At 34.1% G+C, this 144,179-nt stretch overlaps 1 protein-coding gene across 1 annotated transcript; it reads left to right on the top strand.

Moving 5' to 3' along the window:
• Window positions 1-64,147: 64,147 nt before the first annotated feature.
• LOC133338146 (uncharacterized) lies at window positions 64,148-124,142 on the top strand (the record flags this gene model as incomplete). The annotated part of the gene is made up of 3 exons (XM_061546330.1): window positions 64,148-64,379; window positions 118,062-118,228; window positions 124,026-124,142. Coding segments are annotated over exons 1-3 (422 nt in total), but the record flags the coding sequence as incomplete, so codon positions are not given.
• Window positions 124,143-144,179: the final 20,037 nt, after the last annotated feature.

The following is a 144,179-nucleotide window of genomic DNA, read 5'->3' as shown; positions in this document are numbered from 1 at the left end:
TGACTATTTTCATAAAAAAAACATTGGTTAAATATGATTTTTCTGTAGTGTAGTATAGAAGTGCAATATTTTTTTATGAAAAATTTGCTGAATTCTAAACTGAAAAGATTAATTTGACTTATTTGTTTTAAATTTAGTTAGGATGTTTTTATTTTTAAATAATTATTTAGATGAAGAATTCTAACCAAATGTTTTTGATGGACGAAGATAAGTTGTCCGCTCGCTCACCCATGCTCCAAGGGAAATCTTTGCCATTTCAATTAAATATTTTTAAATCCTTCCCGAGAGGCATACAACAAAAATTGAAACAAACTCTATCGTACAACTATCCTACAAATGGAATATAACCCAGATTGCAAAAAAACCCAACAACAACAAGTAGAGCAGAGTAGCAGCCAGCAGGTTACCGGACTGGGCTGTCTTGGCTGGTCATTTGGTTGGCAATTCAGACCAAAAGTATGGCTGTTGTTGTCCATGAAAATGAAAATTGCTTAAAGCCAAAAACCGAAACAGCATTCGTGTTGGTCTTTGCTTATATATTTGTTGTATGTATGGGTGTGTGTGAGTTGCTTTATAAGGAAACAACTCTCCATGAAATTTCATCAGCAGCAGCAGCCACAGCAACAACCTGCCTGGCTGAATGCTGGATAATTCTGCTGCTGCTACAAGATTTTGCTTTGCTTGCACAAAAGAAGAAAATTTCATAAATATTTAAAAGATAATGCCAAGAATTACAACACGCCAACACCCCGACCAAGCCGAACCAGCCAGCAGCCAAGGTGGGCTGGCTTCGCTGGAGTGTAAGTGCAAGGTAATGTCTGTTCAGCGGCCATTTTGATGGAAAAGCCTTGATTGTTTGCTGGTTGGCAGGCTGGCTGGTTTCCCGTCCCACCACCTGCCTGCCACCTTTTTGTAATTTCATTGAGGGCCTGAAACAATTTCACAATTTTCGTGAAAGTTAATCGATGGTAATGAATAATTGATTTAATGTCAGTAATGCCAAAGGCAAATGCCAAACGTTATTCTCGTGGAGGTGGTGATGGTGGTGGCTGATGGTGGAAAAGGTGCAGGGTGGAAGTTCTTTGCTAACTGTAATAAAACCATAACGGAAGTTATTTATATTACTTCAAAGAAAAAATGCCGTGTAATAAACTTCAAATATGTTTATACATAATGCAAATATTATGAGAGGTACACTGGGAGAAAAAATTGAGGGCGAAGAAGAATTTAAGAAAAAATAATTCTATTTTTTTTTTAACGTAAAATGACATTCCGTAAAAAATTAAAAAATCCCAAATAAAAAATTAAAAATTTTCACAGTGTAACTCTTGTCCTCTCATAATTTGTATAGTTTATTTTTCTCTCCGTGTACCAATATTTCTTCTCCTTAGCATACAAATTGAACATGACTGTGTATAAAAATATAAAAAAAAAAAATGGAAATGTGTACATTGAAAATAAAAATGAAGCATACTTTTTGGGTGCCACAGCAAACATTGTTGCTGACTGACTGGATGGTTCGCTGTCTGTCTGATTGGCTGACTGCCTGCTTTCCTGGCTAACTGTTTGGCATCTCACGTAACGAAAATTAATGAATGTTTAGATGTTTTCAATCCGATAGCATTTTGACATTTGGACCTGAGTACTAGGAAATGATTTCGATTAGTGTTAATGAATTCAAATTCAATTTTTTCTTTTTGTTGACCAAAAGCGAAAACGGACGATTTTTGGTTATTTAATTGAATTTAAATGGAGGATGGAAGATACAAATGTAAATCAAAAAGATAATATTTTTTAGAGGAATGATTAATAAATTATATTAATTTAATGGTGCATAATTTTAGGCGTTCTTAAAAAAAAATAATTATATTTAATGGTGCCTAATTTTAGGCGTTTTTGAAATTTTAAAAATATTTTTATAATACAGAAAATGGATCTCGGCAATGGATATTTCCAAAGAGTCGTTCTTTTATACACACCAGATAATTTTCTTTTAAAAATATTTTTTAGATATCTCTGCAATGGTTTTGATTTTCTCTACGAGATTTTTTATAGGAAAGAGTGGGACCAATTTAATCACCGTTTTACCAATAGGTTTCACACACCAGGACAATGGTGCATCATTTTAGACGGTCTTGAAATTTGTAAAATATGTTTACATGCAAATAATACCAATAGGGCCTAGAATGGGAAGAGGTTGTTTTGAGTTCTAGACAATTTTGAATTCAATACTTTAGTAGTTTTGTATTTTTCATGAAATTTTTTGGATTTATAATATTTTTCAGATCTCTAAAAATGAAGCTCATTCTTAATGCGATGACCAAAAGTTCCACACTAATGAGTTGAAAAAAATTTCAGAAGTTAGTTTTTTTTTCTTTCTCTACACAAAAGGTTCGCTAAATTGACTTTTTTATTAGAAAAAGTTGGCTGAATTGCTTATTCATATAGAAAAAGTTTGCTACATTCACCTTTCTTACACAAAAATTGAGATTTTCTATTGAAATATTTAGCTGAATTGAGTATTTTGTAGACATCGTCTGCTGAATTTAATTTTTCTATAGAAAAAGGCAGCTGAATTGGACTTTTTTAAAAGAAAACGTTTGCTAAATTGGTTATTTCTACACAAATAGTTTGCTGAATTGGGGTTTTCTATAAAAATGTCGGGAAAGTTTGGTAAATTGACATTCATCAGTGAAAAAGTTTGCTGAATTGAGTTTTTCTACACAAAAGGTTAGTTAAATTGACTTTTTCCTTTGAAAATGTTTGCTGAATTGACTTTTTAAAAATAAAAAAAGTACAAACGTTTCCTTCTCGATAGGTTAAAGTTGAGTGAAATTGAAAAAAGTTAGCTGAATTGAGTTGTTATAAAGAAATAATAGATGAACATATAAAGAATTATAATATAAAGAAATAATAGATGAATAAACATTTAGCTGAATTGACTTTTTTCTGTAAATATTTAGCTGAATTTCCATTTTTGACAGAACGAATTGCAAATATTCCATAGAAAACATTTGCTGAATTTAATTTTTGCTTACAAACATCAACTAAATTTGATTTTCCTATGGTAAAGGTTTGTTTAATTGAATTCAATTAGATAAAAAGTTAGCTGAATTAAGATTTTTTTTAAACAAAAGGTTACCTCAATTGACATTTGTATAAAAAAAATCAGCTGACTTCGATTTTCCTACAGAAAAACTTGCAAAATTGAAATTTTCTTAACTTTTTCTACAGAAAAGATTAGCTGAATATAAAAAATGTTCGGTGAATTTAGTTCTTCTATAAAAAAAACAGTTGAACTTAGTTTTTCCATAGAAAAGAGTTTGCTGTGGGTTTTAATCAAAATGTCCATATGATCGAAGTGAATTGGATGGAAGGAACCTATCACTCGGACTAGATTTCCGTGTTGAAAAGTGGACTTCACAACCTTTCCAATGATATCTTGCTGATAAAAACACATCAAACTATATAACCATCATTTAAATTTCATTAAATAATCTAAGAATCTGTAAAAGCAAAAAATAATTTATTAAGGCTCCTAAAAATATGCACCACACGAATTTTTTTCCTAGCTTATAAAAAATACGTAAATTTTATTTCGCTATCGTATAAAGACAAAGCAATAAATCTAATACATGTTAATCAATTTCAATATTCCACGCTCCTCATGATGTCCGTCAACCTTACGCATGACCGATTTTTTTCTTCACCCGCCAAAGTTTCATAAAAAAATCTCCTCCCTCAACTTCACTTCGCATGCAAAATAGATTTTCTTTTGGGTCCAGTTTAGGGCATGTAATAATTCTTACTTAAAATTGAGTTGAGCCAAAACAAAAAAGAACCCCTAAAACAGCCATTGAATAATATCCTTAAAGATCCTTTTTGAAGTCTGCTGTTAGACTCGCGTAAAATATGGCCAAAATTCATAGTGCCTTTTTCTTGTTGTTGCTGTTTCCAGCTTTTTGTTGACGTTGCGTTTTTTGTCGTTCGTTCATTCCTTCGTTCGCTTGTTTCTATTTCAAGCACTTGTTTATCCTGTAACGATTTTTATTTTAGAGGACAGCAATATTCCCTATGCAAGTCACACACACACTCACGTAGAACACATAGGACGAAGGAAACAATCCTCCCCTCTGGTGTCCTAAATGCAAGCATTTAAACACCTCCATTGATCGCCATAATAGCCAACCATACGGACCACGTATGCATGCCTGATTGCTGGTTGATGATTGTGAATGGTCTGGGGGAGAAGGTGGCTATGTAAAGACCATTTATATGGTGGCATAATGCATAGCCATTCCACGTCATGGCAACCACGAACACAAAAATGATGGCCATCCATTCAGTTTTGCTCCATTAATTCGTTGAGTAAAATTTTTGTTCGGTTCGCGGCGAATCATGGCGAATGACACTGATTTGTTAGAACGAAAAAAATAACAACAACAAAAACTCTTTTGCTATTTAAAGGATGTCACAGGAATGTAGAGGGGGAGGGTGAGGTAAGTTCTTTCTGTTTTCAAGTAGTGGATTAAATTATTATCCTCCGTCCCATATCTGACCAGTAAACCATGCAGTAAATAAAAGTAATTATTAAAATTTCATAGCATACTTTTAGGTAAAGGGTTTCTGAGGTTTTTTTTCTATTGCATACTTTTAGCTGCTTGTTGTTTATTTATCTTGTTTTTGATTATGCGTTTTATGTGGCTTTCGTCCCAGCTTCGTTAAGTAATAAATTAAAAGATTTTCGAGCGGATCTTCGAGCTACGTTGCAAGGGTTGAGAACAGTGAAAAAATAATAGTAATAAAAGTAATACATTTTTTCTATAGAAAAAAGTAGTCCTGTGGTCCACAGGATTTTTTTCTATAGAAAAAAGTAGTCCTGTGGGCCACAGGATTTTTTTTCTATAGAAAAAAGTAGTCCTGTCGGCCACAGGAAATTTTTTCTATAGAAAAAAGTAGTCCTGTGGTCCACAGGAATTTTTTCTATAGAAAAAAGTAATCCTGTGGTCCACAGGAATTTTTTTCTATAAAAAAAAGTATTGATAAAAATTCCTGTTGTGGGCCACAGGAATTTTTTCTATAGAAAAAAGTAATCCTGTGGGCCACAGGATTTTTTTCTATAGAAAAAAGTAATCCTGTGGGCCACAGGAATTTTTTTCTATAGAAAAAAGTAGTCCTGTGGGCCACAGGAATTTTTTTCTATAGAAAAAAGTAGTCCTGTGGGCCACAGGAATTTTTTTCTATAGAAAAAAGTATTCCTGTGGGCCACAGGAATTTTTTCTATAGAAAAAAGTAATCCTGTGGGCCACAGGATTTTTTTTCTATAGAAAAAGTAGTCTTGTGATATATAAGAATTTTTTTTATTCATTGTTTTATGGAAACACTGTTCCTGCTCCTTGTGGTCTGTGGAAATTTCGCCCATTTATTTTTCTATTCATTATCAAACAATGTGCATACAAGTGAAAAACAAGAACAAAAACAACAACAATATTTGTGGCAACATCAGCAACAACTTGCAGCCAGAAGACAGTAATAACAGGAGCCGCATCAGCAACAGTTCCCAAAACCATTAACAATCCCAAAAACATATTCCCCGTGAACACAAGGAGAGTGAGTAGTTCATGAATAACCCGACACGTACAGACGACAATAAAAAACACACACACATACAGAAAATCTACACGCAGAAAGGAAAATCTCAGTCCCCAAAAGAAATGGAACGCCAAGACGTGGCTACAACAACAGGCTGAGCTAAAAAGTTGAAGACAATGATGGCAGAGGTTCTGGTGGGGATTTTTTTCCCAACTACTGATTTGTTGTATCATGGTCTTAACTAGTTTAACTAATAACCTGCACATTTAGTGCAAGCTATTGAAATGTTTCCACACACACCTACACACAAAAAAGAAGCAATAAATGCTGGCATTAACTGGAGCAAAAGCCACACTCCTTGCAAAAGTAGCTGCAATGGCGGTGGCTCACAATGAGGACAATGTCGTCCTAGGCATGCCAAGAAAAAACTTTACATACAAAGTGGGTAGAGAATCGTTTTTCTGTGTTACATAAGTAGCTGAATGCACACGCACACAGACACACACACCCTCACACACATTGTCAAGAGCCAAAGTGGTTGTAATCATCAACGCCATTTAGATTTGCACTCATTGTCGGGCAAGTTGCTTAAAGAAAAACATTTTGTTGGCATCATCATTAAAGCTTTTGTCTCCGATTTGCTCCCAAGTAATGTTGCATTCTTTTGGAAAGGGAACACAGATATGTTCTTTCACACATACATATGCATAACTATGTTGTAGCCGAAGGTACAGAAGTAGCTTGGAAAATGACATTAAATTATGTATGAAGGTGTAGTAGGACAAAAGGGTGTAATGCAGGACAAAAGGGTAAATGCATAAAAAAAATTCCTGTGACCCGCAGGATTACTTTTTTCTATAGAAAAAAATTCCTGTGGCCCACAGGTGTACTTTTTTCTATAGAAAAAAATTCCTGTGGCCCACAGGTGTACTTTTTTCTATAGAAAAAAAAATCCTGTGGCCCACAGGTGTACTTTTTTCTACAGAAAAAAAATCCTTTGTCCCACAGGTGTACTTTTTTCTATAGAAAAAAAATTCCCGTGGACCACAGGTGTACTTTTTTCTATAGAAAAAAATTCCTGTGGCCCACAGGATTACTTTTTTCTGTAGAAAAAAAATCCTTTGTCCCACAGGTGTACTTTTTTCTATAGAAAAAAAATTCCTGTGGCCCACAGGTGTACTTTTTTCTATAGAAAAAAATTCCTGTGGCCCACAGGTGTACTTTTTTCTATAGAAAAAAATTCCTGTGGCCCACAGGTGTACTTTTTTCTATAGAAAAAAATTCCTGTGGCCCACAGGTGTACTTTTTTCTATAGAAAAAAATTCCTGTGGCCCACAGGGCTACTATTATTATAGAAAAAAATCCTGTGGATCACAGGTCTACTGTACACTACTTTAGAAAAAAATTAGCAAAAAATAATGCTGTGGTCCACAGAATATTTTTCTGAGAAGTATACATGGTTGTGTATAAGTAATATTATTTAGGGTCCTGGGGTTGTATGAGTAACACAAGGAGAATATTAGTTATTCGTAGCATGGTCCCTATGATTTTTTCCCATTATCTGAAATATTTTTTCTTTATTTAAAATAAAATTAAAAACCTCAAATTATTTTGTTTCTCACCTTCCGAATTTCAATTTCCCTACACCCTATTATTTAATGTTACTTGTAATAGTAACATTGCCTGGTATTTTACACCACTTTTTACGTCAGGATTCCTTTACTATTCAAAGTGAATGCAAGAAAGAAAACACAGGAAACCGGAAAAGGCAAAACCCTCCAAAACCTACAAAAATCACACACACACACAATGCCAAATACATATAAGATCCTTGGGCAAAAAATATATGTGTGCCACCATTTTCTGTGAGCGTGTGTGTGATACATCTATTCCGACGCTCGCCAACGGCAAAGGGGGGAACAGGTAGACAATAAATTTACTTGATTTAATGTCATTTTATGTATGCAATGTCTGGCTGTTTGTCGTATTAACGCGAGGATGGGGGGAAATGAAATTTAATATTTTATTTAAAAATTTCTTCAAAATGTAACACACACTTCTTTTAGCCTGCTTACCTATATTTTTGCCACGTTCCATTTGAAATACTTTTTTTATAATTTATGTTTGTCATTTGAAATTACTTGTGTGTCTTCTTAAGTGGAGTTATTGCTAATAGGGGAGTTTAAACAAAGTGTATCAACATATTTTAAAGTCATTAAAGGAGAAGAAATACAATTTTGAAAAATGTTTTGCAAATTTATTTTTATTGCCCAAAATAAAGACACGCGTTCCTCATTTTTAGTGATACACTTTTTTAATTTAAAAAAAGTGTATGAGTCGTATTTTTCTAAAAATTTCAATAAACAATGTCCGCTTTAAATGGTTGCCCCTTAAAATATGCAATCAATCACATTGTCATATGATTGATATTACTTATACCACCCATGGGCCAATAATTAATATTACTAATACGCAGTAATGGATGGATGATTTCAAATATTCACATTCATCGCTGTATTTGTGAGAGAAGAATGATTTAATTTTTCTTTTTAGAAACACAAATATTATCCCTAAATGTATACACCACATATTCTGCATTAAATGAAGGCAATTAAGGTTTTAGGTTTTTAGCTGAGCCATCAATCAAAAATAGCTACAAAATTTTAGTTTCATCAATTTTAAGGTCAAAGGGCTGGTGAACTTATTTCCGCCAAAGGCAAATTTATAATGAATCCCAAACGAAAAATTGTCATTTCCATTGTTCATTCATTCATCATTGTTCGGTAATCGAAAATGTCATTCGACCGAATGCAATGTTTGGCAAATATTTGCCAATCATTTGAAATAATGGTGCCCTTTAGAATGACCGTTTTTTGAGAATGAAAGAGAGAGCATATAGGAAAAATTTCCCTTAAAAGGACAACAATACATTGAATTAAAATCAAAAGTTCGTGGCAAGCATTCAGCAAACAATGGATACATTTCGTGTAATAATCATCATCGGAACTCTACTAAAAACCTACACCTACACCATAAATTCTAAAATTCCCATAAGATACAAAAACAATCAGCAGAGTATTGATTTCCTAACCAACTATACAGAATTTCTATACCGGAGACATCAGTTCGATTCATTTTTAATATTTTGTGAAAATTGCCACCAATCCTCGGAGTCAGCAATTGGAGAACGCAATTTACCCCAATATTTAATGGACGAACTGCAAACACCTCTCATCATATGGGGTATGGATAATCGGGCCAGATTTAAACATCAATTGGGTTTAAATAATTTGGTATTCATTTATATCGAGAAGTTTAGAGACCCCTTGCTAAAGGTGGTGGAAGAAACTCTCAGAAGTCTACACTTTACCGCCATGATGGTGATATTGAAAAGTGTGGAAAAGCCAGAAGCTCGACAGCTACAAGATTTCTTTGAAAATTGTTGGGCCAACAATGTTGTCAATATTATTTTGATGATATTCTTTGAAACGGATTGGGGAATGGAGGTGACAATTTATCGCTATACACCATTTCCTCGTTTAACCATTTGGAAGATTGAGGACCTACAATTTGATAGCGGAATGGATTTTTTTATGGAATACATCAACGATACACGGGGTTATGTATTCGATACGCCAATTTTTATGAATCCGCCAAGTGTGTTTTTGGTAAGTGAGGTCTTTATTTGCATATGGTGTGCAGTGGTGCGTATAAGCAATATTAATTAAGTACCTTGGGTAGTATGAGTAACACCAACTGAATATTAATTATACGCTCATGGATACAACGTACAAAAATTGCTGTTGTATGCCCGGTTCTTTGCCAATTTGCTTACAGAAAACGGGATCTTCCATAATTTTGCAGCATAAAATATACGATTTCTATAGAAAACTAGGCCCAAACCCGGTTCTCAACCAAACTTTCTATAGAAAATCCGGGTCTCCTTACAATATTTTCTATAGAAAAACCAAGTCTACACCAAATTTTCAAAAGAATATCCAAGTTTCCACTAAATTTTCTATAGAAAATCGAAGTCTCCACTAAATTTTCTATAGAAAACCAAATCTCTGTCAAGTTTTCTATAGAAACCCCAAGTCTCCACAAAGTTTTCTATAGAAAATCCAAATCTCCATTAAATTTTCCATAGGAAACCTAAGTCTCCATTAAATTTTCTATAGAAAACCCAAATTTCCACCAAGTTTTCTACAGAAAACCCAAGCCTCCTCAAATTTCTACAGAAACCGAAGTCTCCACCAAGTTTTCTATAGAAAACCCGGGTTTCCACCAAGTTTTCTGTAGAAAACCCGGGTCTCCACCAAGTTTTCTATAGAAAACCCAGGTCTCCACCAAGTTTTCTATAGAAAACCCAGGTCTCCACCAAGTTTTCTATAGAAAACCCGGGTCTCCACCAAGTTTTCTTTAGAAAACCCGGATCTCCACCAAGTTTTCTAAAGAAAACCCGGATCTCCATCAAGTTTTCTAAAGAAAACCCGAGTCTCCACTAAATTTTTTATAGAAAATCCGAGTCTCCACTAAATTTTCTATAGAAAATCGGAGTCTCCACCAAGTTTTCTACAGAAAATTCAAGTCGCCACCAACTTTTCTTTAGAAAACCCGAGCCTATTCCAAGTTTTCATTAGAAAACCCGAGTCTACACCAAGTTTTCTATAGAGAACCCAAGTCCCCACCATGTTTTCTATAAAAGCCCAAGTTTCCACCATGTTCTCTATAACAACCCAAGTCTCCTCAAAGTTTTTTATTGAAAATCCAAGTCTCCACCAAATTTTTTTATAGAAAATCCGAGTCTCTACCAAATTTTCTATAGCAAATCCGAGTCTCCACCAAATTTTCTACAAAAAATCCGATTCTCCACAAAATTTTCTATAGAAAATCGGAGTCTCCAATAAAATGTTTATAGAAAATCATATGGGGTATGGATAATCGGGCCAGATTTAAACATCAATTGGGTTTAAATAATTTGGTATTTATTTATATCGAGAAGTTCAGAGACCCCTTGCTAAAGGTGGTGGAAGAAACTCTCAGAAGTCTACACTTTACCGCCATGATGGTGATATTGAAAAGTGTGGAAAAGCCAGAAGCTCGACAGCTACAAGATTTCTTTGAAAATTGTTGGGCCAACAATGTTGTCAATATTATTTTGATGATATTCTTTGAAACGGATTGGGGAATGGAGGTGACAATTTATCGCTATACACCATTTCCTCGTTTAACCATTTGGAAGATTGAGGACCTACAATTTGATAGCGGAATGGATTTTTTTATGGAATACATCAACGATACACGGGGTTATGTATTCGATACGCCAATTTTTATGAATCCGCCAAGTGTGTTTTTGGTAAGTGAGGTCTTTATTTGCATATGGTGTGCAGTGGTGCGTATAAGCAATATTAATTAAGTACCTTGGGTAGTATGAGTAACACCAACTGAATATTAATTATACGCTCATGGATACAACGTACAAAAATTGCTGTTGTATGCCCGGGTCTTTGCCAATTTGCTTACAGAAAACGGGATCTTCCATAATTTTGCAGCATAAAATATACGATTTCTATAGAAAACTAGGCCCAAACCCGGTTCTCAACCAAACTTTCTATAGAAAATCCGGGTCTCCTTACAATATTTTCTATAGAAAAACCAAGTCTACACCAAATTTTCAAAAGAATATCCAAGTTTCCACTAAATTTTCTATAGAAAATCGAAGTCTCCACTAAATTTTCTATAGAAAACCAAATCTCTGTCAAGTTTTCTATAGAAACCCCAAGTCTCCACAAAGTTTTCTATAGAAAATCCAAATCTCCATTAAATTTTCCATAGGAAACCTAAGTCTCCATTAAATTTTCTATAGAAAACCCAAATTTCCACCAAGTTTTCTACAGAAAACCCAAGCCTCCTCAAATTTCTACAGAAACCGAAGTCTCCACCAAGTTTTCTATAGAAAACCCGGGTTTCCACCAAGTTTTCTGTAGAAAACCCGGGTCTCCACCAAGTTTTCTATAGAAAACCCAGGTCTCCACCAAGTTTTCTATAGAAAACCCAGGTCTCCACCAAGTTTTCTATAGAAAACCCGGGTCTCCACCAAGTTTTCTTTAGAAAACCCGGATCTCCACCAAGTTTTCTAAAGAAAACCCGGATCTCCATCAAGTTTTCTAAAGAAAACCCGAGTCTCCACTAAATTTTTTATAGAAAATCCGAGTCTCCACTAAATTTTCTATAGAAAATCGGAGTCTCCACCAAGTTTTCTACAGAAAATTCAAGTCGCCACCAACTTTTCTTTAGAAAACCCGAGCCTACTCCAAGTTTTCATTAGAAAACCCGAGTCTACACAAAGTTTTCTATAGAGAACCCAAGTCCCCACCATGTTTTCTATAAAAGCCCAAGTTTCCACCATGTTCTCTATAACAACCCAAGTCTCCCCAAAGTTTTTTATTGAAAATCCAAGTCTCCACCAAATTTTTTTATAGAAAATCCGAGTCTCCACCAAATTTTTTTATAGAAAATCCGAGTCTCCACCAAATTTTCTACAAAAAATCCGATTCTCCACAAAATTTTCTATAGAAAATCGGAGTCTCCAATAAAATGTTTATAGAAAATTTGAGTCTCCACAAAATTTTGTGTAGAAAACCCGAGTCTCCCCCTAATTTTCTACAGAATACCCGTTTCCCTCTAAATTGTCTATAGAAAATCCGGGTCTAGGGTCTCTCCCCTTTCTATTATCTATGGAGAAAATCTTCAATTTCCTTTTTTCTCTTCTAGGCACCCTATGAAAGACACCACAACAACGACACATACCCCTATATAACCGGGACAGCAGGACGAATATTTCACGAATTCACACACTATGTCAAGGGGACCATTAACATTGTCCTGAATCATAATGTGAGCTTTTATTCGTATCACAAGGAGACATTGCTACTGGCTGCTCAAAAAGTCATCGATATGGGGGTGCATCCATATTCCGGACTACTACCCTATGCCAAGGAAACTTCTGGCAGCTATCCCATAGGTTATACAAATGCCTGTATAATAGTTCCGGTTATACCCGAGATCCATCCCAGCGATTATGTCTATCGTTCGCTGCAACCGACAATTTTGGGAATTTTAGTTTTGGAACTGCTAAGCCTCTTTGTAGTGGAGTTACTGCGTCGAAGGACCTTTAATTTTGGTGATGGTATCATCTATGCCTTTGGAACGCTGCTCCTTCAGGCCATGGAGCCCCAACGGTTTCTGGAGCGGAATGTTATTTTGAGACTTCTCCATTTGTTGGTGGTCACGGTGAATGTTTTGGTCGAGAGCACCTTCTGTGCCTCTCTCACCTCACTGCTGAGTACCACGGTTTATGGCAATCAAATTGATACCACGGAGGATCTGCTGCGTTCAGGGTTGCAAATAATGGTTAATAATTATGAAAAGGAAATCTATTTTGATAGTGAATTACTTCCGAAGGTTCTACAATCCCGCCTCTACGTGGTGAATGACACATTTTTGACGAGAAATAAACATAAACTCAACACGGAGTATGCCTATGTGGCCACCTCTATGGAATGGAGAAAATTAAAATTACAACAACAGCTGCTGTGGAAACCCAAGTTCCGCTTGGCCTCAGAAAGTCAAATGTGTACCGCCAGCTACTTCTTGAGATTTCCCCTGCAATGGGATTCACCCTTTCACAGTGCCCTCATTAAATTCTTTTTCATCACCCAGGAAAGTGGCCTCCTGAAGGTGTGGGAGGATCGCAGCATATATCATGCCATTGCCCTGAATCTGTTGTCCTACATGGACGATGATAAGTTGCCGGGCCAGTATTTCGATTGGACCTATTTACAAAAGCCCCTCATCATGTATGTCCTGATGATGTTGACGGCCATAGTCTGTTTCCTGGCCGAGTTATGGTTTCATCAAAGAGAAAATTAAAGAAAGAGAGAGAAAAACACGAATCCAGGAGGAGGACGTGCGGCCCGGAAGGATGTCTTGCCTGTTGAGATTTATATCCTTTGGAAGTGAAGTGAAATGTAATTTTCGGCTGCATCCTTTTGTGCAGCAGCAATAAATGAAATTTAATTTATCATTTTCCGAATGTTTATTTAATACTTGAAAACATTTTTGGGAATTGCCAAGTTGTTTGGAGAGTGTGTGGGTGTGTGTGTGATTCAGTTTGTGTGCACGTGTGTGCTGAGTGTTAAGATTTTCTTCTTGATTGTTCATTTTGGTGTCTTGGACAAGAGGCAGGAATAAAAGCAAAGCAAATGAAAGAAGCTAAGACATTCAAAAGGATATTATTACCGAAATGTGAAGAAGGGAAGGGAGGGAATTATGGGAAATTTTTCCTATAAAGAAAATACGGGTCGCTACAATATTTGTCTATATAGAAAATCTGGGTCGTCACAAAATGTTTTAAAGAATAAATTGAGGTTTCCACAAATTTTTTTTATAAAAAATGTGGTCTTCACATAATTTTCTATAGAAAATTTTGTGTGGAGACCCAGGATTTTCTATAGAAAATTTTCGGTGATTTTCTATAGAAAGATTTCGTTGGAGACTCTGTGTTTTCTATAAAAAAATTTCGGTGGAGACTCTGGATTTTCTATAGAAAATTTTCGGTGGAGACCCAAGATTTTTTATAGAAAATTTTGTGGAGACTATGATTTTCTATAGAAAATTTTGTGTGGAGACCCAGAATTTTCTATAGAAAAACTTCTGAAAATCTGTTTTCCATAGAACATCTTCTGTAAACTTAGGATTTTTGTAGAAAATTTTGTGTAGACTTAGGTTTTCTTTAGACAATCATGTGTAGACTTAGGATTTTTGTAGAAAATCTTGTGTAGAGTTGGTTTTCTATAGAAAATATTGTGTATACTTAGGTTTTCTATAAAAAATATTGTGTAGATTTAAATTTTCTATAGAAATTTTTGTGGAGACTTAGACAATATTTTCTATATATTGTGGAGACTTAGGTTTTCCATAGAAAATCTTGTGTAGACTTAGAATTTTAATAGTAAATGTTGTGTAGACTTAGGTTTTCTATTAACAATCTTATGTAGACTTTGATTTTCTATATAAAATCTTATGTAGACTTAGGTTGTCTATAGAAAATCTTGTGGAGACTTAGGTTTTCTATAGAAAATCTTGTGTAGACTTAAATTTTTTTTAGAAAATTTAGTGTAGACTTATTCTTGCTATAGACAATCTTGTGTAGACTTTGATTTTCTATATAAAATCTTGTGTAGACTTAATTTTATATAGAAAATCTTGTGTAGAATTAAGTTTTCTATAGAAAATCCTGTGGAGACTTAGGTTCCATTTGGAAAACATTGTGTAGACTTAGGTTTTCTATAGAAAATCTTTTGTAGACTTTAGATTTCATTAGAAAATATTGTGTAGACTTAGGTTTTCTTAAGAAAATATTGTGTAGACTTAGGTTTTCTATAGAAAATCCTGTGTAGACTTAGGTTTTTTATTGACAATCTTGTGTAGAGTTGGTTTGCTATATAAAATCTTGTGTACTTATATTTTTGTATAAAATAATATTGTGTAGAGTTGGTTTGCTATATAAAATCTTGTGTAGACTTATATTGTATATAAATAATATTGTGGAGACTTAGGTTTTCTATAGAAAATATTTTGGAGACTTAGTTTTTTTTATAGAAAATCTTGTGGAGACTTTGATTTTCCATATAAAAACATGTGTGGACTTCGGTTTTCTATAGAAAATCTTGTGTAGACTTTGGTTTTCTTCAGAAAATCTTGTGTAGTCTTATATTTTATATAGAAAATCTTGTGGAGACTTGTGTACTCTTAAGTTTTCTTTAGAAAATCTTGTGTAGACTTATATTTTCAATGTGTATACTTGGATTTCGATACAGAATATTGTGGATAATTAGGTTTTCTATGGGAAAATTGTGGATACCAAGGTTGTCTATTGAAAATCATGTGGACACTTAGGTTTTCTTTCAAAAATTTTGTGGAGATTTGGTTTTTCTATAGAAACTCTTGTAGAGACTATATATTTCAAAAGAAAATCTTATGGATACTCTTATGGATACTATTACTATGTTCCTTCATTCTACCTTCCTATATACAATGACTTGATTCCTTGTTCAAATATTTCTCTACATCTTCTCAGCTTTACATTTCCCCCTTACTGCCCCCCTCAAAAAAAATATTGGATTGTTAAGCCAACATCTCAGTTGTCACATTAAGAATTCATAAAAGATCTGCTTGCCACGAAACAGCAAAGAAAACTGCAAATGGATGCAATCCAATTCGGTCCAAGCATCCATAGAAATATATAGCAGGTAAAGGCATCCTACTTACCAGCCAGGCCAGCCAACACATATGTCTTTATATTACCAGAAAGCCATACATACATACACATCTACATACAATGAGTCATAGGTAAAACTTTCCAAGTTGAGTACATTTTTGGTGTCCTTCATTTTCACATTTGAATCGACAATGAAGTAGCAAATGATGCTGCTACTTTTGGGTTGTCCAGAGCATTCCAAGGGTGTGGAGGCAGGCATTTTGAATTAAGAACCCAAAATTCGTAGTTATGTCTCTTGCTCCGTCGTCGTCGTCATGTAGGCCAAGTGATGAAGTTACTGTTGCAGCCACATGCCATTCCATTCCACATTTATGCAACTGTGGTAGTGGTAATGGCAGTCATGTGGAAAATGGCAACATTTGGTAACAAATTGTAGCCATTTTCCAAACGAATGCCTAAACACAATTCGGGAGATGGCCGCAATTATTGGGTACTTCAATGGAGTGATGGTGGTAGGCTGAGTAGAAGGAGGTAGGTGTGACTGGAAAGTATACTTAATGTGGGTGGTGCTTTGATTGCTCATACGCCACCTTGGCTGGGAAATAAAATTTCATGTTTCCATAGCAAAGGATTTTGAAAATTATTTATATATTTACATAGTCCTGTGATGTCAAGGATACTTTCTATAATTTTTAAATCTTAACCTTGTAACTCTTCAAGCACCTTTTCCGGACATAATTCAAATCACAAGTAAACACTTTCGTTAAGAGTATAATTTTGTGGTTAGAAAATCTAAATTCTGAAAATGTCCTTCAGCCATAATTTTCCTAACCTCACTAACAATTATTGAACAAATTTTCAAAGGATTCCCCTTCCCCCTTTAAAGATTTAAATATCAACGATATTTTCAGGCAATTGCATTACTGGCCTCTGCCAACCAACAACAACAAACAAAAATGCTGTTGAACTGCAGCAGCTGCAGTATGCAATGGGGCTCCATCTTGTTGCACTAAATGCACTTGTGGCAAATTACCATTTAAAACTACAGCAACAACAACTACAACAATTAATTAAATTACTAACATCCCATTAAGTACTTAAGGGACACATAAACATGCAACAAATTGCTGCTGCTGCTGCAGCAGCCATGAGTAGTGTTGCAGTTGCAGCAACAACAACAGCTGCTGCTGCAGTTGGTGCACTGCTAACACAGACATTCCAGATTTCCAGCCATTCCACTCCACTATCAGACAGTGGTGAACAGCCATTCAACATAATAGGGACAACAACAACAACACCAGCTGCAGCAGTAGAACACTAGTAATTGTTACAAGTGGTTGTAGACAACAACAAAACCAACAACAACTATAGCATTACAAAAATACATTACAGTAACATAATTAATGAAAAATTATGCGGTACACGAGGATTAAAGAAAGAGGGAAATTTAATAGTCATAGCGATATTAGGGTGGATCTTAAAAAATGTAAATTTTCTGTCAAAAATTTTGTGGAGACCACAGATTTTCTGTCAAAAAATTTGTGGAGACCACAGATTTTCTATAGAAAATTTTGTGGAGACCACAGATTTTCTATAGAAAATTTTGTGGAGACCACAGATTTTCTATAGAAAATTTTGTGGAGACCACAGATTTTCTATAGAAAATTTTGTGGAGACCACAGATTTTCTATAGAAAATTTTGTGGATTTTCTATAGAAAATTTTGTGGATTTTCTATAGAAAATTTTGTGGATTTTCTATAGAAAATTTTGTGGATTTTCTATAGAAAATTTTGTGGAGACCAGCCAGGATTTTCTATAGAAAATTTTGTGGAGACCACAGATTTTCTATAGAAAATTTTGTGGAGACCACAGATTTTCTATAGAAAATTTTGTGGAGACCACAGATTTTCTATAGAAAATTTTGTGGAGACCACAGATTTTCTATAGAAAATTTTGTGGAGACCACAGATCTTCTATAGAAAACTTTGTGGAGACCACAGATTTTCTATAGAAAATTTTGTGGAGGCCACAGATTTTCTATAGAAAATTTTGTGGAGACCACAGATCTTCTATAGAAAACTTTGTGGAGACCACAGATTTTCTACAGAAAATTTTGTGGAAGGCCACAGATTTTCTATAGAAAATTTTGTGGAGGCCACAGATTTTCTATAGAAAATTTTGTGGAGGCCACAGATTTTCTATAGAAAATTTTGTGGAGGCCACAGATTTTCTATAGAAAATTTTGTGGAGGCCACAGATTTTCTATAGAAAATTTTGTGGAGGCCACAGATTTTCTATAGAAAATTTTGTGGAGACCACAGATTTTCTATAGAAAATTTTGTGGAGACCACAGATTTTCTATAGAAAATTTTGTGGAGACCACAGATTTTCTATAGAAAATTTTGTGGAGACCACAGATTTTCTATAGAAAATTTTGTGGAGACCACAGATTTTCTATAGAAAATTTTGTGGAGACTATAGAAAATTTTGTGGAGACCACAGATTTTCTATAGAAAATTTTGTGGAGACCACAGATTTTCTATAGAAAATTTTGTGGAGACCACAGATTTTCTATAGAAAATTTTGTGGAGACCAAATCTGTGGTCTCCACAAAATTTTCTATAGAAAATCTAGTGGAGACTTGGCGTTTCTTTAGAAAAACTTGGAAAGTCCTAAGATTTGTGTAGAAAATTAGAAGAAAGCTAATGTTTCATACATAAAATTTAGTGAAGACTTCGGTTTTCTGTAGAAGACTTATTTTTACTATAGAAAATCTAGTGGAGTCTCACGTTTACAATCAGAAATGCGATGGAGACTTATTTTTTTCTATAGAATATCAAATGAAGACCAAGGTTTTATATAGAAATATAGCGGAGACTTAGTCTTTTTGTAGATAATCCTGCGTTTTCTATAGTAAGGTGTAGGTTTTCTATATAAATTTTGGTTAAGATTTACGTCTTCTATACCAAATCCTGTGGAGACTTGGATTTTTTATATAAAAAGCTACTGGAGGCTTGGGGTTACTTTAGAAAATTTTTTGAAAACCTAAAATTTCGAATAAAATCGGGATATAAATTATTTGTTGAAAAAAATCTTTGGAGACTTTTATTTTTATATAGAAAATGTGACGGAGACTTACGTTTTGTATAGAAAAACTTGTAAAGACCTACATTATCTGCAGAAAATCAAGTGGAGACTTAGATTTTCCACATAAAATTTAGTGGAGACATAGGTTTTATATAGAAAATTTTGTGAAGACTTAGTTCTTCTATAGAAAATCCTGGGAAGAATCAAAATTTTTATAGAATGTTTAGTGGAGACTTGGGTTTTCATTGGAAAATCGATGGGGAGACCAAAATATAGAAAATAGAATGGAGACTAAGTTATTCTATAGAGAAACCTAGACAGACTCCCATATATTTAAGGAAAATCTAGTGGAGACTTGCGTTTTCATTGGAAAATCGAGTGAATACGTAGGTTTTCTACAGAATATCCAGTGGAGGCCAACGTTTAATATTGAAAACACAGTGGAGACTTAGATCTTCTATATAAAATCGTGTGTAGGCTTATGTTTTCTAAAAAAATCTTGTGGAGACTTATTTTTTCATAGATAATCCAGCGGAGACTTAGGTTTGCTATAGAAAATCTACTGGAGACATAGGTTTTCTACAGAAAATCTTGTGGAGACTTAGGTTTTCTACAGATAATCCAGTGGAGATTTACGATATTCATAGAAATCTAGTGGAGACTTAATTTTCTTTAGAAAAATTAAAGCGTACTTAATTTCCCTATGGAAAATCATAATGCAATCTAGGTTTTGTGTTGTGGAGAATTTGATTTTCCCTTAGAAAACATAGTGGAGACCACGCTTTTCTGTTGAAAATGTTGGTTTTATATTTGAAAATTTACATCCAATACTTAATAATACACTTAAAAGGAAGATTTAAATACTAAAACCTAACCTCAACCATGATCAAATATATTTTCATTTCCTGAGACAAAAAAAATACATCGGCGAAGATCCTTTTTCCAAGAAGACGAAACCATTAACAGGGACAATAGTTGCAATTAAGTTGTAAATTAATTGCTTTACCAAATGAACAATTTTAATGAAAAGACACACAAACACACATGCACACACTTGGACACACACACAGAGACACCCACCCAGCCAACGACAAAAGCATTAAAGTACTACTCATAGAAAGTGAGAGAGAGAGAGAGAAGAGTGCGAAGAAACTGCTGTTGATACAGCCAGAGGCCGAACGGGGGAATGGGGTCGGAGACGGAAAGCTTTGGCATTTAGTTGAACATTTTGAACGTGTATAAGGATGTAAATTATGAAATGAAAAGGATGTGGTTGTCAACAAGTGTGGCTGTTTGCCACAGCAACGACAACAATAACAGCAGCAAGAACTGCAACTAGAATCACTGGTGCTGCAAGTACAACAACAAAAAGAGCAAACAGAGTAAAAACAATGAATTAAAATTTTTAGTTTAAATATGTGAATAAATTAAATGGCGGGTTAAGTTAAAATACTGATCCTGTAATCAGGTAGGACCGAAATTTCCCAGATAATAGTTTTGAATTATTAAGGGTTACCTCTTAGTTCTATGGGCCAATTGTTAACCAAACAACCCATTAGGCCTTATTGGCATTAAATATTTCTTCTTCAATGGAGAGCTTTTAGTTCAAGAAATGTTTTTCTCATTTTTGCGTCATAAATTTTCCATGAGAGTTAAAAAGTTATTTCATCAATTTTGACCATAAAAAATTATTTTCAATTTTGCCAATATTTATTTTTCCGGTGCTCTTTGTGTGAATAGTTTGTGGTATGCCATGAAAGGACTTAAGTGATTTTTGAAGAGGGTGGAGATGGGGAAAGTCCTTTGAAGGCATTTTTTCCCAAACATCAACTTTGATGTTTGGCCATTATTTATTTCTTACACATGATCTGTTGTTGAAATTTGGTATCGAACGGCTTCGTTTTGCTGCCACACATCAATAAAATATTCAGTCGAAATATTTGAAATTGAAACTCAGTGCGTTGATGTGCCTGGCCTGCCAGCCAGCCAGCCAGCCAGTCGTTCGTTCGTGTGTGCAAGGATATAGAGATAGATATTATAAGTAGCCAAAGGGACAGTGAGTTTCAGAGGAAATACATTTTTTATTGAAAAATTTTGTGTGGAGACCCAGGATTTTCTATAGAAAATTTTGTGCGGAGACCCAGGATTTTCTACAGAAACTTTTTTTGTGGAAACCCAGGATTTTCTATAGAAAATTTTGTGTGTGGAGACCCAGGCTTTTCTATAGAAAATTTTGTGTGTGGAGACCCAGGATTTTCTGTAGAAAATTTTGTGTGTGGAGACACAGGATTTTCTATAGAAAATTTTGTGTGTGGAGACCCAGGATTTTCTATAGAAAATTTTGTGTGTGGAGACCCAGGATTTTCTATAGAAAATTTTGTGTGTGGAGACCCAGGATTTTCTATAGAAAATTTTGTGTGTGGAGACCCAGGATTTTCTATAGAAAATTTTGTGTGTGGAGACCCAGGATTTTCTATAGAAAATTTTGTGTGTGGAGACCCAGGATTTTCTATAGAAAATTTTGTGTGTGGAGACCCAGGATTTTCTATAGAAAATTTTGTGTGTGGAGACCCAGGATTTTCTATAGAAAATTTTGTGTGTGGAGACCCAGGATTTTCTATAGAAAATTTTGTGTGTGGAGACCCAGGATTTTCTATAGAAAATTTTGTGTGTGGAGACCCAGGATTTTCTATAGAAAATTTTGTGTGTGGAGACCCAGGATTTTCTATAGAAAATTTTGTGTGGAGACCCAGGATTTTCTATAGAAAATTTTGTGTGGAGACTCAGGATTTTCTATAGAAAATTTTGTGTGGAGACTCAGGATTTTCTATAGAAAATTTTGTGTGGAGACCCAGGATTTTCTATAGAAAATTTTGTGTGGAGACCCAGGATTTTCTATAGAAAACTTTGTGTGGAGACCCAGGATTTTCTATAGAAAATTTTGTGTGGAGACCTAGAATTTTCTATAAAAAACTTGGTGGAGACCCGGGTTTTCTATAGAAAACTTGGTGGAGACCCGGGTTTTCTATAGAAAACTTGGTGGAGACCCGGGTTTTCTATAGAAAATTTGGTGGAGACCCGGGTTTTCTATAGAAAATTTGGTGGAGACCCGGGTTTTCTATAGAACATTTGGTGGAGACCCGGGTTTTCTATAGAAAACTTGGTGGAGACCCGGATTTTCTATAGAAAACTTTGTGGAGACCCGGATTTTCTATAGAAAGATTTGTGGAAACCCGAAATTTCTATAGTGGATTTAGTTTAGTGGAAACCCGCATTTTCTATAGAAAATTTGGTGGAGACCCGGGTTTTCTATAGAAAACTTGGCGGAGACCCAGGTATTCTTTAGAAAACTTGGTGGAGGCCCGGGTTTCTATGGAAAATTTGATGGAGATTTACGTTTTCTCCAGAAAATATTGGGGTTAGTATAGAAACTCTTGTCTGGGCTTTAATATATTCCTTTGGTTTCCACTGTCGCCTCCTTCATATAGCCGACATGTAACCCAATATTCTCAAGAATCTTTGCAGAGAGTTGATGGATGAACATTTGCTTAGAAGAAGAAAAAAATATTCCCAACAATAGAAAACCAATTTTGTTTGAAAAGATTTTTCTGGGTTTTTTTTTACCGCACTTTGAAGAAACATTGTTTGTTTTTCCTCCTTTTTGGCGTTGGTGTTGTGGCTGGTCCAGCTGATAGCATGACTGGTGGTATAACTATGCCAGCCTGCTGCTGATGATGATGCTGACAATATTGCATTCATCTAAGTCGAAGTTCATGGCCTGAACCATCCCTCCACCCTGCCAGATGATATGTGATATGATAGCTATTAAACTTTTAGCTGACTCTGTCTATGATTTTCTTATTAATAACATTTGTATAAGTCAAAGAAAAGAAGAAAAGGAGGAGGTGGAAGGGAATTCTTTCTAAAAGGAACCCAGGATATTCTCATTAAACGTCTTTTTTTCAAGAGCGATGTTATGGAAATTTCAAACATTTGTTTAATATTATATTTAATGTTTACACGAAAGAAAAGCAAACAGCTTTCACTTTCGCCCCACCGCCACCTCCATCCCTCTCAGCCTTGTCATAACTTTTGCAAAAGTGAAATGTGAGTTGGAAAAAAAAAATAAAGAGAATAAAATGCGGAAAATTGCGATAAAAATGTTTCCCCTTAGACATAATTTTTTTTTTTCTTCTACACACATGTGTGTGGGTGGTGTGAATGTGTGTTAGTATGACTATATGTGGGAAAATCCCACCCCTTATGAAGAAAAAAGAACCAACACAAGATTAACATACACACTTACATCTCGTGTGGCATTTGAAACCGGAAACAACTACAGCTGCCGCTGGTGTAGCTGGTTGTAGTGTGGCTGTGTGAAGGTGGTGTTACTAGATCTCCTCCTGCTGCTACTGCCTTCGTCCATAGAAAAACAAAACACCAGCGGAAACTTACAAATGTTTAATACAGATGTTTGGGGAGTTGAACTTAAAGGCCAAGTAATACTTCCCGTGTTGCTTTTGCCATTCATATGAATGCATATACATACATACGTATGTATGTAGTAGGTAAGGGGTGTATGGGAGGAGGTGTATGACAAGCGTAACAGAAAATAATAAAACAAGTGATAAAATAATAAATTTTATTTATGTTGTTTGATAAAGAATTTTACCATTCACATTCACTTCGTTGTTGCCACACCATGCGTGAAGAAACAATGCGCAATGCAAAGGCAAGGAATAGAAAAGGTGCGATAGAACTGAGAAAAAAGACTTTAATAGCCCCTGGCTATTACGAGTATATATGGAGACACATGAAACAATATTTCATGAAACCTTATAAATTTCCTAGTAGATTTTAAGAAATTTATTAAGCTTCCATAACATAATGGACCTTGAAATATAAACTGAGAATTTTAAAGAAAATTAGGTCGAATGTCTATAAAAAAATTATTTAAAAATCCACGCCTTAGATAGCCTTTGGAAAAAATAATTTAAAAAATCTTCACCTTTAGATGGCCTTTGGAAAAAAATTATTTATATAAACCACGCCCTTGAGTGGCTTTGGAAAAAATCATATAAAAAATCCACGCCTTAGATAGCCTTTTGAAAAAAATTATTTAAAAACTCCTCACCTTTGGATGGCTTTTGGAAAAAAAATATTTAAAAACTTCTCACCTTTGGATGGACTTTGAAAAAAAATTTGGATGGCCTTTGGAAAAAAATTATTTAAAAACTCGTCACCTTGGGATGACCATTGGAACTATTATATAAAAAATCCACGCCTTATATGGCCTTTGGAAAAAATAATTAAAAACTCCTCACCTTTAATTAGACCACGCCTTAGAAAGCCTTTGGAAAAAATTATTTTAAAAATCCACGCCTTATATAGGTCTCGAAATAAATTATTTTAAAAATCCACGCCTCGAAATAAATTATTTTAAAAATCCACGCCTTATATAGGTCTCGAAATAAATTATTTTAAAAATCCACGCTTTATATATATCATGAAAAAAATTATTTAAAAAATCCACGCCTTAGATAGGGTTTTGGTTTTGACAAAATATTTAAAAAATTCCAATTAAACTCTTATGTATAACAAATTGCAAATCCCCTCTTAATCACCTGGGAATTTCCTTTGGAAAATTCCATTATGCTTAACAATTTGTTGTCGGGTATTTAGTTTTCATGTTTTCCATTCATTCATTCATCAATTTTCCTTAAGCATTTCCATCAAAAGGCCTTGATGATAAATTGATGTTATGCTCCTTTTGTAGGCTTTAGGTTTATAATAGGCTAAGGTGTTTCACCCCAAGGTGGGAATATACCGAACAAACAATAGGGAATTCTATAGAATAACAGTAAATACTAAAGGCTGATAATTGTATAAAAAAATTACCCCCACCCTCCAACCATCGCAGTGATGAGCCGGGGAAATAGAGGATTTACAAGAATGATTTGAACAAAAAAACGAACTGAAAGGCTATGTCGGATTAGTTTAAGTGTATGCATTGAAGCTATCATGACCAAGTTTGTTTTTTGTTGTTGTAATTTTATTTCTGTGGCAAGAAATTCTTGGAAATTTGTAACACATGATTGCTTCTTGTTTGGAAAATGTTTAGCTTAGAAAATTTTCAAAAGAACGCAACCTTTTGAACCAAAAAAATGTGCAATGTAATTGAAAAGGTATCTGGGCATAGGAGGAGGGTGGGAGGAGGTTGCATGATATCAGATAAATGAGAAATCGACAAACGTTTTTCTTTCTTTTTGCATTTCGTGGACAAAAAAAGGCGAATCATCAGCAGTATCCGTATTTCGAAAAAATTGAAAAGAGCATAGGTTGCAATGGATATACGACTACAGCCAGTACACATCATTGTTCGGCTCTATTTTTAATCCATTTGACTAATGCTCTAAATATTAGTCATCACAAAATAAATAAAAAAAATCGAAATAAATTTCTATATATCAAATACAAAATAGAACTGCTATAGATAGCTACATTACAAATACGAAATAAATATATTTGCTTCGCTTCTTCTTCTACTTGCATATCAAAAGCAAATGATATAGTCAGACAGTCTGTCCGTCAGCCAGTTTGTTAGCCTGCCAGGCAAAATACAATAGAGCAAAGAAATGCAGGTTGGTTGGCTGGCAAAAAATGGATGACAAAAAATAGACTATCAGTGGAAGAAGAAAAAATCGCTTTAGAGGAATGCCGTATTGTCAATTTATTTGTTCATGGTTGAAATATTCGGAATGTTTAAATTCATTGTATTTGCTTAACAACAACAACAACAAAAAATCGAAAATAAAAAACCTGATGGTAATCTAATGATAATAGGGGTATTCATGGGCGATATGGGGAATAAAAAAATTAAAAATCACACAAAGTAATTATGTAAAAAATCAACGCCTTTGAAAAAAAAATATTTTAAATAAACCACGCCTTGGATAGGCTTTGGAAAAAACTATTTTAAACATCCACGCCTTAAATAGACTTTGAAAATACTGTTTTTAAAAATTCTCATCTTATATAGGCTTTGGAAAAAAGGATTTTAAAAATCCTCATCGTAGATAGGCCTTGGAAAAAAAGGATTTTAAAAATCCTCACCTTAGACAGTCTTTGGAAAAAAAATATTTAAATAAACCACGCCTATCTAAGGGCTTTGGAAAAAAATATTTAAATAAACCACGCCTAAGTTAGATTTTGGAAAACATTATTTCAAATATCCACGCCTTAGATAGCCTCCGCAATAAATTATTTTAAAACTGTAGACCTTAGATAGCCTTTGGAAAAAAGTACTTAAAAACCAGTAAAGAAAGTTCAAAAGTCGGTCGGGGCCGACTATATGATAACCATCACCACTTTGGGTACCAATCTGAAATTTATGAAAAATTGAATCAATCATCAACCAAAATATGTAAAATATCTACATACAAATGGACACAGTGCGCTATCCAAAATTTATCTCGACACAAAATCCAATACAAAACTTGACATGCATCAATCTAGACCTAATTCAGTATTCTGTGTTAAATTTTGTTTCAATTGGACAAACATTTATAATATGGTGCACCATTTATATAAAATCGGAGGAAAGTATATATGGGAGCTATATCTAAATCTGAACCAATTTCTACAAAACTTCGCATACATAAATTTGGACATACTTCAGTACGCTGTGCAAAATTTTGTGCCAATCGGCCTAAATTTGACTCTTTAGTGCTATATTTTCATAAAATCGGATGAAACTATATATGGGAGCTATATCTAAATCTGAACCGATTTCAACAAAACTTGGCATGTATCAATATACCCTTATTCAATACTCTGTGCAAAATTTTGTCGCAATCGGACAAATATTGGCAGTATGATGCTCTATTTACATAAAATCGGATGAAATTATATATGGGAGCTATATCTAAATCTGAACCGATTTTAACAAAACTAGGCACAAAACTAGGTTAATCTGGGCCTAATTCAGTACTCTGTGCAAAATTTTGTCACAATCGAATTAATTTTGGGAGTTTTGGTGCACCATTTACCTAAAATCGGACGAAATTATATATGGGAGCTATATCTAAATCTAAACCGATTCCAATAAAACTTGACATACATCAATCTGGGCCTAATTCAATACTCTGTACAAAATGTTGTCTCAATCGGATTAATATTGGGAGTTTGGTGCACCATTTACCTAAAATCGGACGAAACTATATATGGGAGCTATACCTAAATCTGAACCGATTTCAACAAAACTTGGCATGTATCAATCTAGACCTAATTCAATACTCTGTGCAAAATTTTATCGCAATCGGACAAATATTGGGAGCTTGGTGCTCCATTTACAAAAAATCGGACGAAACTATATATGGGAGCTATATCTAAATTTGGACCGATTTCAACAAAACTTGAAATACATCAATCTGGGCCTAATTCAATACTCTGTGCATAATTTTGTCGCAATCGTATTAATATTGGGAGTTTGGTGCACCATTTACCTAAAATCGGACGAAACTATCTATGGGAGCTATATCTAAATCTGAACCGATTTCAAGGAAACTTTACACACAGTAGGTTATACCAACTTCAGTTCATTGTGCAAAATTTGTGCGAATCGGCCATATTTTGGGGATTTGGTTCGCCCGTGGGCCAAATAAATGAACTGTGCCAAATTTCATCCAATTCGGATTATAAATGTGACCTATACTTTGTTTAAAATTTAACATGGACAGACGGACGGACATGCATAGATCGACTCAGAAAGTGATTCTATGCATATTCTCAAAAGGAACCATGGGTCTATCTCGTTTCCTTTTGCCTGTTACAAACATATGCACAAAGACATAATACCCTGTGCCAGAGTGTGATGAAGGGTATAAAAATCCACGTAGACGTAGATAGGCCTTGAAAAAAATTATTAAAAAACTCACGCCTTTTACAGTCCTTGAAAAAAAAAATATTTTTAAAAATCCACGCCACATATACCCTTTGTAAAAAAGTATTTAAATAAATATGATAATGCTGTGCTCCATGTTGTATAAGTAATATTAATTATGGACCATGGGTAGTATACATAACATCTTCATACGTTTATCATACGCTCCAAAGAACTCGCTTGATTTCGTTTGACCGGATTACCCCTTATATTGCCCTTGTTTGTTGGCATTGTTGTTGTTATTGTCGTTGTCATTGCTATTGTCGTAACCAGAAATTGTTTTAATCGAATAATTTACAACACATACATATATTTGTTTCTTTTCCCAATGCACATTTCAACATAACATATATATGTGATACATATGTACATATATATATATATGTACTATATGTAATGGTATTTAAATTGTACACAAACACTATTAAGTGTCGGTTGGTTTTGTCAAGTGTTGAATGCGAATGTGAAAATGCATTTGAAGAGTTATTTTTGGCAAACGTCAGGAGAAGAAAAACAAAAAACAGAAACAACACAATAAAAGTGCATTTAAAAAATACAAAAAAACACGAAGGCTTCTCATACTACAATACTTGATACAAATTTACATGAAAAAATATATATTCAGAAGAAAAAGACCTGAAACTAAAAAATCGAAATGAAATTAAGAAAAAAAACATCATTAAATTCTTGGCAGTTGCAAAACTTTCGAAACAAAATTAAGAGATACTAAATTAAAAGTGACCAGCAGTAGCAACAATAAAAATAACAACAAAACAACATGGCCAAAAATGCGTATCTAATAGTAAGAAAGCAAATAAAAAAAATGGGAAATCTACAAAAATTCCTGTGAAGCAAAAAGGGAAAAAATAGAAAAATTGTTGCGGTTTCGTAGAACAATACTTGGCTGATTAATGCTGTAGTGGCAATTTTTTTCTTATCTTTTTAAGAAGAAAAATAAAATAATTGAAAAAAGTATCTAAATTTTTTATTGTCTTTGTGCTTAGCGGAGTGCATCAATTGCTCTAGATGCCTATTGATGAATCGTTGTTGAAATGGTTTGATTTTTTTTTTGTTCTTGTCCGAAGTTCAAAGGTTTTCGATGACCACTCAATGGACGCATCTTTGTCATGACTCATTAAATCGAATGTCTTTAGGTGTTTGCCAAATTGTATTGGTCATTGGATATTCGTCATCAGTTGTGGGAAGAGTTTTTTTCTTTGGTGGAAAAGAGGTCGTCAAAATTTAAATAATGCAGTCAAAATTTTCAAAATTCCTAATGTGAGGCAGTACTATAAAATTTTCTTATAGAGGGATGGATTATAAAATCTATCTAAAACGGCATATACATTAGAACTTTTTATCGGGTTAACCTACTTTATGAGGATTTATTTGACATATATGCAAAGGAATTGACAATTGACACTCACTGGGTTAACGAAATCCGGTAAAATGTAAACGTACTATAAGGCGTTGATTTTTTAAATATTTTTTTTAAGGCCTCTCAATAGGCCCGGCCTGGCAATTTAAGGCGTGGGTTTTTTAAAATAATTTTTTCGAGGCGAGGATTTTTTAAAATAATTTTTTCGAAGCGTGGATTTTTTTAAAATAATTTTTTTGAGGCGTGGATTTTTTTAAAATAATGTTTTCGAGGCGTGGTTTTTTTAAAATAATTTTTTTGAGGCGTGGATTTTTTTTTAAATAATTTTTTCGTGGATTTTTTTAAATAATTTTTTCGAGGCGTGGATTTTTTTAAATAATTTTTTTTGAGGCGTGGATTTTTTTTTTTAAATAATTTTTTCGAGGCGTGGATTTTTTAAATCATTTTTTTCAGGCCTATATAAGGCGTGGATTTTTTAAATCATTTTTTCGAGGCCTATATAAGGCGTGGATTTTTAAATCATTTTTTCGAGGCCTATATAAGGCGTGGATTTTTAAATTATTTTTTCGAGGCCTATATAAGGCGTGGATTTTTTAAATCATTTTTTCGAGGCCTATATAAGGCGTGGATTTTTTAAATCATTTTTTCGAGGCCTATCTAATGCATACTTTTTCCCAAGGCTCTCCATAGGCCTACATTTTTAAAATATTTTTTCGCAAGCCTATCTAGGGCTTGTATTTTTAAACTAATTTTTTCCAAAACCTATGTAATGCGAAGATTTTTAAAATAATTATTTTCTAAAGGCTAACTAAGGCGCGAATTTTTTTCTGTTTTATTTATTGTCTCTTATATATTAATCTCTTCCATTGCCTTAGGGTCTGTGTCACCACCAAAGAAAGGCAACAACAAATTTTTCCCGACATGTAATTGTATATTTTAATTGAATTGTAAGCGATAAATAGACGATTTATTTTTAAAGCCAAAAATACAACCCGAACAACAACAACAACAAAAAAAGCGATACATTTAGCCAGCAACTTTTGTCACTCATTAACGCGACAAATACATGTCAAGCAAGTGCAACCGGGCATTGAAGCATGAACAGAGATACCGACACATGGGCAACAAAACCAACAAACAATACGAAAACCTCAACGGGTGATTATGAAGTTCTGCTGAAAACTTCGTCTACGAAAAAATGTAGCATGCCAGAATAAAATTTCTAGCATGCTAGAAAAATGTCGAAGCCACTTTGTTGTTGTCACTAAGGTGACAATTGCAAACGCAGGGCAATTTGTTGCATGGCCAACAGAGAGTTTTGTAAGCCATTTATCCTTCGATGCCATGTTGCAATGCAGCAGCCATTGTTAGATGAGGAATTTTATTGCACATTATTTTTATTATTACTACGGCTGCATTATTTTTTTCATTGTTGTAGTTGTTGTTGCTGTTGCCATTTCTGTTGTTGTTGTTTTATTTCATATATAAATTAATTGCATTGCATTTCATTGTGCGTATTTTATCATTTCGTTTCGAATGTGGCAACAATTCGTTCGCGTTCCTACGGCTGTCGCCTATTTGTTTGTCTGTCGGTTTGTTATATTTTTGATTGTTGTCGTACGTTTTGGCTTTTGTTGTTGTTGTTGCTGGTCTGCATGCGTACTCGTTGCCGAACACAAAAGATTCAACTTAAATTAAATGAATTTTTATTAATAAACCATAAAGCATCGGAGCAGCAGCAACGACCGTGCATGCGTTACCATGATTGATGTGAATGATGATATTGGACATTTTCATCTGTGATCTGTGCGAGATGGGATTTTCGGCTGGCATAATGTGTGTGTCTCTCTGTATTTTATAGCACAAAAAACAACAACAATGATACCGACAACATAAAACATTTTTTTTACAGAATTTCCCACTTGCAAATTGTTTAAATGCTATAGCCAGACGTTGAGACCTAAAATCGATATCTAGACACTCGAAGAAAAAAGGCTGTGAGTGTAAATTTTTTAATGGAAGTCAAAGGGGATTTTTTAAATATGTTTTTCAAGGACTACCTAAGGCGTGGATTATTAAAATAATTATTTTTTCAAGGACTATATAAGGCTTGGATTTCTTAAATAATTTTTTTCAAGGATTTCCATAGGCGTGGTTTTTATACCCTTCATCACACTGTGGTACAGGGTATTATGTCTTTGTGCATATGTTTGTAACATGCAAAAGGAAACGAGATAGACACATGGTTCCTTTTGAGAATATATAGAATCACTTTCTGAGTCGATTTATGCATGTCCGTCCGTCTGTCTGTCTGTCCATGTTAAATTGTAAAGAAAGTACAGGTCGCATTTATGATTCGAACTGGATGAAATTTGGGATAGGTCACTTATTTTGCCCAAGGACGAACCCTATTGAAATTGGGAAAAATCGGTTCAGATTTAGATATAGCTCCCATATATATTTTTGTCCGATTTGAGGTAAATGGTGCACCAAAGTTCCTATATATCTTTCAATTTGCACGAAATTTGGCACAGCGTACTGAATTACGCGTAGAATGATGTGTGCTAAATTTCGTAAAAATCGGTTCAGATTTAGATATAGCTCCCATATATATTATCGTCCGATTTAATGTAAATGGTGCACCAAAGTCACTATATATTCTTCGATTTGCACGAAATTTTGCACAGCATACTGAATTAAGCCTAGAATGATGTGTGTCAAGTTTCGTGAAAATCGGTTCAGATTTAGATATAGCTCCCAAATATAGTTTCGTCCGATTTAATATAAATGGTGCACCAAAGTCACTATATATTTTTCGATTTGAACGAAATTTTGCATAGCTTACTGAATTAAGAGTAGAATGATATGAGTTAAGTTTCGTCAAAATCGGTTAAGATTTAGATATAGCTTTCATATATAGTTTCGTCCGATTTAAGGTAATTGGTGCCCCATAGACCCTATATATTGTTCGATTTGCACGAAATTTTGCACAGAATACTGAATTGAGTCTAGAATGATGTGTGCTAAGTTTCGTAAAAATCGGTTCAGATTTAGATATAGGTCCCATATATATTTGCGTCCGATTTAATGTAAATGGTACACCAAAGTCCCTATATATTATTCGATTTGCACGAAATTTTGCACAGCATACTGAATTGAGTCTAGAATGATGTGTGCTAAGTTTCGTAAAATTTGGTTCAGATTTAGATATAGCTCCCATATATATTTTCGTCCGATTTAATGTAAATGGTACACCAAAGTCCCTATATATTATTCGATTTGCACGAAATTTTGTATAGGGTATTGAATAAAATCTAGCATATTGTTCCTAAGCTTCATGAAAAGATCCATAGCTAGACCGATTGACACAACGTACTGAAGTAATATAAATTAGTCTCTGGCAAGTTCCCCTGAAATCGGTTCAGATATAGATATATAACAAAAACGCGACGTCTGTTAGGATACAGGAATATACCCAAAGTGGTAAAGGGTATCATATAGTCGGCCCAGTCCGACTTTACTCCCAAATTTTTAACCTCCCAAATTTTTTTTGGGAGGTTAATACTGCCGCGGATTTTCTCTAAATATCTTTTCAGTGGCTAATATTCGTGAGGATCTTTAAAAAATATTTTTTCATGTACACCAAAAATATTTCTGTTTCCTTGAGTGTATGTCTGTATGTATTACAATACAAAAAAAATACCTTCTTCCTTTAAAACACACACACATACATATATATGTACAAATGTGTGGTTATTTATTTAAATGTGATAAAATCTCCTGCTTCTTCTTCTTGTACTTTTGCACAATGTGTATATAATTTGTGGTTTTTTCTTCGCCTGCCTACTTCGTCGTCTTCTTTTTCTTCTTCTAGCGTTCAGCGCTTTTGTTGACATCTTTCGGCCCGGCACAACAATTGTAAAATTGCATCGGATTGCATTGCAAATGTGCTTACATTGCAATTTATTGCATTTAAAAAGAGATCAAGAAGTCACTCAGTCGGACAGGAAAGTCGGATGAAAGGCAATGACACATTTCGTGGATTTATTTAAAATGAAATGAACAAAAAAAAAATGGTGGAGAAAAGGGAGAGAAAGAGAGAAATCAATCTTCAGGCGTAACGATATCGGGAAATCTTTAAATTTAATGAAATGGTATGCTGCAGGACCCAATCAATTTTTTTATGAAAAATCATCTTTTTTAATTTTCAAATTTAGTTCTAATTTTATTAACAAATCAAATTGAATCTCTCACAGAACTTTGGTAGACATTTTCTTTTCTTCATATATTTGTTTGTTTTAGAGGAGGCGTCATCTTTCCCCGAATGCATTAATCATTTATTTTCCCACATTCGTTTGCTGTGATTTGTCAGTCTCCCCAAAAAAACCCAAAAAAATCTGAAAAAAATATTTAATTTTTTTCTGCATTCAAGCAGAACATAAACACCCATTCAAATGAATTCCGACCACAACAATTCGCACACACACACACACCGAAAATGTTGTAAAACAAATATAATAATTTTACGCCTTCATAGACATGGCCATTTCTCTTTTCAATGGCCAGCAATAGTTGTCAAGCATTCGAAATACGCCAACAACAAAAAATGATGTGGTTTTAATAGACCTGTACACTTTTTTGCAAAAGCTAGAAGAAAAAGAAGAAGAACAGTAAAAAATATTACATTTAGCACCGCCCAATTGGCGATGGTGAAAACAACAAATTTGCAAATTCACAAGAACAAAACCAACAACAAATGACATTTCATTTTTTGTGGCTAAAACGACGAATGACGACGGCAAATAAGCATTCCCATGAGAGGAGTGTATAAAAAAATCCCGCCAGAATTTAACCTGACATAAGATTTTGAAACTTAGACACATGTGTTCATTAGCAGGTCTAAATATTTAGATATCAAATGTAATGAACCGGAAATGTTCATGTTTAGGGGAACCAAAACGGAGAAATGAGAAGGGAAGATAGAAAATAACCCAATAAAATTTTGCAAAACAAATATAGGTGTGGATTTTGTAAAAATATTTTGTTCATGACTTCCATGGGCGTGGATTTTTTTTCATGAATTCCATAGGCTTGGATTGTTTTCATGACTTCCACAGGCGTGGATTTTTTTCATGACTTCCATAGACGTGGATTTTTTCATGACTTCCATAGGCGTGGATTTTTTTTCATGACTTCCATAGGCGTGGATTTTTTTCATGACTTCCATAGGCGTGGATTTTTTTCATGACTTCCATAGGCGTGGATTTTTTTCATGACTTCCATAGGCGTGGATTTTTTTCATGACTTCCAAAGGCGTGGATTTTTTTTCATGATTTCCATAGGCATGGATTTTTTTCATGACTTCCAGTAGAGTGGATTTTTTTCATGACTTCCATAGGCGTGGATTTTTTCATGACTTCAATAGGCGTGGATTTTTTTATCATGACTTCCATAGGCGTGGATTTTTTTTCATGACTTCCAAAGGCGTGGATTTTTTTCATAACTTCCAAAGACGTGGATTTTTTAATAGGCGTGGATTTTTTTCATGATTTCCATGGGCGTGGATTTTTTTCATGACTTCCATAGGCGTGGATTTTTTTCATGACTTCCATAGGCGTGGATTTTTTTAAGACTTCCATAGGCGTGGATTTTTTTCATGACTTCCATAGGCGTGGATTTTTTTCATGGCTCCCATAGGGGTGGATTGTTTTCATGATTTCCATAGACGTGGATTTTTTTCATGGTTTCCATAGGCGAGGATTTTTTCATGACTTCCAATAGAGTGGATTTTTTCATGACTTCCATAGGCGTGGATTTTTTTCATGACTTCCATAGGCGTGGATTTTTTTCATGACTTCCATGGGCGTGGATTTTTTTCATGACTTCCATAGGCGTGGATTTTTTTCATGACTTCCAAAGGGGTGGATTTCTTTCATGACTTCCATAGGCGTGGATTTTTTTCATGACTTCCGTAGGCGTGGATTTTCTTCATGACTTCCATAGGCGATGATTTTTTCAAGACTTTTAAAATATTTTTTTCCTAGAAGTGGATTTTTTAAAAATATTTTAAAAATATTTTTTAGAGGGCAAATATAGGCATGGAATTTTTAAAAATATTTTCTAAAGCAGCAATGTAGGCAAGGATTTGTTTTCCAATTTTCCCTCATTTATTCTAGGTCTATCCCATAATATATTCCAAAATGCAAAAAGAAGGCCTCTTTCATTTTCCTCTCTGATCTTAGTCATGGCCCTTTTCCATATATTCAAATACTCAAAAAAGAATTTAAAATTCAATTTCAATAATTGTCATGATTTCTAATAAAACGCACTAAAGACCATTTATCTCAATGCCGTTCTCATGGAAATGCCTGTCTGTCTGTTTGTTGCGACAAATCGACTTTAAGCGTAACGTAAATACAGCTGTCGTCACTTAGAGACACAGAAAGAGAGCGAGCGAGTCATTCATATAAAAGTTCAAAGTTCAAATTGTCATGGAATTGAATTAGAGATAAATTTGCATAACAAGCGATTGTGGAGGACCAACATGCAGAAGGCAGAGTAGAGGGATATATCGACCACAACGGGGGAGTGAGAAACCTCACCTGACTGACTGTATGTCTGGTCAGATAGCATAAAAGTGGAGGAATGGGGGTTTTGATATGAGATGTTAACAGTTGTTCAAATGTTAGTAAACCATAAGTCCCCACTAGAGCCACACACACTCACGAACACACATGCATATCTACATTTGCAAGTAAACAGTTTCTATGGGAAAAATCAACCACTGTCTCAGTGGTACATTAAGCTCAACCAGCCAGCCAGTCATCCCTCTCCTATCCCCACCCACCCGTCAGCTTCTTTGCATTCAACCACAATGCATTTCTCATACCAATTGCCGGACACAATCAGACCAACACACACACACACAACCACACAGACTCATATGTCCACCACTTATATCTCGTTTTAATTAAATGCATATTTTATGCAATAATAACAACAACAACAATGGATTGAACAGCCAGAATAACAACAACAAATGGGTTTACATATAAGTAGATAATTATATATAAAATACAGTAAATGGCGGATTATAACCACAAAAAATGGGGTTAAGAAGAGGTTCGGAAGGGAGAAAACATTTGTAAAGAAAATCATTAGGTAATTAAAATAAAGAGGATTTTTTTCTTTATAGCAAAATTCGGTTATAATGAAATGTTACCTATAACCGACCCCCACTGTATTTAAATAAACCGCCTCATTACGAGTTTCCTTGTAAAAATATTCCTCAAAACTCCATGGGGATGTTTTTACATGGCCATTGACCAATCAACCTCCTGCCACTACATTCTACAGCCCCACCACCCCAACCCCCACCAAAGTCCATTTTATTCCAGTGGCCATAAATACCAACCATAACTAAGTAGCTGCATTAACATTATAATAATTTTTATCAAAATTTATGTTTATTTGAAATCGCTCTCTTCATTCGTTCTTACGTGCCATTGCAATTTTACAACTTCTTCGCCTTGGACAAAATCTCCATTCCTTTCATTGGTGCTGCTGACCTTTGACCATTTTCTAAGAATCCCAGGAATTTTTCACATTTGTGCAGAGAAGACACATAGAATGGCCTCTCCAGCTCCTGTTCAAGGTGATTCTGTGTCAAGTGTTTAAGGTGAAAAAAAAACAGACTGTTCTAGAAAAGGGAGATGAAGAAGAAGCAAGTGGAGGAGTAGTAGTAATGGTATCATAAATGTTGGAGGAAATAAAAATTGCTTTGATCCTTTTTAGCCTTTGAGTTCACCGAATAGATAACTTCTTTTTAAATTGTAGGAAACAAGGAGAATGGAGAATTTTCAAAAGGTAAAATGGAAGATTTATGGGAAATATGAGGGTTTCAAAGTAATTCAGCGGAAAATAGGAAACTGAAAAGAATCTTAGAGGAAGATGTTTTAAAAATATTTTTTCAGGGAGCTAATATAGGCGTGGATTTTTAATTTTTTTTTTTTTGGCCTAATATAGGTTTGTTTTTATACCTTTCACCACACGGTGGTATAGGGTATTATGCATTTGTGCATATGTTTGTAACAGGCAAAAGGAAACGAGATAGACACATGGTTCCTTTTGAGAATATGCATAGAATCACTTTTTGAGCCTATTTATGCATGTCCGTCAGTCCGTCCGTCCGCCTGTAGATGTTAAATTGTAAACAAAATACAGGTCGCTTTTATGATCCGAATTGGCACAAGTCACTTATTTGGCCCAAGGACAAACCCTATTGAAATTGAAAAAAAAATCGATTCAAATTTAGATATATAGTTTCGTCCAATTTAAGGTAAATGATGCACCAAAGTCCCTATATATATTTCGATCTTCACGAAATTTAGCATTGAGTACTGAATTAGTTCCAGAATTATGTGTGCCAAGTTTCGAGAAAATCGGTTCAGATTTAAATATAGCTGCCATTAGTAGTTTCGTCCGATATAAGGTAAATGGTGCACCAAAGTCCCTATATATCTTTGCGTTTGCACCAAATTTGACATATGTTCCACAATGACGTGTGTTAAGTGTCTTTATTTAGATATAGCTCGATACATAGTGGATTTTAGAAATGGTGTACCACATGCCATATATATATATCGATTTGCAATTCGGCACATCCTACTGAATTAATCCTAGAATGATGTGTGCTAAGTTTCTTGAAAATCGGTTCAGATTTAGATATAGCTCCCATATATATGTTCGCCCGATTTTATTTAAATTGTGTACAAATGTCTCTAAATATCTTTCGAATTGCACGAAATTTGACATATGGTACTGAATTAGTTCCAGAATGACGTGTGTTAAGTTTCCTTAAAATCGGATAAGATTTAGATATTGTTCCCCTATATAGTTTGTAAGATTTTAGGTAAATGGTGTACCAAACTCCCTATATATATTTAGATTTGCACGAAATTTGGTATACCCTACTGAATTAGGTCTAAAATGATATGTTCTAAGTTTCCCGAAAATCGGTTCTGACTTAGATATAGCTCCCACATATAGCTTTGTCCGATTTGATGTAAATGGTGCACCAAAGTCCCTATATATCCTTCGATTTGCACGAACTTTGGCATAGTGTACTAACTTGGATCTAGAATGATGTGTGTTTTTAAATATTTTTTGAAAATCGGCGTAGATTTTTTAAAAATATTTTTTCAATGGCTAACATATACATATATTTTTTCAAGGGCTAACATAGATTTTTTTTACATAAATGTAGAAATATAGGCGTGGAGTTTTTAAACACATTTTTTCGTGTAGTGGATTTTTTAAGATATTTTTTTTTACATTTTTTTTCAAAATTGCCTTAATCCCAATATTTCAATTTCCCTCAGTCATGTTAAATCGTTAAATCTATTTCGAATGCCGATAAAATATATATTTCCTTTCAATATCACCACATTAACATATGAATGTCTAGATGTAACTACCATCTGTAATATATCTATACAACACTATGCACATTTATATAAAAAATAACTCGTATCGTTAGCTTCCGTCGAAGTCGAAGAATTTCCCGGGGTTTTCACAGCATAGCAACTTTGTTTACCAAAGGGCATAAAACAACATTTTTTAATGCAGCCACACATTTCGATATACTTGGGCTTCCGAAGCCAAACCCTCCTAGCCATCTTCCCAATGTGTGTGTGTGTGTGGATAGAAAGGAAGAAGCAGATAAAAAAACGCATCAATGTGCAAAAAGCTACGCATTAAAATCGAGAGAAAAATAACTTCTTGTACACATTGGCGTATACATTATGCCAGCTTTTTTTACTGTTTGCTATCAGAATATCCGTTTCCGGTAAAATATCATCACACAACCACTCACACAGACATACACATAGACGCACACAGAGGGAAAAGTCATGCATCTGCTGGCCCACTAACACTTGCACGCAAATAAAGCTAACAGATAAGTAGCAGAGTATTAATGGAAGATACCCAACAGTTGTATGTCTGTATGTGTAGTTGTAGGAATTACTATTGCCATGTATGTATGTAAATATGTAGAGAAGAACATCCGAATAAAATGCTGGAATATGAAATGAGGTACTTCACCCACACACACACATGCAATAGCAGAAAAAGAAAAATCTTCCCAAAAGAAATGTTCCTCCTATGCAGTGTTGCATATTTTGGAAGATGAGTTCGTTCTCTTTTCCTCTATGTGCGTATGTGTGTGCCTTCCTTTTCTCTGTCTCTTTCAGTATGGCAAATCGCCTTACTTGTTCGGGAAGTATTTGAGAAAAATATAGACATATGTTGTCACTGATTACAATTTTAATATTACAGACAAATGTCACAGCGACGATGAAGTGGAATTTGCGTGTGTGTGTGTGTGAGTGTATTAGGGTGCTCACAATAGTTCCAATGTATACACAATGGGCTTCTAGAAGATCACCTTATATAGAAACCCCCGTTTTAAGGAAGAAGATCTCCTTCTTTAGAATAAAAATTTTTATTGAGAAGAAGACCTCATTCTCTGAAAGCTGATCTGCTTTAGAGGAAGATTTCCTCCTATCGAAGAAAATATCCTTCTACGGAAGAGAATCTTCTATAAAAGAAGACCTCTATATACATCGTGCATTTATTAGTACTTGAAAAAATTATTAAAAAAAAAATCACACCTTTGGTAGATACTTGAAAAAAATATCTTTAAAAATCCACGTCTTTGGATTTAAAAACCCGTAAGGAATGTAGTAAAGTCGGACGGGGCCGACTATATGATACCCTTCGCCACTTTGGGTATATTTATTTTATTTTTATTTATTTACCCTTCCTTAACACTTTGGGCCAATAAATATATATATCTTATATTCAAAAGATGAATCCTAACAGACGTCGCATTTCCAAAGGACCACTAAAATGAAATTTCATCCATAAACATGTCATTTTGCAACCGATACTAAATATTTCATTTGGTTAGATATAGAAGCTATATCTAAATCTGAACCGATTTCAGGAAACTTAACACACATCATTCTAGACCTAATTCATTACGCTGTTCCGAATTTCGTGCAAATCGAAAGATATATACGGACTTTGGTGCACCATTTACCTTTAATCGGACGAAACTATATATGCTAGCTATATCAAAATCTGAACCGATTTTCTCGAAACTTGGCACACATCATTCTGGACCTAACTCAGTACTCTATGCCAAATTTCGTGCAAATCGAAAGATATATAGGGACTTTGGTGCACCATTTACCTTAAATCGGACGAATATATATGGAACTATATCTAAATCTGAACCGATTTTCAAGAAACTTAACACATAGGGAGTTTGGTACACCATTTACCTAAAATCGGACGAAACTATACATTGGAGCTATATCTAAATCTGAACCGATTTTCACAAAACTTAACATACATGATTCTAGACCTAATTCATTACGCTGTGCCAAATTTCCTGCAAATAGAGAGGTATATAGGGACTTTGCTCCACCATTTACCTTAAATCGGTCGAAAATATATATGGAAGCTATATCAAATTCTGAACCGATTTTCAAGAAACACCTAATTCATTACCCTATGCTAATTTCGTGCTAATCGAAAGATATATAGAGACTTTGGAGACACGTTTACCTTAGATCGGACGGAAATATATAGGAGCTTTATATAAATCTGACCCGATTTTTTCAAAACTTGGCACACGTCATTCAAGACTCAATTCAGTACGTTATGCCAATTTTCGTGAAAATCCAAGGATATATAGGGACTTTGGTGCATCATTTACCTTATATCGGACGAAACTATTTATGGGAGCTATATCTCAATCTGAACCGATTTTCACGAAACTTGGCACACATCATTCTGGACCTAATTCAGTACTCTATGCCAAATTTCGTGCAAATCGAATGATATATGGGGACTTTGGTACCACATTTACCTTAAATCGGTCGAAAATATATATGGAAGCTATATCTAAATCTGAACCGATTTTCTCGAAACTTGGCACACATCATACTGGACCTAATTCAGTACTATATGCCAAATTCCGTGCAAATCGAAATATATATAGGGACTTTGGTGCACCATTTACCTTAAATCGGACAAAACTATATATGGGAGCTATGTGTAAATCTGAATCGATTTTTCCCAATTTTTCAATTGGGTTCGTTCTTGGGCCAAATAAATGAGCTGTGTCACATTTCATCCAAATCGGATCATAAATGCGACCTATACTCTGTTTACAATTTAACATCTACAGATAGACGGACGGACAGACGGACATGCATAAATCTACTCAGAAAGTGATTCTATGCATATTCTCAAAAGGAACCATGTGCCTATCTCGTTTCCTTTTGTCTATTACAAACATATGCACAAAGACATAATACCCTGTACCACAGTGTGGTGAAGGGTATAAAAATCTACGCCTATGGAAGTACTTGAAAAAAATATTTTTTTAATAGCCATGCCTACTGGAGATCCCAATATCACTCCATCTCAACATGAATACAATTACAAGTGTTATTTGATTTTAATGCAAATTTACGTATGTATACCCACTCACACACACACAAGCATTCACATATGTAGATGAGACGATGTTCATATATATGTTAACAAACACATACACACATACATCTATTTATATACTAAGCTATGAAAATTAAGGATATTCCTGAAAACTCAATATTTTCCACAGAGGCATTCATTAAAATGAATTAGCTGTGGTTTATTTGTGTGTGTGTGTGTGTGTTTTGGGTGTAGGAGGACAAGAAAAAGGAGAAGCGAGAGGAGGTACAGGAGGTGACATAATGACAAGGATGATGAGAATATTTTAACAGCATTATCAGGCATTTTAATGCCTTAAATCCTGTGTGTTGGCATTTAAGGTTATCAACAAACATCCTTATAAGGATACGCACAATGAGGAAATAAAATCCCCATTTGGAAACCTCAAAAGATGTCAAATTGAAAGCTCCCCCTGCTAAGTATTTAATAACACAATGATAGGATAATGATGCGGATGATGACGACGAGCCTATCATGATGGGTGATTAAGTTAAATCAATCAGTCCTTAAAATGTCTAAATGTGAAAAGGATATCATATCCTTATCACATACATTCACACATATGAAATGTTTTCCTTTTTTCTTCGGCGTGCTGAATTCATTTGTCGGCCAATTTATAATGGAGGATTTGTTTTTTCTTTGGTTGCAGGTCCAGTTTTTCACATCCTTGTTGGGTGTTCATTTAAACGCTTGACGGCGGGAGTTTGCCTGCTTGAATCCACTGCAAGGCGAGAGCGATGAATGCCGGTAAATAGAATTGTTTATCCAAGGATTGACAAATGTTCGGCCCGGCCGGACAGTCAGTCAGCCTTGTAGCCTAGGCATATCAGCAGGAAATAGACTTTGTGATATATGTTTAGACAGTTTGACATAACTTTTTTTCGGGATTTTTGGACAGCATGGAATTGGTCACTAGCAAGGCCCGCCATTTATATCCACTAACAAGTGCAAAAAACACACACAAAAATGGGCATAAATTGCAAATTGTTTAAACTACAAATATGAATTGCTTAATCGGAGTGTGTGTGTATGTTTTTAAAAGTCTATCCAGGGTTTTGTGGTTCCGTCCGCATGCATAGTTATGGGCTCATTATTGTTGTTGCTCTTATGGTTGTTGCAACCTGCCTCGAATCAACTAACAGTGAAATTACGTTTATCACACGGATGTGGCGGATGAAACTCCATATTGAAATGTCGTTTAGTTCTTAGGCGTTACACCATAACACGGAATGCCAGCAACAACAACAAGGACAACAACAGGGGTTCTAGTTCCGCAAGGATACGTTGGAAACAGTGATTTAAATAGGGTCAAAATTAGATTCTTATGTTGGAAGAAGAATATAAAGAAGGCATGTGGGGGAAGGCCTACAAGAAAAGATCTCCTACTCTAGAAGAAGCCTTTCTTCAATAGAATAAGACCTCCTTCAGAGGAGGACCCTCTGAATTTCTTTGGAAGAAGGTCCTTTGATCTTTTCTATCTCTGATTTTGTTTTTGTTTTTTTTTATAGAAGAAGACATTCTGGTATTTTAAAGAGACTTCCACAGAAGAATAAGTCCTTGGATCTTCTTCTATTGTCTTCTGTAGGAAAATATTTTCTGGACTTCTAAAGAAGAAAGCCTTCTGGTCTTCTAAAAAAATACTTCCTGGCTTTCTAATGAAGAGGACCTTTTGGTATTCTAAAGAAGACCTTCTGGCATTCATAAGAAGAAGAATACTTTCTGACCATCTAATGAAGACCTTTTAACGAAGAAGGTCCTCTGGTCTTCTATAGAATAGGATCTTCTTTCTCAAGAAGAGGACCTTCTGGTCCTGTAATGAAGAAGACCTTCTGACTTTCTAAAGAAGAACTTTTGGTATTCCAAAGAGAGGACGTTCTGATCTTTAAAAGAGGAAGACTTTCTGGTCTTCTGAAGAAGAAGAAGGCCTTCTATTAAGAATACGTTCTGGTCTTCTGAAAAATAATACCTTATTGTCTTCTATAGAAAAATACCTTCCGGTCTTCTATAGGAGATCTTCTGTACAGAAGATCTTCAGTTGCCTTCTGGAGAAAAATAACTTTTGGTCTTCTGAAGGAAAATGCCTTCTGGTCACCTTTTATAGGAGACGACCTTCTTCTGTAGAAGTAGATCTTCTTTACTTCTGTAGAAGGAGACCTTATAGCTTCTTGTATATGATGACCTTCTGACCTTCTGACGAAAAAGTCCTTCTGTTCTTCTGTAGGATAAGACCTTCTGGTCTTCTTTAGAGGAAAACTTTCTTGTCTTCGGTAGAAGAAGACCTCCTTGTCTTTTAAGGAAGGTTGCCAAAAGATGAAGATCTTCTGGCCTTCTCAAGAAGATCTTCTGAAGAAGACGATGTACTAGCCTTCTCAGGAAGAAGACCTTCCGTTCCTCTGTGGAAGAAGACCTTTTCTTTTCTACAAAGGAAGAAGTCCTTCACTTAAAAAATCCGAACTTCTGACTATTCATTCTAAGAAGATGACCCTGAAGCTTTTCTCTGAAAGAAGTCAAACTTCTAGTTTTTTTTGTAGAAGAAACCGAGCTTCTGTCACTTCTCTAGAGTAAGTCGATCTTCTGAAGACGAGAATCTACAGGCTCCTCTATAAGAAAAATCAGAGCTTCTTTTATAGAAGATGTGAACCTTCCGGTTTCACTTTAAAAAATCGGAACTTCTGGCTATTCTACAGTAGAAGCCGAATTTCTAGGTCACCTAAAAAAGAAGTCAATCTTTTGGTCTTCTATAGGTGGAAATTTAGGCTCTTCTATAAATGAAGTTGGCCTCCTGGTTCTTCTATAGAAGAAGCAAATCTACTGACACGTTTATAAAAGAAGTCGGACTTCTGCCTCTTCTTTTGGATTCTCCATAAAAAAGTTCGAGCTCCTGGCTCTTGTATGTAAGAAGTTAAAATGGTTCCTATTCTGAACATTCTTTAGAAGAGTCCGACTTTATTGCTTTTCCATACAATAATGTCACCTTCTTTCTTCTGCCTCTTCTTCAGACAAACGGATTCTCCGTTTCTTCTACAGAGAATCCGTATTCTTCTACAATTCTTCTACAGAAGAATTCGAACTTCGGTCTCTTCTATAGCATAAATAAGAAATTCATAATGAGTAGACTTTCAAGGCTGTCTTTTGAAGCCTCAGATCTTCTGGTTCGTCTGCAGAATAATTAGGTTGCGTATGGCTCTACTATATAAGAAGCGGAACTACTAGGTTCCGAATAAATAAATCAGATCTCTTACAACTATTCTCTCTGTACGTAGAAATGAGGAGCTTTCTATGGAAAAATCAGACCTCCTTCTACTCTTTTCTCTCGTCCGTAGACATTCAGACGGAACTTCGGGCTTTTCTATAGATCAAAAGAGAACATATGTTTTTCTACATAAGTATCACACTTTCTAGGACACTTCTGTAGATGTATTAGACTTCCTATACTTCCCTCTACCTTGTTATTTTTCTAAAGAAAAAAATCTCCTTTAAAGGGAGCAGACATTAATCTGGTTCTTCTATAGAAACTGGATTTCTTCGACTTGTTTTTAGCTCTTCTAAAAAAGATCCAGAACTTTGAAGTTAACTATGGAAGAATCAGGCCTTCTGATCTATACATTTGATCATCTCTCCGTTCTATACATTCCGCACTATTATGGAAAATCAGCAGATCCCTATAAAAGAAATTCTCTTCTCTTCTAAAGGAGAATCAGCAGATCTTCTTTATAAAGAAACTCGTCCATCTCTTTTATTTTTGCCAATTTAAATGTTGCCATTTCCCACTGAAACCACTGTTTCCCTTCCTTACTCTACCTCCAACAACAACACCAACAATTGGAAATGCGAATTGAAACACAAAACTGCATTTGTATTTCATGGTACAGTGGTTTCACACATTTCGCTGGTGGCGTATGGATCCCACCACCAAGAACAACAACAACAGCAACTCCAACACTATCAGCAACTCCGACAACAAAAACCTGCTACCGGCAAAAATATGCCACGACACACACACACACAACGGGGAAATTGCCGCGAAGCCTAAAATGGAAATCGGGAAAGCAGAACAGAACATGATAATGTGCAGCACAGTGGTGAAGCCAAACTTCATGACATTCATGCGAGGGGGGGGATAAAAAAAACTTCACTTCAATTGTGGTGGTTGTTGCTGCTGCTTTACAACATGTGCAGTGACATGTTGGAAATGCACTCGGTTCTGTCTGCCCTTTTGTCCGAGGTAGGTTGATGGACATGTTTTTTGGGAAGAGTCATTTCAAATCAACGAGTCAGTGGCAGGCGAATAGAAATGGGTTAACTGTTAGTAAAACCAGCTACCAAAAATAGGTAGTTGAAGCAATTCAATGACTGACTGACTAACTGACAAACAAACGATTTTCCTTCATTCGTTCATTTGGCGGCATTTTCTTCTTCGCCATTAGTTTTTTACGCTCTTTGGCATGGCGTTTTTGTTCCTTTCTTCATTCATTCCGACTTGACTTTGAAATGTAGTTGACAACATGGCGTTAAATTGCAACCGAAGAAATCAACAGCAACAACAAAAGAAAAACTGCCAGTAACGATGCGCTTACCTGGCCACATATAAGTTAATGGTGGCATGGAAGCTTTTCAAAGCTCAATGAATTTCCACTTTAAGTTTTCCACAAACAATGACAATCAGCGTAATGCTATGCTAATGCTTGCTGAGGAAAATTAATTCATAAACAGGTCGAACGAGAGGCCTACAGCCGAACCAATCAACCACCACACACACACACACACACAACGTGGCGTCTTACCAGGTTTCCATCAAACATTTGTTTTAATTTTCCTCAAATTTCTTCCACCCAGCCGCCTTTGTGACTTGGGCATTTTGTTTTGGGGGGTTGCTGTGTGTTTTGGCGTGAGCAAAATTTTAATTTTATTTGAAATTTTCATTAACAATGCCAAGCCAGCAGCAACGCTGCAGGCGTCAGCAGAGGCAGTGTTTGGTTCTCTTTGTGTTGTATACTCATCTCTTTGACAGTTTGAAATGGCGAGCTGCTCTCTTTAACAGTGAGTACGCATGTCGTGTTACTCTCTTGTTTTGTAACCTTTTTTTATTGCAGCTCTGTTGTAACTCCTAATTGAATGGATGGCTTGTGCTGGATAGTTGGTTTTCATGGGGGAGACTTTGAATGAAAGAGGGTACCTATAATTATAAGGCTTTGAGGTGAATTAGTTTTATTAATAATACAAACAAATAAATTGATATTAATTCCATAATAAGTCATTTATATATTTTTTTTCTAATGATTTTAAGATACATAGTAAATTCTACTTTTAATTTTGTGGGTCTATTTGTTTGGATTTTTTTCTTTTTTTGAGATCTATCAAAAGCCTAGAGTCTTTAAAAATTAAAAATATATCTTGGAATACATCAGAAGATTGTTTTTTTTTTTTAATATTTTTGAGGCGTAGATTTTTGGAAAATATTTTTAAGGTCTACTAGAGGAGTCGGTTTTTTAAACATATTTTTTTATATTATATTTTTTAAGATCCATTAGAATTTTTTCAGCTGAGCACGGCTAGGACTCGAACCTAGGTCCTCGAAGCAACACAAATGTTGCCAGACCACTTAACGTTCTGAGCCATCAACACACTTCCAAAACGGTTGCGCAAAAACATGTGTTTACCATGGAAGCAATTGTAGGTGTGTGGATTAATTATCCATCGCTACAACAAAAATCTGCTTTGAAAAGGACTGTTCCTAGAATGAAGACAAATGTCGAACTTTGACAAGTTTGAATTTAATTCGCATCAGGGCGGAATAAATACAAGTTATCAACGTATGACCATTGTAAAGCCACATATCCCAATATGCCTCATGAGCCGCTTAACCAACGGCGAAATGTGTGGTACGTAGGTTCTTCTCCTGGCTTCCCTTTTCATTGCAAAACTTAGATCATCAAGCTCGACTCGAAAGAGTAAAAATAATCACTCACTTGATCCATTAGAAGTTTAGATTTTTATTAAACAATATATTTTGTTAAGGTTCATTAGAATCTTAGGTTTAAACATATTTTTGTTTTAAAATGTAATTTTCCAGGTCTACCAGCAGCGCATATATATTTTTTTTTATATTTTTTAAGTCTAATAGCCTCGTAGATTTTTTTTAAATATAGTTTTGTGAGGTCCAGAAGCGTTGAGGGGAGAGATTCGAAAATATGTTTTTTCGAGGTCCAGTACATGCTTAGATTTTAAAAAATATATATTTTTTTTCTAAAATATTGTTTGAGGTCTATCGATCTGCTCTAGAAAAAGACCAATTGATCTTTTACGCAAAAATAGAAGAAGACTGGCGGATATCTTCTTCAATTACCTTTTATATTGCCTATTAAACAAGTTACCTTTCTATTACAAGGGTCGGGTTTTAAAAAAAATATTTTTAAGGCGAATATTAATATATATATATATATATAAATTTTGATGTCTGCCCGAAGAGTGGATGTTTAAAAATATTTTTTGTGGTCTTTTTTTAAATATTTTTAAGGTCTAACAGTGAATTCGATTTTTTTTTAAACATATTTTCTGATGCCTATGTATTTTCATACCAGGTCAATTCGAAGTGCGGATTTTTTGAAATTACTTTTTCGAAGTCTATCCTTAGATAAATATTTTTTTCATAATTTTTTTTAATTGTTTTTTCTGAGGTCTATTAGAAACGTGGATATCTATTTTTATTAAAAGCATATATATTTCAAAAATTGTAAATCTAAAAATCCTATGAAAAATATTATTACTGACAAGTTTCTATAAAATTGAATTTTTGCATTTTTTTAATTTATTAATACACTTTTAATATATTTTTTATTTCTTCATTGATATTTTCTATAAATTCACCTCTAAATAATTTGTGAAGGTAATCCAACACCTCTTTTCAATATAATTCTCCCCATATTGTTGCATTTCCCATGCAATATTCCACCATTGCATTTTTATTCTCAAGCAGCAGAGTAAATGCAGCCATTTGCCAGCACTACAAACAACAGAGAGAGAACGCAGCGTCATATTCACAATGTGCTGCAAACAACAGCAGCAGCTACGTCAACAGCTCTGCCATGTTACAAACGACAGAAAACACACCGAAGTTTACTTCGGTTATAAGCAAAGGAAAAACTCACGAAAGCAGCGACATTAACAGAGCAGCCATTACCAAACGATTGCTTCGGCTGCGTTTCTCATTTTCTCTGTGCATGCAGCACCACCACAGTCGACTCTTTCTCTGTCACTCTCTAGGCCTGCCAACGCATGACAATGAATTCGCATTTCGTTTGTTGTTATTTGTTTTTTTTTTGTTTCTGTTTCTTCTCGGTTTTTGTTGCCCAGTCAGCAGTTATTGAGTTTGGTAAATTTACCGTTTTATTTGCATTAGTGTTAGTGCGCACGCGAGCTTATTTAATGATTATGATAATAATGAGGTTTCATTCTCTTGAAAAGTGAATCGCGAAGTTTGTGTTGTGCTCTGTGTGTGTGTGTATGCATGGCATTTGTGTGGGGAATATTGGTGTGGGTTTTGTGTTGGCCATTAGGGTTTTTTTGGTGTTTTGCATTTTGTCAATGCACATAGCGGATTTGTTGGTATGTATGCATATATGTTCGTGTGCGTGTGTGTGCATGCACAAATCTGTAATGTGAGCTGCTTGAATGCAATTGAATATTTGTTGCAGATGAAATAAAAAAAAAGGGAGAATTAAAAAACAAAACGCGACGCGTCAGATAGGAAACAGTGGTTTTGAGCAGAACATATGTGAAGAAAATTAATTATTAAACCAATGAGGACCAGGACCAGATTTTTTGGGTCTTCTACCAGTGAAAAAATATTTTTTCTTGTGGTATTACGAGCATATTTTATGAACTATTTTAAAATGTGTTTTTGAGTTTTTTTAATGTGGATGCTTCTAAAAATATTGTTTTTCAAGGTCTATAAGAATTGTGGATGTTTTTTTAACTCTACGAAAGGCGCGGACAATTTTTTGGAGGTCTGTAGAAGAGACGCAAATTTTATAAACGATTTTTAGGTCTATCAGAAATTTAAAACTGTTTAAAATTTTTCAAAAGTTAGAAAATTTAAATTTTTTTCAAAACTATTTTTTCCGAAAGCAGAGAATTTTAAATTTTATAAAAATATATTTTGTCGGGATTTATCGGTTAAACGACATTTACATTAGAACTTTTTACCAGATTAACTTACTCTATGAGGATTTATTTCACATGTATAGAATGGAATTGACAATTGAAACCCACTGGGTTAACGAAATCCGGTACAATGTAAACGTACTATTACGTAGTTTAACAATCTATTTCAAATGAAGTATTTAATAAATAGTTTTTCAGGGTAAGGTGTGAGCATGGAATTTTAAAAAATATTTTTTTACTAGATCTCATAATCATAGATCATTGATTATTTTTTATTGTTTGGATATTTTAAAAATATATTTAAATCTTTATATTTTTGGCATTGCTAATTTTTTTTTTAATTCTTGGTTTTTGTAATTTTTTAGGGTTCAGAAATGTTTTTTAAAATTTTTCATATTTCAAAAAAAAAATCTATTTTTCTTGCTCCTTATAGTTTATGTATTATTTTTTTAATTTATTAATTACCCCCTTATAAGTTCGATTAACCCTTTAAGTGGCTTATATTCTTCCCTCCAATTTACCCTTATTTTCTCCGGTGTAACTTCACCATTCATGAAAAATCGAGTTATTTTGCAATGCCATCTACATGTGGCGATGTTAATCTCCGGTTTACAACTCACCTTTCTCTTTGTAATACGCACACAACCCGTTCTCTTGTGGTGGGCCACACACACGCACACACTCTGTACGCCGTCGTTGGCGCATCTCTGCTCATTGAGCCACCGCAACAATGACGTCGACGTCGTCCCAACACAACAATGCTGTTGCTGTCGCTGTTGTTGGCATGCTGTTATTCAAATTGGATAAACACGAACGGGCTAACGACAACGTCCACTGTGTTGTGTCTCGGCTTTGCTGCTCGGCCGCTGCCCCACTACGTCGGCTGAGCAAAAGAAAATTTTCTCTTTATCGCATTGGAACAACTTGAAATGTTTTCAGTACGTATTGTACTTTGAAGTGAAACGGAGGTTACTAGCGGATACAATTGAAGAATTGAATTGTGAAGCAAAAATCCAATAACAAAATTAAAAAAGCAGCAACAACAACAAAATTTAATTCTGTGAAATTCAGTTTTGTGTATTGAAGCAACAACAACAACCAAAAGAAGAAGAAAAGCAAAAAATATTGTAGTGAATGTGTTATGTTGTATGTATGTGTGTGTAATAGCAGCAAACAGCAACAGAAACAAGAAGTAAAGTAAAGGGAAACAACAAAATTAAAACAAAACAACAGCAAATCAACCACCACCAACAACAACTACAACTACGGTAAATTTTTACAAGAGAATAGAAGTAAAACTACAACAGAAAATTGAAATAAAAAGGCAAAGAAGAAGAAACAAAAAATTGTAATTACAAATAAACAAAGCTCGGGAAAAAATACGAGAAAAAAAGGTAGTAGTGAAAAAGTTGATGAATGTCGTCGTGTCTACAACAATAGCCACAAAAAGAAAAACAACAACAACTGAAAGCGTTAGAGCTACAACTTGTAATGGGAAAAATTTCTCTAATCGGAAAAATTAATTAAAGAAAATAGAAAAAGAAACAGACAATTTTTTGTGAAAAAGAAAAAGCACCAGCATCAGCAAATTTTGATTGTAAAACAGAATATCCGTTTTCCTGCCAACAAAACAAAACCGAGAACAAAAAAATCCAACAAGAAAAACCCAAAAAACCCCCCTCAACAACAACAACAGCACCACCACCACCACGAAGAAGAGGAAGACAAAATAAAGGTAAATTCTTGCAAAAAAAAGAAGTGTAGAGAAAAAAGTGAATGTAAAAAAAAAGTTGTAGTGGCAAAAGAGAGCTGTAGAAAACATGAAACAAGTTAACAGCAAAAACAACAACCACGACTGAGAAAAAAGTGTATAAAATTGTTAATTAGTTTTGTAAATTGCAATTGTTTTTTTGCCTGATTCGGCTCGAATTGTATTTTTCTGCAAGACATGGTTTTTTCTGTTTGGCTTGGCCCATTGTTCGCCGTTCATGATTGTTCAAGTGAAAGTGTTAAAAATTTTTAACTCTGGCAAACAGAAGGAGCAAAGGAGGATGAGGAAGAGGGCGGGAGGATGTGTGCAAATATTGGGAAAAATGAAAATGAGTGAAGTGAAATAAATATTGGGGTTGGAGTGGAAAATTTAGTAACGAAAAATTTATTTTTCTGCATTTAAGGCCTCCCAAAGCCTTCATATTTAATTGAAAAAAAAAACCTCGGGAAAATATGTGTGTGGGTTTTCCATTCCTATATAACTGGCTTTCCACAACGTTGTTTTTTATTGTTGTTATTTGTTTTGTCGATTTGTCGTCGCCTCTGTGTGGTATTGCCAACATAGAAGAAGGCCAAATATGGCGTTTTGTGCTAGAAAACTTGTTTGCATGGCTCCAATGTCGCGCTGTGGAGGCTTTGTCGTCAGGATTTCTTTGTTTAGGCCATAAAAAAAAGACAAATTAAATTATTTTTTTTTAATTAAATTGTCTATAATTATCTTTTAAAAGAACATAATTTGTTTAAGCTTTTACAGAAATCCACCACCTTATTCTTGTTTTTTGTGTTGTTGTTTTTGTCTGGTAAAAATGCAACGCCAACCTTTGTAAATACACACATGCACACAAACAAGTATACTTCAACCACGCTCAGCAAACCAACCATTTTAACCTTAACTCTCTTAATAGGGTGACAAAGTACAAAAGAGACAGAGAGGAATTCCTCTTCTCCGTTATTGACGGAGAAAAAGGCTCTTTCCTATTGCAACGGTACAACCGTAGGAGTTAAAAATAACAGTGTTGACAATATAACGATTTTTGTTAATTGCATTTACAAAGTAATGCTAACAAATTCCTATGAATGTAGCAAATGAGATAAGGATAATTTCGAACAATAGATTAATTTTAAGATTTCTGATATCATACGAAGTGAGAACTCAAACTGCTGACTAGACAAAAAAGGATCTGTACATATTTTCCGTTGTCCATATAGAGTTCTGATTTGGAATTATTTAGCTTTAACAACCTGTAATGTTTTTGCCCTAAATTTTCAATATTGTTTCTATTATTTATAACACATTAAAATAAATATTATAATAATTTTATTTAAAGATCTAATAAAAATAAACGTATCTAAGACCCATCTTGAATACCTAACTAAACATTTTTTCCAAAGACTCTGATATCATTTTTTCTAGGTTCTAAATTTTTTTCTCAGCAGAAAATTGTGGTATCAAAGTAGGGATTCTCCTCCTCCTTTCTATCGCTAGTTTCGGCTCCCTGATCAAAAAACTTTTTTTTGGAAATTTTCCCAAAAAAAAAAATCCACATTGTAAATGCAAATTTTGTTTTGGTATAATGTGAGAAATTATATGGTGAGAAATTATTTCTGATTTATCAGTAAATGTGTTCAACATGATAAACTAACGTTTGAAAACGCAACGCATGTATTTTTCAATTAAGCGGATTTGTTTTGAAAAGAACAGGACCATCTGGAAGTAATTTCGTTTTCAATTAACCATTTTCTCATCTAAAAGGAGTTTTAATTGAATGATGTAATAAAGCGTATTCGACTGTGTTTAAAGTTTTTTTCAGAATTTCGTATCAAACTAAATGGAGTTATTTCCAATTTCTACCCATTTTCGAATGATTTTGTACACAAGTTGTGCAAAAAATGAAAATTCATTTAAAATGTCTCCTTTTTTCAACAAAGTTGTTTTGTTATTTCGAATGTAAATTTCAATTTGTAAATTTCGAATTTTCCTTTCGATATTTTTTCGACAAAACTTTCCTTGTTTTCGAGGTGGGTTTTTAAAAATTTTTTCGGGTTCATTTTTTTGCATCGACGTCTACCACAGCCGTGCTCAGGACAATTTTGTTTCTTTTCTATTACAAAAAATTCTTTAAATTTTTTAAAGATTTTTTTAATCTACTGCACTGGTGGAATTTTTTAAAAATATTTTTTCGAAAGCTTTATGGGAATTAGATTAGTCTGTCGCGTAGCCGGTATTTGTATGTGTCCATAGGAGAAAGTTTTAAATCCCCTGCCGAAGGCCCGTCACCCCTAAAACTATTATTTAACAGGAAATTCTGTCGCGTAACCGTACCCGAATTTCCGAGTCAAATATCTGGGTATCCGGGTATGTTCCCTAAGAAAAAATATCCCATAATTGGGGTAAAAATACCTACATACATCTGGAAAAAATTTCAGAAAAATCTGATCGCTTTTACTAAATTAGAGTTAAGCCATATTTTGGGCTATATAATACATTTTTTAATTTAAATTATTAGAATTTATATTTTCTAGGCCACAAATTACTGCTTTGCAATATAATTTGTTAGGAGAAAATCTGATTATTATTTCCAAGCATTTCGATTTCCTACAAAAATGTTACAAACCTTTTTAATTAAAAAAAAATATATTTAAAAACTCGGAGAAATAAAATTAAAATCTATCCAAAATTAATTAAAATAACAGAAAATTTTAAATCCAAATTTTACTGGTCCAGATTTTATATACAAATATACTTAGAAATATCTCCAGCATTAATTAAGATTTTTGTATCCTTGACATACATGTGATTTTACTATATTTGCTAAAATTCGAATTAGCTCACTTGGCGATAATGTTCCTTTTAAAAGAACACCAAAAATGGCTATGCCACTTCAGGAAAACACCAGCTCGGCAAACAATGCCATACATTCCCCACTAATAAATAGTTGTTTTTTATAAAAACAACAAACTGAGATTCAGCCTGACTATTTTGCAAAAACAAAATACAAATGGTATCCCAAATAAACCGCCAACACTATTTTCTATAAATTATTTAATTGTTATATCTTGTTTTATACTCTCCTTGCTTCATGCTGAAACTAAATTTTTTAATAAAATCATTTATTAATAAAAAAAATAAATAAAATGTCTGGCGTTTTCTGTGTGAATTAATAGATAATAAAATAATAGATAAATAAATCCAATTTGCATTTCTATGCGTGGAAAGTAGTTAATAAGTATACAACAAGAGATGAGTTGAAGCAACTCTTAATTATTTCAAATTAAATCCTTCTATTAAAAAGCAGTGATACAATTATTAATTTTGACCATTTTAATGTTATAGTCGTCAATAGATTTAAATTACGTATTATTTTTTATAAAAGAAAAATTCATAATGTGATAAATTATGTTTGTACTGCATAATATTATAACCTACGAATTCCTCGATATGTTTTTTTCCAAAAATGCATTTCCATTTTTTCGTTTAAATTTTTTTAAATATACATTATTCGTCATGGAAATAAACATTTGACGCTTTCCTCATATAAAAAGTATACAACACTGTCCACAACACAATATCCTCCTAACTGCTGTTGTACAATAACTTCCCCTCATTAGTGGTAGTTGTTACACACACGGATAAGAGTTGAGTTATCACAATCAGGAAAAAAACAAACCCAACACAATCAGAGCACAACACTGAGGGGAGATTCTATGAGAGAGAGAGACATTGTATTGAAGAGAACGAAAAGTATACACGATTTTTCCATTACTTTGGCTTGGCAATGATGGTTAGTTGGCAGCAAAGAAGAATATTTTTGTTAGCGTGGTTTTATATTTGTCGGGATCGGGATCAGTGTTGAGAGTTTCTCTCTCTTGAGAGAGTAATTAGAGTTGCGCTATTTTTAATTTTGTAACAAGCGTACTTTTTGTTCACAAAAGGTACGAATTGACATAAACGTACCAAAACAAAAATTAGATTTTTTTTTATTCTTGAATACATTTACGCTTAAATTATAACATCTATTATTTATGCAAATAACTGGTATAAATATTGGCCAATATTTATCGATAATTATGATTTATTATCATTTGAAGTAGAATTTCAGGTACCTTTTCGTACTTTTTTGTTCCTACCTGTGGTAATGTTTTCCAACACAATTCACAATTTACCACTGAGAGAGAGAGAAACTCTCAACGCCGATACCGATCCCGACAAATATAAAACCACGCTTATGATTTTTCTAACCAAAAATCCAGTTCCCTCTCTCTCTCTGTATCCCTCTTCCATGAAGAGTCTTCTTGAATAAAACAACCACCCAAAACCGTTGGCGCGTTAGTTAACAAATTCTAATAAAACAAAAACTGATTAATTTCTTCCACTCCCACCACTCAAAAGGTAAAAATGTTAACCGAAAACAAAAAAGAAATTAAACCGTTAAGTTACCGAGACGACGAAACATTTTTTGTTGTTGCCTGCAATTGTGTGTTATGTATGTACGACGCCGTTATTATTGTTATTTGGTATTCTTGTCATATGAAAAACTATTATTATTTGTTGTTATTATCTCCGCTCTCTCTCACTGACAATTGTGAGAAGAGAGTGGTGGTGGTGTTGTTGATGGGTTGAAATTGTGGGTGGTTGGTTGTTTGGTAGGTTGACTGGGAAGGTGTTTTGGCTTTTTGGTGGTGGTGCTACTGCTGTCGTGTGTTGTGTTGTGTGTGTGTGTATCATCAATAGAGGAGTGCAGTCAGTCAGTGTTGAATTTGTTCGATTTGTTGTTTTTTTCCTTCGGTTGTGAGACTTTTTTGAGCTGCGCCGTCGCCATCTCCTTACTCTCTTTCGTTGCTGTGTGTTGTGTGTATTTTTTTGTGAGTTGGGTACTACTCCAAGCCAGCCAAGCCATTTGTTAGCAGAACGTTAAGCGGAACTTACGCACATTTTGTGTTTTGGCGCTGACTGACACCAACGTTGTTTTTTTGTTGGCCAAAAAGAAACAAAAAAGAAAACAATTCATTCACCCACAACTCATACACGCGATCAAAACAACAAACGGTAAAATACAATAAAAACAGAAATCAAATTGACAAACTCAAACACGAATTTCTTCAAAAACAACACACTCATAGAAAATTAATAAAATAGAAAAAAAAAACAAAATTTAAGAAAAGTAAAATAAAAAAAATTAAAAATGCTTTTCACGCCGCCGCCGCTTAAAATCGTTGGCTGGTTGGGCCGTCTGTCTCTTTGCCATGGCGGCTGGATAGATGGATGGATATGAAAAATGATGGAAAATACACACAACAACACACACACACAAGTACAACACTTGTTCGGTGGAAAATACAACAGTCAGCAAACGTAGAAATAAATACACACATCACTTGAAATAATTTTTCCAAACCAAAAAAAAATTAAATTTAGTCAACCTAGAGAAATTTGTCAACGACAAAATTCGAAACAAGAAAAATTTTCGAAGAAAAGAAATATTGAAATACAGATTTTAAAAGAAAAAAAAAATATTCAATAGTGAAAAGTGAGCTAAAACAAATTTAAGGAAGAAACTAAAGAGCATAAAATCTCCCCCAAAAAATATTAACAATAAAGCATAGTGAACAACAAAAACAGTGAAAATTATAAACAAATAGAAAAATTTCAACAAATTTGGAATCAAGAAAAAATTGTAGCACAAAATTGAAAATATTTATTGTGTGAAAAAAAGTGAATTTCCCTTGTGTTGTGTGATAATTGCAATTTGCTTTCCAACATACTTTTTTCTCTTACCATGCGTTTTCATCAATTTTTCCACTTCATGGCTTTTTTTTATATAAATTCTCCTTTGGACCGGGCAAGAAAGGGAAAATATATTTTCCCTCATTTTGTTTTCATCCTCATTCATTCATCTCGTATTGCATTGAATTTTTCTTCTTCTTCATCTCCTCCTTTCATTCATCCCTGTTTCATCTAATCTTTTACAAGCTTCCGTTTTTGGTTTTCCCATCATCCACTCACTCGCATAGGCCATTAACGTGTTTAAGGGTTGTCCGTCTGTCCTACCCTTTGTTGTTCATTAGACAATATTCAGTTTAGACAAAACTTTCATTTTCTCTAGTAGATGGTGAAAACTCATTTTCTTATTAGAGATTTTTTTCCAATTGCAACATCCCTTGCATTTTTCCATGTTTTCCCTTTGTCTGAATTGTATTTTCTGCTTTGCCAAAAGGTGTACATTTTCCAATTTCCATTCAGAAATCCTGTTTTTCACAGTCAAGTATCCTGTTGTGCCGAAAATGAAAACCAACAACAACCATCGGAACAACTCTAGTTTAGTAAAAACGATCAAATTTTTCTGAAATTTTTTCCAGAGGTAGGTATTTTTACCCTAATTATGGGGATATCTTTTTTTCTTGGGGGACGTACCCGGTTACCCGGTTATTTGACCAGGAAGTTCGGGTACGAGTACCCGGTTATATCCGGTTCTACGGATCCGGTTAATATAATATGGGTATCATTTTAAAGGTTATAAAAATACCTTTCCATTGAGTGGTAATATGATGGGGTTATCTCAAACCATTTTGGGGATATAGTCAAAAAACTGGGTTTTGGTCCCCGATTTTTTTGAAAAACTCCCTAAAAGTCGAACTTGGGTCCATTATAGTCCCTCTCCAAACAGTACCCAAATGATAGACCACAATTTGCCCTTTCCAAAATGGTGCGATATGTGGCTGTATCTTTTGTGGATCAAAAGATATGGGCCTTAGAACCCTATAAAACAAGGAAAATCTTTCTACATGACAGAATCTCCTTTTAAATAGCATGGTGTTTTTTGGGTGACCGGCCTTCGGCCGGGGATTTAAGACTTTCTCCTATGGACAGATGCCAACACCGGCTAACGCGGCAGAAACTCCTTCTAAATAGAATATTTTTTTGTGTAGTCGGCCTTCGGCCGGGTATTTAAGACTTTCTCCTATGGACAGATACCAACACCGGCTACGCGACAGAATCTCTTGTTAAATGGAATACTTTTTTGGGTGACCGGCCTTCGGCCGAGGATTTAAGACTTTCTCCTATGGACAGATGCCAACACCGGCTAACGCGGCAGAAAATCCTTCTAAATAGAATATTTTTTTGTGTAGACGGCCTTCGGCCGGGGATTTAAGACTTTCTCCTATGGACAGCTACCAACACCGGCTACGCGACAGAATCTCTTGTTAAATGGAATATTTTTTTGGGTGACCGGCCTTCGGCCGGAGATTTAAGACTTTCTCCTATGGTCAGATGCCAACACCGGCTAACGCGGCAGAAAATCCTTCTAAATAGAATATTTTTTGTGTAGCCGGCCTTCGGCCGGGGATTTAAGACTTTCTCCTATGGACAGATACCAACACCGGCTACGCGACAGAATTTTCTTGTTTTTGTAGGGTTCTAAGGCCCATATCTTTTGATCCACAATAGATACAGCCACATATCGCACCATTTTGGAAAGGGCAAATTGTGGTCTATCATTTGAGTTTGGGTTAGAGAGGTACTATAATGGGCCCAAGTTCGACTTTTAGGGAGTTTTTCAAAAAAATCGGGGACCAAAACCCAGTTTTTTGACTATATCTCCAAAATGGTTTGAGATAACCTCATCATATTACCACTCAATGGAAAGGTATTTTTATAACCTTTAAAATGATACCCATATTATATTAACCGGATCCGTAGAACCGGATATAACCGGGTACCCGTACCCGAACTTCCGGGTCAAATAACCGGGTAACCGGGTACGTCCCCCAAGGAAAAAAGATATCCCCATAATTAGGGTAAAAATACCTACCTCTGGAAAAATTTTCAGAAAAATCTGATCGTTTTTACTAAACTAGAGTTAAGCCCAACCATCTTTTTTGGGGGTGTTTTCTGCTGCTTCTACTTGCCATTGACTTTGCCAGCCATTGAGTACAGCAGCAGTGGTTGTGGCAGCATGCTTTTCTCATTTTCATGCGAACAAGTTTCCTTCCTCCATTTGCTACAATCACAGGGATGCCAAAGATTTTAATTTTTTTGTCCTTAATTTTTGTTATTGACTGCGAAAAGGCCATGTGGTGTTTGAAGTGTTGAACGAATGCATATTTTCGATAATATTGAATTAATAAGCAAGGATAATTTTTTAAAGATAGTTATAAATTTTTCATCGAAGCTAAGCTGAGGCAGTCAAGGTTACGAGTAAAGTAGCTGTTAAAAAAATTTCATGGTTTTATATGTAATACATGTGAAATTCGAAATAATCAAATGGCTGGCAATACACTAAAAAGAATAATTTTCAGCATGAAAAAATGAGGATCTCAACATAACCACAAATTAGAGGGTACAATTTGGAGGAAAAACTACAAAAAAAATTAATTTTGAATATCAAGGAAGTAGATTTTTGGCAGAAGTATTTCAAAGATTTTGATAACATTGCCGAGACTTCTTCATTGCAAAATTGTCAAAATTGTATCAGAAAAAGGCTTCACTCTGGGTTAATAAAAACGATCAGGTATTTTTACTTTATTTTGCAGATGTAAGGTTCCAAGGCCCATATTTTTTGATCCATAACATAAACTTTGGCCTAATTTTAGGGGCAGAAATATTTCTTGAATTTAAAGAAATGTCTCACTTGAGCATGAATGGGCAAATGTGGTCAATATTTCCCAATTTTTATGCAGCACTTTTGTTGAACATATCCAATCTGATGATTTTTGGAGATTTTTAGCCACCTCTGACGATTTTCCTTAATTCTCAAACATTTTCAGGTCCTCTGTTTATTCCATTGATTTATTTTACGATACATGTTTGTAAAAGAAAACACTCTTCTCAGAATCGGAGAAGTTTTCTAATAAAAATATATACACTGTAAGGACCTGTTTTTCTTTGGGGATTTCTCCTGATTCACAATTTTTTCTCTTAAAATAAAAATAAATCTGTATAAAAATAATTTATTCTATAGGTGGTTCTTTGAGTCTGACATGGCCTTATCGAATCTATCCTTGTGACATGACAATTTGTTTACAATAAAAAATTGAACTTAGGTCCTGAGAACTGAAAAATCAAATCCTCGATTTTGAAAGCCGTTCTACTTTATTATATTACAATAAAAGAAGCCAACATAAGATGTCATGCCTGACGTCCTCTTATTGCTTTCTATAGTCCCTCAATTTTACAGAAGAATTTTCTACAAGAAAAAATTGGTCTTTAGAATCTGCGAATAGTTTCTTAAATTACAGATGATCCAGCGAATTTTACCTTTTGTGAAAAATTAATTTCCATGTTCTGAAAAAATTTTATTCCAATTTTTTTTATCCTCCATAACTAAAAAAATGTATTTTTATATCCTTCACCAGACTGTGGTACAGGGTATTATGTCTTTGTGCATATGTTTGTAACAGGCAAAAGGAAACGAGATAGACACATGATTCCTTTTGAGAATATGCATAAAATCACTTTCTAAGTCGATTTATGCATGTCCGTCTGTCTATCTGTAGATGTTAAATTGTATGATACGAATTGGATGAAAGTTGGCATAGGTCACTTATTTGGCCCAAGGACGAACCCTATGGAAATTGGGAAAAATCTGTTCAGATTTCGATATAGCTCCCATATATATTTTCGTCCGATTTAAGGAAAATTGTGCACCAATGTCCCTAAATAACTTTCGATTTGCACGAAGTTAGGCACAGCGTACTGAATTAAGCCTAGACATTTTCGATGTGTGTTAAATTTTTCGATATGCACGAAATTTGGCACAGCGTACTGAATTAAGCTTAGATTGTGTTAGATATAGCTCCCATATATATTTACTTCCGATTTTATGTAAATGGTACACCAATGTCCCTATATATCATTCGATTTGCACGAAATTTGGCACAGAGTACTGAATTAAATCTAGAACAATGTGTGTTAAACACCTCCCATATATATTTCAGTCCCTATATATCCTTCGATTTGCACGAAATTTGGCACAGCATAATATCGAAAAATCTAGCCCCACGCCATAAGGCCTTTTCAATTGTCAAAAAAATATGTCCCCATTTTTGTTTTTACGCAAATAAATTGATCTGCACTATCAGAGTGCATTTTTTAAAATGAGCCTATTTCCAAAAAATGTTTTATATTACATAAAAAATCAAATCCCTGCCACTATATCTTTAAGGTTTTTAATTTTTAATAGAACTTTTCGATATTTTCTGAAGATTTTTTGTTGTAGAAGATAAATTTTTACCTTTATTGTAATAAGAACAAGGTTATAGGTCATGAAGCGCGTTTTCCACCACATCCTGTCATCTATGATATTTTCAACATCCAAAAAATCCAATATAAAGTAATGAAATGGGGCCCAAAATGTTTTTTCTTTTAGAAAAATCAATATTTTTGGTCATGCATATATTCAACTTTTCATAATTATTTTCTATTGAGAAAATAGACTTTTCAGAACATGCAGAATATACGGGCTCTTGAAATATTTTTTGACCAGCTTCTGTGAAACATTTTAGATTTTATTACTTGAAATTTGCCTGTAAGGGCAGCGATAATTTGAATGAAATTTTAAGTGAGCTATTTATACTCTTTCGAGTCGAGTTTTAAGCTCGAGTGTTTTTAGATTTTATCTTAGAAAAGTTTCCGTATGTTCCATCATTTGTTTTTATTAAAAGTTCTATTTTTTTTTTTTTTTTTGAAAAATTCTATACCAATTTTTGTCACTTACTGTAACATTTTCACTATAACAACAATTACTTCCCCTTTGCCTAAGATTGTGTCTGTGATAATGGCAATCCTAGTTCTTCACATTTCATTTTCCATGCTTCTACACAACATAACATAACAAATGGAAAATTAGGAAGAAGAGAAAACTAAAAATTATACAATCTCTTCATCGATGGCATAAAACTATCGTCGGGTCGCGTGTTCCCAAAATGTTGTTTGTGGCTGGCCGGGTGGAGGCCCAGCAGGGTGGCATATTTAGGCCAAGAATAAGAGGAGAAAAACAAAGTAGAAAATAAACAAAAAAGAAAAAAAAAACGAAACGAAATGAAATGAAAAATGAACAAATTTTCGATTTCAGTTGATTAGTGTTTGGGTTTGCCGGGCCTAAATGGATTTTCAATATAATCACCCTCCTTCCCCACAAAAAAAGAAAATTCTACTATTTGTTTACGATGCGAGAAAATGACAACAGAAAAGAACGAAATGGAAAAATAATTAAAAAAAAACAACAACAATTATTTATCTACGTCAGCTAAATAGTAGCTTGGAAAGTTTTGTTTAAAAAAAGGTGAACGAGGTGGAGGAGAAAGGTTTGCAGGGGGTTGGAAATCGGAGAGGAAGGGGGAGGTTTGATTGGCGTGGTAAAAGGCCAAACAAATAAACAAAGATCATCAGCTGATGACGATGACAGTAATTATAATTTGTTTATAATAGCAACAACAACAAAAACAACAAAATGTTATTGCACTTTCCATGTCTCGAATATATGTTTGTGTGTGTATATATGTATTATGTATGTGGTTGTAATTAAAATAATATTTCAAAGGTGGTGCTTTCTTAGGGAAGGGGTGTTTTGTCGATGGCCTATGGAAATCCATGCCAAATGATTGATGGACCCTGGGAAATTTGGGTAAAATAAACAATTGTTTGTGAATTTTTTTCTATATCCAGAAAAATGTATTTCTCTAAGGACCAATACAATAAAACCACAGGAAACAACAACAATAACAACTAATTACAATATTAACTTTATTTGCCAAGAAACATAAACAAATAAAATCAAACATATTTTCTACAAATATTGACTTACGTTATTTTAACTTTATAACCAAAATTAATTTCTTTTTTCCTTTCTTTCTGTTTTCTTTCCGGCCTCGTATTTTTGGGTTCTATGGCTATTTGTTTGAAACAACAACAACAACCACAACTACAACAATAACATCATCAACAACAAACCAACAACAAACCAACAACACCACAAATGAGCAGCGCCCAAAACAGCTGATACAGTTCCAAAGAAAACCCAGCAAAAACAACAACAAGAAGCATTCAACATTCAACACAACAACAAACAGGAATTAACACATACTCTGTTGTGAGGCATTTCCCTACAAAAAAAGAGAGGAAAAACAAATACAAATCTACTCACCGCTCAAATCAAATTGGTATTAATCACGGTTACCACATTTCCGGCTCGATTCGCGTTTTACTAAGCTTCTCGCGTGTCGTGCATTTTGTTTTTTGAAAACGTCATCGTCCTTTGTCGTCGTCGTCGTCGCCGCCGTTTCGTCCACCCACCCATTACATACAAACCGACACTAACCTTGTCCGTTTGTGTGTAAATCGAGCGAGCCAAAGCGCCAAAAAATTACCCAGCAGCCGTCTTTCATTTCCGACAAACTGTTCAACACAGCCGTCAAAATAATTCACCAACCCAGTGACCCGAACATACCCAAGGCTATAATGCCCTATAACGGTTCAACCAATGGCAGTGCCGGTGGCGGCGGGGGTGTTCTTGTGGTCAGTGATGGGCCGCAAAATAAAAAGATCCGCACCGGTGTCCAGCAGTCGGGAGATGGTGATGTACACATGATTGCCAGGGTAAGTTTTGGAGATTTTTTTCATTAATTTTTTTTTTTAAATTGACGAGGAGGTATAAATGATCTTATAATGGGGGAGGGTATACATGGAAAATTTATTGAAGGGAAAACAATTATTTTAAACTAAGGAAAAAAGTGAATAAAAAGTGAATTCTCAAAAAATAATTTTTATAGGATATCAGAATTTGGGTTCTGATGTTTTTTTTTTTTTTTATAGAAAATAATTTCGAATATCGAAGAGTTTTTTTTAAAAATCGATGCAGGATTTTTGCTTTAAGCACAAACCTATTCGTTATTTTTGGAGCTGAGATTTTTTAGAAAAAAAAACAAAGATATCAAAGATTTTTTCTAAAAAAATTGACGCCGAATTTTTTTAAAGTTATAGTATCAGCGGATCTAAAGTTATAGTATATCGGAACTAAAACAACAAAAAAAATCAATTTCGGATATCGAAGAGTTTTTTTTTTTAATCGATGCAGAATTTTTGCTTTAAGAACAAATCTATTCGTTATTTTTGGAGCTGAGATTTTTTAGAAAAAACAAAGATATCAAAGATTTTTTCTAAAAAAAATTGACGCCGATTTTTTTCAAGAAACAATCGATCCTCTCTGCCTGAGAATTTTTTCAGCTGAGAACTGTATATGTTAACCTTAAAGACCTTAACTTTTGTAATTCAGATAAGGTCTCAGGTCCTAAAAAATTTTTCTATGCAAATCCGAACAGGAAGGCGGAAGAATTTTTTTTTGATTAAAAAATCAGATTTCCGATCATTATCAAATCAATGTTCAATCAATTTTTTCTACAATATTTAGTTTTTTTTCGAATGAAAATGTGATTAAAAAATTCTCAAAATCTCGACCCAAGAAATTTTTCTTCACTGTACGGAACTGTAAATTATTTTAGGTAATCTCTCAATCCCGAGGTGCTGTAGTTGTTTTTTTTTATAAAATAAATTGGTACTCAGTACCTGAACACCCCGATATTTTTATTTAAACACCATCATAAAGACCTAGATTTGGAAGGGGGTTTTGTAAGAAAAATATGATTTCCAGGACCTGAGGTCATTAGGATTTGTTTTATTGAAGAACTAAAAATACCTGGACCTGATATTTTTATGGGAAAAATGGGTCATACAAAATGGAAATCTCAGGACGTAGGATTTTTTTACTATAAAAGAAAAAAATTGTCCCTCAGGACATGATGACTTTTTCAATAGAAAAAAATAATCTTCACAAGATAAGGTTTTTATATGCCGAGAAATCTATCCTCAAGGCATGAGAATTTTTCGTATTTTGAACAAGGACATATCTAGGAGTCAATCCATTTTTTTATATTCTCGGGAGTTCGATGATGAGCGATATCATCATGCTGACCCTACTCTAAAAGTATTTTCATGATACAAATTTTCCGATGTGGTTCAAAATTATTAATCATTTTTTAGGTCCTCAGAATTATTAATCATTTTTTATGATGTTTGTATAAATACCACCCCATATTTCCATTTGATTACATTCCCCGCCGCATTCAAACAATTTTTCCACCCATATTCTTAAAACACATCCCGACTTATCCCCTATTTTTCGAACAGCATAGCCACCTTCCGTCTGGTCATTAAGTCGAAAATCAAATGTTATTTTGTCACAGCTATTCCATGGGTCATCAGTAGCGCGACAGTACTACCACCAATCACCATCAACATCAAACATGACTTTCAGTCGTCGCTGATGACGATGATGACGACGTTGGTATCCATCAAACCTTTTACATAAAAAAAGTGGTGGTGATTTTTTCCAATATCCATTAACTGGCCGCGAGGCAAAAAATCGACAACAACAACAAAATATAAACTGGCTGGTTGTGTTTCCTCCCCTAATTTTACCTCTCCTTGCCACCAGCTGTAGTCTCTCTCCATTATTTTCTGTTCTATTTTTTTCGTCATTCATTCCACCATGTACGCTTGTATATTTTAGTAAATCGGTTAAGCGATTTTTTCCGCTGATAGACGACAGAAAATGTTTTGACCCAATCGCCGTCGTTACGTTGCTGTTGTTGTTGTTGTATAAAGTAATCTAAGGACGGACGAATGGACAGACAGGCATTGGCTTGTTAATGCCTTTCACTGGCAATCTCCCTTAATGCCTGCCTGCCTCCCTCCTGTCTGTCAGTCTCTTAACTCTCCTCTCCCAGTCAATCCAAAAGTCTTTGCTCGTTAGCTCGCGCTTGTTGTCTGCGAAAGAGGGCCAAGTGCATTAGCTTGTGTTGTTGTTATTGTTTTTATTCTAAATGCGTTCTTGTTTTAGGCGGGTTGGGAAAATCGATTTTCATTCAAAGATGATGATGATGAGTAGTAGAGTAGCTCAGCCGCCTGCCCGTCAGTAACAATGGCAACAAAGTTTGTTTTCTGTTTTATTTTTCCATTACTGCTCGACCACCCCAACCCACGCACCTTTTGTTCTTCTCTTTCATGTTCGGTCGCTCGTCCTGTTTTGTTTTTATTATAATCAAGTTTTTTTGTGGGACGTGTCCAGCTACGTTGGTTATTCTATCATTTTTCTATTTTTATTGGGTTATTCTTAGTTTGCTCGGTTTTCTTTTTTTCATATGGAAATTTGATGAGAAAGCCAGGCAATTGAGGGAGGATAAAAACTGAGGAAAACAGGTCGGGTTTGGATTTTTTTTTGAAAAACAAATACCTAAGGAGCCATGGTCGGATTTTTCTCTATAAAAAATACCTTAGGAACTCAAGTTGGATTTTATTTCTATATAAAAAATCCTCAGGTATTGAGGGCGTAATTTTTTCTTTGGAAGAAATAAACTTCAAAAACTGAAGACGGTTTTTTTCTATAGAAAAAAATACCTCAGAAACTGAGGTCGGATTTTTTTCTATAGAAAAAATAACTCAGGAACTGAGGTCGGATTTTTTTCTATAAAAAAAAATAAACCTCAGGAACTGATGTCGGATTTTTTCTATAGAAAAAAATACCTCAGGATCTGAGGTCGGATTTTTTTCTATAGAAAAAAAATACCTCAGGATCTGAGGTCGGATTTTTTTCTATAGAAAAAAATACTTCAGGAACTGAGGTCGGATTTTTTTCTATAAAAACAAAATACCTCAGGATCTGAGGTCGGATTTTTTTCTATAAAAAAAATACTTCAGGAACTGAGGTCGGATTTTTTTCTATAAAAAAAAAATACCTCAGGAACTGAGGTCGGATTTTTTTCTATAGAAAAAAATACCTCAGGAACTGAGGTCGGATTTTTTTCTATAGAAAAAAAAATACCTCAGGAACTGAGGTCGGATTTTTTTCTATCGAAAAAAAATAAACCTCAGGAACTGATGTCGGATTTTTTCTATATTTTTTTCTATAAAAAAATACCTCAGGATCTTTTTTTTTCTATAGAGGTTTTTTTCGGATTTTTTTTTTCTATAACTGATGTCGGATTGTTTCTAAAAAAAATACCTCAGGAACTGAGGTCGGATTTTTTTCTATAGAAAAAAAATACCTCAGGAACTGAGGTCGGATTTTTTTCTATAGAAAAAAAATACCTCTGGAACTGAGGTCGGATTTTTTTCTATAGAACAAAATACTTCAGGAACAGAGTTCGTATTTTTTTCTATCGAAAAAATACCTCAGGAACTGAGGTCGGGTTTTTTTTTTCTATAGAAAAAAATACCTCAGGAACTGAGGTCGGATTTTTTTCCTAAAGGAAAAAATAAACCTCAGGAACTGAGGTCGGATTTTTTCTGTGGTCGAATATTGTTCAAAAATATTTTTACTTGTCTTTTTTTCCTACAACGCATTTAATTGACCTTGTAAAGCTTACCACATTACTTTTTATTACCCCTCCAAATAACTTGACCATTTCCATCTACTGAATATCGAACCGAAAAAATCAATATAAATTTCATAGTAAATAAAAATGTGAACCACTTCTCCAAATGTCTGTGTTACACGTTTAATGGTAATAAAACGCCCATTAATGAAAATGAATGAGAAATAGAGGAGGGGGTGAGAGTGAGGGCGGGGGAGGGGGAGGGGAAAAGGAGTTGGTGGTAGATGGTTGGAAAACATGTAACCAAATAGCATTTCTCCCCCACTTTTTCGTTTTGCTACGTATATCCTCCATTAAATGCTAGCAACCCCTAAAAGTATGCAATAATTTATGCTATATCATGTAAAAAAGCCTAAAGGTAGACTATAAAAATTCATTGTAATACACACACACAATTTGTTTGATTTTAACGAGTCAAATATATTGAACCGAATCGAACGGAACAGCCAAGGCAGGCAGGAATCCATAACCATAATATTATTGGACATTCGTAGGGAGTTTTATGGCTATCTATGTGAGTGTGTGTATGTGTAACAAAAATGTATAGGTATTGCTGTTATGGGTAGAGTAAACAACAATAAATGATTGCTCCGAAGAGCAATTACTTGAAGTAGAAAATGGTATTTCGTAGAGTTCGCCATAAACATTTTTGTCTTGAATAGGTTTTTTGGGAAAGTTAGGATCTGGACAAAAGGCCTCCTAGGGTATTGTTTTGTTTGGTTAGCTAACACATTTCTTTATCCATTCCATCCATCCATCCATCTTGTTGCTTGTTAGCTGGTATTTCCCATTTTCTAGGTTTTTTTGTTTTTCGATTTTCCTTTTGCCATTGTTAAAGTGCTTATTTAGCACGTTTTCTGCTATTGCCTTAAAGGAGGAAGCAGAGGAGAAGAAGGGGAGGGAGGTCTCTGGGCCTCCCAAACATCCACACCACATCCATTCAACAAGCTGTTGACTTGGTAGACACACAGACGCCAATATCTCAATATACTTACACACTAGATTTTTTTTGTACATGTGAGCTTTCTTAGAACGCCTGTAAATATGCAACAGTATTTACAAGAACCTCCAAACCCCCAAAATATACTAGGGGATGGACTCTCAGCTCATTCATAAGTGGCTGATGTGCGCCACAACATAAATCCTTCTTAGAGGAGAAGAACACAGACAGCAACAACAACAACAGCAGGAACAACATGAACGTAGAAGCTCCCCCACTGAATTGTTTTTTTTTTCTGTTGTTGTTCGGGGTTCGCTGGTTCGTTAGAAAGTCGTTACATGACGTTAAGTCACTCACTTTAGATTTCATTTTTAAGAGCTGTGTGTGTGTTTTTTTTCTTCCATCATCCATTATTTGTAATTGCACGAAAGAAGAAGAAGAAGAAAGTGAGTGAGTGAGTGCCTCTGAGCGAAAGTGTGTGAGTGTACATCCATCTATACCTTGCTGCTGGATGCCATTGTCTGTCAGTACTGCGTCAGAGCTGCTGATGCTTATTGTTCCGACACTATGAGTTGTTCTGCTGCTGCTGTAGTTGTTGTCTAATTTGACATTTAAGTCAAAGAGCACGTCTCTCTCATTAAAATAAAAATGAAAAAAGTGAAAAACTATTAAAACAAGTTAAGCTAATTTCTGCTGTTAATAGTACAGAGCGGTGTGCGGACCTCCTTTAACAACGTCATCACTTTTTTTATTAACAGGTTGTTGACGATAGTTGTAATTTTTTTTTCTTTCCGAAAAAAATTATAGTTCAAATTAAAAGGAAAATTAATAAAAAATTGTTTATTACAACTGGTTTCCTATACAACCTAATAACCTCTCTGCCAGTGTTGCTGGCTTTTTATGTGTTTACACAGATTTTGACATTAACCCCAAGAAAACCCTCTAAAAGTATGGCATGTTGCTGAACAACAAAATTAATTTATGGTATCAACTGTGGCCTTCCTCCTCTCCTCTCTTCTATGCCTCCTTCCCGTTAAATTGTAAGCAATTTATGCACGACATCATCATCGTCATAACAAGGCTTTAGGGGGCAAACCCGGGTCATAAAATAAACAAAACGCTTTATTGTAGAGGCAGCGATGGAGGGAGGAATTAAACATTTTTATTTTCCTAAGCGTAGTATTTTCTTTGTAGAGTAGGAGGTTTGGGGCTAGGAGAGACAAATCATTTTCGAGTTTTATATTTTTATACCCTACACAACTATGTTGTCGGGGTATTATAGGTTTGTGCAGCTCATAATATCGACTAGCTGAGTCGATCTAGACATGTGTTTCCGTCCGTCCATCTGTCCATTAAAATTTGTAAACACGGCCTATATCGCGTTTTCAAATTTTAATGGACAGACTGTTATGGACCAATTTTCACGAAATTTTTTTTTGGTAAAGATCGGATAATATTTAGGTGATGAAATGGACCAAATACTAAATTTTTGTTGTTGTTGTAGCAGCCCTATCGCGTTTACACAATGGGCTGAGGTGATAGACGTTGGCCGAGTATGACTCGGGTCGTAGACCCCTCTGTCGTGGAAACGTAAATTTTTGTCGGTTCTTTTGGTGGCTCCAGAGGCCGCAATTATGGCGGGTTTGGGCCGAAGAATAAGCATGCCTGTTTTGATAAAGATGGGTCAGGGGAGAAGGGGATTGGGCCGGAGAATAAGCATGCCTGTTTTGATAAAGATGGGCCAATATTTAGCGGGTTTAATGGACCCTGACTTCTGTGTGAAAAATAACAAAATTTGTATTCTATAGCGTATATTTTTACTTCTGAGGGACAGACCCGAGAAGTTGACATATCCAAGAGGAGTGGTTGAACTTTAAATTGATACCAATTATATTTTCGTATGTATTCGGGTGTGGGAGTTACACTTAAGAGGATCCCCCCCATTCTCGGTGTCAAAATATTTTTTGATTTAATTCGATTCTACACTAATTCAAGAATGTCCCTACAAAATTTCAAGAGAAAATCTCAAGAACTCTTGAAAATATAGCCGATTTATTGTGTCAGCATCAAGTGACGGCTAAAGGGCTTCTCAAACTTTAAACGCGTTTTCTCTTTTGCGAATGGCGGGCACGATAACTCAAAAACTAATAACCCAATCGATTCCACATTTTTACACGTTTCTCTGTGAGTGTATAGCTATCGTATGAACTAGGATAAAGCCAATCGGTGAAGATCTTCCTTATTTTTTAACTTGGTTTTTGGTCAAAAATCGGCTATTTTCCAAAAATATTTTTTCAAAGGTCCGCCATTTTGTTAATTTTAAAGCGAAGTCAATAATCCTAGTTCATACGAGAGCCAGACATGTACTCTTTCTAACACCGTTGGAATTTTCGGATCCTGATGTTCCAGTGAGGATCATGCCCGTCATCAAAAATAAGGACTTTTCTTTAATTACAAAAAAAAACAACAACAATACAATAACAAAAATTTTTTTGTAAATTATTTTTATTCTCTTTTAAATCTTCAAATATATATGTGCAAAGTTAGAAACCTTAACAAGCATTGGTATTGATTTATCAGCCCATTGAAAATCTTGAAAAATTAAAATCGAGAATGGGTGGGGTTCCTTTAATTATTTACAGGTGCTTACGTAATCACATATTATTTAGTAACCCATTATTTAGTAACCCATTACCACAATAGAGCGCTGATCGATTTGAAATTTTCACATGAGGATCTAGGTATGGTCGAAAACAACGCCTATAACTTTCGGTGCTGATCTGATAAAAACTTTGGGATGAAGTGGCCGAAAACTTAATTTTCTGTGTTTTTCGAGTCGATCTATAGGCCACAATTGAAAGCCGCACATCACAACAAAACCCTCGGTGAAGGGAATCTAGAAAAGTAATTAGAAGGCTGTATATTTGTTGACCTCCAGCTGGTCAAGAGGGTGCAAATATCGTGAAATATTGCCCAAGCTCAAAATATAGATCCACAGAAAGTTAGATTTTCGTAAAAGTTGTATAGGGTATCATATGGTCGGCCCCGTTCGACTAAACTGCTCCGCTCACTGGTTTTCTATAGAAAAATTAGATATTTTTCAAAGACTACTAGGATTTTTTTAACCTCCTCAGTAGATTAAAATTTGTTTTTCTATAGCTGAGGATCCTTCCAATCCAATAAAAACCAGTCCTCATTTTCTATAGAAAAAAAGTCTGTCAAAAATTTCAATCAAAACTGCAACATATTTCATAGACAAACAACAATTTCCAAATAATAAAAAAATCAAATAAATAAAAATCAGCTTGAAGCCCCTTCATAGTTAAAAAAAAAATAGAAAACCCCCTGAAAAAAGCAATAATCTTTGTCAAACTGTCACACAGCAATAGTAACATTTCCCCGAAATAGTTTTCTCCGAGAAAAGCTGTTCCATATTATTCCAATATGTTTGGAATTGCTATGACAACAAGACAGGCAGGCAAGCCAGCAATACCCCGAACAAAATAAATGGAGAAATGAAAATACAAATAAAAAATGAATTGCTACAGAAATCTGTTTTTCCAAATAGCTTGACAGTTGAAGTCTCAACTTGGTCGCAACACTTCACTCCACCCCTCCCCTCTCCCCTTAAGTCGTTCCACATGATGATATTGAAGCGGAAAAACGATAGGTGTTTGAGTTCTTCAAAATCCCTCCCAAAATGAAAAAAAAACAACATTTGCATATTGAGTTGTTGTGTTTATCTTTACTTTGGTTGTTGTTGTTTTTGTTGCTGCTGTTAACTTTGTTTATGTTTATTTTGTGTATTATTTTCTTTATGTCTTTTCCTCTCCCTATCTCATTTTGGTTATTTTGTGTTTCTGTTTTTGTTGGTAGGAGAAAAGTGTCATTGCGGTTGTGACACTTTGGTGTCAGTGTCATTCACTTGACAGTTGAAAGAGTGCAGGCAGCCCAGAGTAATAATCAAACAACAGCAACAACAACAACAAAAAACACACAAATGAACAACAAACGTTTGGCGGTTTTGGTATTCTGATGGCATTTGTCACTCTTATGGTTTTCCATTTCATTTTCTTTTTTCATTTGTTGTTTATTATTCTTATTTTTGGTTTGGTTTTTGGGGAATAGGGAACACACACACACACACAAGTTTGCTTTTTATTGCATAACAATATTACTACAATAACAATACAACAAAGATTTGTCACATTGTTAGCTAGTGGGGTCAATATTTGCTCGAAATGAATATTTTAACTTAGAGCCACCGGCAGTTGGGGACTGACGGATTTCACATTGCTGCTGGATTTGATTGCATATGAAATGAAGTGACTTTCTAAGAAGTGTGTTAGGGAGAGATGGTCACTTGAATGAAGATGAGATTTTCATTAGGGAAATATGCCATTGAAAGTTATGTCTTTATTTACTTTTTTTTTTTGAAACCAAATGTAAAAATGTAGTATTCAATTATATTTATTCAGTGGTCGATTTTTTCGAAGAATGGTTTTTTTCATGGGAAATTTTAAATAAAAAAATATCAAAAAATCTTGAGGCAAAACAGTAGTGGCAGCCCAGTGGTCAAACAAAACCTTGAGGACGGTGGTCAAACAAAACCTTCTACTGATTGCCTGCAGATTGATTATTTCCACAGATGAAAATCCGAGGTAAAATTTTGTATACAGAAGACAATTTTTCTAGAGAATACTTGGCCACTTCACTGAATAAAATTAAAAAAAAAAATATGAAAAACCGGTGAGCGGGGCAGTATAGTCGGACGGGGCCGACCATATTATACCCTACACAACTTCCTCAAAAATCTGACTTTGCGTTATTTGCACCCTCTTGACACCCGACTAAAAGTCAACAAATATTAGCAATATTCAGTAGGTAAGGCTGTACTTGTCCAGATTCTCCTTACCGTGGGATATGTTGGACGTTCAATTGTGGCCTGAATGGCATTGTTTGCCGAGGGGTAAGGCAGGGCAGACTATAGTTTCGGATCACGCCACTGATCCTCATCAGTTCCCTTAGTTTTTTTGTTGGGATATTCTCCCCAGAAGCTATTGCTTCTATACAAAAAACCTTTCATACCCAAATGTCTCTTGTAACAAAGCGAAGTACTTAAAAGTTACATTTTCGGTCGACTTCATCCCAAAATTTTTATGTAAACGTCACCGAAAATTATAGGCGTTGTCCTTGACCATAACTGGAATCTCATGGAAATTTTCAAAGCGATCAGCGCTATATTTCCGCCCTCTAGTGTGGTATTGGGTTACTAGATAATGTCTGAATACGTAAGCACCAGTAAATATTTAAGTGTAACTCCCACATTTGAGTACATACGACAATATAATTGGTATCAATTTAAAGGTCAGCCACTCCTTCAGGGGCAAATATGACGCCATAGAATACATTTTTTTTTTTAATTTTTACACAAAAGTCAGGGTTCATTAGACCCGCTAAATATTGACCGATCTTTATCAAAACATGCATGCTTATTCTTTGGCTCAATCCCCTTCTCCATGCATTTGGGCCATAATTTCGGCCTCAGGAGCGACCAGGAAAAGCGACAAAAATAAAGTTTTTGGTCCATTTCATCCCCTAAATATTAACCGATCTTTTCCAAAAACAATAGGGGGCTTCATTGGCCACAACCCATTCCACATGCAAAATTTCGTGAAGATTGGTCCATAACTGTGGCCTGTATCGTGTTTACAAATTATAATGGACAGACGGACGGACACACATGTCTAGATCGACTCAGCTAGTCGAGATATGACGATCGGTATACTTAAGGTGGGTCTAAATAAAATATATAAAAAATAAAAATATATAAAAAATAAAAATATATACAAAATAAAAATATATACAAAATAAAAATATATATACAAATAAAAATATAAAAATCTTTATTTCATAAAATTTGAAAATGCTGACTTTGTCGCAAAAGTATTAACTCCCTGATAATTTTAATACATTTATTCATTGTCTCGACCTCATTGCCAGTTATGACCTTCTCAATCCTGGGAAGGGGTGTGAGGGATGCCTTAACAACCCCTCTGCATTCAATGATATATTCTTAATTCTAAAATGTCAATATCAATAATAAATTCATCTCAACTAAAAGGGATGTTACCAATCTTCTTTCACTTAAATTGAGGTACAGGAGGGTGGTGGTGGTGTAGAGAACTCGTGGTCTATTGGTGGTTGCTGTTGTTTTACTGGGTAACAGCTTTAGCTGATTGTTTCTTTTTTTACATTCAAAAAAGTGCACTAAAGTTACCAAATGCTGCTGTCAACCTTAATGGAATTATTGTGTTTGTCAAAAATTCGAATTTGCATAGCTGCTGCAAGGACAAAATGCCACCACCAAATGCACTCTGGGATTTAGAGGGAGGCGAGTTAAGAAGGGAACAGAAAATAACATTTTTACACAGACACCCTAGTTTGGAAAACTCCTTTGTGTGTGTGTTGTGAAACATTTATTTTTTTGAAAAACTTTTATTTCCAAATCATGTGTTCTACATCGAGAAACATATTTTAACCCTTTCCATGTTTGTAACCTCAAACCACCAAGCACACAATTGGTTTTTATTTTTTTTATAAAAACAGTGCACCACATGTAGCTACATGTGTTGCAGGACTATCTATCTCTTTGGGTTATGCATTGGTTGGTTGTTGCAGTTTTAGCTGCACATCTACATGCGTTATGCTGCTGCTACTTCATTGCCAAGTGACCTGCGTCACCACCCAACCATGGCCAAGCCAGCCATTCCCTTTTGTGATTTTTTAATTAAAACCATCGTCGGCGTCATCAGCACCACCATATCTTCATCGTCCCAATGTAAAAAAGTTACCATAAATTGTTGGCATTATTTGTAACCATTCAAATGAATTCTTGTTTTCTCTTAAATGAATGAACATTGGGTGAAGGGCAAGGGATAGGCGGGGCGGAATGTTAAGGTTAAGTGAAAAATCGGAATTAAAAAAGAATTGCATATATAAACTTCATTGTAGAAGTAGAAAGGTTATTATAAGTGGTTACTTGGTAATCTAATTTATGGAAATTTCGGAGGAAATGCATTTAAGGGCCACAACGTATTATAGTTCCTTATAATTTAAAGCTCGCCTGTGGGAGACTCATCTATTTCCCACCGAAGTGGTTGTAATGTAAAGATGAGACCTTTAAGAGTCCTATTCTGGATTAGATTTTTAATTCGTAAAGACTTCTCTATTCTGGAGTAGATACCCCAAGAGTCCTCAATTCTCACGAAGATGAGCTCAAGAGTCCTCAATTCTAGAGTAGATGACCTCAATAGTCCTCTATTCTAGAGTAGATGATCCCAAGAGTCCTCTATTCTGACGTAGATGCCCTCAAGAGTCCTCTATTCCGTTGGGAGAGAGGGGAGAGTTTTTTTGACCCTTTGCGATGCACTTGTTCTGCTAATTTATTCATATTGCGGGGTCATGGTATAAATGACTGATACAAGGTGAGGAGGGTAACAAGTAAAGAAAGTTCGGTCAATGGACCAATGAAGTCAATGGACTCCGCTTTGTGGACCTTTATATGAGAAATTATCTGCCACAGATACTCAGTTTAAAACTGCCTTCAAGAGTCCTCTATACTGGATTAGACTTCTAATTCGTAAAGATTTCTCTATGCTGGAGTAGATACCCCAAGAGTCCTCCATTCTGACGAAGATGAGCTCAAGAGTCCTCTATTCTAGAGTAGATGATCCCAAGAGTCCTCAATTCTGGATTAGATGACCCCAAGACGTCCCTATTCTGGAGTAGATAACCTCAAATATGTTCAAGTTTAGTGCTTCAAAATCGAAGCTCCAACTTTTTTTATTTTCAAAAAAAATCATAATTTTTCTTTGGAAAAATTTCGAAATTTTCTCGATCTCTCACATTCCATAAAAGTTCTTATTTGTGGCCTTAATTGAGTTTCCTTCTTCTTTTGGTTACACAAGAAAACTTTTTGTTTTTGGTAATTAAATTCCCAGCCAAGCTACCAACAACTCATCATCAGCGCGTTCTCGGTTCTGCTCCAATTCTAAGAAATTCTGTTATTTCAAACGCACACACAAATCGTATTAACCTTTCGCTGTAAAGAAAAAAAAACTCAAGATTCCGAATTAAGCCACGAAAACAAAGATAAAGACATTTGAAGTCGGTGTTGTTGTTGTTATTGTAAGTAACGCTAGAATTTTGGTTTGTTACCAAATAATTGAAGACCGAACGAGGGCGACCGTCCAAAGTGACACATTTTTTCTCTTTGTTTGTTGTTGGGTATTTGAAATAAGAAATGTGTAATTGAAACTACCCTCCCCGACCCCAAAGTTTCAAGGCAAAGTGATAACAATAGGGCCAAGAACTCACGTAGCCGAACCCCTCTGAAGTAGAAAGTAACGAAGTAAAATAAAAAAATACTAAGAAAAAAATGTTAGTTGGAGAATATGGAAGCAAGTAGTAATAAAACCAAATCAAGTTAAGAAATTCCTCTGCATTCTCCCCCTCCCTACATTCTCTCCCCTTCTTCCTTAAGTGCAAACAAATAAAACTTAAAGACATTCCCTCGAAATCGTAGTTCTTTCTAAGCAATTGGTATTACTAACACCACCAATTGAATGTGTTTTGGTTGGAGGGGGAACTTCTGACCAACCAGCCACATAGTTTGCCGATGATGCATTGATTGATTGAATGGACGAGGGAGTGTGTGTGCGTGCGGTGTTAGTTTTGAACAAAAAGTAGGGGCGTGCTTGGAATTTTTTAACAAGCTAGTTATTTTGCTTATTTTCCTGTGAGGGAGAGAGGGGAAGAGTTTTTTGACCCCTTGCGAGGCACTTGTTCTGCTAATTTATTCATATTGCGGGTCATGGTACGAATGACCTCAGGGTGGTGGTAAAAGCTGAGGGGTAATAAGTAAAAATGTTTGGATTGGTGGAACTTTTATTAATGTCCTATATGTGGTCAATGGTTGAGGAACTTCATGCGAGCTATTTTTTGAAAAACTATCGGAAAAAATCCTCTTCGGTCATATAAAGGTCACGTCCGATTTTCGGCTTTTTGAAGTTTCTAGACGAATTTTGCAACTGAGTATCGTAAAATGCGTCTCGAAAATTCAAAAAAAAAAAAAAAACGAAAATAAGACAAGACCTTTATATGGCCGAGGAAGTTTTTTTATTTTCCAGGAACTCGGAGTGCCAAATTACAGCCTCTTCGTTGGGGAAAAAGCTGCAAAACCTTCACCCTACAAGAACACAGAATACCAAATTAGAGCCCCTTTGATGGTAAAATGTGGCTAAATCTATATAAATGCCAAAAATATTTCTTCCATTTGCAGCAGTATTTTTTAATGGGTCTGGCTCTTTTGTATGCGTTGTGTCATTCCTTACGAAAAATCTGCTAAAACCTTTAAAATACCGAAAGTAGGATGGGACCTTTATATGGTGTAGAGGCGTGTTTCACCCAACAATAACATGGGATGTCATGGAATACAGAATTTTTGGAGTGAAAATGGCGGAACACTTTTATAAGGAGCCTATATCATCAAAAACTCCAAGAACCCGATACGTCGAAGTTCAGCCCCTTCGCTGGGAATATGCGAATAAACATTTATATGGTCGGCCTCGATGTTCTCGAGGGTCATCTAACGTATAGAAGAGACCCTCAAGAGACATCTACTATAGAGTAGATGTGTTTGAGATCCTTCTACTCTGGATTATGATTACTTCAAGAGTCACCTACGGTGGTGTAGATTACCTCAAGAAAGCTCTATTCTGGAGTGGATGACCTCAAAAATAATCTACTCTGAAGTGGATGACCTCAAGAGTCATCTACTTTGGGGTTGATTACCTTAAGAGTCACATACTATGTAGTAGATCGGATCACTAGTAAACTATTATGGAGTAGATGACGTCAGGAGTACTCTACTTTGGAGTAGATGATGTCAAGAGTCTTCTACACGGGAGTAGATGGCCTCAAGAGTCCTCTGCTCTGGAGTAGATGACCTCAAGAGTCTTCTACACGGGAGGAGATGACCTCAAGAGCCCTCTACACGAGAGTAGAAGACCTCAAGAAACCTCTACACGAGAGTTGATGACCTCAAGAGTTCCCTAAACTGGAGTATATCACCTCAAGTGGTCTATACTCTGGAGTAGATTACCTCAACAGTCTTCTACGCTGGAGTAGATAACTTCAAGAGTCCTCTACACGAAAGGAGATGACCTCAAGATTCTTCTATACGGAATAAATGACTTCAAGAGGCCTCTACACGTGAGTAGATTATCTCAATAGCTCCCTAAACGGGAGTAATTGACCTCAAGAGTCTTTTATTCTGGAATAGATGGCCTCAAGAGACATCTACTATACAGTAAATTACCTCAGAGTCATCTGCTGTGGAGAAGAAGTCTCAATTATCCTCTACTCTGGAGTAGATGATCTCAAGATTCGTCTCTCTGAAGTAGATGGCCTCAAGAGCCATGTGATATAGAGTAGATGACCTCAGGAGTCATTTGGTGTAGTGTAGAAGTTCTCAGGAATAATCTCCGAGGAGTAGATGATCTCAGAAGTCATCTACTCTGGAATAGATAACCTCAAGTGTCAGTTTCTGTGGAGTAGCTGACCCTTGCCATGGAGTTGATGACCTCAGAAGTAACCTACTATATGGACTAGATGACCTAAAGAGTCATCTATTATAGATTAGAAGACCTCAGTAGTCGTTTATATAAATTTACACCTTCCAGAAGTCTTTTGAGTGTAGAAGTCAACTAAGAGATTCTCCCCCATAAGGGCTCTAAATGTTTCTGCAATTGAAAAAAAAAACTGAACACCAATATCTCCCCTCTATAATTATTTAGTTACTAAGTTTCGATACCAAAACAAACTAAAAAATAACGGTTTGTTTCAATCCAACAATACCGACAATACCAGGTGATTGGAAATACATTGAACGGCCTCTCTCCTCAGTACACAGCGGCCGGCCTTCCGCCACACATTATTTGGCACACAAAAAAGCTAACAGCAACAACAAAGTAGAAGAAGAAGCAGAAACTGATTACGTCTGTAATCAGATGTGTTTGGAATTACATGTTTTTTTTTATAAAGGGTCTGGAGGTCTTTGGTCTTTTGGATATTCATTGCCCGGGTTTTGTTTTGTTTTGGATTTTTTAGTTTTTTCTGTATTTTTTTCCTCCTCCTCCCTCTGTTATTGTTCTTTCAACATGATGTTTCATGTGTGTTATTGTTTGAAATAAACTAAGTACTACATGGGCAGCATACACACACTCGCACACACACCCTCTAACAGAAAGAATGGCACACTGTGGGCCATAGAAGTTCCAGCAGATGATGATGGCAATTGTTGGTTTTTGTTGCTTGTTTACAGAGGAGGTTGATGTTTTTCCCATTCAGTTTTATTCGAGTTGTTGCTTTTGCTGTACATTTTTGTACTCAGATGGACAGCTTAATAGTTGGCTGCTGTTATTGTTGTTGCAAACAATGTTTTTGTTTGACTGGCTGGTTGGCTGGGCTGACTGTTATGTAAGAATTAACAGGCAACAACAACAACTCCGACACATAACAATAACAACAGCAGCAGCAACAATTCCACGATACACCATTCGCAACTAACAGCCATCACTGAGGGCCAAGCTTGCCGGCCAAACCATTAGCAGCAGCAATGAATGGCTGGATGGCTGGCTTTAGGTCGCTCGCCCGCCCTGTCGTCCGTCCGACCATTTGGTTAGTTAAAGAAGCAGCAGAAGATACGTTTGAAAATCCCATCCAAGCGCGCAGCTATCAGCAGAGATGATGTCTCAGCTGCCGCTGTTGTTCTGCTGCTGTTCACTCGGCCAGAAGTAAAAAATTTTGCCGGTGTTTTGTTTTGCTCTGCTTCTTTGTTTGGTTCTTGCGATGATGATGACGATGATGGGCTTATGGATGATGGTAATGATCATTACCAAGACCATAGTTTGGGTTTTTTGTTTTGAAATTGTTGCTGTTTTTGGTCACAGGTTATTGAACCTTTTTCTCTGTACAAAACTCAAAACTCATATAGGCGGATTTGTTGTTATCGGTGTGAGTGTGTGTTCGTATCTGTGTAAGTTCAATCAAGCTCGTTTTCCCCTGTTTGTTTCGTTTGAAATATAACACAACATCAACAACAACAACGAGGACGAGAAAACTTTCTCGTACCGTTATAAAGTTGTTACAAAGGCAACAACATGGACATGGACAATCGGCAGAATGCCGGAGGTTAGCAAAAGGAGGCAAAGCAGGATTGTAACTCAGCAGGCATGTACAGGATTTGTTGGATTTTTTCCTCTTTTTTTTTGAAAACTTGATATCTCGCTTAAAGGCCTGTACAGATACTGATATGATATGACACAAAGGCTTTCCTGGTCGGCCTGCCTGCCTGTTGATGTCCTTTTTCACACTTGATTAGTGTATTTACACATCCATCGGATCCTTCGCCGTTGTGCCTTTGAGTTATTAACAAAAAATTTTTTTTTTCTGGAGAAAAATGTTAATTTAATTAATTTGAAAAAGGAAATTTTTGATCAAAGGGTACTGCTTTCTAATGGAGGAAACAGGATTTCTACGTTTCTTTAAGCAAAAATATGTTCATTATTTTTTCCTAGTCGATGTGTGTATGATTTACCGTCCCAGGAGCGTTTTATATGTTCGTCAAATTCACTATAATACCTCTGAAAGGTCTTCTCTATCAAGAAAGCCAAATATCTTTAAGTGGCCTCGTTTCTTTATTCTAAGATCTTTAAAATATCCACTCTTCTCTCTGCAGAAATTCTTCTATTATCTCTCATTCGCATTAATATTTTATCTTCATTTTTTTCAACGTAATTTTCCTCATTAAACTTTCATTTCGTTTATATTAGCTTTCCATATAGCAACAATTTATATTTGCATTTATCCCTCTCCTTTCCCCCTTTCCATCCACTCATTTGACATGCTTCTTCATATTGTTGGATTTTATGCACTTTCCTTTTCTGCTGCATAGAGCAAAAAAAAAAATTGTTAAGGCCTTTGGAGAATTCAGGTGGCATTGATGGTGAAATTGTTTTGGTTTTGCATTCTTAACAATGCGAAAACAACAATAGTGTGTGCATGCCAAGCTCTGCTCTACTCTCACGTGTTTTTATTATTGGCATTAATTAGGTGATAATTATTACTCTCCTCACATATAAAAGCAAGCCAAGTAGGTTTCATTTGTTTTATTTTTGCATAGAGAGAAGAGGAGAAGAAGACCTTTACTCTCTCTTCCTCCCTTTATATCATGGCTGTTGTGTTACAGTAATGCAGTTTTGTTTCGTTTTGTTTGCATAAACAACAACAATGAACCTACAGTCTAGGGAGGGAGGAATGCGACTAAATGCAATCGTGTTTTGTGCAACGATCATCTATTCGTTGAGAAGGAGACGAGAGAGAAGTGTTGTTTGATTTGGTGGGGGAGTATAACAGCAACAACAGTACTTGTTTTTATGTTAATCGTCATTTGGGGCAGCCGAAGGTATTCATTTATTTGCCGACTGACACTCACTGTCTCTTTGGTCTGTTTGTTGTTGTTGTTTCTGGGTGAATATCTACGTGATTAAGTAAATATTTGTGAGTGAGTGTGTGTGTGCTGTTGTGTTCATGCCTTGGCAGACATGCTTTGTGCTAAATAATGCATTGGCTGGTCGGTTGGTTGGGTGACTGAAGTAAAGTTAGTAGGTCAGCGAAATTCATTTTAGTTAATTCCATTGTTGTTGCTGTTGTTTTCCTTTTGTATCTCTGTGTGTGTGTAAGTGTGGCTTTTTGCATTCACATTTTTTGCAGTGTTCTACTACAGATATACCAAGCCAACAGGGGGCGAGTGTCTTATATCGCGCGTCTTTGCTATTGTTGTTCTGTTCAAAATCCAAATTGTTTGTGTTGTTGTTGCTTCTGCTGTTATATTTCACTTGAAATGTGTCCGTCGTCATCATCAGCTTTACTTGAAGTTTCTTATGCAGTTTGAATTTCACAGTGGTGTGGAGTTTGCACGATTTTTGCGGTTTTTTTAATGGAATTAATTTAAGGAGAGAGGGGAAAGAGAGTAATATAGAGAACAACTTAAAGCAGGATTTCTCAAAGTATGTGTGCGGAGAAGTAAGTGTAGGAGGCCCAGCAATGCAATTGGGAGAGGAGTTGACTGAGGACTTGAAAACAGAAACTGGAAATGCAACACAGACTTTTAACAGTCAGCCAACCAACCAACATGGTTTTGTATAAGTTTTTAAGTTTTTTTTGTTTTAAGCAGTGGATGGTGTTTTTTTTGTAGTTAATTTTCTTACTAAGTGGAAAAATTGAATATGTAATACATTAGGGTGTAATGATAATTTGTGAAAAATAAATAAAAAAAAATAATAAAAAAATAAAATAAAAAATAATAAAAAAATAAAATAAAAAATAATAAAAAAATAAAATAAAAAATAAAATAAAAAATAAAATAAAAAATAATAAAAAAAAATAAAAAATAATAAAAAAAAATAAAATAAAAAATAATAAAAAAATAAAATAAAAAATAATAAAAAAAATAAAATAAAAAATAATAAAAAAAATAAAATAAAAAATAATAAAAAAATAAAAAATTAAAAAAAACATAAAAAAATATATAAAAATAAAATAAAAAATATAAAAAAATAAAATAAGAAATATAAAAAATAAAATTAAAAATATAAAAAATAAAAAATTTCAAAAATATAAATAAATAACAATTATAAAAAATAATATTAAAAATATTTTTAAAATATTTTTTTAACTTATTACAATTAACACATTAAGAAAAAATTATTATTTATTCATTTTATATGATTATTGCCTTAAACACCGGACGTTCCAACTTGTTAATAAAAAAATTGGTGGTCCCACTAACAGTGACTGGCTGGCTGTCGTCAGTAACAACATGTGGTTTATATTTTTTTTTTTGCTCTGATACACAGGCTATGACTGACTAGCTGGTTGGGTTGGTGGTTGAAGGTAAACCAGAACATAAATGATTTCCATAATGAACAAAAAAAAGCAAAAAACATATTTTTTTTACAACTGCACTTTTGAAGTCGTCGTTGTCGATGCCTTTTTCAGCGTTTTTGGAGGATTTGTGTGTGTGTTTTGCATTTTCTGCAATGCTCTGAAATTCTACTGGAGCGCATATTATTTTTTAGGTGGCTGACTGACATGCCGTTGATTTTGGTTTTTGTTCGCATTTTATTTAGCATACCTAACAACCAGCCAGCCATCCGTCCATCCATGCTGCTAAATCCATGAATAGAGATGAGTTTTTAATCTTCGAAAATTGTTGTGTGTGTGTGTTTGTGCGCGCGGTGTTGTAAAGTATTTCACCCGCTTGCTTTGTGTGACTCAGATTTGTTGTGGAAACGTGTTTTCGTTGTTGTTCTGGTTTAGTTTTGTTTTGTTAATCTGCTAGCCTACTACCTACCTTTAGAAAAAGGGGCCCTACGTGATTTTTGCAAACTCTTTTTTTTAATATTCATACTACACACACAAAGAATTTACACAATATTTCATAACAGCCCAGAAAAACTAGGGAATTATTACAAAAATCCGTATCGACATTTTTTGTTGTTGTTGTGACATAACTAAAGCTAACCTTCGGAATGGCACAAAAAAATATAAGCCAAACAGCCTTTTGTTCGGCTACCTGTATTTGAAGTCTAAAAATGTTTATTAAATGGTGGGAAAAAATTCCAATGACTTACGGAATTGTGACAGTTTGAAGGGAAGGGGGTATGGATTAACTGGAAGAAAAAGCGAAAGTTTAAAAAGATTACAAAAGGATGGGGAAAAATAAGAACATAAAAAATACAATTTTTTAAAAATAAAAAAAATAAAAAAAAAAAAAGTAAAAAAAAAAAAAAAAAAAAGTAAAAAAAAAAAAAAAAAAAAAAAAAAAAAATAAAAAAAAAAAAAATAAAAAAAATAAAAAAAAAAATAAAAAATAAAAAAAATAAATAAAAAATGTAAAAAATAAAAATATAAAAAATTGTTGAAAAAAATATAAAATGTAAAAAATATAATAAAAAAATATATTAAAAAATTTTAAAAATTATTAAGTACAATATAAAGGGATAAATATAAAAAAATAAAAAGAAATAATCTCCCTTGATTTTTTACATTTTTATGTTTATTAAAATTAAATTTTGATTGTAATAAAAATTACAAAAAATATTTTTATTTTGAGTTTTTTCTCCATAAAAAAATCAATATAATTGTTTATTTAACATTTAAAAATAAATTTTGTAATTGAATTGTAATGGTTTATTGATAAACAATAGAGAGACAGTCAGCCCTGCATGCACGTGTGTGTTCTTAGCAATTACATACATTTTTATTTTCGACATCCCGCCGTCCAACACCCATCAAGTGTGGAAAATCCCAATTTGTATTTATGTTTTCCCTCGATAGTGTTTTCCCTTTTTATTTTTTCTATTAAAATGATTTAATTTCTTTGTAAGTTTTAAAAATAGCCAATGTAACTAAAAAATTTATCATTATCGACACACTTTTTCCATTTTATTGTTGTTGATATTCGGTCGGCCCGGTTTGGTTTTTTCATTACCACGGCCTGCCAAAACATTAATGGGTTTCCTCTTTACCACAATCAGAACATGCCACCATTCATTTACTTACTCCCTGCCGTACTTGCTTGCTGCTGCTGATGTTCTCATTAAATCGTTTTTATTTTCACACAATGACTTTGAACTATTTTTTTCGTTCGCTTTGTTTTTATTTTTTCTCTTTTTTACGGATTTTCCGTTTTGGTTGTGCTTTATTTTTCATCTTCGTCTTGCTGCTACAGCTGATAATTCTTATTTTCACCGACAATTATTTATTTGTGTTCGAAAAAGACATGATGAAAGTCCATACATGATCGGCGGGCCCCCTTTTGCCATTGGCATGGTTTCATTTTCTCTCTTTCTTACTTTTTTACCGTTTGTTTAAATGTTTTTTCCTGCTGTTTCCCAGGGTCCAATTTTACAAGTTTCCAAAACAAATATGGGTTAAGGTGTTGATAGATAAATCTCTCTGAGGGCAATTTCCCCACATGGTTTCCCTTAGGCATGTTTTCGAACATAAATTCTATTTTTTCCAAAGAATTTTTTTCCATCCATTTTATTCTCAGATAAGCCATCTCTCTCCATTCTTGCCATACCCGAAATTCCAAATTTTAGTTCAGTTAAATGGTTAAAAACCACGTTTTACATTAATCCCCGCACCACCTTATCTACATGACTACTATGGGTAATTACACACCACTTACACATGATGAGAAGTAGTAAAATTGTCGGTCGACATTACAACACACGAACAAAATAACCCACCCAACTCATAGTTCCAACCACAATCAACTCTCACTTACATTGCAGAAGATTCAATACACGCGAGAGATCATTATAATAACAATACATCTCACCTTTGATCTCTACTCAAATTGCTCATGTCAGACCATGCCATCATATCACATCCCATCCATGCATGCATTTATTCACTGTTACAGTTAATCTCTCTTTTGAGAGACATATTTAAATTACCTTTCCCCACATCATATAATTTTTTTTGTTGTTGTTATTTTTGTTTCAATTTTATGCGTAATTTAATTTCTGATTTGTTGTCATTTGAAACGTTAAGAGATGAAAGATAATAACAACAACAAATAATAATAGGAGAACAACAACAAACTAACCACAGCAATAATAGAAACAACAACAACGACTTCGTCTAACCGACAATAATTTACCGAGATTGAAAAACGATAGTGTTAGACGAATGTAGTAATGTAGGCATGAATGTGTAATGTGTGTGGGAGAGAGAGTGGTGGGAGCTGCTGAGACTTAACTACAAATTGTAACAGACCCGTTACCGTTTAGGTATCCCACCTCATCTTAAATTCACTCTCTGTTTGTGATATTATTTGTCTGTATTGCCGACATTGTGCTACTGAGATTTGTTGCCATGTTTTTTTTGTTATTGTTGTTGTTTTTACTTTTATATTTAAATAACAAAATTTAATTACTGTAAAATGAGCCATATCAATATCATCTGATATATGATGACTGCTGTTTAAAACATTTACAATAGTTGTAGGCAACTTTTGTTGTTGGTATACAAAGAGAGATTAAAATAATAAAAATAATAAAAATAAAATATAAAAAATAAAAAATATAAAAAATAAAAAAATATAAAAAATAAAAAAATATAAAAAATAAAAAAATATAAAAATAAAAAAATATAAAAAATAAAAAAATAAAAAATATATAAAATAAAAAAATTAAATAAAAAATAATATTAAAAGAATATAAAAAAATGTAAAAAATAAAAAAATGTAAAAAATAAAAAAAATGTAAAAAATATAGAAAATAAAAAATAAAAATACATAGTAAATAAAAAATATAAATAAATATAAGATATGAAAAAATATATATTTTTTAGTTTTAGTTGTTTTAATTTAAAAAAAAAACAACATTTTTTTAAATAAAAATGAAGGATATAAACAACACATATTTTAAAAAATATTAAAAACAAAATCTTAACAAAAACAAACATAAACGCCAAAAATTCAACTTTCCAAAATAAAACTCTATTTCTTTATAAAGCCATTAACTTCTTCCGAACATATCTGAGTACCACGAAAACAACAGCAAAACCTCATAAATTCATTTCATCCATTTGACTTCCTAGACACAGGTGTTAAAGTTTAACAACCCATTAAAGAAACAACAAATGGAATGGCAATAAACCCAACAACAGCTAGAAAAACAATAACAACAAATACAAAGCAAACAAATTAAAAAAGTGTCAACAATTTAAAAAAAAATCTACACGACATAAGTCATCAAAGCAATAAAAATTATTTAACTTCCACAAAAGATAAAAAAAAATATCTGTACCGCACTCTACTCTTCATGGACAGCTTCTTTTATTTTCCCTCTACGACATCAAATAACTACTTTCCCACCATAAATTTTGTGTTTGATATCAAAACAACAACAACAGCAATAACGACAAAAATGTGTGTTAATATAAGGTGAGACTACGGAAGATGATCAGTCGTCTTCTAACTTAAGGGAGGGAGAGCGAGGTGGATGCTTGGAGAAACATATTTAAAATTCCACACCTTCATCTTCATTATCGTCGTCATAATATTTAAAATATCACGTGCCGGTTCGCATGTCGTGTGTATGATGACGTTGTAGACCAAAGTTGTAGGTGGCACATCACCAACAACAACAAACAACTGCATTTCTTCACACAGATAAAAAACCAACAACAAAAACAACCAATACGGTAGCTGCTACGAACAACAACCACCCAGCAAACAACAACATCTTCCTTCTCTTTTTTTTAGATAAAATAAATTATGACGTTTGTTTAAAAAATTTAAAACAAAAGGCTACGACATTAAATACCGGGGGAATATAAACAAAAAAAAAAAAATGTGAAATAAAAACAACACCAACAAAAGAAATGAATGAATGTACATAATTAAGTGTGAATAAACTGTCAAGATAAATAAAGAGCAAAACGATTCTTAAAATATATATCAGAACGTCTAAGGAAAGTAATGAGGGGGAAAGGGTGTGATAGAAGATGCAGAAAAACTGTAAACAATAATAATTTGGGACGAGTTATCTGTGTTAAGCAATTATGAGCAGTTCCACATGTGACATACTAGAGGAATGTCTATAATTATTATGTATCTAATTTTCAGTCTTGGATAAAAATTTGAATTTTTTATGTTATTTTTAGAAATATTTTTGTTCCACTTTTATAAGAACTCCTCAAAAACAAGGTTCCGAACTTGTCCCCTGTAATCCTTATACTATATGCATTACATTAATTTACACACCACATTTATTTGTTGTTATTTTTTCAATAATATTGCAAACACTTGCTGCTGCTGCCTGCACTCATTGCCACACACTTGATCTTGGCCATATAATAACACAACTACAACAATAGCCTCACACCACCACAACAATCCATACAAAAATATTATTTTGTTTTTTGTAGTTGTTATTATTTTGTTCGCACTTTTATTTGTTTGTTCAGCGTTTACGAGTTCATTTATTTCCAATGCAATTCCGCTGCAATTTTCCTTCGAGGTGTTTATTTTTGTAATTTGAAATTGCAATGGAAATAGAATAAAGGAAATAGAACACAAGCACAATACACTTCAGATTTTTTTAAGAAGTTTATTTTTTGAAATTATTAATCAATACAAAGCTCAGCGATCTTCAGGCGAACTCGCTTAAATTTCAGTGAACATTAATAAAAACCGTTGAAAGCAGCTGAGTTTATTACATTTAAATAATAACAAAATTTATAAAAACTTTAAAAATCCATACATTTTCCTGTGGGAGTAATATTTTCTTTCGAAAAATTCAAAATGCAAATGCAAAATTAATTTTAAAATTGAAATTTATAGTAGTGTTGGCGGTTTATTTGGGATACCATTTGTATTTTGTTCTTGCAAAATAGTCAGGCTGAATCCCAGTTTGTTGTTTTTATAAAAAAAAACAACTATTTATTATTTTTTTTTTATAAAAACAACAAACTGGGATTCAGCCTGACTATTTTGCAAAAACAAAATTGAAATTTATACCTAATTTGTATGGCTTATTTTTTCATTTGAACTAACATTTTTCTTTGAGTGTCTTCTATTTATTCCCTATCCACAAAGTCCAAGTAGTTTCAAGTGACAATAATTTAATATGAAGTAGGTTTTTTTCTTCTTCTTCTCCACGTGTTAGTGAGTGAGTAATATGAAATGATCAAGTTCATATCATGCGATTGTTTATACGAGAGAGCGAGACAGAGAGAACGTCATTGAGGGCTCAGGAATGCACTGTGAGCCACTGCGAAGAGAGGGGTATTGCAAATTGTATGTGCAGTGCAAATCAACAATGCACAGTTATTTCAATTAATAAACTCTCTGTGAGGGTGGAGGGGAATGAAGTGAGAGCCTAAGAAAAAATGTTTTATGTACCCAATACAAAAGAGGGGCGTCATTCATTTCTGCGTTAATTACACGATGTGTATATTATCTCTGTGAAAAAATGATATTTATGCGGAAATGTAATTTGTTTTTGTTGGCGGTGGTGTATTTATTCAATTTTATTTCGTATTTTATGGATTAACAATTCTTATGCAAATTGCAAAAATAAGATAAAACAAATAATACAAAATAAAATAAATATAAAAATAAAAAATATGTATAAAAATAGAAATAAAAAATATGTATAAACATAAAAATTTATATATATAAAAATAAAAATTTATATATATAAATAAAAATTTATATATATAAAAATAAAAATTTATATATATAAAAATAAAAATTTATATATATAAAAATAAAAATTTATATATATAAAAATAAAAATTTATATATATAAAAATAAAAATTTATATATATAAAAATAAAAATTTATATATATAAAAATAAAAATTTATATATAAAAATAAAAAAAAATGTATAACAAACATATTTTATAGTATCTGATTTTTTTGTGAAGATTTTCCAAAAAATGTTTACAATTTCTTATTACAAATTCATGCATTCACTTTCCGTTCTGTACCCTGCACACGACATACGCCGCCTCCCCTTAGAAATTTCATTTTTGTTGTTGCTGTTATTTTGTATTTTTTATTTATCAATTTCGTAAAGTTTATTGACACTTGAAAAGACCGAAAAAATTGTGTTGACATCTGCAGTTATTCAAATACGAAAATTTTTTGTTATTTGTGTGTGGATATTTTTTGGGCGTGTAAAAAAAGAGAAACAAAACACAACAAGTACAGCCAATAATTACAAGAACATTTTTTCGTTTTTTTGGTTTTCTTTGCGGGCCCACCAAGCAATCAAAAAGACTTTAGAATTGCCATCCAGAATAAATAAACATCAACAGAACATAAATCAAAGCCGAAATTATTGTAATGGTGGTGGTTATTGGGGAAACCAGTTTAAAGGCATTTTTTCTTAGTTTTTACCAAATCAAAAAAATTGAGGCATTTGATTGCGGTCCCTTTTAAATTCAACAATTATTTTTTCTTCATTTTACACATTTATTTGAATAAACAAAGAAAGGGGTCATTACAAGAGAACTTGTAGCACCAACACCACCACCTATCTGAAATATATTTTTTTTGTCCTCTTTTGCATTATACACCCATTGCATTATAATGCAACCATCCATCCTCTTCATCAATACTCATTTAGTTAATGATCTCCCTCCTATCACTAATGCGTGTGTGTATGTGTGTTCCCCCACACTTCTCCCCTTTGCCATATTAATTTCTCATTAGCCTGGAGACATGTTTTCTTTTTTTTGCAAAACAGAAACTCAGTTTCTTTTCTGTTACCCTCCAAAAATGTCTTCCTTGATTTTTTTTAACAAAATTCTTCTTGTGTTATTCTTTCGTTTTGTGTTCTCTTCTCGTTCTTTGTTTTTGTTTCTTGTTTTCTTTTTTTGCTTGCGAAATTAGGTCAAATTATTATTGCAACCAAAAAACAAACGTTTTTAACGGGCAATAACACAAAGAAACAACAACAGCAGCAGCAACAACAACGACAATAGCAATGAACGCATAACAATAACATCAACACTCGGAGCAAGGCCCCCTCGCACACACAACACTCACACTTACTCTCTTTTTCCAGTATTAGTAATAACGGCTGTATGTGAGAGGGTCTCCCTTTTTAAGTTAGTCATACGTACATGTGTTTATTTTATCCCAAGGAGGAAATCAAAAACGAAACAAAGCAACAACAACAAAAAGAGGAAGAAGAAGTCGTCTTCGTTAAGCCATTGTCATCGTCGTCATTGAATGCCTTGTGGCCTCTTTGGCTCGTTTGGCTGTCGGCCGGCCGGCCACTCGTCGTCGTCATTATTTATGTGCATTTTTCGTTGCTTTGTAACAACAGCAGCACCAGTGGCAGGCAGCAACAACAACAAATCTTAGCTTTGAGAAACCCCTAATTTTGAACTTAGCTTTTGTTTTTTGTTTTGTTGGTTCTCACACACATGTTGATTGTGTGTTGTGCAAAGGGGGTTCTCTTTAACATCACTGATAGTGAGAGAGGTAGGGGGGTTAGGAGGTGAGAACTTAATTGTGTAGAGTTGTGTTAGGCCTCCTTTTACAGTTGTCCATTGTTGTTGCTGCTGCTGTACTTTTTGTGTGAAATGTTACTCTGATGCTGTCTTGTTGTTGTTTTTCTGTTGTTGTTGTTGATGATGATATGGGGGAATGATTTTGGCAAACGTAACAAAATAAATTGAAAAACAAAAAAACGACGTAAAACACCCGTTTGGCAATGTGTTCTGTTTTTGAGATTTTTTTCGGCAAGTCTTATCTTGTATTGCATAAGTAAAAGTCCCGTTATTTTTGGAAAGATACAATGAAACATTCTGAAATGAAATATTCTTTGCTGGGAGTGTGTGTGTATTTTTGGTTTCTTTTTTTGGGGGGAAAGGAAGATAAAACGAAGTTATAAGATGAAATTTTCAAAAATACAAACAAAAAATGAAAGCAGAACTTGTTGCAATATTTACAGTTATATTTTGGAAAGGGGATAATATAAATGCACTACAGGGTGAAATGAAATTGAAGCACCTAATTTTAATTTTAATCATTTTTCGATATTTAATAATTTTAATTTTTTCTACTAAAATTTTTATAACATATTTATTAATTTGCTATTTTCTTTCTCTTTATTTACAGGTAAGCTACAACTCCGATATGGAAGGTTCACATTTGATTCAGGTAATTTCCTAACAAAAATAATTAAAAACCTCGATAATATAAGATTTTACAGAACATGTTGTCGATAACGAAATTGTCGAAATAAAATATAGTCCATTCTAGAATAGAAAATATTGTGTTCAAATTCTATAGATAAATAAATTAAAATGTAAATAAATTTGAATTTGATTGATAACAATTTTATCGATAAGATCTGAATCGAAAATTATTTATATAATACCCTGTGTTATCGATATGATATTTTCAAAGTTTATTCTATTTTCAATAGAACATCTTGCTATCGATCATATTCTTGAAAATCCAACTTATCGATAGTGTTAGCAACTGTTATGTTTCTTATCGATATTTTTTTTTGAATGCACGTGTTTTGTTATCGACATTTTTTACATATTTGTATTATCGATATTTTTATATTTATCGACCACGCTAATTACAAAGAATCGTGTTTTCTAATAAAACTACTTTAATCGACATAAGAATCTCTAATCTAGTTATCGAAGAGTTTCTTTGTAGTAAATAAGTCTATCGTTTCTAGAAAATCCTGCTATACATTCTCTTTTAAAAAGAAAATACTTTATCGATGCGAATTTGTACTCAATTTTTTTATCGACCCACTTTTCTTTAACAATTTTTGTTATCGATACATTTTGTGTAAACAAATCTGGTTATCGATATTATTTTGATTAGAAAATGGATATCGCTAACTATATCGATACCAGATTGAGTAGAAAATCTTGTTATCGATACTCATTTGACTAGAAAATATTGTTATCGATACTATTCTAAGTGGAAAATATTATTATCGACACTAATTTGTGAAAAAATTGTTGTTATCGATTCTATAATCTGTAAAAATCATTGTTATCGAAACATTTTTTGCCATAAATCTTGTTATCGATATTATTTTCATAAGAAAATATAGTTATCGTTTGCAGAAAATCGTTTTATCGAAACTAATTTGAGTAGAAAATATTGTTATCGATACTGTTTTAGTGGAAAATATTTTTATCGATACTAATTGGTGCAAAATTTGTTGTTATCTATTCTATGTTCTGTAAAAATTATTGTTATCGAAACATTTTCTTACTTATGTATGAGCTTTTCTTTTTTTTAAGAGAAATGCGCTTATCGATGACAATAACCAAGAAAATTTTAGTCATCGGCAAGATTTTTATATAAAAATCATTGTTATCGTTGTGATTCTTTACAAAAAATTCATGTTATCGAAATGATCGATGTGATTTTAAAGAATAAATTGTACTATCGATGACAAAACCAACAAATGTTTGTTATCGAGGTTTTTTTTTATATGCTTGTAATCGACGCATTTCTTAATAAAAATTATATGATTTGTAATATTAAATATTGTTATCGATATGTAAACATGAGTTTTATTGTAAAAATGTTATCGGTATAAAAATACTTATTATCGATATGATTTCCAATATTCAATATTGTTATCAGTACAAAACAAAATCCTCTGGATCTGGTTTATCGAATTATTCTGTTATCGGTATAATTTTCATCAAAATAGTCTTGTTATCGATAAAAAAATTTGTTATCGTTAAAAAGTTCATTATTAAATCTAATTATCGTTATGATATATAATGGCGAAGTGTGTTGTCGTTATCGAAAATCGATATGATTTTATGTGCATGTTTGGTATGAGCAGATTCTGTTCCCATCCCGTTTACATTTCAATTCCCATTTCGAATCTTTTTTTTGTTGTTTCACATTTAATGATTATGTCGTCCATCGTCTGGCGGGCAATTCGCGTTGGCTTCTTCTTGTTCTTCTTCGGCTATTTAACCGGATGAAACAACATAATTGAGTAATTTCTTTTCACTTCGATACTTGGAAGAATTCTTAAATAGTTTTGTTTCGTTTTCGTTTTCGATTTTATTTTTTCATTTTGGTGGTTTACGAGCGTCGGCATATTTTATTATTAATCACCAGCTGACGTAGTTGGGTTGGCTCTGGCTGAAATGATGTTGTTTTTGTTATTTTGTACGCTTGTTAGTTATTCTTCTTTCATTCTTTTAGCAGCATTTCTAACATTTATGAATGTTTTTTCACTTCGACGATATGGATGGTCATAGAGCATAGATAATTTTCTTTCGTCATAGAATGGTGGAATGAAAAGAACAGAAATGTTTCTCCCGAGTCGGTGCTGGTGATGGTGGGGGAACGGAGGCTGTCGGACAGGCATCTGCCAAAATATGATTTGTAAAACATTTGTATTGTAAAAGGAAATGGGTCTCAATTAAAGATCTAACAAAAATGTTGTTACAAATCACATAAAATTGGGAGGGTGGGGGTCTAACAGCTTGCTGAAAAAATATAATGGACGGCCACCCACCAAAATGAAATATGGAAGTTTGTCCTCGGAACATGGTCTGGGTAAATTGTGATAAATGTAATAACATATTTTTTGCCTACCAGGGGGGAAAGGAAATTTGATATTTTCCTCCTAGTTTTTTCCTCAATGATGATGGGTAGCTGTCAAATTGATATGATGATGAAGTAAAGCCTCTTGAAAATTTCTTCAGATTTTCTTTGGCTAAAATATTTTTTTAAATAATTTTAAAATGTTGTTGTTTTTTGTAGACAAGAAAAACATTTGTTTTTCGTCAAAAATTATTATATTTTTTTTTTCTGAAAATTCACTTGAAATTTTTTTTAAACTAACGATTGTTTGGTTGGCAAACTGCAGACAGCTGAAGTGCCGCCAAATGTGGCGGGCTACTGTTTAGTTGTGGTTGTTGTTGTTTTAGGTAAATCCAAATTCTCAAGTGAGTATGGGATTTAGCGCCAAGGAAAACAAATTTCAAAATATTGAAATTGAGAAGGGGTTAAGAATTTGAATACACTCATCGAATATCTATCGGTTCCCCCACTTAGCTTTGTCGGTTATCATTGCCATGAAATCCGTCGTATTAGAATGCGGAAAAGGGTGTTGATTAAATTACAAGAAAATGTGTGTTGTGGCTGTTGGAAATATTTGATGTTGTGTCTGGTTCTTCGAACAGCCTGCCAACACAACCAACCATCCATTTATCCCGCACAAAGAAAAAAATCTGAAAAAAAAGAATCGAAAACCAGGACAAAACATTTCATTGGTAATGCAAATACATTACGAAACTCGAGCTACTAAAGTATCAGCCGTTGTTGTCGTCATGATGTTTTCGATTTTGGCTGCCGGCTAATGGACAGCCAAACATTTGTGCCTCCTTCCTTCCACCACCACCTACCTTCCTCCCTCCTTCCCCAATGCGTTTTTTATTTGTATTTATTCTCGTTGTGAAACTACTTAAAAATGCCTTCATATCAGTCATCTTGAACTGCAGTGAAAAGAAGATGAATTGCTTTTCTTTTTTAAGGCCCCAACTATTTTGGTTGCGGGGTATTTTTGGGAGACCCAACAAAAACAACATCGATGCGAAGAAAATGTTTTATTCTTTTCTAAATGCTCGGTGTTTGGGTTTTTTTCTTCAAATTGTTTGCATTGAGTTTTATTTAATTTATTGCGTTATTGCGAAATTCTATGCCAACATCGCATCGCATCCATGACATTCTGGGCCAAGTAGTGTAGCAGACGGCATTAAAAACAGATTGAGTTATCGATAACAAAATTCACATGAATTTGAAGCAATTCTTAAGAAGATTTTCTATATAAATTTGTGTATTTCGAAAGGGCTTTCGAAAAGAAAATTTTGTTATCGATAAAATTTTTTACAATAAATTTGATTTATCGATATTATTTTCGATATTATAGATAATATTAGGAATTTAAATTAAAATTCTTTTATCGATATTATTTTCGATATTATCGATAATATTCCCAAATCAAAACATTGTTATCGATAATATTTAATACCGATAATGCATTCATCGTTAGGAATTTCTAATTAAAATTCTTTTATCGATATTATTTTCCATGTTATCGATAATATTTCCTACAGCAAAACCTTGTTATCGATAATGTTTGATATCGATAATGCATTTATCGTTAGGAATTTTTATACAAAATTATATTGTACAAATTATTTTCGATAGCTAACGTTATTTTTAGTTAAATTTTGTTATCGATAAATATCTGTGTATAATAATGTTTCCGGTACGGTTTTCTATAGAAAATGTGATTATCGATACGAATTTCTGTGGGAAATTTTCATATCAAAACAATTTGCAACAGAATATGTGGTTATCGATTTTAATTTCCACAGAAATTAGTTTCTATAGAGAAATTGTTTTCTATAGAGAAACATCTTTATCGAATTGATTTTCCATTGTATCTATAGTTATCGAAAGTATTTTTCAGTAGTAAAATAAGTTGTCGGTACAATTTTTTAAAGAAACTATTTTTATCGATTAGAGTGTTCATAGGAAATGTGCTTATCGAAAATGTTTTCTGTTAGAAATTTATATGTGGAAATTATTTTAGCAAGACGGTGTTGTTATCGATAAGGTTTTCAATAGGAAATCTTGTTATCGATATGATTTTATATAGAAACTCTTGTTATAGATACGATTAGCTCACAAAAATACTGTTATCGAAAGAATTCACTTTGGAAAATATATATATCGATAAAATTTTGTATATGAAATGCTGTTATCGATACGATTAGGCCACATAAGTGCTGTTATCGAATGCATTCTCTTTGGAAAATATAGTTATCGATAAATTTTTGTATAGAAAATTTTGCTATCGATATAATTGTTAATAGAAAATCTGGCTATCGATACGATTATCAATAGAAACTTTTGTTATCGATGCGATTTTTTATAGGAAATTTTGTTATCAATATGATTTTCTATAGAGCATTTTGTTATCGATATGTTTTTTTATAGAAACCCATGTTATCGATACGATTTGCTCACAAAAATACTGTTATCGAAAAAATGTTCTTTGGAAAATGTAGTTATCCATATAAGTTTGTATAAGAAATTTAGTTATTGATGCGATTAATGCTACGCTACGACTAGCTCACAAATATACTGTTATCGAAAACATTTGTTTAAAAAATACAGTTATCGATAAAATGTTGTATAGGAAATGTTGTTATCGTATCGATATTCTTGAGAAAACATTGTCATGTCTTTCTATAGATACCATTATCCATTTTTTTGCTATCGATACCATTATCCATTTTTTTTTGCTATCGATACCATTTTCGATAGATAGATTTCTCTGTTATCGACATTATTTTCCCTAAAATATATCTATTATCGACAGGTTTTTCTATATGAAGTTACGTATCGACATGATTATTGATAAGAAAATCTATGTTATCGATTTTTATATCCTAAAATAATTTATTTTTTCCATTGCTATAATTTTATCCCTCACTGTTGCCACCAAACTATTTAAATATCTTCAAAGTTGTTGTATTCGATTTATTTTTTGTTGTAGTTTATATTTGCCTATCATCTCGACAACATTCGACGGCCATTAAATAAATGTTTGTATCCCTTGCAAAAACAACAAAAATGAATTTGATTTCGTGTTGCACTTCTGCTGTTGCTGCAGGTTGTTGGTCGATCCGTCCGACAGCCGGTCTTCTCTTTGCAATTTCTTAATTTTGTATGCCATTCTAAAGTCGCTTTGGTGTGTAAAACGCTAAACATCAGCATAGAAAATCGCCCAGAACCAGACAGCAACAAAAAAACGGGGAAATGAAGAATGTAAAATAGATGAGAACAACGAAAATACAGCAACAACAAAAACAAAAAACGCAGAACCTAAAGACCAGCAGCCAAGAAATGCCAAGAGATTCATTCCGTTGATGTTTTCAAGTCAAATTAAAATAGTCAAAGCAACAAATCGTCTTCGTCGTAGTTCGTCCGCGTTGTGTTGTCGCTGTCGTCGTTTATTAGAAACGGCAGCAATAGGACACAGACAAACGGTATGGACGGACGGAAGGACAGGCTAAAGCGGCGCATTATGCGCCACTGAATCTGAACATTTTTTTTCTGCGTCCAAACATGGATGGTGGCACGGCATGGCATGGTTCGGGTGGCTGTTGCTCTTTGCCTGGTTGGTGTGTGCCACCAGACACATTGCCAAGAAAAATGTACGCACAAATATTTCTTTATGTTCGTTGTTTGCGGCAGACATGCATTAATTTCCTCTGCTCCCTACCCTTCGCTATAACACTTCGAATGGCTATTTTTTACAGTTTTCCCTGATTTCACATTTGTTGCTGCCCTTTAACGAAATTTTCAACAAACAGCAGCATGTTGCTGTTGGTGTTTGTTCCCGACTGGTTCCCGATGATGAAGATACTGTCGTATCTCATCTTTATCATTATGATGACTGATAGAAATAGCATGGCAAGGCAGCACAGGGCCAGGTCGGCCAGCCAGCCTTTTGCTGTCCCATGCCTGGCCTACCCAGAATTTCATAATTCTGGGCGATTTGTCATGCAAAATTTTCAGTTGTTGTAAAACGTGTTGTTGCTCTCGATGTTCCAATTAGTAGAAATGTTGTGTCTCCTCTTCTGTGCTCTCGGAACAGATTGCCATTTGATGGGCTTTTCAGACATGCTTCGGAGTTTTCTTTTTTCATTTAATTTTTTTTTTGTGTGCAAAATTTTATTTGTGCTGACTTCTGGTCGGTCGTCCAGTGTCTCAGATGTCATAATGATGAAGTTTGGAGAGGAGAACATCTTGAAGTTGTATGTTGTAGTGCAGACAGTATTTAAAGAGTTCATATCTGGTTCGTAACAATCTAATTAATGGGAAATTAGCATCGTCTTCGTAGGCTGTTGTTCGGAGATTCTGCAAAACTCATTAGGGAAGAAGTTGTGGAAATCGGCTGATTGTCGGAATTTTTATAACAGCACATAGATTTTTTTGCTTGGGGTAAATAGAACTCCTAATTTTTTTAATTAGAACAAATGGAAATTTTTTCAATAGGAAATTTATTCTCTATAGAAAAAATGCATTCCACAAGGTTGGGTATCAAAAATAAGGGGCTCCACAATTTTTCCGGGTGAAAACAATGCATTCCACACGATTTTCCACAAAATTTTTTTATGGGCTGTGATACATTCCACAGCCTATTCTATCGAAATGAATAAATTCCACAAGCTTTTCGATAAAAAATAAAGTGATCCACAAAATTTTATATCGAAAATAATACATTCCACAAAATCTTCCGATGAATATAATACGTTCCACATGAATTTCTGATGTAAATAAGGTGTTCTTCAACATTTTCTAATGAAAAGAAAGCGCTCCACAATATTTTTTATCGAAAAGAATACGTTCCACAAGGTTTTCAATAGAGAAAAAAATGCATTCCACAACATTTCCTATTGAAAATAAAAGATTCCACAAAATTTTCGACTGAAACTAATGGGTTCCACATTCTACTTTCTAGGAAATAATGAGTTCCACAAAATTTTCTATATAAAATATTACGTTCCACAAGATTTTCAATAGCCAAGAATGTGTTCCACACAATAATTCTATTGAAAATAATAGGTTCCACAAGATTTCCTATGTAGATTTATGTTCCACAGAAATTCTCTGTGGATTGGTGGATTCCACATATTTCTGTATAGAAAATAATGCTTTCCACAAATTTTTCGATTGAAAATAATGGGTTCCACAAAATTTTCTATACAAATGATACGTTCCACAAGATTTTCAACAGAAAACAATGCATTCCACAAGATAAACTAATGAAAATGATACGTTCCACAATCTTTTCGAATGAAAATAATACATTCCACAAGGTTATCAGTAGGTTCCACAAGGTTCGCTATCAAAATAAATATGTTCCACACAAATTCTCGGTTGCTAATAATAGCTACCACGTATTTTCACATAAAAAACAATGCGTTCCACGAAATTTTTAATTGAAAAATTATGGATTTCATAAAATTTTTAATACAAAAAATACGTTCCACAAGATCTTTAACAGAAAATAATGCATTCCACAAGATTTACTGATGTAAATAATACGTTCCACAACATTTTGTATCGAAAATAATGCGTTCCACAAAATTTTCAATAGCAACAAATACATTCCACACGATTTTCTATTGAAAATGATAGGTTCCACAAGCTTTTATATGAAAATTAATATGTTCCACACACATTTTTGGGTGCTAAAAATAGGTTCCACATTTTTCCACATAGAAAATAAAGCGTTCCATAAAGTTTTCTACAAAAATAATACGTCCCACAAGATTTTTAACAAAAACTAATGTATTCCACAATAATTACTATCGCAAATAATCCGTTCCACAAGGTTTCCAATACAGAAAAAAATATTCAACACGGTTTTCTAGTGAAAAAAATACGTTCCAAAAACTTTTCTTTTGAAAATATATGTTCCACACCAATACTCGGGTGATAATATTAGGTTCCACAGATTTCACTATAGAAATATTATGGGTTCCACATGGGTTTCAATGGCAAAAAATGCAATCTACACGATTTTCTTTTGAACATGTTAGGTTCCACTAGATTTTCTATCAAAATCAATATGTTCCACAAGTTTTTCAGTATAGAAAAAATGCATTCCACAACATTTCCTATTAAAAATAAAGGTGATAGATTTTACAAGTTTTTCTTCCAAAATTAATATGTCCCACATAAATTCTCGTTTCTTGATAATAGGTTCCACGTAGAAAATAATGCGTTCCACAAAATTTTCAATTAAAAATGATGGTCTCCACAAAAATTTCTGTGAAAAATAATGTGTTCCACAAGGTTTTCAATAAAATATATATACGTACCACAAGTTCTTCTATGGAAATTATTGTATCCTACATAATTTTTGGAAAGTATAATACGTTCCACACCACTATTTAAGAAAATATATTGAGTTCCAAAATTTTTTTAATAACATACGTAGTCTTCCATAAGAAACAAATAAGTTCCACATGATTTTCTAAAAAAAAATTTACAGTCCAAAAGATTTCCTTTTGAAAATATTGTGTTCCAACCGAAAGAAATACGTTCCATATTATTTTCTACAAACAAATATTACGTTCCACAAGATTTCCTATAGAAAATATTACATTCCACAAATTTCTCATAGGAAGGAAAATCGTTCTAATAAATTCATTTTTATTTTTATATATTTTTTTTTAATTTTTTGTTTTATTTATTATTTTTTTATTTATTTATTATTTTTTTTTTTATTATATATACATTATTATTTTTTATTTATTTTTTATTTTTTATTTTTTATTATTTTTTATTTATTTTTATTTTTTTTAATTTTTATTTTTTTTTTTATTTTTTTTTTTTTATATTTTAATTTTCTTCTGTTTCAAATTTGTTTTATTTTTATTTATTATATGAATTTATTTATTTTTATTTTGTTTTCTTAATTAATTTCCAAAATTACTCAACCACCAGTCTTTCCAATTCAATTCAATCCACTCTGACCACAACTCAATATCCCCATTTTGGAGCGCCCGACCATATTTGTCTTCGATTTCAATGTTTTTTTTTTTCAGCCATAGATGGCGTTATGGTCTTTATTTGTTAGCACTTTGATGATTGTGGCAGATTGTTGTTGCATGCAACACATTACAAATTTATGTTGCATTAACTTGTATTGCCAAAATGACTGGTGTTGTGTTTTTTGGATAAAAGCTTTTTTCGGTATTCGGTTGCAATGACTGTTCCCCTGTGATGGTGTTGGTGGTGGTTGTTGTTGTTGGTTTTTGGTCATTTCAATGCATTTATGGATTTTTGTAGTTGCTGTTGTTTTTGTTATTGCCTCGTCAAAAAATATAGGACGTCATTGTCGTTTATGGTGTGCTCTGCTCCGGTCTGCTGATGGTTTGGTTTGTGATGTTGCAATACCATTGTAAAACATTACGTCGTTTTCATTCCTCCATTGTTTGTTGACATAATGTGCAATATAACAAATGTCTGGTTATTGTTGGTGGTGGTGTTGTTGTTCCAAATATATATTTGTTTAAAGTAGAATTTGTTGTGTTTTCCAAACAAGACACATATCAGTCCGACACGACCAAAAATCAAATAAATTTGCAAAACAACCGACAATGACGACAAGATGCCAACATGAATGCTGGAGCTAATGCGAATCACTTCTATAGACCTCAAAGCATTCCGAACAGAACTCTAGCAGAATTGAAATTTAGCTGAAAAACCAAAAAATCTTTCAGTGATGTTGGATACTGGTTTCTATGTTCGGCATCAGGTTTTGACTATTTGAGTAATTGTACATAAAAAAATCTGCATCGACAAAAGAAGTCACTGAAGGCTAAAAAAATTACAGCAGGTCATTGAACAAACATTTACGGGGAAAGACAAATTTGAAACCCAAGCTATAAATAAAATTATGAGGGAAAAGAAAAAATCTAATTAAAATAATCCTAACAAAATAAAGCTCAAGGTTGCAACAACCCCTGTCGCATGCATTTTCAAGAATAATAAGGGACCAAAATAAGGGTCAATATAAAAAGTGATATTTATTCTATATTAAATATTCCGAACACCTTGAAAATTGTCCAAAACTTCACTACAAAGTATCGATTTTATCTCCTTGATCACATATTACCCTCCCTTCTATTCCCATGACCAACCATATAAAATTAATTTATTTTAAAACGTTTTCCATTTTTCCAATATTTTTTTTTTCAATATTTATTGTTGTTTGAAAAAAATAAACAAATTATACTTTGTTTTCTAATTAAAACATTAAATTTGCCCATACACATATTTCATATACAAATTGATAATAATATTAATAATTATGATGGTGATCATGGCTGCCCAAAACCAAGCGATCCGATCCTCCCATCGTTTTTTTTGTTACACTTTCCTCCATTAAAAACTTTTTATTTCAATGCCTTTTTATTGTTATGACGTTGTTAATGTTGTTGTTGCTCATCACTTTTCCATTTTTCCTCATCATCATCATCATCATCATGGTTTGTTTTATTCATAAATTCATAATCTATACAAACTAGCCGACCCAACGATCATCATCATTAGTTCCATTCCCTCCTCCCACACTTTGTGTGTCTGTGTGTTTTTTCAGCTTGTCATGGTTTTTCACATTGTCGTTGTTGCCTTTTCACGTTGTTGTTGTTGTTGTTTTTATTGTTGTATGTATTGATGAGTCTCATCATATGTTTTTTTTACCGCCTCGCCGCCTGTCTTTAAAATACTCAAACGCCCTCCCCTTGCCCAATTGAACCATCAAGCCAACCAACAGGAATTTCAAGCGTAACCACAATTGAACAGCAGCATAAACAGCAACAGCAACTACATCATCAACATTTTAATCATGGGAAAGGTATTTTGTTGTTGTTTTTGGTGGGGAAAGAGGAAAACATTACAAACGAGGGGTGTTAGGGAAGTCTTCATTATGGAGGAGAAAAATAATTTTCTGAAATATAAAAGAAAATAATACGATCCACAATATTTTTTTATAAAGAATATTGAGTTCCACAAATTCAATAAAAATATTGGATTCCACATAATTTCTTATAGAAAAAAGTTATGTTCCACAACATTTTCCTCTGCCAATAATGTCCTTCATACGGGTTTGTATACAAAATTATGTGTTGCAGAAGATTTTCGATTAAAAATGTTACGTTTCACAAAACTTTTTGGTAGAATCATGCGTTCCACACGATTTTTCTATTATATATCGGCAATTAATATCCATAGTACTTCTTATAGAAAGTAATGAGCTCCACAGTAATTTCAATAAAAAAAAAAATGGGTTCCATCTGGTTTCTTATAACAAAGATAGGTTCTACAACATGTTCTGTAGCAAATAATGCCCCTACAGGGTTTTGGATAGAAAATGATGTATACAGAAAAATATTCATGTAATATATTACGATCCACAAAATTTTCCCTTAGCAACTAATGCTTCCCACAAGATTTTTCTATAGAAAACCTTATGTTCCACAAAATTTTATATGACAAATGTTTTGCCCAGGATTTACGATAAAAATGATGCATTCCACAAAATTTTCAATGATTTTTCGGATTTACATAGCAAAAAATGCGTTTCACAAGATTTTTCTATAGAAAACTTTATGTTCCACATGATTCTATATGACAAATTTTATGTACAGAAAATAAAACGATCTACATTAGTTCTTATACAAAAAATTTAGGTCCGCAGAATTTTCAATAAAAAAATAATGGGTTCCACAAGATTTCTTATGAAAAAAACATAGGTTCCACAAGATTTTCGTTAGCAAATATTACATACCACAGGATTTCCGGTAGAAAATTATGGATTCCAGAATTTTTTTTAATGAAAAAGTATGTTCCACGCGATTTTTTTAATAGCAAAAAATGCATTCCACAACATTTTTCTATTGAAAATATTATGTTCCACAAGATTTTTCATAGAAAACAATACGTTCCACAAAATTTTCTAAAGTCAATAAGGCGTTCCACAAGAAATTCTTTAGAAAATGTTATGTTCCACATAGTTTTCTATAGAAAACAATATATTCCACAAAATTTTCTACAGAAAACAATACGTTCCACAAAATTTTCTATAGAAATGAAATGCGGTCCACAAAGATTTCTTTAGAAAATTTTATGTTCCACAAGATTTGAAATCGAAAATAAAACCTTCCACAAGATGTCCTTTAGAAAATATTACCTTCCACAAAGATTTTCCACATTTTTCTATAGAAATTCTTCGGAAAACGAATGTTCCACAATATTTCCCCATAGGAAATAATACGTTTCACAGGGTTTTCTATTCTAAATAATGCGTTCCACAAGTATTTTTTTTTTAGAAAATTTTATGTTCCACAAGATTTTTTCCATAGAAAAAGACCTTCCACAACATATGTTTTAAAAATGAATGCCTTCCACAAGAAATTTAAAAAAGTTTTTTATAAGAAATGTATGTTCGACATTTTTTTAATACCTCCCACAGGATTTTCTATAAAAATATTGAATTCCATACAGTTCTAAAGAAAATATTATGTTCCACAAGAGTTTTCTTAAAAAAATATTACATTCCACATTGTTTATTGAAACAAGTTCCACAAGATTATGAAATAGAAAATAATATCTTCCACAAGATCTACTTAAAAAATTGCTTCCACAAGACCTCCTTTAAGAATATAACTTTCCACAAAGATTTTCTATAGGAAATTTAAGTTCCACATTTTTGTTTATAATAAAAAATGCCTTCCACATGATTTTCTATAAAAAATATTGGATTACGCAATGATTTTTCTATACAAAATATTACGTTCCACAATGTTTTTCTATAAAAAAATATTACCTTCCACAGTTTTTCATACAGAAAATAAAACCTTCTACCGGATTTTTCATTGAAATTCCACAAAATTACCAATACAAAAATGCATTTTAAAGGATTTTTTTTAGAAAACATACGTTCCACATTTTTCTTTTTAGGTTTTTTCTATAGATTTTCTTTAAAACAAGTTACGTTCCACAATATACGTATAATAACTGAAACATACTATTTGTTGTTCTAAAGAGACGTTTACATTCTGACAATACGTTCCACAAAAAATTGATTCCATATGGAAGAACTTGCCTTTTACAAATTTTTTTTCTATATAAAAAAATTATCCACACATTTTCTTCAAAGGATAAATTTTTATCCCTCATTTTTTTGTTATGAAGTTTTTGGATTTTCAGTTGAAAATTCCCTTTATTTTCATCCCCATCTCTCTTTATTTGATCTCTTTCCATATATTGCTCTCTTATGTTCTGACATTGATTTTCTTGTTTGGTTTTTCTTTATTGCCTTTCTTCTTCTTCGACTTCCTCCAAACATAATTCATAATTTTTTATTTTGCCTTCCCCTACGCTGTGGCGTCTGCTCGCTGTCGTCATAAAACATAAAAACCCCATTCGTGGCAGCCACCTGCTGCCACCTTCATCTTACGCACCACGACGAATGACGGACTGACGACTGCGACGGCATGTGCGTAAACCACAGGCAATAGAGAATTGAACTCACGCGCCCCCTCTCTAAATTGATCATTAATGTTTAGTAGAATGAGCGAGCAAGCGTTCCGCTGCCATTTTCCTAATTTATGGCCAAAAAACATTTTCATATTTGTTTTTGGGTTGTATTGGGGGGTAATTTATGTACCCCTGCTCCCATTTGCCTACCTTAGAATTTTGAAAACTATTTCAACAATTTTGATTGGTGTTTGAAAGAATTTTGTTTTTGGTTTTCTATACGCCTGACGGTTGGGGTCTTATTGATGATGAGTTTCCTTTCAATAGTTGTAAGGCGGCCGGAATTATCAAGTGGTCGGTCGGCTCAATTGGTTTTCTATAAAAAATCCATTTGCAGATTTTTTTTGCAAATTCGAAAATAATAAATTTTTTTAATTTTTAATTAAACTGGCCATGTGTGAAAGTTATTTCATGACTTAATAACTTTTTACGGAACGAGGGGTGGGCCAGAGTTCATTTCGGCGACTGTTTAGTGAAAGTCCCAATTTTATTTGAGGAGTGTCTGCCTGCCTTAATCGTGGTCGTTAAAATTGAAATAAACAATTTCTAATCAGCGTTTTAATGTCACCAATCTTAGTGCCAGCTAATCAAGACCCCTCCTTGCCCCTTAGCCCCCCTCTTTGGTGGCCATCATTGCGGGGCAAAATTTAAATTGCAAAAAACAAACACATTTCGATTTCTTCTGCCTGTAAACATTTTGTCAGTTTGTTTCGGTTTTTTTTTTGATAACCCAAAGGCCCAATTATAAATAGCCGCCAAGAAGAGTGTAGTCAGCAGACATATACCAGAGGCAACGGCGGCCTGGTGGTCTGGCATTGCATTTTCAAGTGAATTTCATGAAAAGAATTCATTTAACCGAGCGAGCGAGCGAACGAACGACCGGACCACAAATAATTCATTGAAATTCTTGAAGTGTAAAAAAACGACGACGACGATTTGTAAAGCCGACATAGACGAGAGGTAGGAACGGATAAATAGACAGACGGCCCGATAGATATCTAGCTAGCCAACATAATAGTTAATGGCTAGGGAAAAACTGCAAGGCAAGGTATGATAGGAGAGAAGGAGGAAGTAGAGAGGAAGTATGGCAGGTAATGGAATGTCTAGTGTTTCAGTATAGTGTATGCATATGTGTGTGTTTTTATTTTGGCTTACATTTGTAATCATACATGAGACCATGAGGTGGTGGTCATTCAAGCAATAACTCGGTTAAATGGCAATAATGATTACTCAACTCCCTGCTCCGCATACCCTTACTTAGCACTGCCCCGCCAATGTAATTTGCAATGTTAAGCTATTAAAAATTAACAATAGCGGGCCTGTCTGTCCGTCCACCTGTCTGCTACATCTTTTGGCGTAATATGTAAACAAAAATACCTCTGTGGCCCCTCTCACCCACCCACACCACCATTATCATCATGTAATTGTGTGTATCGAAGTGGTAGCCCAGCCACCTTTATTTTTTTGTAAAGCCTTTAATTCTTTTCAATGTGAAGAAGTTTATTTTTCAAGTGTTAAAAGTAAACCACTGACCGAGCCACCGACCGACCAAACAATCAAACTAGCCGGATCGGCGCACCACCCTCAATGTTAAACAAACAATTGAAGACCTCAACAAAATAAGAGACCAAAAGGCAAAAAAAGAAGAATCTGCTGCTGCTGGCTGGCTGTCGGGCCATAGGAAATTGTAAATATAGTGTTTGTATGTATTTGTGTTTTGTTTGTAAATCTACGATGTGTTGATTTTTACACAAACATTTTACAACATTGTTGTTGATGTCTGTTGAGTCTATTACCTATTTTTTTTTGTTTCTGAGGGGGGTGTGTAAACTACGCATTTTGTACAAAAACATATTTGGGGAATGCCATTTCAAAAAGGAGTCCGGATTTTTTTTTCAATGCCGATTTTTAAAAGAAAATCTCATAGTCCCCCGTTGGGCGCCAGTTGATTATTTTACGAGATTTCCTTAGAAATTAATATATGAGGTCTATTTTTGAAAAGAATTTAAAATGTATTAATACTTTTGTTTAAACTGATTAATATAATTTTTGACCTATGTTGGGCGCCAATCATTGTTGTTGATGTTTGTTTTTTTTTTGCGGAGGGGGTGTAATCTATGTATTTCATATAAAGACATAGATGGGGACTGTTATCTCTAAAGGGAGTTCAATTTAATAAAATACCCAATTTAAAATGAAAATCTCATATCCCCACGTTGGGCGCCGATTGCTTAGTTTATTATATTTTCCTAGAAATGGAAAAATTTGGTTTATTTTTTTGAAGAGAATTTTAAATGAATATTTTTGAATAGTAAATAATTTGGTTTGCCCCTTGTTGGGCGCCAATCATTGAAGTTAATGTCTGTTTAGTCTAATATCATTTTTTGAGGGATGGTTGGAGGGAGCGAGGGAGGTAGGGATGTAGGTTTAAACTATCCATTTTTCACAAAGGCGTTTGACTGTCATCTCTAAAGGGAGTCCGATTGCAAAAATACCCATTTCGAAAACAAAATCTCATATACCCACGTTGGGGGCCAGTAGTGTATTTTACGAACTTTTCTCGTAATGGAAATATGTGGTCTATTTTTCAGGAGAATTTTAAACGTATTATAAAAAAAGATAAATAATTTTGTTTGCACCATGTTGGGCGCCAATCGTTGTTGTTGAAGTCTGTTTAGTCTACTATTATTTATTTTTTTGAAGAAAAGGTGTAAACTATGTATTTTACACAAAAGCGTAGATGTTGAGGACTGCCTTTTCCAAAAGAAGTCCGATTACAAAATATACAAATTTTTAAAAGAAAATCTCATATCCTCAGGTTGGGCGCCAGTAGCTTTTTTATGATCTTTCCTTAGAAATAGAACTGTTGAATGAAATATATTTGAAGAGAATTTAAAATATGTTAATTATTATTTTTAAAAATAAATAATTTTGTTTGCCCCATGTTGGGCGCCAATCACTGAAATTCAGATTTTCCAGTGCAAATTAAGGAAATATGTATGTATGGATAATAAAAATTCTTAGCCACTATACTTTACCTTTGCCTATGAGCCTATTGGGCGCCATCAAACTCTCCAAATACCAACGATTCAATAGTAAATTGGTTAAGTTATTCCTCAAAATTTCTATGCACATGTGGCTTAAATTCCATCCTTCCCACACTTACGTTGCCCCCCCACCATCCCCGTAGACCATATTTCTGCTGTTGTTGTAATTTTTCTTTTCAATTGCATTTGAAAAATCTTGCATGCTTGACTTGAGAAAAAAAGTAGTGGCAGTGCTACTGCTTTGGGGGCAATTTGTTGCTTGTAAATGCAGTTACGCCCGCCTCTTTTTAATAGTTTGTTGCTTTTGTTGTTGTTGGTGGCCATTTAGCTTGAAGGAGATGTTGCTGCTGCTGCAAGGCAGCAAAGACTTCAACAACATATTCATGATTCTATTCATTTTTCATATTTTCTTGGCTATGATGTGATGATGCTGACTTTGTTCTTGTCTCGGAAATGTTCTGCTTCTTCTTCTCCGTTTTTTTCTATTATTTAAAACACAACAAGTCAAGTCTTGTGCAAGAAGACAATTCAATTAAAACGATGTTGTGTGTGTGTGTTTGTTTTTGTGAAAAGCTAGTTGAAGAAAAACTCAATTAGTATTTAATTGTTTGCCATCATATTTGACTTGATGTATGGAAGAGTGGCAATGAGAGGGGAGGGGAAGGAAAAGTGAGAAGTGATCTGGAGAATTGCCTTTAAATGGTAGTTGGAGTATTCTTTTTTGTGAAATCTCTGCATGAGTTTCCTTTTCTAGTCTTGAAGAATAGGGCAAAGACCAATAAAGGTTGCCTGGCCTGCTGCCTTTGGGGCCAATGTTAGTTATAGTTCTTGTTGTTTTTTGCCCAGTAATTAGTCTTTAAAAGCCTTAAATTAACACAAACTATACAATAATACAACAACAACAGCGACAGCAACAAAAAGTATGTGTAATGAAATAAATTCCATGTAATTGGATTACATAGCCAATTTAAATTTCCTATATGACTTGGCTTAATTTGCTTTGCATGAGCCGTGAAACAAATAACAACAACAAAAATGATGTGTTGCTTAACATGTCCACAACATGTTGTTGTTTTTGGGATAATTACAAGAATGTTTAGGTTAATTTGCTGGTGATTAACCACCACCTTCCTATACAAATTTTGGAATTTGATGATTTTAGTGGCGCCCAATAGGCTTTCGTTTCATCTCTTGCGATTGGATTTTACTGGCGCCCAATAGGCCAACAACCAAGGCGAAAGTTTCAAAACTATACAATTTTATTTCAATGTCTAAATCATAATTTCACTGATTGGCGACCAACGTGAATAGAATATATGAATTGACATACTGGCGCCCAATGTGAGGCCATCAGACAATTTCGTTTCATCTCTTGTGATTCAAAAATATTTGAAATTCGACTCGAATCCAGTGATTACTCACAAAATAACATGTTGGCGCCCAACGTGGACAAACAAAATATGTGAGATTCTATGTTGACAGACCGGTCAATTGCTCTAAAACAGATATCATGCTCATGTATTTATGTTATTGCGGATAAAATGACATGTTGGCGCCCAACGTGGGGCCGAATATGAATCATTCATTTAATTCTAATCTGAAAAATAATTCCAATGGTGGTAAAATTGAGTTCTTTGCTTGTTTCGCATCATAAATATGTATTTTAAATTGTGGCGCCCAACATGGAACCATGGAATGTAATCATATTCCTTCAAATTAAATTAATTATTCCCTTGTATTTATGTTATAACGAATAAATGGAGATGTTGGCGCCCAACGTGGAGCAGATTATGAATCGTTCTTTTAAATCGAAGAAAAAAATAATTCTAATGGTGGTAAAATTTAATTCTTTGCCTGTTTCGAATTACATAGTATTTTAAATAGTGGCGCCCAACATGTAACCATTAAAATACAAATTCAGTCCTGATATTTTCAAATCTAATAACAATTCGTATGAGGTATATAACAACTATGTAAATGATCACTTGTCCAAATAATTATACCTACACACATACATACACAGCATACTTCTATTACAGGTCATAGTAGTGGTCGTAACTTAAATAGTCGGGTCACAAATAATGTTTTTTTTTAAAGACCCATTCGCTACTTTTTTATGTTTCTAGTCACCTTGTGTGGCCTCCATTTTTGGCCTCTGCACTCAGTCGCGCACTCACTCAAGTGCTTAGCAATTAAAACCCCAACAACAACAAAAATTGAAAACGAAATTATTTGGTACACCGGCCTGGCTGAATGACTGACTGCTACAAGATATTGACGCAAATACGAATTGTCAAGTTAGACACAACAACAGCAACTACATTTTGAATGTTGTTGTTCTACATTCCTGCTACGTTGTTTGTTTTTTTTGTTTGAAAATGGAATTTCTAATGAGAAAATTTACAGGTGTTGTTAGTTGTCATCTATTTAGTGTTGAAGGTATTTTTTTGTTAAATGTTTTTTTTAAGATATTTTTGTTGTTGTCATTTTTTAGCTTCGAGTACTTGTTGCCTTCAAATTTTCCTCTGTCGTTATACGAACCCCTTTCATTCTCCGCTTCAGATACTTGAAATTGTTTTAATAACAACATTTTTTCAAGGAGACTATATTCGATGCTAGGAGCCTTGGCTGCTGACCCGCCTATTTAACTGACAGTCTGCATGCCTGCCTGCCTTTCTCCTATTTTTGTATGTCTGTCTGCCTGTCTAATTAAAACGTCTGCTTATTTTCGACATAATCAGAGCGAGCGCATGTTATATTCCTTGAGATCACTAAATAATACTTCAGCAGTTGCTGTTTTATAATTTGCGTTAATTAGCAGCAGCAACAAACAGCACATTTGTTGTTGTTCTTCTTCTTCGTCGTGATAGAAGAAACATGAAAATGTCAAATCGAAAATTTTTTGACAATTGATTTTTAGGTTGTTAGGTGACTAAAAATATAACGAAGAGAGTGGAGGAAAGGTTGGCGGGTGTTTAAGAAGAAATATAGCAGGTTTTAGATATATGTTACTTGGATATAGAATATATTTAACGTTATTCGAGTCCTTAGATTTAAAAACTGAGCACAGTTTGGAAGTAGTTTAGAAGAAAGTCATTCCCCAAAACGGGTTCCAGAAGTCGAAAATGTCAAATTGAAGTTTAAAATTATGTGTAGAGGACGTTTTAATATGAAAACAATAATAAAAACGTGATGGGAGTATATATCAAAATATGTTATTGGCGCCCAATGAGAGGCTGTATTCCACTTTGTGAACATTTCATTATATTGTCTTCATATGGACTCCTCATGGGTTGTAATAAGAAAATTGTACATTATAATATATTGAAGACTAAATTGGAAGCCGGATTTATTTAAAAAGTAGTTGGCGCCCAATGAGAGGCAAAATTCCATTTTGAGTACAGTAAAGTGGGTGGGCTTCATATGGGTTCCTCTGGTCTCTTTTATATTTCCAATTGAAATATTTTTTTTGTAATTTTCTGAAAAATATATTTTCAAATAGGAATGCCGAAAGTTAGATTTTGTTGTCCAATAGGAGGATGTATAGCATCTTTAGATGTCTTAGCATCTAAGTCTATGTGTAGAGTATTTTATTAAAATTTCCGAATACAATAAAATATGATTTTACACAAGAAGTCATTAAATAGTTTTTGATTTGTTGGAGATAAAGATGTCCTATTTTTATTGTTGGAAAATTTCGTTTCTGAAGCAGTAGGATCTGTTTTGATTGACTCCCATAAGGAACTAGTTTCTTCAGTTCCATCGTTCATTGATACTTTCGACCAATGAACGAAGAGCTCTAGATAAACGAAGGACCAAATGAAACTAGATGAACGAAACGACCGGACCGGCGATCGTTGCGAAGTAGATTCTTTAAACTAGTTTGTTCAAAAACTACCCGGTTCTAATTATAAAGTGTTGGCGCCCAACGAGGAAATATTTATTGCTTATATATAATTTAGATAATTCTATCATAGATATTTTTTTTGTGATGTATGCTCTTTATTACCGCATGAATTCTTAATAATTTACAGTTGGCGCCCAACATGGGGCACGCAGATATTTGATGAATACATTTATATAAACATTTGTGGACATAAAATATGAATAAATTTCCATTTTCGCCCCGCATAAATGGAAATTTATTCATATTTTAAGAAACTGAAGCAAATATTTAAATTGGCGCCCAATTTGGGTTTGTTTTAATTTGGAAGTAATTCAAAATACACATGAACATTCGGCTTAACTTGGAAAAATTCGCATAATTTGTAAAACTATTCTAGCAACATAAATATATGGTCAGAATAATGAGAAGTTAACTAGCAAATATTTAAAAATGGCGCCCAAATTTAGGCACCCGATTTGGGAAATAAAATATGTAATGAGGATTTTTATTTGCCGTATGTTAGAAGGAATCAAATGTAAGGCATCATTACTGAAGTTTTTTATATAATTTTTTCCCTGGATATATGCAAATATCTGAAAGTGGCGCCCAATGTGGGTCAGTAGTCATCTGTCTGATAATGACTACAAAAATTTCGAATTTATTGGATATATAAATAAAAAATGCATAAATGGCAGTTGGTGTCAATTGAATTAAAACCCATGCAATTGGCGCCCAACGTGGGCTCATAATTTGAAAACTCTTCTTTGCCCATAATTCTTTCGTAAAATCTTTACAAACATGTTTTAATACAATTAATTTAATAAAACCTGGTTTCCCCTTCCCATTTTTAAGATTGGCGCCCAACTAGAAATCACAATTCATTTTTTGAATTCCGATTTTGTTTCTCACTAACAAATTACCCCAATAAAAACAAACTTCCAATTGTTGTTATACAAATTAGATAGCATTTAATGAACTTCCGTTTATCATTTTAATGCTGCTGTCATTATCATAATTATCATAAGAGGCCAAAAAGCAGGCCCCTCCCATTAACTTCCAAATAAGAAAAAATCAGAAAAAAAAAAATCAGAAATTCCCACCAAACAAAAAGAAATGTTAGCAGCAGCTTCAAACATCATAAATCATAAAAGGCAAACAAACATTAAGGCAAATATTATTATAAAAAGAAATATGTGTAATCAAAGAAGTAAGAAAAGAAAGAAAAAATGAAGGAACAAACGAAAAAACATTGACCTTTTTTGGCATTCTTGGCTGGCAGCACATGGCCTGGCCCGGCTGGTCATAATTGCGAACTTTACCTTTTGTTTTAAGAGGCGTCAAGTCATTGGGCGCAAAACAAACAAAACAGCTGCATTGTTTTTTGGGTTTTTTCTTCTTTCTCTCTCCCTCTGTCCCGTTTTTGGATGGTCTTTGGCCTCATTAGAAGCTTGAAGCCCAAACCCCCGACCCTTTCTATTTTCATGAAACTCATGAAGAAGGAATGTGGAGAGTCATGATTTTTGTAATCGACTAATTAATGTTTTATTTTCTGGAAGAGATTTTCCTGCTGGCCTGCCACCTCTACCGTCTCTCCCCATCTATTGTTGGTTGTTCGGGTTAGTGGCCATAATAGAATGTCAATTGCCAGCACGTTTTTATGATGTGGTGTTTCCTCTGTAAAGACACTTATGTTTTTTTTTTGGTTGATGTCCGGTAATGAACTTAATTTTAGCTGGAAATACAAATGACCCTTTCGCTGCTAACTCTCGACCGCTCTTTCTCTCCTTCCACCTAAAAGTAATTGAACCATGACACCTTATGTTGTTATAATTTTTGGTTTTTTTCTTTTTCAGGGTCTCCTTTTCCTACAGATCTGTTCAAGCCAATAATGTTTTTGTCAGTTATTGTAATGGCTTATTAGCGGGCTATAATAAAATGTTTGATTTATGACCTAATGGATTAAGTTCTTCGTACTCTCTTTGCACTTGTTACAAATTAGTTGGAAGGTAGAGTAGTTAGTTTTTTTTCGGATTCTTTGTAAATTGTCGTAGACCATTTCCCCTCCTCTTCACTGCTCACATTTGTTGACATAGTTTTCTTTGCCAAGTTTTTCATAAATGATAATTAACGTTGATTTATAAGAAAACGAAGAAAAAGTGGCTAAGGAGAATTTTTTTATTTATTGCCAACATTTTATTAAAATAATAGACAGTAATTTTCTTTTTGTTATAGACGTGACCTTTTATTAGGTATCACTTCAGCAAAGTTATTTAGGAAGACTTGAAGAACATTTTTTTACCCACTGATTTAGACTTTTTTTTATATAAAAAGCGGAATTCTGCGGAGCCTGAGGAGTATTTTCTGCAGAAAAAAGGCCTGAGTAATTATTTCTATGGCAAAAATACTCCTCACGGATCAACGAATTTTCTGCTATAGGAAAAAGACACCTCAGATGCCTGAGAATTTTTTTTTATAGAAGAAAGACAACTCAAAAACCCAAGGAATTTTTTCTATAGAAAAAAGACACCTCAGAAGCATGAGGATTTTTTATCTATAGAAAAAAGACACCTCAGAGGCCTGAGGAATTTTTTCTCTGAAAAAAAAGACACCTCAGCGGCCAGTGGAATTTTTTCTATAGAAAAAAGACAACTCAGAGGCCTGAGGATTTTTTTCTATAAAAAAGACACCTCAGAGGCCTAGAAAATTACTTTTTTTCATATAAAAAAGTGTCCACAGCGACCTGAGGAATTTTTTCTATAGAAAAAAGAGTCCTCAGCAACCTGAGAAATTTTTTTCTATAGAAAAAAGAGTCCTCAACAACCTGAGGAATTTTTTCTATAGAAAAAAGACACCTCAGGGGACCTGAGGAATTTTTTTTATAGAAAAAAGACACCTCAGCAACCTGAGGAATTTTTTTCTATAGAAAAAAGTGTCCTCAGAGGCCAGAGGAATTTTTTTGTATAGAAAAAAGACACCTCAGGGGCCTGAGGTTTTTTTCCTATAGAAAAACGACACCTCAGGGGCCTGAGGAATTTTTTTCTGTAGAAAAAAGACACCTCAGAGGCCTGAGGAATTTTTTTCTATAGAAAAAAGACACGTCAGGGGCCTGAGGATTTTTTTTCTATAGAAAAAAGACACCTCAGAGGCCTGAGGATTTTTTTTTCTATAGAAAAAAAAAGACACCTCAGAGGCCTGAGGAATTTTTTTCTATAGAAAGACACCTAAGGGGCCTGAGGAATTTTTTCCCATAGAAAAAAGACACCTCAGAGGCCTGAGGAATTTTTTTCTATAGAAAGAAGACACCTCAGATGCCCGAGGAATTTTTTTTCTATAGAAAAAAGGCACCTCAGATGCCTGAGGAATTTGTTTCTATAGAAAAAAGAGTCCTCTGCGACCTGAGGAATTTTTTTCTATAGAAAAAAGAGTCCTCAGCGACCTGAGGAATTTTTTTCTATAGAAAAAACAGTCCTCAGCGACCTGAGGAATTTTTTCTCATAGAAAAAAGACACCCTGAAAAAATTTTGTATAAGATAAGTCATCAGAATAATAAGTCTATAGATAAGTCTATGGAATAAGAAGTCCTCAGTAGTGTGAGGATTTTTTTAAGAAAAAAGAGTCCTACGAAGTTTTTTTTATAGAATAGAATAGAAAAAAAGACGCTTTATAGGCCTGAGAATATTTTTCTATGTTAAAAGGTCCTCAGTGGTCTGAGGAATTTTTTTCTATAGAAAAAAAGACACATCTGAGGCCTGAATATTTTTTTCTATAGAAAAAACATATCGGAGGCCTGAGGATTATTTTCTATAGAAAAAAGACACAAGAAAGAATTTTTTTTCTATAGAAAAAAGGGTCTTCAGGTGCTTGAGGTTTTTTTTTTTTTATAGAAAAACTGTCCTCAGGAGCCTGAGGAATTTTTTCTATAGGAAAAAGTGTCCTCAGGGGCCTGAGGAATGCTTTTCTATAGAAAAAAGACACCTCAGGGCCTGATGATTTTTTTCTATAGGAAAAAGATTATGAGGAATTATTTTCTTTAGAAAAAGACACAAGAAATGTCCTCAGAGGCTGAGGATTTTTTCTATAGAAAAAATCTTTTGATATTTTAGCTGTAAATTTTTTTCCTATACATTTTTTATTTTTTATATATATATAATTAATTGCTGTTTTTTCTCTTTCCAGACAACCACTCAAAGCCAACAACAGCCCTTGATGAATAAATCCAATGATGATCTAAGAAGAAAACGCCCCGAATCCACAAGGCCAAATCACATTTTGCTGTTCACCATCATAAATCCATTCTATCCGATTACAGTTGTAAGTAGACAATTTTCATGTTGTTGTTGTTCGTTTTTACTATTATTTTTATTTTAAAAGTAAACTAGAAAAAAAACAAAAACCTTTAACATGGTGGGTGGGAAGTAACTGAAATAATGGTGATTTGAAAAAATCCGGTAAGACAGACAAATGACAGCCAGCACCATTGAATTGTTGTTGTTGCAACGTGCAACAACCTTTTTGACTAGCTCTTGGGTTATTTTTTACGGATATACATATACAATTTTGTTTTGTTTTTGTTGTTGGTTGTTGTGTCAGTCGCTTGCCTCTGGTCGTCAGTTTCCGCCTGGCAAGGAGGATATAAAAACAACAGTTCTTCTTCTAAGGGTACAATAAAGCAAAAGCAACGACCCACTCAAGTACTTAAGTGTTACACTGGCACTTGAACAGCAACAATAAGTGCAACCAACAACAACAAAAAGCAATAATCCTGCAAACAACAATTTGGTGACAATTTTGTATTTTTTTTTGTTTCTTCAAACATAAGGGCTTTTTGAACAGGGTGAATCGTATATTTGAGTGTGTGTCTATGTGTCTGTGTTTTGTGGCAACATTTAAATGCATAACAAATCTAGGTGTGAAAGACACAACCATTCAGTAATGTTTAGTTAAACGTGCCTGGAACAACCGCAACCCTCTCGCTCTCCACTCGAAGTGTGAAAACAATGCGTTTATTCTTGAACGGGTGTTTTCCTTTCCAGACCCGTCTCTTGGCCATAAAAAAATCCACATCATGAATTTCCATTACCACAGAAAAACGTGTGCCAAATAGGATCACAAAATTGCCCTCCCCTCCTTCCTTACCTTCCTTGCCTCCTCATCCTCTTTTGGCCAGCATTACTAGGTGGTGTAGAACCTAGATAAACTTTACTTCCTTTTAGCCACAGCAAAAACAATAGAGCCAACAAAAAATTGAGGACTACAACGACGAAATCTGTTTTACACTTCTCATGAACACAGAAGAAGAACACAAAAAATTGAAAACTAAGTAAACTGGAAGAAGAAGCAGCACAACATCCTTAAATGGATTATTTTTTACAACACACTGATGCTGAATTATGGCAAGTTAAGGATGTTGTAAAAGAGAGAACGAACGAAAAAACATGACACCGGCAGCAAATTGTTGCAAGTTGTTGACTTAACTGTTACATGATTCTTCAAACGTCTTGCACTGTATTTTTTGGGTGGATGATAGTTTTTTTTTTGCTCGTGGATTCCGTCTGGAGTCTTGTTAAACATATTTTATGTTTCTTTTTTGGCAGAACAACAACTGTCTCACAAAACTTTTGCAAGAGGACAATTTTTATTGATCGAGGAATTTTAACCAGGGGACCTGAGGAATTTTTTTCTATAGAAAAAGCACATCTCAGTGGCCTGAGAAACGTGGGACGTGATGATTTTTTTCTATAGATAACAGACACTTCAGTGGCCTGGAATTCAGGAATTTTATTCAGGAATTTTATTTCTATAGAAAAAAGACAGCTCAGCGGCCTGAGGAATTTTTTTTCTATAGAAAAAAAGACACCTCAGGGACCTGAGGATTTTTTTTCTATAGAAAAAAGACACCTCAGAGACCTAAGGAATTTTTTTCTATACAAAAAAAGACACCTCAGGGCACTGAGGAATTTTTTTTCTACAGAAAAAAGACACCTCAGGGCACTGAGGAATTTTTTTTCTATAGAAAAAAGACACCTCAGTGGCCTGAGGAATTTTCTTAGGGTCCTCAGCGGTCTAAGAATTTTTTTATTAAGAAAAAAATCGATTTTTACATTGAGGAAATATTTTGTCGAACGAAATTTAATTCATTATTGAAAGGTGTTTCTCTCAATAACACCTTTCCTTCCGAATCTCTGTCACATTTTCTATGTCAATATTAATGACAAAAAATCGCAAAACCGCCACTTATACACCACAACAAAAATCTGAAATGTGGTTTTTCTGATGCCAGAGGTTTTTCCTCATATTTGTCATCGGTTTTGTTTTATTTTTTCCTATTTTCTTTGTTTTCACAAATAAGTTTCAATTTCTAATTTGGTTTCGTTTTTACGAAAAACAAAACCGAAAAACAAATATTTACAGTTGATTATTGCTCGGTGTCTGTCTGTTTGTTTGTATTGCTGTGGTTCGGTGTGAAATTGAAAACGTTTGACATTGAAACTCGTTATTACCTTGCCGCGTACATAGGAAAACAAATATAATAAATGCAATTTTTAAATTTCAATTATTACAGAAAAATAAAATTTAGATTGAAATAAATTAGTAGGTGAAGAAGAGACTGGAAAGACACAAACTTGCTTTTGAAACAGATTTTTTGGACATTGGAGTGCCGAAATATAAAGATTTTAGCAAATGGACCATAGTGCGTATATATGGTGACAACACGTATACGCACCCCTTAACATGATCAATACTCCTTAAATTTTCTCATCTATAAAGAGTTGTGGAATTAAAATTCTATAGCTTTTCTTTTAATTATGCTACAGTAACTAATTGTCCTTAATAGATCTTTTGAAGATATTTTTCCTATACTCAAGAGTATCTGCCAAGGTGTTCTACTGCTATTTTTTTCCTGGAATTTTAAAACTGTATTTTGTGCAATTTATTTAGTTTTACCTTCAAATCCATTTCCATTTACAAGTTGTGAGTAATATGTTAACTTTTCCCTTTTAATTTTTATTCCCCCCTGTACAAACTTTTTAATGGCATTGCTGGAAAACTAAGACAGTTTGTCAATTTAAAATAACAACCCTGGTTGGTTAATTGCAAAACTTTCAAGGGAGGGAAAGAAACCGCAAACTTTGCCTCAAGATAACAAATAAGTTACTCGAACATTGACATATTGCAAATATTTGTCATTTACTTTGGAAAAATAAATTTTTGGGGAAATGGTTTTTTTCTACATTTGGCAATAAATTCAAAACTAGGGAAATTTAAGAAGAAAATATCAGCAAAAGTGTATGAAAATAGTTTTAAGGGTCAGATAAATCCCTAGACCTTTAAACCTTTAGAAAAAACTCCTAAGACCTTTGAGTTGTCTTTTTTCTATAGAAAAAATTCCTCAGACCTCTGAGGTGTCTTTTAAATTAATATTTGTTCATTAGTACCACATGGCATATAAGTATTATGTATACGCTCTTATTAATTGGAGCGTATACTTAATGACACCACTTATACGCACCCCGGGGGTTAATATTAAAAAAATTTCCTATTTTCCATGAAATATTTTAAAATTCTGAATCTCTTTTCCTCATTATTGATAATTTTGTTTAATCAAGGCAATTTTATTTAAATTTTTTTTTTTTGGTTCGCCGAACAACCAATATATCTGCATATTAAGCCACCAGATATTAGCCATAACCCAAACAACCACTTAAAACAAACTCCAGCCAACAGACTAACAATGCCAAAAAATATTGGAGAAAAAAAAACCCCTCAAAATGCCTGCAGGATGACTATGATGTTGAATGAATGTTTCAAACTAGAAGAAGAAGCATAACTAATGGTGTTCGGACGGATATTTGCCGGGTCTAATAGACATCTGCTGCTGCAATCTGTCGGTGAGGCTGTACGTCCAACTTTCGGCATAGCAAACGATGAACTCTTTACAATGGACTTGTCCATGTAGTAGCACATCAAAAAAGAGTTATGAGTTTTTTGTCCCCTAAAAAACAAAGTTTTTTTTGGCAATAGAAGTTTTTTTGTTGAGGACTCTTTTGCATCCAATATCAAACTCTGCTTTTGGCCATTATCAGTTTGCAATAATCATTTTTGTGTTTGGACAAATTTCAAGCAAAAAACTGAATATGTTTATTAAGTTTGGCAAAAAACCGAACTTGGCAGTCTCCAATAACCAATGCCAAGGCTTAAATTTCGTTGAGTATTTTTAAATATTTCTCTACTCTGCCATAGAAGTACACAATCCGAGCACCTAAAAGGGGGAGGAGTGAAGGTAGGGTAGGTATATCATTATGAAAATGATGTCATTATTAATAAGCCATTGAAATGAGCAGAAAATTCAATGACATACTTGATTTGCTGGCTGGCAAGCAACCTATGCTGCAATGCCATGTCATTTTATGCTGCCTCTTCTCTGAAATTAAATCGTAGGTTCCTGACTCTGTAGCATAGGAGTTTTGCCAGCCAGCCTGACTGCCTGCCTTGGCTCTTCATTAAATATGCTTACAATTAGATTAGAGAGGAGAGAGTAGAATTCCTCATCCCACTCATCTATGTATGTCATGCCTGAATGCTTGATTAACTAAGTGATTGAAGTTCGTTACCACCAAACCGAACCCCATAAAACCCCCTCTCATAACCAAACCCACCTATATATGATAATGTCTGGGTCTTCCTCATCACCATATAATCATGTGTGTGCGATGTGGTGACTCTTTAATATGCAAACTAACACATAATAACTCTCTTTATGACCATGATTGTCATATGGACTCGGAGATAAACACAGATATATACATTATTAGCTCCCTATTTCGCAACGAGGATGGAGGAAGTAATTTCAAGAAAATTTCTTGCAATAATATTTTTGTAAGTAACGCCAACCCTGAAAATTCCCAAAGAATTTAACAACCTCTATTGCTCTGTGGGTGCCACACGAAAAGAGTCTCTTTCAATACTAATATAGTTTTAAGAGAATTTGTGATTTGGTCCTTCGACATCAGACAGCAGACGATTCTAGACGATTTTTTTCTATAACAATTTTCTTCAGATTCGCTGAATGTGACTTGAGAAAACTGTTGTAGTTTTCTGATCCAGAGGATTTTTTATAGAAAAAACTGTCCTCCTGTTCCTGGCGAATCTTTTCTTTAAGGACCACAGTTCCACTTTTTGTATAGTTTTCCTCAGGAGACCTGAGGATTTTTTTCTATACAAAAAAGTGATTCTGTGGTCCACAGGAATTATTTCTATAGACAAAAAAAGTACTCCGGTGGGCCACAGACATTTTTTCTATAGGAAAAAATTCCTCTGGGTCAGAGGAGTACATTTTTCTGTAGAAAAAATGCCTGTGACCCACTGGACTACTTTTTGTATAAAAAAAATCCTCAGGCCAACCTGAGGTGTCTTTTTCTATAGAAAAAAAAATCCTCAGGTCCCCTGAGGTGTTCCTTTTTCTATAGAAAAAAAATTCCACAGGTCCCCTGGGTTGTCTTTCTTCTATAGAAAAAAAAATCCCCTGAGGTGTTCCTTTTTATATTAAAAAAAATCCTCAGGTCCCCTGAAGTGTTCCTTTTTCTATACAAAAAAATCTCAGGTCCCCTGAGGTGTTCCTTTTTCTATAGAAAAAAATTCCTCAGGTCCCCTGAGGTGTTCCTTTTTCTATAGAAAAAATTCCTCAGGTCCCCTGAGGTGTTCCTTTTTCTATAGAAAAAAATTCCTTAGGTCCCCTGGGGTGTTCCTTTTTCTATAGAAAAAAATTCCTCAGGTCCCCTGAGGTGTTCCTTTTTCTATAGAAAAAAATTCCTCAGGTCCCCTGAGGTGTTCCTTTTCCTATAGAAAAAAATTCCTCATGTCCCCTGAGGTGTTCCTTTTTCTATAGATAAAAATTCCTCAGGTCTCCTGAGGTGTTCCTTTTTCTATAGAAAAAATTCCTCAGGCCCCCTGAGGTGTTCCTTTTTTCTATAGAAAAAATCTTCAGGTCCCCTGAGGATTTTTTTTCCTATTTTCCTCCCTCGTATCTTGTGTATATGTGTTTTTGTATGTATGTGTGTGTGTCAGGACACACATGCATTTGATGCATTAAATATTATCTGTACATTTTGCATTTCTCTATTATTGCACCCCAACCTCCAGACAGGAGACTACCAGACAACCAGATGACAGATCGGCCAGTTTTCATAATGGACAAGCCATGCCAAGTCCCCACTCATCCCAACCTAACTTTTCTGCCAAGATATGTCTATTTGATGGGTAATAATGGCATGAGTTCACGGTCCAATGAGTCTTTTGAGTAGCATACCATCGGGTCTAAGGACGAAGGAGAACGAATCGGATGGACGGACATCTAATGTTTACCCAATAATGCCGATATGCCGAGTGATGGTGGTGTGGTGTAAACTAAAATGATAGCTAACCTCCAAGCATGTAAGGATGGCTGGCTGACGGGGTGAATGATTATTGAGTGTTGGATGTCACAGATAAATGACATGCATGGGATGGATCTGGCCTGGGGAGATCTTCTCCTCCTGATGTGCAAAAGTATGTAATGCCTTTTGTTGTTGTTCAAGTTATCGATATGTGAATGCATTCTGCATTGATGCTTCTGTCATTTAACAATCTAATGCTTGGTTGGTATTGGAAAGGAGAGGAAGCAGAGGCAGAGACAGCAGGCTATTGCTAACATATTCTATAGATTTCCGATTATGCTGACTGCCTGCAATCAATGCTCTTTTTTATTTCGAAGCTGCCATCGATGTGTAAGGCAGTCTGCCAGTGGCTGAATGTTTGGCCTGTATCATTGATTACCAGTGATGGCGCTGGTGGTAGTTCGGTTTTGCTGCCGATCCTGATACCCATTGAATGTCGCCTTCTGATGGCGCTCTCTATGTGTGTGTGAGTGTGCCTGTTTTGTGTTGTGTGTGATATGTCTTCATATGTCAAGTGTATGACATTTTTGACATTCTGTTGATTTTTCCAGTAGTTGAACAGACATAATCACTATGGCCTTTTTTTTCGTTTGGTGTGGTGGTACTAAAATCGACCTCCTGCCTTCATCCTCCAAGCATATAGTGGGTGTGTGGATCGGCTATTGTTTATTTATTTTCTTGCTGCCTGGCTGCATGCCTTTCAATGTGCAGCTCCTCTGCCTTTTTCATTTATTCAGCATCGTCTTTCAGGTTTCTTTCCGGGGAAATTTGTAAGGGAAGAGGAGGAGATCGAAGTATGTGGGGTTGGGGGATCTATGTATAAATCACAAAAATGAACTATGCCTTAATTTAGTGGTCTGGAGGGGAGGGTGGGAGTTGAGTAGTACCAGTAAATCATGTAAACTACATGGCTGGCGTTGTGCATCATATTTCCGTCTAATGGCTCAAGGGGCTCGAAGTTGGTATGTGTGTGTTTGCGAAGGCTCTGGCAGCCAAGGAAATTCTGACGTTGATGAGTGCGTTTTCTTTTTTTGTTCGGGTATTGAATTTCAAAGGATGTTTTTAAACAAATATTTACCTTCCTTAACATCATTGTGTGGAGACGATTGTCATCATCAGGGTGATGGATGAGGGTTAAGGGTGTGGTGGGCACCTAGGTGAGAGTGTTTGTTTTTTTTCTGGAGTCCCAACATGTGTTAAATGTAAAGATGAACACAAAAAACTGTCATGGAAATCCATCAAAATTCCGAACTATTTTTGGAAGAGGGAGACGATATGGAGGGAAGTATTCATTTTATTTTCTCTAGAAACCTTTTTAAACCCTCCCCAACCTTTTTAAAGGTCCCACAATTTTTTTCTGTTATTTTCATTTTCCATAAATCATTTTATTTATTTTTTTTGGCTACTGTACATTTCACGTTGAAAGCGGATTCCCAGGGATTTAATTGAGTTTTCACTGCATTCCAGCAATGGAGCCAGCCTCCTTATTCCAGCCGACTTTTTTTCCGAACCCTCTATTGTATGGCATTTCGGGCAATAAAGAATTAAATTTTTATTACAATATTTCTCTATGCATTTTTTCCATAGCAAATATATATTTTTTTGCATTTTGGAGTTCTGCATCGGCCAGCACCATCTCTGGAAATTGCCATTTTGTTGTATAGCTATTGTTGTTGTGATGTATATCCATATAAAAATAACAAATATCCACTTGGTTTGGTTGGGTTTTTATTATGATTTCCCAGGCTGGCCCAGGGACACATCCATCCAGCAGCCAACCATACACCATCCAACCAAAACCATTACCACGGTCATCCATTCATCCGACTACCTCCACCACCACCATGCCAGTTATGTTCTACCATGCATATATAACTATACCGCAGATGTTGTGTAGCTTTTCATGTCCAAAATTCCAGTCGAAACCAAGTCAATCTCTCAGGCCTAGATATATTTGAAACATGGACAGTGGGACATAGTAACTTTTAGTATATAAAAAATCTATTCCACATGGCCTAAAGAATATTTTTCTATAGAAATAAGACACTCAGGGGCCTAAGGATTTTTTCCTACAGAAAAAGACATCTCAGGGTCCTGCGGAATTTTTTCTACAGAAAAAAGACACCTCTGGGGACCTGAAGATTTTTTCTATAGAAAAAAGACTCTTCAGGGTGCTGAAGAATTGTTTCTATAGAAAAAAAGACACCTCTGGGGATTTGAAGATATTTTTCTATCGATAAAGGAACAACTCAGGGATCTGAGGATTTATTTTCTATCGAAAAAGGAACACCTCAAGGGACCTCAACCTCAGCGAGGTTGAGGAATTTTTTCTATATAAAAAGACACCTCAGCGAGGTTGAGGAATTTTTTCTATAGAAAAAGACACCTCAGCGGGGTTGAGGAATTTTTTTCTATAGAAAATTACACCTCAGCTGGGGTGAGGAATTTTTTTCTATAGAAAAAGACACCTCAGCGGGGCTGAGGAATTTTTTTCTATAGAAAAAGACACCTCAGCGGGGCTGAGGAATTTTTTTTATAGAAAAAGACACCTCATAGAAAAAGACACCTCAGCGGGGCTGAGGAATTTTTTTCTATAGAAAAAGACACCTCAGCGGGGCTGAGGAATTTTTTTCTATAGAAAAAGACACCTCAGCGGGGCTGAGGAATTTTTTTCTATAGAAAAAGACACCTCAGCGGGGCTGAGGAATTTTTTTCTATAGAATAATACACCTCAGCGGGGCTGAGGAATTTTTTTCTATAGAAAAATACACCTCAGCGGGGCTGAGGATTTTTTTTTCTATAGAAAAAGACACCCAGCGAGGGTGTGGAATTTTTTTTCTATAGAAAAAGACACCTCAGCGAAGTTGAGGAATATTTTATATAGAAAAAGAAACACCTCATGGGACCTGAGGAATTTTTTCCTATAGAAAACGGAATACCTTAGGGGACTCGAGGATTTTTTTTCTATAGAAAACGGAAATCCTCAGGGGACCGGAAGAATTTTTTTCTGTATAATTTTCTAGTCCCTCAGGGAACTTGAGGATTTTTTTTTATGAAAAAAGTCGCCCTCGACTAGTGCATTTTTTCCTATAGAATAAAGTCATCCTCAGGGTATCTGATGAATTTTTTTTCTATAAACAGACATCTCAAGAACCTGAGGATATTTTTGCTATAGAAAGATACTGGCCTCAGGGACCTGAGACTTTTTTCTATAGATCCATGAGGTCTTCCTCTGCTCCTTCCACTGTGAACTGCCCATGTCTTCCTTCGTCCACCTCCTTGCTGCCATTATTTTATTTTATGCTGCACAAATATGACTGGTGTTGGAGGAGGGGGTGGAGAGGGGGAGCTGAAAAGCCATTTTAAAATGCATTCACTTATTTTTTGGTGGATATTTTGTGGTTACAATTTTCCCTGTTGTCGTTATCATTGATGGCGTTTTTTTGTGCTGCTCGTCTTTTGCCTCGTATTATTTCGTTTAATGTTTTTCTGTTGTTGTTATTGTTGGCCATAAAGCAGCCGCCAGGAAGCACAATGATGCATTTGCATATTGTTGTATGCTGCATCGTTCGCTCGCTCGTTCCTTTCTCTCTTTGTTAATAATTTAATAATTCGCCGGAGGGATGGGGGAGGGGGTCGGGCGGCCAGGAGGACCACCAAATAAATTGTTAAATACATTCATTATTCAACGATAGTTTTCACAACTTTTGAAAAATTAAATCAAACCGACACAACAGAACAGCAGCTAAGGTAGAAATAATGCAATGATGTTGGGAGTAGAATAGCATGAGCAGAGAGGGGTGCCGCGGGGAGTTGGAATAATAAAAGAAAAAAAACTATATATAACTAAATTAAATTGTTATATATATTCGTGAATTAATTTACTTTGGGAATGGTGTTTTAAATAAATTGATATAATATTTTTATTATTTATTATTATTTTGAACACAAAAAAAAATCTGATTAAATTATTATCACACGCAAAGAGAGATGATGGATGACGAGAATAAAAAACAGATTTTTATATATGAAATTGAATTTATTTTTTTTATTGCCTGTGTGTTTTTTCGATATCATATTTAATTTCCTGTATTAAATTGATACACTTTTTTCGTATTAAAATAATAAACATATATTAATTTTCGTCGCAGTAGTCCTTTTTTCTATAGAAACAAATTTCTCTGGGCCAGAGAACTAGTTTTTTTATAGAAAAAAATCCTCCGGGCCAGAGGAGTTCTTCTTTCTAATGAAAAAAATTCCTCTGGGAATTAACTACTTTTTTCTATAAAAAAATCCTCTGGTCTCGAGGAGTACCTTTTTCTATAAAAAAATCCTTTAACCCAGAGGACTACTTTTTTCTGCAAAAAGGAATTCCTCTGTCCCAGAGGCCTCCTTTTTTCTATAGAAAAAAATTCCTCAGGGCCAGAGGCCTCCTTTTTCTATAGAGAAAAATTCCTAAGGGCCAGAGTCCTCCTTTTTTCTATAGAAAAAAATTCTCTGGGCCAGAGGACTACTTTATTCTATAGAAGAAAATCCTAATGACTATTCCATTAAAACTGAATAAATAATACTTTTCAAAAGTCCCTGTTCATTAAAGGATAATTTGTTTTCCGATTTCTATTTTTCTTTGAATTCTTGAATGTATGAATAAAATATTTACATTTTTTCGACATTAACTATTGTCAGAGTAGAGTCAACTACAGTGTGTAATTGTAGTAGTTTCAATACTAAACCAAACTATTGACTCAAATATCGTTATGAAACCAAACAGAAAAAGGGATATTTAGAAAGGCAGGCAGGCAGTGTGGGAGGAAGGGAGAGAGGTGTCAACGAAAACTATACTTCTCATGTTACCCAGCAGCCATTCATGGACTCGTCGTTATGTGTTCGTACTTTGTTAGCTGCTACAACAATTACAATTGGTTTTGAATACATGAATATAAATCACTGGCAATAGCAGCAACAACAACACCTACAACAACAAAAACTAGGAATTACCAAATAATGGATGTGGTAACATTTGCAGAGACAGATAAAAAAAAACTCCTTTCAAACGAATGGTGGTAAAGAATAAAATTCTCAGGAAAACACACACACAAACTATATGACTGCCTGACAGACAGACAAACTGACTGAATGACAAAAGCAAAAGGATTTTCTTCAAAGTCTAACGACGACTGCTGTTTCAGCAAACAAAATTATACACCCAGCATTCGGTGTGTCTGTCAGGCTGACTCTACTTGGGCTTTGGGTATCAGAGTCTATAGCAAATGGAAGAACTACTATGATGATGTTGAGAACTCCCCATAAAAAATCTCAGTTTCTATGCAAATAGCCAAAGCCAAGCTCCATCCACACAACTGCTACGACTGGAAAGCAGCAGCATTTATCTTGGAATGGAATTTAAATGTCTAGGCACCCACCAACTAGCAATGGAGGAGTAGTAAGCAAAAAATTGCATACGAAATTTTGAAATGCCTCAAACAAAAACCCAATACAAAATCTATGGCCAAATTATATTCAGCAAATAGCATTAATACAATAGAGAGAGAGAAAGAGAGAGGAAATAGAAGCAATAAAAACACAAAGGAGAAAAAGAGTAGGGGAGATTTATTGTTGGAATAATGGAGATTCGATTTAGAAAATAGTGGAGGAGTTTTAACAGGTATTGAGGATTTTTTTCCATTTGGAAAAAGTAGTCCTCTGATCCACAGGAATTTTTTCTATTGAATAAAAGTAGTCCTCTGATCCACACAACTGCTACGACTGGAAAGCAGCAGCATTTATCTTGGAATGGAATTTAAATTTCTAGGCACCCACCAACTAGCAATGGAGGAGTAGTAAGCAAAAAATTGCATACGAAATTTTGAAATGACTCAAACAAAAACCCAATACAAAATCTATGGCCAAATTATATTCAGCAAATAGCTTTAATACTATACAGAGAGAGAGAGAGAGGAAATAGAAGCAAAAAAACACCAAGGAGAAAAAGAGTAGGGGAGATTTATTGTTGGAATAATGGAGATTCGATTTAGAAAATAGTGGAGGAGTTCTAACAGGTATTGAGGATTTTTTTTCCATTTGGAAAAAGTAGTCCTCTGGTCCACAGGAATTTTTTCTATTGAATGAAAGTAGTCCTTTGACCGGATTTTGTTTTCTACAGGAAAAAATAGTCCCGTAGTCCACAAGATTTTTTTCTATTGGTCCACATGTATTTTTTCTATAAAAATATTAGTCCTATGATACACATGATTTTTTCTTTTCTATAGAAAAAAGTAGTCCTGTGGTTCACAGGAATTTTTTTCTATCGAAAAAAGTAGTCCTGTGGTCCAAAAAAAATTTTTTTTATAGAAAAAAAGTAGTCCTGTGATCCGCAGGAATTTTTTCTAAAAGAAAAAGTAGTTTGTAGAGACCTGATGATTTTTTTCTATTGAAAAAAGTAGTCCTCAGGGCACTGAAGATTTTTTTCTTTGAAAACGTAGTCCTCAGGGAACTGAGGAATTTTTTTCTATAGAAAAAAAATCATCCTACGGCACTGAGGATTTTTCTCTATAGAAAAAAAGTAGTCCTCAAGGCACTGAGGAATTTTTTCTATAGGAAAAAAGTAGCACTCAGGGCACTGAGGATGTTTTTCTATAAAAAAATAGTCCTCAGGGCACTGAAAATTTTTTTCTATAGGAAAAAGAGATTTCAGTGGTCCTGATAAATTGTTTTCTATAGGAAAATAGTCATCTGGCCCAAATGATTGTTTTTTTTTTCTATAGTAAAAAGTCATCCTACCGCACTGAGAATTTTTGTTTCTATAGAAAAAAGTTCATACCCCTATACAAAAATATACCATTGGTCTAGAAGATTTTTTTCTATAAAAAACGACACTTCAGGGCACTGTAGATTTTTTCTATAGAAAAAATTTCTCTGGAACTGAGGAATTTGGGTCCACGTCAGAATGAATTGTTTTCCATGGAAAAAATTAGTCCTCTGGCTCTGATGAGTTTTTCTATAGAAAAAAGACACCTCAGGACACTGAGGAAATTTTTTCTATAGCAGTAAAAAATAGTCCTCTGGTCCAAAGAAATTTTTTTCTATAGAAAAATATAGTCCTTTCGCTTTCTGATCTCCTAAATTTTATGCTCAAATGACTGTAGCTTTCTAACAAATCCGAAAGCTTTAAGCTTGCTATTTTTTGCGAAAAGTTTGCCTGGCCATTTTATTGGCTATTAAATAACATTTACAAGGAGACAAGGAGAAGGGCTCAGGACGGAAGTGGTACTAAGCCTAACATTTTTATTGGCCTAAAGTTTTGGGATTTTTTACAACAATTTAAAACCATGAAGAAGAAGAGCGAAAGAAATCCACTTAAAGTTTTTCCACCTTCACACACATATATATCTCTTACCCTATAGAAAGGGTTGGTGCTGTTAAATCCTCCTCCAAATACGTGCCCACCCTCACTACCAACCACTTGGCGAATTTGAAGAGGCAGTTGAAAGTTTTCTCATAAAATTCCAACACGATGTTTTTTGTTCATATGTTTGTTGTTGTTGTTGTTGAATTTTGTTGCCCAAGAACACTTGGAAATGTAAAAGATCACTGCGCCGAAGAAGAAGTGATGGTGGAAGAAGAAGAGAAAAACTTAATATGGCCAAAGACGTGGCCTAAGGAAATAAAAGTTTTTTTTTTTTAAGAAAAAGAAGAAGGAAGTGTGCTGCTGCCTAGCAAGAGGAGCTCCACCCGCAACAACATCTACCTTAGCTGCCTTGTCATTCAACAACTCACCATCTAAGTTCCTGTCATATGTCGAACATTTCCGCTTTTGGCCCACCAGTCGTCAGAAGAACAACGGGAATACAATTTACCCATAGACAGATAGATATGTGAGAGTCTCTGTGTGTATGTGTGTGTGGTTGGCTGGTTTTGTGGTGGTCTGTGTTGTTGTTGTTTTTTGGTTATTGTCAAATATTGAAAACAAATTGAAAATTTGGTTTAGCCGAACAGCAACAGCAAATTGCTTGGCGTTTTCCACCTTCTCCCTACACCTCTCCTCCCTCACCCGACTATTTTTGATGAAGAGAAAATGTTAGTGGCATTGGCTGGCATGGCAAGTGAATCATTCCATTTCAATTCCATTCAATTTCTATGCCATTTATTTTTTTCCTATTCTAAATTTATTTGATTGGTGGATTTTTCACTTAGCCAAAATGTGGGCAAGGGGTGGTAGGGTAGGAGAACTGTCTAAGCCATTCAATCATTTTGTTTGAGGGGTTAGGTATTTTGTTTTCGTTTTTATTTTCTATTTTGCATTTGCATTAAGTTGTCATGTGCAGCCTCAACGCCTTGTAGTTTGACATACAACATGACATTTCATTTGGGGGTGGGGTAGAGAAAAGAGACGGGAAGCGGGGGAAGAAGAGAGCCTAACAAATATTTCATGAGAACGAGAGAAGAAATCAAATGCTGAAATAAACTAAATTTGACTAAAGAAAAATTAGAACAAACTTTTAAATGACACATCAATGAGGAGAGAAGTACTCAGGAGAACAGTGTGTGGTGGGGGAGATGACAGGAGAGTCTGCTTTCCTGTGATTGATGTCTTGCTGATGAAAAAATACACAGCAAATCCGGCAAAGCTCTGCTGAGCAGCTTTGACAGCCATCACCAACGACGACATGAAATAACAAAAACACATTAAAACCCAAACGGAATGAAATAAAAAAACAAATTGTCTATTCGAATTTTGGTGGTGACCAATAGCTCGTTTTTTTTTCTTGGTGGACTCATCAGAAACCTCCTCATTGTTTTCACTGAAAATTCTTCTTCATGTTTTCGTAATCCGTTTTGTGCATGTGCACACGTTTCAAGTGTCATCAAATGTCAAAATATTAACAAACTAAATATGAATGATTGCTGCGGGCAGAGATTTTCAAGAGCACTTCAACGCCAGAGAAGCAGCATTGTTTCGGAAAAATGCGATGAGTCTTTTTTTTTCTTCAAGCAAAATTGAGTCATCAGTGCAAAAAAATCAATTTTAAAGAAAATATGCATAATAAAAATTACTTAATATTTTTCATTAAATCTGGAAAAATTGAATGTCTGTTTTTTTGCTTCAGTAGGTCAGGGACAGAATTGGTCAAAAAATAACAAAAAACATTTGAACGGTGACTAATTGGAATTTTTTTCTACAGAGAAAAAACAAATCAGGGCACTGAGGATTTTTTTTCTATAGAAAAAAGACACCTCAGGGCACTGAGGAATTTTTTTCTATAGAAAAAAAGACACCTCAGGGAATTGAGGATTTTTTTTCTATAGAAAAAAATACACCTCAGGGCACTGAGGAATTTTTTTCCATAGAAAAAAAACACCTCAGGGCACTGAGAAATTTTTTTCTATAAAAAGCATTTCAGGGCACTGAGGGATTTTTTTCTACAGAGAAAAAACGAATCAGGGTACTGAGGATTTTTTTCTATAGAAAAAAGACAACTCAGGGCACTGAGGAATTTTTTTCTATAGAAAAAAAGACACCTCAGGGCACTGAGGAATTTTTTTTTTATAGAAAAAAGACACCTCAGGGCACTGAGAAATTTTTTTCTATAAAAAGCATTTCAGGGCACTGAGGAATTTTTTTCTACAGAGAAAAAACAAATCAGGGCACAGATGATTTTTTTCTATAGAAAAAAGACACCTCAGGGTACTGAAGAATTTTTTCTATAGAAAAAATACATCTCAGGGCACTGAATAGAAAAAATACATCTCAGGGCACTGAGATTTTTTTTTTCTATAGAAAAAATACTCGTCAGGGTACTGAGGAATTTTTTTCTATTAGACAGGACACTGAGGAATTTTTTTCTGTAAGCTTTTCCTGATTGGATGAACTAAAAGCCAAGTCAAGCTATATTTTAAGTTGTTAAAAGAAATAAACATAATTACAGAAAAATGACGACATCAAATATGCAACATTATGTTGCACATGGTGTGGCCTCATGATAAAGAATAAAAACTTGAAAAATAAACCCCCTAAAAATGTGGCTGTCCCTTGAACAAAAAAAGATTGTGGTAATGTTGCAATGTGGCATGTGGTAAGACAATTTAGTATCGTTGACACAAGCGGCAGTAGCACGTCTTGTGTTTTCATTGCAGTTCAGTGCAGCAACAGCAGCTCAAGTCAAGATGTCTTTTCAGTTACAACTACCCTCCAAATGACATTTTTCAGTGGTCGGGGGTTCTAAAAAATAATGTTTCCCCCAACAACAACAAAATGCCACTCAACAGGCTTTAATGTTTTTTTTTAGTATTCATGTCTCGCATTTTCCATCTTTTGGTGGTACGTTTTCCTACCAACATCTTCTTTAAGGATGTGCGAATGTTGTTTCTTTTCTCTCGCATGGCTGCAGTGGCAACATTTCAAGTGTTTGCCACACATGCAAGGCAACCCCTCGTCCCACACTCAGTGTGGCATTAACAACTCTTGATGTTGCTGCCACTGCTGCTCTTCATGAACATTTATTTAATTCATGTCTACTTGAGAGCAGCAACTAAAACCCCAACATTTTCCCCCCCTTTTCAAGCCAAACATTTTTTGGGCGTTTATTTTCTTGGGGTATTCTCATTCATGGCCAGTGAAGTGGTGGGTGAGACCAGAATTTTTAGTGGGAATAGTTTTTTAGAAAAAAAGGATTTTTTTTTTGAAAGGGAGACGGGAATGAGGAATTGAAACACAAAACATGGAAAACAAAAATCCTTTATCGTTGTACCATCAGCCATCACACACTAACAAGCAAGTCATTCAGTCAAGTGTAACTAACCAATGTTGCTGTTGCTGCTCCTCTTATTGGTTTCTATAAATTTTTAGATGGTTTTTTGTTTAACTGGGTATTTTTTTTTTGTTCTCCCTCAAAAGTTCTCCTTTGTTGGTTTGTTTTCAAAACACACACAAAACTGAAATTCCAGGAATTCAATTCGAATGTATGCGGAAAAACTTATTAGTTTTTTTAAGTTTTGGTTGCCGATTACACACCCACTCACACACCCCTCCTGAGAAGAACATCACGTAAATCCTGCCAAGGGTTATTGATGGTTAGCCAAACTGCAAACAAAAAACACCCAGAAAACAAATCTATCTGCCAATTGTAAACTCCTTTTCTATGCACGAAGTTTTGTATTTTTTTCTTTTAGCTTATAGAAGTGGATTTTTTTCCTAATATGCTATAAAATTCAGTGTTCATTTTAGATGAGAAGAAGTCGAAAATAACAAATACAAAATTTATTGGCAATCAATGAAATAACAGTTTTCACATCATTTTCTGCACTACAACAAGTCTACAGAAAAAAATCATCACCTAATGAGAGTAGATTAAAAAATCCTCAAAGAAAAATAAAAAACAAAATTCACAGACCCTCGGGATATATATAAAAAATGCACCGGCCCTTCATTATCTGCATTATCATTATCTGCACTACAACAAAAAATTTAATTCAATTAAATCACAAAAAATTAAATTTTCATACAAAACACATTTTTCTGCAGAAAACCTGTGCTGAAATTTTGTTATTTGGGGCTTATGAATAATTTTAATACAAATACCATTGTACGTATACGTGTTGTCAACATGTATACGCCTTAACCCATAGACAGACCCTCAGGGCTGTCTTTTTTCTATAGAAAACAAATCACAGATCTCCAAGAATGCAATTTTTATAGAAAACAAAAATTTTGTATAGAAAAAGTTCACAGACCACTGGGACTGTATTTTTTCTATATAAAAAAATACACAGACTCTTATGACTGTCCTTTTCTGGTATAGAAAAAAAGCATATAGCCTCAGGTCTTTTTTCCGAGTTTTTTTCCTAAAAATTTACAAAATGTTCTAAGAAGTAGAAATTCACAGGCCATTCTCATTTTACGAACTCAGGTCTGTCTACTTTTTTCTATAGAAAAAAATCACAGACCCTCGGGACTGTGTTTTTCTGTAGAAAAAAATTACAAATCCTCGGGAATATATTTTTTTCATAGAAAAAAATCACAGAACTTCGGAACTGTCTTTTTTCTATAGAAAAAATTCACAGACCCTCGGGACAGTTTTTTTTCTTTAGAAAAAAAAAATCACAGACCCTCAGTTTTTCTGTATTTTCTTCTAAAGACAAAAATTCACAGACCCTCAGGTCAGTCTGATTTTATCTGTAGAAAAAATTCACAGACCCTTAAGTATGTCTAATTTTTTCTATACCCTCAGGCCTTTTCTTTTTTATTTGATTTTCTTATGGAATCCAATTTATATGGAGAAAACGTGATTTAAAATTTATCTATTTGGGTCGTATGATTAATTTTAAAACAAATGCCATGCTGCGTATACGTATTGTCAACACGTATACGCCTTTACGGGGTAAATTTATTTTTAATATCAGGATTTATTAATAAATTCCCAATAGATAACAAATTCATTTCCCATTTTTCATTTCTTTTGTTTATATTTTTTCTTTCATAAAGTTTTTCCTTAGAAATTTTCCCTGAAGTTGATAAATTATAACACTCAGCAAGCGAGCGCAACATATTAGCTTCATATTTGAAAGAAAGATAGAAAGAAAAAAACGTTTTAGTGTCAATTAATGCTAATTAAATTTGCCATAAACTCACTTGACAGCGGAGCAACAACAACAACAAAATGTTGCTGCCACGCCACTTGTGGCTGACTGGCTGTCTGCCTCAGGCCATATTCCGCTTCTTCTTCTTCCATATTTTCTTCATTAACTGTAGACAAATCTAATGCAACATTTAATTGTCAACTATGCCGTAATGCTGTCTGCATTGTTTAGACGATGTAGCAGAAAGCTGCAAAAAAAATGTTCAGAATTAAGTGTGAACATTAAAAAGAAGAACTCTTCAGCAAACAACGACGACCATCATCATTGTCATTATTATCTCTTCTCTGGTGCTTTGTCTTTGTTTCATCTTCTGGGTTATTCTGCAGAGCAAATAAGATGTGTGCACAACCCTAGGGCAAAGTAAACTAGCAAAAGTGTTCTCCGTCGGTCCATATTAACATATGTGCGGCAGGCAACAGCAGCAGTCATAGCATTGGCTGCAGTATCATTATTAACATTTGTCCTGCGTTCCATCATTTGCGAGAAGTGAAGCAGTAGTAGCAGCAGCATGTGTGTGGATTTTTTGTAATGTTAATTATGGCCAGCGTTTGGAAGAGACATCTCTGAGAGGGATACAGATAGGAAAAAATAGCAACAGCATATTTTTTGTTGCACACATATAGGGCCAGCTATTTGCTAGAAGTGATATGCAAATAAGCATTTGATAAGTGGCAATGTGTGCAGATTTTTTTTCGTTTCTTCTTGGAAAATTAATTTAGTTGGATTAAATGGAGTTAAAGTGTTAGAGGAAACTTCAACTTCAGGGGTCGAATGATTAATTTAAATATCAACAATTATGGGGGCGTATGATTTATTTTAATAGGTAACAGTACAAGGGGCGTATGATTGATTTAAATTAAAATGCCAAAAATGGCGTATGAGTGATTTAAATTCGTAATAAATATGGAATACATTGAACATGGAAACATTATATTAATTTTAATAAAAGAAGTCTAAGGAGCGTATGATTGATTTAAATTAAAATACTACAGGGGCGTATAAGCAATATAAATTATTTATAAATCGAGGACCTAAAAAATATTTCAAATTTGTAGTTTATGAAAGGATAAGAACAATATTCAACAATAAATTCTCCTGATTTATCATATACAAATTCCAAAGCATAAAACCATAACTTCCCATTAAATACCAAAAAATATTAATATTAAAAAAATGTCAAATTAAAAATATATCCTCCCACAAAAAAAAAAAAAATTGAGACCTATTATATTAAAAAAAGACTTTCCATATTAAAAGTAATTAAACATAATTACAGAACAAAACTTTCTGCTATGACACAAATTTTGTTGTGAATTGTTTTTTAGGCCAGACGACATGCATTACGGCTTGGTTGTAACCGCCAAAGGGCACACATATATTTTTTAAGTATTTTTCCAGCCCCCAATAATAGTAGTCGGCAGTAGGCCAAACTCAAATATGTTAAATACAAACATTTAATGCATGGTTAATAATTTTTTGTTGTTTTCCACATCCAAAAAAAAATATATATATATATATATGTGAAAATTAAACAATATATAGAGCATGGCATAAAAAATCAACAGCCCCAAAATTACACATCAACTTAATGTAAAATACTATCAACTATATGGGGGAGATTAAATCGGGGTTTTTTTTCCTGCCCCAATTTTTCGTGACACAAATAATTAAATGGGTCCCCTAGAAAAAGTTGCGACAAAAAACATTACATTACGAAAGATGAATTAAATATATAACATTTAATGACAATTACAATAATATTCAGTAATTATATATAATGGGTTCGAGTATTTAAAAGAATTTTGTTCTTTTTTTAATTTTGTATAATAGTGTAATTTTCTGAAAGATAATAGGGACGTATGATTGATATTAATTGCTGTACCATTGGGCGTATAAGCATTGAAATTTTAAATACTAATTATATGTCACCTAGGACTAATGTGGATAGAAGACAAGTTATTTTTCATACCAAGGAAATTATTTCTGAAATCTAGTTAATTTTTTTTTCTATAAAAAAGTAATTCCTCTAAGGATCTGTAATTTTCTTTATAATGTGCAAAATCAATCCAATGGTTTTACGATTTTTTTTCTAAAGAAAAATTCAGTCCCAGGTGATTTTTTCCATAGAACACCACAGTCTCAAGACTCGCAAGACTATAGAAATATTCTGAAAGATAATAGGGTCGTATATTTAATATTAATTGTTGTACCAAGGGCGTATAATTATTGAAATTAAAAATATAAATCATATGTCACCTAGGATTATCGTGAATAGAAGACACGCTATTTTGCATACAAAGAAAATGGTTTTTGAAGTCTAGGTAATTTTTTTTATTAAAAAAAAAAAAATAATTTCAAGGCCTTAAATTTTTTTAGGGGTTACAAGATTAGTTCAAACAAAACCAAAAATGTACCCCTATTTTGTTGAGATTTATTTAAAATTTTTTGGCTTCTTCGTCATTTGTTGGTAATTATTTTCGTTTCTGTTTTTTCTTTAAACTTCCATCTGTTCTAGCTTTTGCATAATAATCTTCTTGTCCTTTCCATTCGATCCATTCTACACTTCATTTTCTATGAAAGTCACGTTCATAACTATACCTTAAGCTACAAAAAGCAGGTCATTGTCATTCGATGCTTTTGAAATAGCAATTACACCCTGGTGTGCTCCTGGTGATGGAGATTTTTCGCGGGAAATATGCAACAACAGAATTCGTTTTTTGTTTAAGCAAATTCTATTGCAAATGGCTTCTTTTTAAAATACCTTGACAATGGTGTTCCATGGCGTTTTTTTGTTGTTGTTTAGATTTTATATTTCTTTGATGGCAATTTTCAATAATTATCTTCAATATCCTCCTTTCGAGCTTTGGCTCCTTTGATCACATTTCAATTAGTTTGGTTAGAGCGAAAAATTTTGGTTTATTTTTGGGGGACAAGATTGGGAAAAGGCTTCAATGATTTTATTTGACCTTTAATAAATAATTTCTATACAAATTCATTCTAAAAATAATTTTCTTGGACCAAACAAGTATTCTGTCTGCGTTTTTTTTTATAGCAAAATGTCTGATTTTTTAGTTTGAAAATATGGAGAACCAAAGGCGGCGTATACGTTGCTTCAGATGTGTATTAATATTACTCATACGGTCCACCGTACACATAGGTGTTCCTAAGGCTTGAGAATACCATATAAATTTTTTCTAAAGATAAAAAACCGAATTTGAGGCCTTGGAATTTCTGGGTCGCCAAGTTTTTCTTAGCTAAAATTCTGCCTTGACTCTGCGATTATCTTAACTTTCGTTCCTCCTTGTAGCCTTCATTCTTTTGATTATATTTCAATTGGTTTTGTTAGACCGATAAAATCCATGATTTTTTTCTTGAATGTATGTAGCAAAATGTCAGAATTCAGAATTTAGAACCAAAGGAGTATACTTACTGACAATACGTATACGTGGCTTCACACTTGTATTAAAATTAGTCATACGCTCCAGCTGGCAAATAAAAGTTCCAAAGGTCTGAAAAGACGAAATATGTTTTATTTCCAATGAAAAGAATATATTTGCCCGCTAGAGCTTATGAGTGTATTCTTAATACCAGTGTGAAGCAGCGTATACGTATTGCCAATACGTATACGTCTTTGATAATAATTATTCACAGAACTTCAGTTCACTTTTTTTTCTATAGAAAAAAATTGGAAACTGTTTTACAGATCATTTTTCTGTGGAAACAGTAATCCGAAATTAATGCTGCAATTTTTTTTTATAAAAAATGTGTATTTTCTGTATAAAAAATACTTCGAAGTAAGGTCGTGCAATTTTTCCAAAATTTTTTTTTTAATTTACGAATGATTTTTTCTATAAATAAAAAAACTGTGAACTGAGGTTCTGCGATTTTTTTAATTTAGTTGTCCTTATACCCTGTTCTTTCAACATGACAATTATAACTGAATGTCTCCTCTTTTGGCCTTTCCTGCTGCCCACTTCTTCCCCCAGCCCATTTTCCTTTTTTAATGTTGCTTCAGCTGGTCACAATTTACGGCTGCTGATGAAGTTTTGAAATAAACGACCAAATAATGGCAGCAATAATGTTGCTCCTCCACTGACACATGTGGAAAATATCCAGCGAAGGGAAATAAAAAACCCGGGCAAATATTTCCACTTTGTTTTTCCAGCCAACAACGAGGCTTGTGTTACATTGTTGTAGTCTGGTGATGGTGTGATAGAGGCTATAGATAGCAGAGTTTCGATGAGGAAGGACGTGGTGGGTAGAGGGTAGAGAGTGAGTTGTGCGGCAGCATTTGGAATGGCAGATCAACAATCTGCAACAAATGTTGGTTGGTGTTGTAATAAAAATGCCTTTTAAAAACAGAGAAGAGAAACGATGACGGTTCATATCTTGTTTTGTGCAAAACGACAATTTAATCGTCGATGTCTTTTTGCAAATAAAAATGACAACAACAACTACAGCATTACTCCATTACCAAGTCACATATTGGGGCATACACACATACCTATTTACATGATTAAAAAAATGGAGACAGAAGTTATGGTGGTGGATGTTGCTGAAACTCAAATAACTCCTCTCTCCCTACCTTCCGACCTACCAAAATCTTTAGATGGAGCTTGAAAAAAATTATATATTTTTTACAACAAGTATTTTTAAGTCAAGCATATAAATCAGTTTAAATACAATAACTGAAACAACAACAACCACGACAATTGTTCAAATGGCCATAACTGGCTGCTGCTGCAACCTGCAGACAATATTTATTCTTTAGAAGCCAGTCCGTGGCACACCGAGCAATGGAACTCAACGTAGCCCAGCTCACAAGCTAGATGATGGCTGTCAGACAAGTCGTTTGCTTGCCGCTCCATTCGACTGACTGGCTATTTTGCCCAAAAAAAAACCCCAGCTATGAGGCAAGAAAACTTAACAAATAATGGTGGGAAAAATTGTTGCTGAAAAAATCTACCCCAGCACACCACAACAGCTTCCCAAGCCGCAACTCCAAGAAAACCATAAAATGTGTGTTTTTTTTATTTTCTCAGTTTAGAGTAAAAAACGAGCTTTTAAAAAGTTGTTTTTTTTTTGTACAACAAGAAATTTTCAAGTGTTTTGCAACGTCAGATGATGACGACGACCACCTGCCATTTTTTTGAAACTTTAGAATACTTCACACTTGCAGTGCATGGTATGCTGCGGACCCCTTCAATGCTGTGGCAGCTTCGAGCCATGGCCGCCTTTTTGTCTCTCACGAGGTTTTTCTTTATTTAAATCTTGGAGGCAAGAAAACCTAAAAAATACTTCAGCAGAGATCATGGAGCTAAGACGGGAAAAGGTGTGGAGGGAGGTTGGTGTATGACACCCCAGAATTTGTTGTATTCACTTTTAGTTTTCCAAAGTTTTTTTTTGTTATTTTTTGCTTGCAACAAATACAAAAATTTGTCTTCATTTGCAGTTTGTCATAGTAAGAAGATTTCTTCTACGGAGCACCCTCCCGGGCAAACACATTTAATGTTATCAAAAGAAGTAGAAAAAAACGAAACTAAGACTCTACTCTTTTATTATCTTCAAATGTAAGGCAAACAAATTTCACACCTCCCCTGCTCCTCAGAAAAATATCACCCCAGGAAAAGTTACTTTGATTCCGATTTGTTCTCCTTTTCTTTGCCTACTCTTCTTCATGGCTCTTTTTCTATATATTATATTGCACCCTAGGCGACATTTCATGCAAATTAGTTGCCACAAACAAGCAAACCTTCTTGAGACCCATCGGAGCAGCCATAGAGCAAACAAATAATGACAGACAAAACAGCAAACAGATTTGCAGAAAAATAAGAGAGAAAAAAGAAGAAGAAAAGTAGTTTTCAGGCAACATACAAATTATGAAATATAAATCATGACACTCACTCACAAACACACACACAAATGGCAATGAGGACAATTCGTTTTTGTTGAAGGATGCAACAAAGTGTTGCATCATTTATAATAAGTTGGAGTGACGGCGTATACGTATGGTTGTTAATCATACGACCCCAGGGTGTGGATATTCAAAAATGGTCAAATGAGCAGGAAGAAACATGAGAATGCAGTTCTATATAAAAAGAGTCCTGCGAATTTTTCTAATGAAAATACAGTCCTGAGGTCCTTCGAATATTGTTCAATAGAAAAACAGACAGTCTTGAGGTTCTCTCTACTTAAATTTGGTTTTAAATAGTTTCCGGTTCTTAGATAATAATTTTCTATTTATTCATCCCATATGGCGTATGACTATTGTCGGCACTTATACGCACCATGTCCCATTTATTATATTTTGATTTTTTACAATATTTTCAATGATTGTTTTTCAAAATAATTTTGAAACAGAACAGCTTTTGCAAAAGAGAGAAAAAGAGAATAAAAAAACCGACATAAGGGGCTGCAAATTTTTCTATAGAAAAAAAACTGCGAACTGAGGTTCTTAATTTTTTTTCTATAGAAACTTCGTACTGAGGTTCTGCGAATTTTATTCTATAGAAAAATAATGAACTTAGAGTCTCATTTTATTTTTTTAAATTGTTCTCCCAACTTAAATTTGGTTTTGAAAAGTTTCCGTCTCCTAGATAGAAAATTTCTATTTTTCGTCCCTAATGGCGTATGGCTATTGTCAGCACTTATACGCACCATATCCAATTTATTATCTTTCGATTTTCTACAATAAATTCAATGATGTTTTTAAAATGCGTTTGAAACAAAAAACATTTCCTAAAATGAGAAAAAGACTGACATGAGGATCTCAGGTCCTGAGGGTCAGCTATTTTTTCTGTAAAAAACAGTCTTCATGGTCTGTAATTCTATAAAAAAACGTCGACTTGAGGGTCTCCGAGTTTTTTTTTATAAAAAAAAACTTTGATCTGAGGGTTTCCAAATTTGTTTCTATTGAAAAAACTATGACCTGAAGGTCTCCGAATTTTTTTCTGTAGGAAAAAGCCCAACCTATGGGTTTTACACTTTTTTCTATATAAAATATCCGACCATAGGATCTAAAAAAATTTTTTTCTATTGACAAAAAGCGACCTTAGATTCCCTGAATTTTTATATATAAAAAAGAAATTGTAAAAAAAAATTCTTTGAATAGTTTACCCCGCCTCAAAATAATAAATTTGCATTCCTACCATCCCATGTGACGTATGACTTTTGTCAGCACGTATACGCACCATATCACATTTCTCATCTTTTGATTTTTTACATT

This window comes from Musca vetustissima, unplaced genomic scaffold (genome assembly GCF_032173495.1).
Source record: "Musca vetustissima isolate MV318-11 ecotype Yass unplaced genomic scaffold, APGP_CSIRO_Mvet_v1 utg6110, whole genome shotgun sequence".
NCBI lineage: Eukaryota > Metazoa > Arthropoda > Insecta > Diptera > Muscidae > Musca > Musca vetustissima.
This window is presented reverse-complemented; position numbering and strand designations above follow the sequence as displayed.